The sequence below is a fragment of the Capra hircus genome, chromosome 7, assembly GCF_001704415.2.
Source record: "Capra hircus breed San Clemente chromosome 7, ASM170441v1, whole genome shotgun sequence".
Taxonomy (NCBI): Eukaryota; Metazoa; Chordata; class Mammalia; order Artiodactyla; family Bovidae; genus Capra; species Capra hircus.
The window spans coordinates 106430773-106574951 of record NC_030814.1 but is presented as its reverse complement, the minus strand read 5'-3'; the positions used below and the strand labels follow the sequence as shown (position 1 = coordinate 106574951).

At 43.6% G+C, this 144179-nt stretch overlaps 3 protein-coding genes across 5 annotated transcripts in view; 1 reads left to right on the top strand and 2 right to left on the bottom strand.

Annotated features, from left to right (window-relative positions):
* Window positions 1-45377, top strand: part of ADAMTS2 (ADAM metallopeptidase with thrombospondin type 1 motif 2) — a 260395-nt gene extending 215018 nt beyond the window's left edge. Inside the window, exons 11-22 of the mRNA XM_018051595.1 lie at window positions 14933-15078; window positions 17611-17786; window positions 18952-19085; window positions 21915-22038; window positions 23267-23347; window positions 25003-25169; window positions 28700-28859; window positions 30659-30791; window positions 31714-31921; window positions 34580-34709; window positions 36740-36829; window positions 42549-45377. Coding sequence (XP_017907084.1) covers window positions 14933-15078; window positions 17611-17786; window positions 18952-19085; window positions 21915-22038; window positions 23267-23347; window positions 25003-25169; window positions 28700-28859; window positions 30659-30791; window positions 31714-31921; window positions 34580-34709; window positions 36740-36829; window positions 42549-43006 — 2007 coding nt within the window. The 3' untranslated portion in view covers window positions 43007-45377. The remainder of the gene's footprint in view (window positions 1-14932; window positions 15079-17610; window positions 17787-18951; window positions 19086-21914; window positions 22039-23266; window positions 23348-25002; window positions 25170-28699; window positions 28860-30658; window positions 30792-31713; window positions 31922-34579; window positions 34710-36739; window positions 36830-42548) is intronic.
* On the bottom strand, window positions 72476-142610 carry ZNF354C (zinc finger protein 354C). 3 transcript variants are annotated; one of them, XM_018051568.1, is made up of 5 exons: window positions 142555-142610; window positions 110664-110751; window positions 80421-80547; window positions 79851-79946; window positions 72476-74539 (listed from the first exon to the last, which is right to left on the bottom strand). In XM_018051568.1, exons 2-5 carry the CDS (start codon window positions 110694-110696, stop codon window positions 73152-73154), a joined length of 1644 nt encoding a protein of 547 aa, XP_017907057.1. In that variant the 5' UTR covers window positions 110697-110751; window positions 142555-142610; the 3' UTR covers window positions 72476-73151. The 3 variants fall into 3 exon arrangements, with proteins under 3 accessions (XP_017907057.1, XP_017907058.1, XP_017907056.1); XM_018051569.1 differs by lacking the exon at window positions 142555-142610 and adding an exon at window positions 139598-139698; XM_018051567.1 differs by lacking the exon at window positions 142555-142610 and adding an exon at window positions 112518-112959.
* On the bottom strand, window positions 127205-143711 carry ZNF879 (zinc finger protein 879). The gene is given in 6 exon segments (XM_018051576.1): window positions 127205-128534; window positions 128537-129948; window positions 139058-139153; window positions 139598-139724; window positions 142555-142625; window positions 143669-143711. Coding segments are annotated over 5 exon segments (1794 nt in total). The 5' UTR covers window positions 142588-142625; window positions 143669-143711; the 3' UTR covers window positions 127205-128408.

Genomic DNA, 144179 nt, shown 5'->3' with positions numbered 1-144179 from the left:
TCTTGAAAAACTGCCCAGACCTCCAAACATATGTATTACAAAGCATAACGGGCATTAAAAATAATTTTCAAACACCAGGAGAGAAACTTGAATGCAGACAGAACACGCAAAATTTGCTCAAAATGATGATAAAGCTGTTACCAGTTAAACTGATATTTTGAAAATTTTGGCTTACAATAAAGTAAGGGAGAGATGAAAGACTTCTGATATCAGTTGCTCAGTCGTGTCTCACTCTTTGCAACCCCATAGACTGCAGCACGCCAGGCCTCCCTGTTCATCACCAGCTCCTGGAGCTTGCTCAAACTCACGTCCATCAAGTCGGTGATGCCATCCAACCATCTCATCCTCTGTTGTCCCCTTCTCCTCCTATCCTCAATCTTTCCCAGCATCAGGGTCTTTTCAAATGAGTCAGTTCTTCACATCAGATGGACAAATTATCAGAGCTTCAGCTTCAGCATCAGTCCTTCCAATGAATATTTAGGACCAATTTCCTTTAGAATTGACTGGTTTGATCTCCTTGCAGTCCAAGGGACTCTCAAGAGTCTTCTCCAACACCACAGTTCAAAAGCATCAATTCTTCGGAGCTCAGTTTTCTTTATGGTCCAACTCTCACATCCATACATGGCTACTAGAAAAACCATAACTCTTGACTAGTCGGACCTTTGTGGGTAATGCTCTGCTTTTTAATATGCTAGGTTTATCATAGCTTTTCTTCCAAGGAGCAAGCATCTTTTCATTTCATGGCTGCAGTCAACACCTGCAGTGATTTGGGAGCCCAAGAAACTAAAGTCTGTCACTGTTTCCACTGTTTCTCCATCTATTTGCCATGAAGTGATGGGGCTGGATGCCATGATCTTCGTTTTTTGAATGTTGAGTTTTAAGCCAACTTTTTCACTCTCCTCTTTCACTTTCATCAAGAGGCTCTTTAGTTCTTCGCTTTCTGCCATAAGGGTGGTGTCATCTGCATATCTCAGGTCATTGATATTTCTCCCAGCAATCTTGATTCCAGCTTGTGCTTCGTCCAGCCTGGCATTTTGCATGATGTATTCTGCATATAAGTTAAATAAGCAGGGTGACAATATACAGCCTTGACATTTTCCTTTCCCAATTTAGAACCAGTCTGTTGTTCCATGTCTGGTTCTAACTGTTGCTTCTTGACCTGCATACATATTTCTCAGGAGGCAGGTAAGGTGATCTGGTATTCCTATCTCTTCAAGAATTTTCCACAGTTTGTTGTGATCACACAATCAAAGACTTTAGCATAGTCAGTGAAGAAGAAGTAGATATTTTTCTGGAATTCTTTTGCTTTTTCTGTGATCTAATGGATGTTGGCAATTTGACCTCTGGTTTTTCTGCCTTTTCTAAATCCAGCTTGAACATCTGGAAGTTGATGGTTCACGTACTTGTTGAAGCCTAGCTTGGAGAATTTTGAGATGAGTGCAACTGTGCTGTAGTTCGATATGTATTAATATACCTTCTTTTATCATTTTTAAATTATTTATTAAATAAAACTCAGGTAAAAATCCATGGAAAATATATAAAGATTTAAAATGAGTGAAGAAATCAGTAGAAATAAATCTGACTTCAAAAGTTTAATTATAACTGAAAAGTTTCAGATCAGACTGAAGCAGTCATTCATTAGGAGGAAAAGAAAAATATTCAAGAGAAGTAAGTAACAGACAGGCTCTTGAAGTGTTTGACAATGCAATTAACAAAGAGGAGTGAATCTGATGAACACATTGGAAAAGCATTTAAACTTCTTTCTGATTTTGACGTGAAATGTTGACAACATCAAAGACAATGTAAAGCTCAGAATATTGCCTCTACAGTAAAATTGTTGACAGCAACAGTTACTGAGTTGCAATCTAAAAAGCATTTTAAATCAGTTTCTGACCAAGAAAACATCAAACACCCTGAAACCCACATCCAGAAGCACACCAGATGGCAGTTTCTCCTAATTTGGTCATCTAAATATTCGTATAGCATCACCAATGACTACTCTAAATTGCTGAAAATTAAAAAATAGTTCTCTCAACATGCTAGAGGAAGTGTTGGCAAGCTAGAGCACACACACCAATTCTACCTGCCTCCGGTTTTATTTTCCCGTGACAGTTTTATAAAGATGTGACTCACATTTAAATTGCCTCATCTGAAATGTACAATTCAGCGGTTTTCGCTGTATTCCTGGAGTGGCACAACCATTACAACATGACTCACCCCCTCCTCCTCAATCCTAGGCAATCACTACTTTGTGTCTCCTTAGAGTTGCCTCTTCCGAATATTTCACATAAATGGCTTTGTACAATATGTGGCCTTTTTGGACTGGCTTCATTCAATGAGCATAATGTTTTCAAGCTTCATCCGTGTTATACCATTTGTCACTACTTTATTCTTTTTTATTGCTCGGTTATAATCTGCTGTATATATACACTGTTTTTTAATCTATCAATGTATTAGTTGATGGACATTGAGCTGTTAACTAGTTTTTAGCTGTTATAAGAAATGCCGCTGAAAACATTTGTGTACAAGTTATTCTATGGATGCATCATTTTTCTTGAATATGTGTCTAGGAGTAGAATTGTTGGTTCTTGCGGTAACGCTATGTTTAACATTTTGAGAAACTGCCAAACTAGTTCCCAAAGCAGCTGTACCTTTTTACATTCCTACTAACAATTTCTCTACATCCTCACCAAAAGTTATTACCTGTGTTTTTATTATAACCATCCCAGTGGATGTGAAGTATTATCTCATTGTGGTTTTGAGCACCTTTTCATGAGTATAATGACAGCTTGTATGTATGTTTTTTGGACAAATGTCTATTCATTATCACCTTTGCTTATATTTAATTGAGTTATCTTTTTATTATCAAGTTATAATCATTCTTTATTCATTCTATATGCTGGATACAAATCCCTTATCAGACTGCTCAGGTAAATGGCTTGCAAATATTTTCTCCTATTATTGTCTTTTCACTTTCATGTTAGTATCATTTGATGCATAAAAGTTTTTAATTTTGGTGAAGCCTAATGTAGATATACATTAGCGTGGGCGGCTGCGACCGTTGCACTTAGCGCAGGCGGCTGTGACGCCTAGAGGCGCTACCCCATGTACGAGGTCAGGGGCAGAAGCCGGGAGGACCCCATGCCCGAGGGGCGGTGGCCAAGAAGAGGTACCCTACGTCTGAGGTCAGGGGCAGTGGCCGAGAGTGCCAGGCTGTGACGGTGCAGGAAGGGCCGAGAGGAGCTACCCCAGTCCAAGGTCAGGGGCGGTGGCCGGGAGGAGCAACCGCATGCCCAAGGAGTGGTGGCTGCACAGGCGCAGGAGGGCTGAAAGGAGCTACTCCACGTTCAAGGTCAGGAGGGGCAGCAGTGAGGAGATACCCCTCATCCAAGGTAAGGGGCAGCGGCTGCACTTTGCTGGAGCAGCAGTGAAGAGATACCCCACGTGCAAGGTAAGTGAAACCCAAGTAAGATGGTAGGTGTTGCAAGAGGGCATCAGAGGGCAAACACACTGAAACCATACTCACAGAAAACTAGTCAATCTAATCACACAAGGACCACAGCCTTGTCTAACTCAGTGAAACCAAGCCATGCCTGTGAGGCCATCCAAGACGGGCAGGTCATGGCGGAGAGGTCTGACAGAATGTGGGCCACTGGAGAAGGGAATGGCAAACCACTTCAGTATTCTTGCCTTGAGAACCCCATGAACAGTATGAAAAGGCAAAATGATAGGATACTGAAAGAGGAACTCCCCAGGTCGGTAGGTGCCCAATACGCTGCTGGAGATCAGTGGAGAAATAACTCCAGAAAGAATGAAGGGATGGAGCCAAAGCAAAAGCAATACCCAGCTGTGGATGTGACTGGTGATAGAAGCAAGGTTTGATGCTGTAAAGAGCAATATTGCATAGGAACCTGGAATGTCAGGTCCATGAATCAAGGAAAATTGGAAGTGGTCAAACAAGAGATGGCAAGAGTGAACGTCGACATTCTAGGAATCAGTGAACTAAAATGGACTGGAATGGGTGAATTTAACTCAGATGACCATTATATCTACTACTGTGGGCAGGAATCCCTCAGAAGAAATGGAGTAGCCATCATGGTCAACAAAAGAGTCTGAAATGCAGTACTTGGATGCAATCTCAAAAACCACAGAATCATCTCTGTTCATTTAAAAGGCAAACCATTCAGTATCACAGTAACCCAAGTCTATGCCCCAACCAGTAACACTGAAGAAGCTGAAGTTGAATGGTTCTATGAAGACCTACAAGGCCTTTTAGAACTAACATCCAAAAAAGATGGCCTTTTCATTATAGGAGACTGGAATGCAAAAGTAGGAAGTCAAGAAACACCTGGAGTAACAGGCAAATTTGGCCTTGGAATACGGAATGAAGCAGGGCAAAGACTAATAGAGTTTTGCCAAGAAAATGCACTGGTCATAGCAAACACCCTCTTCCAACAACACAAGAGAAGGCTTTACACATGGACATCACCAGATGGTCAACACCGAAATCAGGTTGATTATATTCTTCGCAGCCAAAGATGGAGAAGCTCTATACAGTCAACAAAAACAAGACCAGGAGCTGACTGTGGCTCAGATCAAGAACTCCTTATTGCCAAATTCAGACTTAAATTGAAGAAAGTAGGGAAAACCACTAGACCATTCAGGTATGACCTAAATCAAATCCCTTATGATTATACAGTGGAAGTGAGAAATAGATTTAAGGGACTAGATCTGATAGAGTGCCTGATGAACTATGGATGGAGGTTTGTGACATTGTATAGAAGACAGGGATCAAGAAAAGAAATTGAAAAGAAATGCAAAAAAGCAAAATGGCTGTCTGGGAAGGCCTTACAAATAGCTGTGAAAAAAAGAGAAGCAAAGAGCAAAGGAGAAAAGGAATGATATAAGCATCTGAATGCAGAGTTCCAAAGAATAGCAAGAAGAGATAGAAAGCCTTCCTCAGGGATCAAGGCAAAGAAATAGAGGAAAACAACAGAATGGGAAAGACTAGAGATCTCTTCAAGAAAACTAGATACCAAGGGAATATTTCATGCAAAGATGGGTTTGATAAAGGACAGAAATGGTATGGACCTAACAGAAGCAGAAGATATTAAGAAGAGGTTGGTGGAATACACAGAAGAACTATACAAGAAAGATCTTCATGACCCAAATAATCACGATGGTGTGATCACTCACCTAGAGCCAGACATCCTGGAATGTGAAGTCAAGTGGGCCTTAGAAAGCATCACTACAAGCATGGCTAGTGGAGGTGATGGAATTCCAGTTGAGCTATTTCAAGTCCTGAAAGATGATGCTGTGAAAGTGCTGCACTCAATATGCCAGCAAATTTGGAAAACTCAGCAGTGGCTACAAGACTGGGAAAGGTTAGTTTTCATTCCAGTCCCAAAGAAAGGCAGTGCCAAAGAATGCTCAAACTACCACACAATTGCACTCATCTCACACGCTAGTAAAGTAATGCTCAAAATTCTCCAAAACAGGCTTCAGCAATACATGAACCGTGAACTTCCAGATGTTCAAGCTGGTTTTAGAAAAGGCAGAGGAACCAGAGATCAAATTGCCAACATCCGCTGGATCATGGAAAAAGCAAGAGAGTTCCAGAAAAACATCTATTTCTGCTTTACTGACTATGCCAAAGCCTTTGAGTGTGTGGATCACAATAAACTGTGGAAAATTCTGAAAGAGATGGGAATACCAGACCACCTAACCTGCCTCTTGAGAAATCTGTATGCAGGTCAGGAAGCAATGGTTAGAACTGGACATGGAACAACAGACTGGTTCCAAATAGGAAAAGAAGTACGTCAAGGCTGTATATTATCTCCCTGCTTATTTAACCCATATGCAGAGTATATCATGAGAAATGCTGGGCTTGAAGAAGCACAAGCTGGAATCAAGATTGCTGGGAGAAATATCAAGAACCTCAGATATGCAGATGACACCACCCTTATGGCAGAAAGTGAAGAGGAACTAAAAAGCCTCTTGATGAAAGTGGAGAGTGAAAAGTTGCCTTAAAGCTCAACATTCAAAAAACGAAGATCATGGTATCTGGTCCCGTCACTTCATGGGAAATAGATGGAGAAACAGTGGAAACAGTGTCAGACTTTATTTTTTGGGGGCTCCAAAATCACTGCAGGTGGTGACTGCAGACATGAAATTAAAAGATGCTTACTTCTTGGAAGAAAAGTTATGACCAACCTAGATAGCGTATTGAAAAGCAGAGACATTACTTTGCCAACAAAGGTCCATCTAGTCAAGGCTGTGGTTTTTCCAGTGGTCATCTATGGATGTGAAAGTTGGACTTTGAAGAAGGCTGAGCGCCGAAGAATTGATGCATTTGAACTGTGGTGTTGGAGAAGACTCGTGAGAGTCCCTTGGACTGCAAGGAGATCCAGCCAGTCCATTCTGAAGGAGATCAGCCCCGGGATTTCTTTGGAAGGAATGATGCTAAAGCTGAAACTCCAGTACTTTGGCCTCTTCATGTGAAGAGCTGACTCATTGGAAAAGACTCTGATGCTGGGAGGGATTGGGGGCAGGAGGAGAAGGGGACGACAGAGGATGAGATGGCTGGATGGCATCACGGACTCGATGGACGTGAGTCTGAGTGAACTCCGGGAGTTGGTGATGGACAGGGAGGCCTGGCGTGCTGCGATTCATGGGGTCGCAAAGAGTCGGACACGACTGAGCGACTGAATGACTGAACTGGATGTAGATATGTTTTCTCTTGTCACTTGTGTTTTGGTGTTGTGGCTAAGAAACCATTGCCGTTAGATGAAGAAGGTGTGTTCCTGTTCTTTCATTTGGGTCTGTGACCCACTGTCAGGTAGTATGTGTGTAAGGTGTGAGCAGAGTCCAGCGTTGTTCTTTTGCATGGGAATACCCATTTGTCTCAGTACCATTTGTCAAAGGGGCTATTTTTTTCCAATGAATCACTTGGTACCCTTGCTGAAAATCAGTTGATCATATTGTAGCCATGCGTTCCGGGAAACAAACTCACTCAGAAGGACAATGCAGATAGCGGAGCGCAGTTTATTACACCGGTGGGCCCAAGGCAGAGTCTCCTCTTAGCCAAGGACCCCGGCCAGTTTTTGTGAAAACCTTATATACCCTAAGTGTACTTGCTCAAACCCACCTCCCCAAATTACTTGAAACTAGTCTGGACCAAGTAAAAGGGAGATACAATCAAAGTTAGCCCATGATTCATGTGTCACAAGACTAGACAAACAGTGGACATTTATCAACAGGACTGCGGTCATATCCCGATAAACATAACAGAATTTACCACTTTGTTCCCTTACAGAGATAATTGGCATATTCTTTTAGGCAACGGAGAGTCCAAGTACAGGTCCTGAGGCTCTTTCCCCCGGGCGTCTGGTTTCCCATTGGTGTGCCATCTCTATAGACGCCGGGCACAAAGTTCAGAGTCCACTGGGAGGGTGACCGTGCGTGTAGCCTACTGTTCGCAGCCTGGCCTAAGATGGAGTCCAGCTCTGTCTGTTTCCTCCTTCAATATGTAAAGGCTCCTTTCTGGACTCTGTGTTCCGTTCCACTAATAATTTTGTTTCTTTATGCCAGAGCCACGCTGTCTTGTTTATTTTAGTTTTGCGGTAAACTTTGAAACAGGTAAGTCTGAGTCCTTCCACACTCTTCATTTTCAAGATTGTTTTGGCTATTCCCGATCCTTTGATTTGAATTTTTAGTTTCTCGGTTTCTGCAAAATTCTAGCATACGTGTCGCATTGAGTCACAGATCAATATGGGGAATGCCGGCATTCCTTGAGTTATTACACTTTGCTTTATTGCGCTTTGCAGACACTACTTTTTTTTTTTTTTAAACAAATTGAAGGTTTGTGGCCACCTTGTGTTTTGCTGAAAGTTTTCACTTTCCTCGTCTCAGGTTCAAAGGATTTGTTAACAAAATAACCACATGATAATACAAATAAATGATACAAATATTTATTAGAGAATTATCTAGCTTACTTTCAATATACTAAGATTAAAAGAAAAGAGAAATAGAGCAGAGGATACATCACGAAATTGGGTTTTGGCAAACATCCAATCAGTGCTGGGAAGTCCCGTGTCAGAGAGCATCTGGAGTCCCCTTTGGGAAAGGTCAGCAAGGCAGCTCTGTGGGTGAGACTTCAAAGGTTGCAGTCAGGGGTTCCCATTTATAATCCCAGGATGGAAGCAAACTGATATCATCATCCATCTGTGACCAAATTGCAAACCCGGTTTCATGTTAATGCTGTTTGTCTTGTGAAACTTGGAATGTTGTTAAGCCTGGGACTTGGTTGGCCAGGCCCCCTTCAGGGGCTCAACAATCTCAAGATTGCTCCCCCATCTTACCTAAACTGCACTCACAGCAGGCAGTCACTCCCAGTCACTCCCAGTCAGGGCAGTGTCCAGGCAGGTTAGAAGCAAGGTCAGAGGCCTGCTCTGCTTTGTCTCTGAAGCCTAAACAGCCTATTCATTTAATTTCCCTAACACCCTGCGTTATCAGTTAATGGTTAGCATTTTTTAGCAATAAAATATTCTAAAGCATGATATGTACGTTGCCTTTTAAAGACATCATGGCACACTTAATAGCTTACAGTATAGTGTGGACATAACTTTTACATGTGCTGGGAAACCAAAAACAAGTTCATATGGCCCTCCTTATTTTGATATTTGCTTAATTGTGATAGTCTGAAACTGAACCAGCAATGTCTCTGAGTATGACTGTGCTGCCATATTAAACTCTGGTCCATGAAAATGGATGTCTTCCCATTTACTTGGATCTTTGATCATGGATCTTTCAACATGTTTTTGTAGTTTTCAGTGTACTAATGTCACATTTTTTTCCCTTCAATTTATCCCTAAAAATTTTTTTGTCATTTTTTGATGTTATTGTAAGTAGAATTGTTTTCTTTTTTTTTTTAACTCAAAATGCTCCTAATTTCTTTTTTTACTTTTTATTGACGCAGAGCCGAATTCCAGTGTTATGTTACTCACTGTGCACCAAAGTGACTCAGTTATTTATTTATGTAAATTTTCGTATTTACATAAACATTTATAAATTTTAAAATACAAATACTGTGATTATATGAATATTTTGTATCCTTGTCCATTATGGTTTACCACAGGATATTGAATATAGTTCCCTGCGCTGTATAGGAGGGCTGTGTTGTTTATCCATTCTGTATACACCAGTTTGCATCTGCTAATTCCAAACTCCCAATCCAACCCTCTCCCACCTTCCTCCCCTTAGACAACCACCAGTCTGTTCTCAATGTCTCGGATAGAATCGTTTTCTTAATTTCATTTCAGTTCGTTCACTGCTTGTCTATAGAAATACAATAGATTTTTGTATATCGATCTCGAATCCTGCAATCTCACTGAACTTTTAAAAATTAGTTTTTAGTGGTTTTCAATAGTTTTTAGTGGTTTCCATAGGATTTTCTTCCCTCATAGCTCAGTTGGTTGGAGAAGGCAATGGCACCCCACTCTAGTACTCTTGCATGGAAAATCCCATGGATGGAGGAGCCTGGGGCTGCAGTCCATGGGGTTGCTAAGAGTCGGATACGACTGATCGACTTCACTTTCACTTTTCACTTTCATGCATTGGAGAAGGAAATGGCACCCCACTCCAGTGTTCTTGCCTGGAGAATCCCAGGGACGGGGGAGCCTGGTGGGCTGCCATCTATGGGGTTGCACAGAGTCGGACACGACTGAAGCGACTCAGCAGCAGCAGCAGCAGCTCAGTTGGTAAAGAATCTGCCTGCAATGCAGGAGACCCTGGTTTGCTTCCTGGGTCGGGAAGATCTGCTGGAGAAAGGATAGGCTATCCACTCCAGTATCCACGGGCTGCCCTTGTGGCTCAGCTGGTAAAGAATCCGCCTGCAATGTGGGAGACCTGGGTTCGTTCCCTGGGTTGGGAAGATCCCCTAGAGAAGGTAAAGGCTACCCGCTCTAGTATTCTGGCCTGGAGAGTTCCGTGGACTGTATAATCCATGGGTCATAAAGAGTCGGACACGACTGAGTGACTTTCACTTTCATAGGATTTTCTACATAGATCATTCCATCTGCAAACAGATATAGTTTTACTTCTTCCTTTCCAGACTGGATGCCCTTTCCTTCTTTCTCTTGCCTAACTGTTCTAACTAGAACTTTCAGTACAGTGTTGACTAGAAGTGGTGTGGGCAGACACCCTTTTCTTTCTTCTGATTAGGGGGAAACCATTCATTCTTTCACCATTAAACATGATGGGGTATTTCATTGATGTCCTTTATCAATTTGAGGAACTTCTAGTCTTGTCTTTTGAGTGCTTTTTTTAGGAAAGGATGTTAGATTTTGCCAATTTTAGTTTTTGAGTCTTGAGGTGACCATATTGTTTTTCCTTTATTCTTTTCAGATGCTAAGCCTTGCATTCCTCAGATAAATTTCACTTGGTAATGATATGTAATCTTTTACTATGCTGTTGGATTTGGTTTGCTAAAATTTTATTGAGGAATTTACAGTCTATTTTTATAAGAGATATTGTTAATCTCTAGTCTTTTTCTTATAATATCTTTGTCTGATTTTGGTATCAGGGTAATATTAGCCTCATAGAATGAACTGGGAAAAATCTTCTCTCCCATTTTTTGGAAGAGTTTGTGAAGAATTGGTATTAATTTTTCTTTAAATGTTTGATAAAATTCATCAGTGAAGTAATTGGGCCTTCAGCTAATTTTTGTGAGAAATTTTCATTCACTAATTCAATCTCTTTACTTGCTACAGGTCTATTGAAATTTTTAGGTCTTATTAAATCAGCTTTGGTAGTCTGTGTCTTTCTAGAAATTTGCCCACTTTCAGAACTTTCTGTTTTTTTAATGTGGACTTCAATTATTCTGTTGTCAGTTGTTTTCAGCCTGAGTAATCCCTTTTAGTATTTCTTTTTTATAACTGTATTGAAGTATAGTTGATTTACAGTGTTGTATTAGTTTCAGGTGTATAGCATGGTGATTTAGTTATACATATACATATATTCATTCTTTCTCAGTTTCTTTTCCCATATAGGTTATTACAGAATACTAAGTAGAGTTCCTTGTGCTATACAATAGGTCCTTGTTGGTTATCTATTTTATATATAATAGTGTGTGCATGTTAATCTGAAACTCCTAATTTAGTATTTGCTCTATGGCAGGTCTGCTAGCAGTGAATTATCTCAGATTTTATTTATCTAAGAATATTTTTATTTCACTTTCATTGTTGGAAGATAATTTTGTTATATATGATTCTTGGTGGGGACACCATTACCTCTGACCTCCATTATTTCTGATTAAAAGTCAGCTGTTAATCTTATTGGGCTTCCAATGAGTCATTTTTCTTTTCCTTCTTTTGACATTTTTGCTTCGTCTTTCAACAACTTTGACTATAATGTGGGAATGAATCTCTTTGCATTTATCTTACTTGCTTAAATTTCTTGGATATTTACATTAATGTTTGTAATCAAATTTTGGACGTTTTCAACCATTATTTCTTTGAATATTTTCTACTCCTTCCTCTGCATGCTCTCCTTTGGGCACTTTTACTATGCACATTTCAGTGAATATATTTCTCAGGTCTTCCATATTTCTCAGAGGCTCTGTTCCGTTTTCTTTATTTCTCCCCTCTCTGCTCTTCAGGTTGTATAATTTCCATTGACCTGTATTCAAGTTCATGGAGTCTTCCTCCAGCTCACATCTATTACTGAGACCTCTAGTGGATTTTTCATTTGTTTTTGTACTTTTGGGCTACGGAATTCAGTTGTTTTTCTTTTTCATTTTTAGTTTCTATTACTTTCTTGATGCCATTTGACACTGTTCTTATACTCCCCTTTTGTTCTTTAGACGTGGTTTCCTTCTGTTCTTTCAAGGTATCTTTAATAGCTGGTTAGAAATTTTTGTCTACCAAGTCTAGCATCTGGGCCTCTTCAAAGGTAATATCTGTTGCCTGCTTACTTTCCTGTGCGTGGATTACATTTCTTTTCATGTCTCAGTAATTTTTCTTGAAACTGGGCATTTTAGATACTACATTGAAGAAACTCTGGATATTGGTTATTGATCCTCCCAGACCTTGTTGTGCTATTGTTTGCTTGTTTACCTGTTTATTTGTCTAATGACCTGGCTGCACTGTTTTAATAAATTTTATGTGCCCTGCAGCATGCAGCTGCTGATATTGCCCCCTGATCATAGCCTTGGGCATAGGCATAGTCACTGGGGCCACACAGCTCCACCTCCCCCACCAGAACAGTCGGATTAGCCAGGTTCTCTTTGTCTCTTTCTCTGGTTTTACTGCTAAGTCCTAGCTGTTCTGCCTCTATTGGTATCACACCCAATTAGCTTTCACTAGCTGCTAGCTGATTGCTGTATTGTTTTTGATAATGCTCTGGGGTACAAGTTGTCCACAGCCTGACCCAGTTAAATTCTGGACCCTTCACAGGGGCAGGGTGTTACCAGTATTTGAAGCTTGCTCAGGCTTCTCTGGTGGCTCAGATGGTAAAGATTCCGCCTGCCATGTGGGACACCTGCGTTCAGTCACTGGGTTGGGAAGATCCCTTGGAGGAGGGCATGACAGCCCACTCCAGTAGTCTGGCCTGGAGAATCCCCATGGACAGAGGAGCCTGGTGGGCTATAGTCGATGGGGTTGCAAAGAGTCAGACACGACTGAGTGACTAAGCACAGCGCAGCACAGATCCCAGAAGTGCTCTAGCTGTCTCTTCCCTGGCTCTGTCTGTTACACTTCTAGTTGGCTTACTATTTTACTTGTTGCTTACTGGTATCGTGGAGCTACTGGTCTCCTCTTAATTGCTCACTACCAAGATTTCTATTGTTTTTGACAATGCCCTTAGGCATGAACTTCCTCATGCTCCATTCCAAATAAAGTTAGTCCTCTTAGGGTGCTCTCAGTCCTACCTCCCCTTCTGCGAAGACCCCTGCAGCACCGCCCTGGAACTAGGAGCAGGGTTTTCCACTTCCGGAGTGACACTCTTGGTGTACAAACAGGTCAGTGAGTAGGGATAGGGCCCTACTCTTCTTGGCCTTTCCCTTTCAGCATAGAACGTCTTCCCTACAAGCAAACCAGGGAAGGGGTTACTAGGGTACAGCATTCTTGGTTTTCCATCCTTGGGGTAGAGGCTCCACTCTAGGAGTCAGGACTGGATGTATAAAGGGAGTTCCCTGCCTGAAACAGATTTTCTGCAATGCAGAGTTGCGTGGTATGGGAGATGCCAATGGCCTGCCTTTCCCAGGGTGAAACTCTACTCCTAGGGAGATGCCAATGGCCTGCCTTTCCCAGGGTGAAACTATACTCCTAGACTGGACTGGAAGCTTAGGACACAAGGAATCTCTGTCTTTTAAGTGGTAAAGCCTCCATCACACTAAGATGGGGAAGGAATGGGAGAGGGTTGTGGATCAAATGTATAGACTTTCACAATTCTTACAAGAATTAGTGTATTTTCTCCATTTGTTATATTGAGCTTAGGACAGTTTCCAGATACCTCATTTTATTATTGAAGTATTTTGTTGTTGGTGGGGGTGTTGTTCAGTTGGTGGGCGTGTCTAACTCTTTGTGACCCCGTGGACTGCAGCACGCCAGGCCTCTCTGTTCCTCACCATCTCCCGAAGTTTGCCAAGTGCATGTCCGTTGCGTCAGTGATGCCATCCAGCTGTCTCATCCTCTGATGCCCTCTTCTCCTTCTTTATTGAAGTATAGTTGGTTTACATTGTTGTGTTAGTTTCAGGTATACAACAAAGTGATTCAGTAATACTTTTTCAGAGTTTTTCCATTATAAGTTATTACAAGATATTTAATGTAGTTTCCTATGATATAACTCAGTCCTTATTGTCCAGATCATTTAAATGGTTTGTTTAGAAAATAATTTTCACCAGTTAAATGGTTGTTTTACTGAGGAGCGAGGTCACCAAGCCTCTTTCAGCTCCATTCTAGAAGTTTCCATTTGCTGCCTGCTTTTGTAAATGATGTTTTATTGGAATGCAGCCATACCCATCCATTTGTGTGTTGTCTGTAGCCACTTTCATGCTCTAAAGGCAGAGTTGAGGAGTTGCAGTAGAGACCTTGTCACCTGCAAAGATTAAAACAGTTACCATCTGGCCCTTACAGAAAAAGCTTGCTGAGGAATTGTCTTTCTACTCTCCCTGTGAAATACACGCTGACAAAATTGTTGTCATATGAAGAGAGGGTGATGCAGTTAGAATCACAGCAAACATTGCGTAAATCAACCAATTCTAAAAAAATCATCGTTTTCTGTTTTTGGCTGTATGTGGTATTTGTCAGTTTTTAAATTTTAAACTTTTTTATACTGTATACTTTCTAATTGTAAATCAACATTCCATTGTATACCTGGTTTAGTATTTTTAATTTTTCAATCTTCCTCAAGTCGGTCCTAAATTGTATAAGCTTCCTCCTTGGGGTAAGAAGGGCAGCAGTGTGATCAGGTTCAGGCTGACTTTCCTGCGCTGCCGTGTTCTACTTCCTATATTCATGAATTTTTACCATGTCAGCATAGCTCCTGTCCTTCATTTCCGTACTTCATTTAAATTGCTTTTTTAACTTAAGCAGTAGACCTTGTATGTCTCTAGAGTCGCTGGCTTGGTGTGGCGCTTGCATCTTTATAAATGGCCGTGTGTGGGCACATGGCCTGGGGGCTTCACCCTGCAGACACGGCATGGGGTGGGCTCTGGTGAGGGGACAGAGCAGGCTGAACGAGGCACTGAGGGTGGCAGGAGGCCAGGGTGGTGGTGGTGGGAATCTGGGCAGGCCAACACCTTCCCACACCTCCCAAAGAGGTTCTGAACTTCCAGGGGTCAGTAGGGCCTTCTTTCTTGCACCTCCAGGGCCGGGCAATCACCGTGGACACTGCAGGCTGAAGAGTGGGGGGCATGTGACCTTCTGTCTTTCAGCACTGCTTTAAAGGACACTGCATCTGGCTGACACCTGACATTCTCAAACGAGATGGCAACTGGGGTGCCTGGAGTCCCTTCGGCTCCTGCTCGCGTACCTGCGGCACAGGTGTGAAGTTCAGGACCCGTCAGTGCGACAACCCACAGTGAGTTTGCCCTGATGTCTCCCAGTCTTCCTGGGTGGCAGCTGCGGTCCCCAAGGGCGCTTGCTAGCCTACCCTATCCCGCAAGGCTCCGCAGATGTCAGTTCAGGCGAGGGTGTGAGAGCAGGCAAATCTGGCCCCTTCTCATCCTCCCTGGGAGGGACCGAGACTTAGGAAGGGGAGGGCTCACAGTCTGCTGGGGGCAGAGCCAGCCCTGGAGACTCGGAAACCTGGTCTCCTTCCTCCTGGCCTGCATCCTACTCTAGACCCCAACCTGCTCTGCTCTTCCTGGTTGAGGGCATCAAGACACAAGGTGGAACAGAGATGAGGCAGTGGGGATAAAGAGAAAGGCTCTCTTGGGCCCTGGGAGGCTGAGAGCCTGAGCAGGAGAGCAAATGATTGCAATCAGGTGAGAGGCAGGGTCAAGTGGCATGCCACCCATACCCAGCTGCCCAAAAGGAGAAAGCCCGGAGAGGTGTCCGAAGGCCCACCAGGCTCCCACCTCCACCCACGCGCCCTGTCCTGCCTCCCAAGCAGGTCCCAGCCCCTGTGCTATCTTCAGAGCTCCCCTGGCAACTCTCAAGGAGGAGAGGAGCTACCTGGGGCTAGTACACGAGCCTCACATACTTAAACTGACAAGACAGGAAGTTAGAAACTCAGAGGCTACGGGGTGCTGGGCAAGGACTTTCAGGTTCCGGTCCGGGATGCACCGTCAGAGGAGCAGATCGGGCCTGACCTCCCCCTCCGCCCTCTCCAGGCCCTGACTCCTCCTGGTGCCTGCCTGATGCCGGGCTCTTGGGGCTCAGGGGACTCATCCCAGGTCTGGCCCTAGCGGAGATCATGTAGGTTGCAGGTAGTCTATCTTCTGTCCCTCCCCACATGTGCACTTTAGGGATATTTTTCCCCCTCTGGCTGGTCCAGCTTTCTTAGGCAGCAAGGGTTGAAGGGCAGTTGTAACATGAACAAAACCGCCAGAACTACCTGCCAGCCCGTCTGGTCACAAACACTGTCGGGGCTGCCCAGCCCAGGCCAGTGCCCCCGTTCCCTCCACATCAGTGACCATCAGACAGCACAGAAGTGCGCACGGAGCTCTGGCCTGCGTCAGCACCCAGCCCCCAGAGCCCTGCGGAGCCCGGAGGCCCCGCACACCAGGGCACCCCGTGGGCCTCCCCTTTCGCGTGTCCTCCTGGAGATAGCGGCTGGGCCTCCCCTGCCCCATCTTTAGTCGCTGCTCCCTGTGCTCGGGTTCTTCCTGGGACGCTGGGCCCAGTACGACGACTTCGGAGGCTCCCCGCTGGGCCCCTGCTCCCTGGATTGAGCTCCCTCTGCGTTCTCTGCAGAACTGCAGCTGGCAGCACGAGCTCAAGCTCTCCAGTTTCTCTTCCTCCCGGGCCTCCCCTGTATTCTCCCACTCACGCTCTCTTTTGGGATTATCCCAGGTTTCTGTTTGAATATGTCTGTCTCCTGCCTAGGCGGGCCCCTTCCTGTTGTTTCTCGCTGCCCGATGCCCTGGGCTTCCCATTCCTACACACCCAGGCCTACACCCCTTCCTGGAAAAGCCCGAGCTGTTGTCATCTGTCTGTCGTCCCATCAGGGGCCGTGATGTCAATCTCAAAGTCACACTTTCTTTCACGGTCCCATTCAAACACCGAGCCTCTTGGTTCTTACTCCACAAATTTCTGCGATCGTTGTTTCCACTGACTTCCCCCAAGAACATGGCACTGTGCAAGGAGCCTCATGGAAGCCAGCCCCTTCCATCGTCCACTCTGCAATGCTGTATGCTGTACACCCCCATCACAGCAGAGCGTGACTTTTGCCCAAGACTCAGGCGGGGCCTCAGGTTCTGCTTGCCTCTGTCGCACCTGGCAGGTGGCAACACTGAAGCCCCCCGCTCCTCCCAAGCTGATGGCCTGCCATGCTCCAGCACCCTGACTTCCAGGGGCACTTGCTGGCCACCAGCCAGCACCCTTCCCGTGGGGTTAGTGCTTTGTGGACTGGTGAGATTCTCAGCAAAGTAAGGAAATACAGAGAGGCACAGCCCGAGTTTTCTTGAGGTGGCGGAAACCTGGAGGTATACCTGACAGTTGTTGAGGACACCTCTAGCAGGATCCCACTGCTTCAGAATTACTGTGAGTTCTCACTGTGTGTGAGGCCCAGGTGGGGAGGATGTAGGGAAGGCTCACCCAGCTCCTCCACCCTGGGGCTTATGGCCGGGGGCGTGGCAGACCCTACACACCCTGTTACAGATCCCTGTTGGTCCACAGCCATAGCTACAGGAGCCGGGGTGGGGCCGGGGGTGCACAGGGGCTGCATAGATGCTCCCTTCCCTTGGGGCCCTCAGAAGGATTACCAGCCTCTCCTGTACTGATGCGCCAACGCTCTGGGACAGGGCAGGGCTGGGTTCCTTCACTCAGCAGAGCTGCCCCCTCACCCCCGAGGCTCAGGGATCCCTGCAAATCCCACAGGCGGCACTCTTAAGTGCTGGCCTCTTCCTGGTGGCACCCTGTTGGAAGGCCTCTCTGCTTTCTCCTCCAGCCCAGCCAATGGGGGCCGCACCTGCTCGGGCCTTGCCTACGATTTCCAGCTCTGCAACGCGCAGGACTGCCCTGATGCGCTGGCCGACTTCCGCGAGGAGCAGTGCCGGCAGTGGGACCTGTACTTCGAGCATGGTGACGCTCAGCACCACTGGCTGCCCCACGAGCACCGGGACGGTGAGCCCCAGGGGGAGCGGGCACTCGGTGGAGGGGCCAGGGCTCCCGGGGCCACCGGCTGCCCCATGGGCATTGGGACAGTGAGCCCCGAGTGGGGTGGGCACTCGGTGGAGGGGCCAGGGCTCCCGGGGCCACTGATTCTGCATGGGCGTGCCAGCAGAGCCCACCCTGGGCTGGAGGCTCATGGCAGGACTGCAGCCCCAGAAAATCCAGGGAACTGAGCCTGGCCAAGGATGCCGCAGAGAGGGAAGCTCCAGCTGGCCCCAGGCGCCTGCAGTTGCCCTCTGGTGGACAAGGCTGGCATTGCACCATTAGCCCAGCCCAGCCGCAGGGCAGGGACAGGCCAGAGTTGTCCAAGGAATCAGGTTACCTTTGACCTCTCATCATTCAGTGAGAACTCTCCGTTCCAAGTGACTTGAACTGGTTTAAGCACCAAAAGGCATTTGTTGGCTGCTGGGACTGAAGAGTCTGGTAGCTTCAGGCGTGAGAGTGTTTGTATTTCAACTGGATCCCACGCAGTTTCCGTTCTTTCCAGGCATCCAGCAGAGGGAGGCGGGTCTGGGGCCTGCTCCGCTGTATCTGTTACCTCCGCTGGGCACCTGTTGCAAGCCCCGCGCGTGCATGCCAGGAGAAGGTGCCAGAGCAGATAGGACCTCCCGCCCCGAGGGGGACTGTGGTCTGGCGAAAAATCAAATAATGATGAGGTGTCTCAGTGACTTCTGAGATAAATGCTGAGAAGGGAAGGTGCCTGGTACCCGAGACTGAAGCAAGGGGCATCTTATTTGGGGTTACAGAGGTGGCCTGGAAAAGGTCTTCAAGTAGAGACCTGGCAAGCAGCCAGCTGCCCTTCCCCTGAATATGGGGTTCTCTAGGTAGGACCCCAGTGATCTGAGACCTGGCTGCATCCAAGCAGCCTAGCTCAGCTGGGGGAAGCTAAGTCCCGAACAACAGGGTCATGAAGCGTGTTGCCGTCACTACCCTTCTTTCCCTTTCTCCCCTGGCCCAGGGCAGACATGTGGGGTGGGGGGCAGGTGAATCATAAGGAGACGCTCCTGGGTGGGAGTTTCTCTTTGCGAGGTGCTTCGCTTTAGCAAACTTAGGAAGGAAACTACAAGAAAGTGAGCGGTGCAGCCAGCCAGCCAACACCCTCCTGCTTCCCTTCCAGCCAAGGAGCGGTGTCACCTCTACTGTGAGTCCAAGGAGACCGGGGAGGTGGTATCCATGAAGCGCATGGTGCATGACGGGACACGCTGTTCCTACAAGGACGCCTTCAGCCTCTGCGTGCGTGGGGACTGCAGGGTGAGTGCCCCAGGAGCAGGGGCAGCGATGGCTCAGGGCCTCGGCTTTCTGGGGCTTCGGGAAGACTCGCTGAGGTTAAGCATGCAAAGTACTGCAAACCACACCTCGATCAGGGCAGGCTCTCAGCAAACGTTGGTTCCCAGCCCCTACTCCCTGCTGTCCTCCTCCATGATGAGGGTTCTCAGACTTGAGTCTGAGGAGCCGCCTGAGGAGCTCAAGGCCCCACCTCAGAGATTCTGCTTGTGTGGGACGAGGCCGTGGCCCAGAGCACGAGTTTCGCCAGCGCCACAGCTGGCCCTGACGCGCTAGGTCCCTGGGGACCCCTTGTGACGCACCGCCGTGCCCCTGCCCTCCGCTGGGCACTGGACAGCTTACTCTTGCTCGGGGGAGCCCACTGTGGTTCTTGTCGGCTTGGTTCTCTGTAGAAACGCTGTGTTTTGTTACTGTGTTGTCTTTGGGTGTCACAGGAGATGGCTGTGGGGCCCACTCAGCATGTTATCAGCGACACAAGTGCAGACCTGCCCCCTTTCTAGAAATAGCAGGGACCCTCTGCAGCTGCTATAAATGCGGCAGACTGCAGTCTCAACGAGGCTGACTCCCTCCCGTCTCACCTTCCTGAGACGTGCGCATCCTCAGGCTATCTCTGGCAGAGAGCCTGCGGCAGGTCCCCTGGAGGAGGCGGAAGAGGCTGGAAGAACGGAGAAGTGGGGTGTGGCGCTGTGGGGGGAGAGCTCTGGGATTCTCTCCACACGTGTTTCAGTAGGACTGTAGCCAGCAGGGAGGGCAAGCCACGCAGTCTGCTCACACTCCAAGCACTCAACCAAGTGTTAACACTTGAAAACAAAGACAGCAATGTCTCCTCTGTACTCCTGGGATTTTAATTAAGGGGGATGACACAGAGAAGTCAGTTGTCATTCAAGAAGAGCTTATTACTTTCATTTCCTGAGGGAAGAGCATGCTGTGCTGTGCACTAGGTTCAGTTAGGAGGCAGAAGGAGCAGGGGAAAGTCTGGGCCAAAGCTTTTATTGGGGTTTCCATTGTGGGAAAGGGGCGGCAGGCAGAATAAACAGCTTGGGGTTGGCCAGTTTGAATAATTCTCTAAGACTGCATTGCCAGAAACTGGCTTTGTAGCCCCTTCGTAGTCTAGAGACCCAGCCCTCAAAGGTCTTTGTAAGACAAAAGTCAGAAGTCAAAGAGCAAAGGGAAGGAAGCAGTCTCACAAGAGGTGGTGATAGCAGGATCCTGAGGGGTGAACTGGCTCAGGGCTTCCTGGCAGCCAGGGCAAAGAGCGAAACCTGTGACGCTCCGGCGCACTCTAGAACAGGCAGGGAGCAGAGCAGCTAGAGGAGAGGCTGTCTTCCCTGCTGAGTGTGGTCATGGGTGTGAACGCGGCCCCAGGCAGTGTGCTCAGACTCCGGGTCTGCTCCGCACAGAGCTCTGCGGCTGGGAATGGTGCGCTGTCGCAGGGCTGTAGCGTGTAAAGGGGCCGGAATGTGTTCCTGCCTCCACCAGATGGAAGGCAAGGAAACATCCCTGCTCTGTGTGGAACGATTTTTAATACTAGAGTGGACAGTGTTGAGGGGATGCATTGAGAGAATGAAGGCAGAAGCAGTCCTACCAGCTCTTGTGTCGTGCCCACACGCCCCCAGACAAACTGAAGAGGACACCATTCCTGGGAGCAGTGTGAGGGAGGGACCTGCAGGCTGAAGCTCTGGGGGGAGCCCCGGAGGGCTGCTGCGTGGGCGCCCGGGAGACGGGCAGAGGCCACCTCTGACTCATGTTCATGAGGACGCCAGTGTGCTGTGCCGGGGCAGCCTCGGGACTAAGGCCTGGTAGCTCAGCTGGTAAACGATCCACCTGCAATGCCAGAGATCCCGGTTCAATTCCTGGGTCAGGAAGGTCCACTGGAGAAAGGATAGGCTGCCCTCTCCAGTATTCTTGGGCTTCCCTGGTGGCTCAGCTGGTAAAGAATCCGCCTGCAGTGTGGGAGACCTGGGTTCTGTTCCTGGGCTGGGAAGATCCCCTGGAGAAGGGAAAGGCTACCCACTCCAGTGTTCTGGCCTGGAGAGTTCCATGGACTGTATAGTCCGTGGGGTCGCAAAGAGTCAGACACGACCGAGTGACTTTCACACGAGGCTGTGCAGAGTCCTCTGCAGGCCCCAGTGTCCAGATGAGTGGGTGAGTGAGCGGGGGTAAGGCTGGTCCTTGGGTGGGTGTGTCTTGCTGATCCCGTTCGTGATGCCAGTTGTCTTGCTGTTCACACTGTCTGCACCGTTCCCTGAAACCAAGGTAGGCAAGGCACGAGCTAGGAGGCTGGAAGGAGACTCGAGGAGCCGCTGGAACTGCAGACACATTTATTCTCGCCTGGCTGACGCGGCAGCTATAGCAGCAGATGTAACATGACACAGCATAACTGCACACAGCGTCTCCTGGCCGACACAGCCGCTGTAGCAGTGTTCACGCTGTTCTCTCTCCTCTCGTGGCTGACCCAAGGGTCACAGCCGTGAGGCAGCAGTCACGCCGCCGCCTTTTACGTGGAGCTCGCATATCCCTACAGCCCAAAACTCGCGGCCAAGCAAGCACCTCTTGATGCGCATGTGCAGGGCTACAAATGCGCTCAGCTGTTACACAGTCATTATTTACAAAATGTGGGGTGAGAGAGCCTGCACACGCAGACTGGGCCAATGTGCGCTCCCCCTGCAGTGGGCACACAGGGTCTTTCTTGCTCCAAAGCCCCCTCTCCTTCCTCTGCGTCAGGGACTGCCCACACCTGGGCTGCCGAGGGAGCAGGGTCTCAGCGGGCACCGCATTTCCCCCACCCCTCTGCAGAAGGTGGGCTGTGACGGGGTGATCGGCTCCAGCAAGCAGGAGGACAAGTGTGGTGTGTGCGGAGGGGACAACTCACACTGCAAGGTGGTCAAGGGCACGTTCACACGCGCACCCAAGAAGCTCGGTGAGTGCACCCCTCCCTCCCCCTGCCCAGAGGCCCCGGCCTGAGTGTCTATAGCGCCTGAGCGGGGGCTGTCTGGGAAGAGGGGCTCTAAGTCTGGGAGGGTGAGGTGGAGAGGCAATCTTAGGGGTCGCTGTGTCAGGCCCCAGGCTGGGTGGGAACGAGGAGATGCCAGGGTGTGGGATGCCCAAGGTGAGTCTTCAATGCCTTTATTTGAGGCCTCCCTCCCCAGCTCTCCAAGGCTTTCTAGCCACCACTGGCCTCCGTTGCTCTCTGCTCCACCACTGCCACCCCCGGGCGCCTGTGAGCAGGACCTTTGATGAGCTAGCCAGCGCAGCCTGTGGCCCAGGGAAACACAGGCCTGTCCCAACAGGGCCACAGGAAATTGGGCGCTGGGGAGCTTGGGGTCCCTGGCCAAGGTGGGCTCTGGGAAGACAGCCCTCTGGATGAACCTCCTTCCAGAGTGGTCCCTCCACCTGGCTTCGGGGCTCTGGGGGGGCCTGGGGCAGCTGACTGCTCTGCCTCTGAAATGGGGAGACGCTGCTTTGGTGGGCTTCCCACGTCCTCACTGGTAAAGAAGCTACCTGGCAGTGAGAAGATGCAGCAGGTGAGCGCTCCATCCCGGGGTCGGGAAGATCCCCTGGAGAAGGGCCCGGCAACCCACTCCAGTATTCCGGCCTGGAGAAAGCCCAGGCCCAGAGGGTTCTGCTGGGCTGCACAGTGCACGGGGCCACACAGGCTGCACTCGGCAGTGACGGCACACACGCAGGCGCTTTGGCTCAGCTCTTTTGGAAGAAGGGCCTGGAGCAAGCCTGCCAGACTCCACTCAGAGCTGGTGGGGGCTGCTGCCAGCTGGCTGCTGCACAGTCCCATGTGAGCAGGCAGTCTTGTGTTTAGGGATTAGCTGCTGAGGTCCGGGGAGACTGAGCAGCTTGCTGAAGGCCTCTCTCCTGGTTGTGGCATCTTAGCTCCATGCGGGGCATGACTCCAGGGCTGCTCTTGAGGACACCCACCAAGTTTCCAACGGAAGAGGTTGAAGAAGCGCCGGGATTTGGAAATGAGCCGGAGGGCTGTTGCTGTCTGGGATACACTAGCCTTCCCATGGGTCCCTCTCTCAGTGGGCAGTCAGAGCCCGTCAAACACTGGGCCTCTGGAACCACCATCGAGGGCAAGGCCCTCCTTGCATTGTCCGCATTTGACAGCCTCGCCCTTCTCTCTTGTCCCAACCAAGGTTACATCAAGATGTTTGAGATCCCGGCAGGAGCCAGACACCTGCTAATCCAGGAAGCAGACACCACCAGCCATCACCTGGGTGAGTGCCGGAGCCAGACAACGCAGGGGCTCCACAGCCTGACTCTTCTGGGGGTCAGGGGCCTGACCGGGAGGCATGGGCTGCAGCCCTATCTCCTCTGTCCCTGGCTTGGCCCAGCTGATGGGTGGATCTCTCCTTTAGCACTTTCCCAGCGGAGAGGCCACCGGGTTGGGATCAGAGGGCTTCCCTCGCAGCAGTTTTGGAGGGGCATTTGTCTAAGACATGCCGTACCTCCCGCCTCAAGGTCGAAGGGGAGGCCCCCTGCCCACTGGAAGGCAGCAAGGTCCACAAGTAGCGGGTGCTGAGGCCAGCTGGTAGAGCGGCTCCCATGGTGCAGCTGCATATTTTCATTTAGTTTCATTTTAAATTCAAGTGGTCCTTTTGGAATAGAGATTCCTTGCATCTCTTGGAAATCTGGATGTTCTGACAACTCGGGGCGCCCCTTCTCACATGGCAGCCCCTGTGGCTCTGTGCTCCTGCAGGCTGCCTGGAAGCCCTCACAGGGGTTCACTCATCCGCACCCCCGCAAGCTGTAGGGCCAAAGTAGAAAGTGATGCTGGGGGTCAGTGAGGGGGCCCTGCACAAGTCCTTTCTCCTAGTTTGGGTCCCATCTTCTTCCCTGTGCCCTGGGTCAGGGGTTCCATGACTGCAGGCATCTAGCACCCCCGCTGATGTGAGCAAACACCACTTTTTAAAATGCAAATATTTCTTCCGTGTTTTTAGAGGAGACTTTAATGTTGCTGTCCCCACATGGACAGCCAGTACTCCTTGTCTTAAGTAGGAGGCAAATATAAAAGCCAATCCCTTAAAAAAAGAGACACTTCTACCTAAACATCGTTTCCTGTCCAGGGCCATCCCTGCGTACAAGGAGGGAGGGTTAGTGACAAGCTGGGGACCTCCTGGCACTTAGAACGGCTCTCAAGGGAGTCTAGGAAACTTGTGCAGGAAACGGTTTTCTCACTGGTATCCCGTGATTTTTGTGCCCAGTCTGTGGCCTCCCTGCTAAAATCTTCCAGCAGCCCCCCAGTAGCCGCTTTCCACACTGGCAAGTGTGGGGCTTTGCGACCAGCGGATTCTCATCTCCTAGACATTCTTTGTGGATGCATAGTGGGCTGGGTGGGCCCCGAGTCAGGTCAGGCCTCTTTGGGATGTAGGGGACTGGTGGGGTACCAGGCTGAGCCATAGTTATCAGCAGGGTGGGAGGGTGTGTGGGACGCATGCTCACCCCAGGGCAGGAAGCCCTGGTGTCCAGCAGGTACCCCTCACCCGGGGAGCTGGGTCATGGAGGGCAGTGGCTCTGGGAGCCCCCTGAGTGCTCCAAGTAGACGGCAGGGACGTGGCCCTGGTGGCTGCTAGGTCCCTACCATGGAGCCTCTCCTCCAGGGCCTGAGAGGCAGATCCGGGAAGGAGCCCCAGACCCGGCAGAAGGGTGGGTTCGAGGGAAACCTAGGTCCAGCGCAGAGACAAAGGACAAGGCAGGTTCCCAAGGCGGCTTGGGCTGTCAGTGGGACTGATGGGCCCCTGGAGGAAGACAACGGGCTCTGCTCCCCACAGCTCCCCCAACCTGTTCAAACTAGTGAACCCTGCTGACCTCCCACGCTTCTGCCCCCGGGTGATCATGGCTCTCTTCCGTCCTTCTGTCTTTTGTCGTTCAGCTGTCAAAAACCTGGAGACGGGCAAGTTCATTTTAAATGAGGAGAATGACGTGGATCCCAACTCCAAGACCTTCATCGCCATGGGTGTGGAGTGGGAGTACCGGGATGAGGACGGCCGGGAGACGCTGCAGACCATGGGCCCCCTGCACGGCACCATCACTGTGCTGGTAGGTCAGGCAGGGGCCAGGCCTGCCACCTCTTGCAGCGTGAGGCCGGTGAGGCCAGTGAGGCTGGTGGCTGCTGGGGAAGGGGTCGGGCGGTGCCTGGGAGCCCTGAGCTTCCCTGCAGCCTTTGGGCCATGTTCTGCATGTCCCCTCTGGCCTGACCTTTGAGCTGAGGCCCTCCATCTCTGTGTCAGAGTGAGGAGCAAGCGTGGAGCCACCAGTCTCGCGCTGGGCCCTGTGTCCCTGGGCAACCAGAGACAAAATCCCCTATAAACATTTAGGTTTCTCCTCCACAAACAACTCTGGGCGACATTCACGGCCACCTCTCATCATGCTTATTCTTGTCTGCTACTGCATTCAAACCCTGAAACTCCCTGGGGGTGACCGATGGGGCTCCAGGAAATTGGACTGCTAGACCCAGGTCACACTAAGACTTTGTCTCGGAGCAGCACTGGACTCCGGGTCCCCTGAGTCCAGGACCACAGGCTGCTCCTGGTGGTGGGAACACAGAGGGTTGATTTCCTAATTTACTTCTAAAAACTTAATTTCAATTGCATATGCAATATATTTGATCAGTAAAAAAAGATTAAAACACTGCGGATAAGGCTCTTCTGCCCCTCTGTGAAGGTGAGCACTCCGCGCTGGGGCTCAGCGCCCCACACGAGGGTGTGCAGCTGGGGGCCGGGGTGTTCACGCGCGCTGTGCTCTGCTCACCTCGCCCGCTTGCACTGTCCATCCCCAGAGAGGCCTCTGCTGCCCTGCCTTTGTCGGTGTGCACACAGTCGGGCCTCAGTCCTGCTGTTTCTGTGGTGGTAAATTCACCTACCAGAAGTATTTCTAATCTCCAAACGGGTACAGACACACCTCAGGAGAAATAGGTCGGCTTGGTTCCAGGCCACCGCAGTGGAGTGAAAGTCACAGTGATGCAAGTCGCGTGAATGTGCTTCTTTCCCAGTGCGCATGTCACGCCATCTGTGGTCTGCAAAATGCGTGACCGCCTCAGGGCTAAGCAACAATGTGCAAGCCTCAATTAAAGAGCAAAACGCCAGCTACAGTGATGACGTCAAAGACCGCTCGGTCAGAGATCACCGGAATAAGAGTGGCCATGATTGTTCTGCTCAAAGAGCCATGTCCTGCTGAGACTTCCTTTTGGTTTCAGGTTCAGAGGATGCACTGGCAAAATAACCCCCCTGGGCTTCCCTGGTGGCTCAGACCATAAAGAATCTGCCTGCAGTGCAGGAGACCTGGGTTCCATCCCTGGGTGGGGAAGAGCCCCTGGGGGAGGGCATGGCAGCCCACTCCAGTATTCTTGCCTGGAGAATCCCTTGGACAGAGGAGCCTGGAGGGCTACGGCCCACGGGGTCACAGAGAGTCGGACACGCCTGAACAGCAAACACACAGCACACTTAGTAAGCAAGAAATAAGGAAGTTTATTACATTAGTAGTAAGTTACAGTATGAGGACAGGTAACGTAAGAAATTATTATACATACATCGCCTCAAGAAATATGTATATATTTGATATATAAGTCTATATTAAACATTATAATATAATATAATTATAATAAATAGTATACTATATTATAGTATATATTATTATATTAAATATAATTATATAATAATATATAAATATAATATATAAATTATATACTAATATATAATATATTTTATATATTTATAATTATAATAATTATTATACTATAATAATTATCTTATATAATAATTATATAGTATATAATATAATTATATACTATATTATATATATAATATAATTATATTTCTATTTATAATAATTTATTATAATTTTAAATAATTTATTATAATTATAAATAATTAAATAATTTATTTATATTTATAATAATATATAATATAATTATATACTATATATTATATATATAGTATAATACTATATACTATTAATATAATTATATATATTATATATATATTATATATAATATCTATATATAATATATAAATATAAAATATTTTATAAATATAAATTTTAGAAATATATAAATTTATAAAATTTATATAACTATATTATATATTAATACAATCACATAATATACATTAAATATTATAATATTTAATTAATTCAATTACTATATAATATAATTGCATTTTTATATTATATAATATAAATTATATAATATATTATAACATTTTTATAATATATACCATAATGTTAATATAATATATAAATATATATATTTTTTATGTATATGACTAACTTGGGAGCCATCCAGATCTAATCTGGAGTTCCCAGTACATGGTCTAGCAAGACACAAATGTATGCATCCATACTCGAGCTATGCTGGGCAGTCCCTGGAACAGCAGTCTGGACCCCCAGCTGAGAGGTTCTGGGCAGTTTGTCCCCCTAGGCCTCCCATCCCTTCTCTCACTGTTGAGACTTCAGAACCCTGTGCAAAGCAGTCCTCCGTTTATTTCAAGCCGCATGTGCCTTCTGTGTGGAGATGCAGCTCTGGCTATTATGAAAAGCCTTGTCTGCCTATTCCTAAGTCTCAGAATGTCAGCAGATCCCTGGGAAAGGGCAGATTCCCAAGGCCCAGGAAGCTTCGTGACTTACTCCCTCTCTGGTGACTTACTCCCTTCCTTACCTGCTGGATCCCAAGATCTTTTGCCATTTCTGCTAGTCAGCAGCTTGGCATGTAACTCCTTTCAGGGTCTCTGTTTAGTCAGTAGCTTTCGAAGCCTTAACAAGACTGCTGCCATTAACTTGTCCGACAATAATGAAAACATTTGAAAGACTGTGGGAGTTACCGGAATGTGACCCAGAACGACACAAAGTGGCCAAGTGCTGTTGACTCATGGCGCCAGTAGACTTGCCGCATGTGGGGCTGCCATAAACCTTTAAGTTGTCAAAACACAGCGTCTGTGAAGCACAGTAAACCGAAGCGCCGCAAAGCGAGGTCTGCCTGCGCTCTCGGCGGAGCAGGCAAAGTGTGAGCACCTGACACGCATGCTCCCAGCGGAGCGGAGCCAGGCATGGTTCTGCTGCTTATTTCAGCCCCTACTGTAAATAGCTTCTTTTCACACTCTATTTACTGCCATGATCTTTGCATTTTTCTGCTTTTGGAGGATAATCTCACTGTGTCCCCAGTTGTGGTTGTGAAGTGTGTCTGGTGTCCCTCTGCATGGAGGCTGTGGGTTTGCCCCGTGGAGCGACAAGAACGCATGTGTTACTGAGCTTTGTCCAGGCACAAGTACCTGGGTGCTGGCTGTGAATCAACAGTGTGTACTGATCGAGGTGTCTAAACAGAAACACACAGAGAATACGCTCACGCATAGGCTGTTGATGAAATGTCACGACCAGAGTTTCGCTGGCCCAGACCCTGTGTTCCCCTGTGAGCAGTGGTTCAGTACTGGCCAGTTCAGTGTTTGCTGGGACTTTCTAGAACCTGACTACCGGGAATAATGAGACTTGGCCAGGCGTGTTCCTCAGACTGACCTTCCTAGCAGTCTCTGGGGGAGAGAGGTGGGGGGCGGGCATACTCACCCCTGTCTCCCGGGCAGGTCATCCCGGAGGGGGACGCCCGCATCTCGCTGACCTACAAGTACATGGTCCATGAAGACTCGCTCAATGTGGACGACAACAACGTCCTGGAGGACGACTCTGTGGGCTACGAGTGGGCCCTGAAGAAGTGGTCACCCTGCTCCAAGCCCTGCGGTGGAGGTGAGGGGCCTTCTCAGAGCTGGGGCCCCAGAGGAGAGGGGGATGAGCAGGAAGGGTCTCCTGGGTGAGGCGCTTCCTTCAGCCCATGGTCTCTGCTGACTGCCTGGAGTGAGGGTTGGGCCAGCTATGAGAACACTGGACACGAGCAGTGACCTTTGCCCAGGTAACAAGGGCCCAGCCCCGCCAGGGAGGTGGCAGAGGGTGGACAGGAAGGGCAGGTGCTCAGGGCCGCTGGCCAAAGGCAGCAGGGGGCATGTGTGGGGTTGCGTGACATTCGCACCCACCTGCATCATCATGGAAGGAGGTCTGGCCTGACAGGAGGTCACTGTGAGGGTGGTTTGGATAGATCACTGTGACATCGGGAGGCAGGCCGCAGGGAAGACCTGGGCCATGCTGGAGACCAGTGGAGAGGCCTCCTCTGCAGGTCCCTCCTGAGTTCATTCAGAAAGGCCTTTCCTTTCTGGGGCAGGGCTGGGTGCAAGGAGGTCCCACTGGCCTTGGACCTCAAACTTGGGTGCGATGTACCAGATAGGAAGCTACGATCTGCCCAGTGTGTTCACTGTTCCCTGGGGACTGGGGGAGATGAGAAGCAGGAGAAGACACTCAGCCTGCAGAAGCAGCTGCCCAGGACCGACCGCCTTCAGAACCACGCAGGACCACGCAGGGTCCCATACCAAGACGAGACAGGGAGTTCTCCCAGTGCTGCTGCCCAAGTGGGTGACACCCAGCCGTCCCCTGAGCCGCCCAGCCCTGGATTTTATCAGCGAGTCCTGTTGAGCCTCCCTCCTGCATTTCTCTTGGACTCATCTGCTGTTACCGTCTTCCCAGTCCTGGCGGCATCCTCACTACCTGACTGGCCCCCACTTTAAACTATTAAAGGGGCAGATTAGACCATACCCTTTCCTGATGTCTTAGTTATCAGCAGATCCTTCTGCTCTTGATAAAAAACAAAATTCTCCTCATGGCCTCCAAGGTCCAAGTAGCTCTCTGACGTCTCCCTCTGCCCCACTGGCACTCCCAACCCTCGCTCCCTTGGTCCTGTCCATGCTGGCCTTAGCTGGTTTTCTGGACATGCTGTGCTTCTGCCTCGGGGCCTTTGCACAGGCCATCTCCTCCCTGGGGAGCCTCCTTCACTGCTTTCCATGAAACCAGAGCAGTGGTATCCTGTATTTCCTGGGGCACCCCCAGATGCCCAGTTTAACTCAGGCTGCCCTGTCATATTCTATCATGTCTAACGCACTAGGCTGAGATTTTGAGACTTATCCCAGCTGACATTTTGGGCTCAATAGTCATCTGTTTCGGAGGTTGTCCCGTGATTGTAGAATGCTGAGCAGCATTCCCAGCCTCTCTCTGTTCAATGCTGGTGGCATCTCCTTTCCAGTTGTGACAGCTAAGTGTCCCAGACATTGCCAGATGTCCCCAGGGACAAAATCTCCACCAGCTGAGAACTGCTGTACTAGACTGGCTGAAGGAGCCTTGCAGGCTGTGTTCCATGTTTAGTGAGGTTCTCAGTGCATATTAATCCAAGGTATAATAAGTGACTAAATGCTGGGAGAGGGGATAGAACCTTCCCTCCTGCCCCAGGAAGCCACCCAGGAGGCTGCTCTCCCTGGCCTGGCACCCTCACTTGGCCTGCGGTGCTGGGTGGGCACCATGCGGGACTCGTCCAAACCTGCCCCACCCTCGCCCCATTAGCAGGACAGGGAGAACAGGGCTGAAGTGGCCTGAGGAGCCGCCCCTCCACACCTGCGGGAGGGCCCATGCTGTCCCATTGAGCCCCCTCAAGCTCTCATCTTCAGGGTCCCAATTCACCAAGTATGGCTGCCGCCGGAGGCTGGACCACAAGATGGTGCACCGAGGCTTCTGCGACTCCGTCTCAAAGCCCAAAGCCATCCGCCGGACCTGCAACCCACAGGAGTGCTCCCAGCCCGTGTGAGTGCCGGGCCTCTCTGCCCTCCAGCCCCACTAGAGGAGGGGGGAAGCGTCCTGGGGCTCCTGTGGGCGGTGGCGCAGGATCTGGTTTCTGGGCGGCTCTGGGCCTCACAGGCCCTGAGGCATTTCAGAGTCTTCTCACTCAACATGTTCTGTGGAGTCTAAGGTGTTTCAGGCTGTGCAGTGGCCTCCTCCTTCAGACTAGCTAGAAGAAAACAGTAATGCGCATCTTTGTGACCCCATGGGCTGTAGCCCACCAAGCTCCTCTGTCCGTGGGATTCTCCAGGCAAGAATACTGGAGTGTATTGCCATTCCCTTCTCCAGGGGATCTTCCCGACCCGGGGATTGAGCCCTGCATCTCCTGCATGGGTAGGCAGGTTCTTAACCATCAGGGCTACCTGGGGTGCTAGAAATGACAAGTGCTAATGCTCAGATGGGGAAACTGAGGCTCTTTCCAAACTGGGGTGGCGGGCTTGCTTCTGGCCCTGTGGTAGATGTTTCCCTCACAGTTCATCCCAGGGGCTGCAGCCTTGACCCTCCAGACCCGGAATTTGATGGGGCTGCATTTCTGGGCCCAGTTTCCTTTTGCAGGGCCCCGAGCAGGGGAGATGGTGGGTAGATAGGCAGGTGGGGGCCCTTTGAGGACAGGTGCTGAGGGCGTGTATGCTGCTGCCCAGAAGGGTTGGTGAGGTCAGAGGGCAGAGTCAGGAGGCCAAGAAAGGACAAATGCCACCCCCAAACCAGGGTCTCCCAGCAGTGGGCACGCTTGGGGTTCATGGTCTGCAGGGCCTCAGGCAGGGGTACAGCTGGCCTCCAGGGCACCTTCCTGACACAGGGAAGATGCGCCTGGAGGAACAGGCTGCCTTGCCCCAGTCCACCGGGGTTTCTCCAGGGGCTGACCGAGTGCCGTGTGCCCTGGCAGGTGGGTCACGGGCGAGTGGGAGCCGTGTAGTCGGAGCTGTGGGCGGACAGGCATGCAGGCTCGCTCCGTGCGCTGTGTCCAGCCGCTGCACAACAACACCACCCGCTCCGTGCACACCAAGCACTGCAATGACGCTCGACCCGAGGGCCGCCGGGCCTGCAACCGTGAGCTGTGCCCTGGTCGGTGGCGGGCCGGATCCTGGTCCCAGGTGAGCAGTTCCCCGGCCCTGTGCCCTCAGCCCCGAAACCAAGCTTGGGTGGGACCGAGGTGGCCGGGGTGATCCGCCTTGGCCTGGACGCCGTTCTTGCCCTAGGCCACGTTCTGTAGGTCTCAGGGCACCCAGGCTTCCTTGGCTACTGTTCTGTGTGAAACTCAGAGGAATGTGTATCTTTACTCTGCAGGGCAGAGGCTCCCATGTGCTGTGGGGGACTGGAACCCTAGAAGACTAGGGGCAGCCTGAGCTCCAAGATACGAAAGGAGGCCTTTTGTCTCTGGGGGCAGTACTGTGGCTAAAAGGCCAATCAGACTTGCAAGAGGGGACGGGAGCAAAGGAGGGCTTAGACCTGGCTGAAAAAATAGTGAGGATGGTCTCAGGGGCTGGAGGAGAGTTCTGGGGGCCAGGCTGAGCTGATGGGAGCGCTGACATCTAGCCCACACGCCTGGTGGGTCAGGGGTTGCCAAGACCAGCTTTGGGCTCAAAGATTCCCACGGAAGTTGCTATGGTCATGGTTATGCTTTATTACAAGGAAAGTTCTGTTGTTGTTCAGTCGCTTAGTCGTGTCCAACTCTTGGCAACCCCATGGACACACCAGGCTTCCTTGTCCATCACCAACTCCTGGAGCTTGCTCAAACTCATGTCCATTGAGTCAGTGATGCCATCCAAACAGCTCGTCCTCTGTCGTCCCCTTCTCCTCCTGCCTTCAATCTTTCACAGCATCAAGGTCTTTTCTAATGAGTCGGCTCTTTGCCCCAGATGGCCGAAGTATTAGAACTTCAGTATCAGTCCTTCTAACGAATCTTCAGGGTTGATTTCCTTTAGGATTAACTGATTTTATCTCCTTGCAGTCCAAGGGACCCTCAAGAGTCTTCTCCAACACCACAGTTCAAAAGCATCAATTCTTCACCACTCAGCTTTGTTTATAGTCCAACTCTCACATCCATACATGACTACTGGAGAAACCATAGCCTTGAATAGGACCTTTGTCGGCAAAGTAACATCTCTTCTTTTTAATACAATGTCTAGGTTGGTCATAGCTTTTCTTCCAAGCAGCAAGCATCTTTTCATGGTTGTAGTCATCATCTTCAGTAACTTTGGAGTCCAAGAAAATAAAGTCTGTCACTGTTCCAATATTTCCCCATCTATTTGCCAAGAAGTGGTGGGACCAGAGGCCATGATCTTCATTTTTCGAATGTTGAATTTTAAGCCAGCTTTTTCACTCTCCTCTTTCACTTTCATCAAGAGGCTCTTGAGTTCCTCTTTGCTTTCTGACATAAGGGTGGTGTCATCTGCATATCTGAGGTTATTGGTATTTCTCCTTGCAATCTTGATTCAGCTTTTGTTTCATCTAGCCTGGCATTTCACATGATGTATTCTGCATATAAGTTAAATAAGCAGAGTGACAATATACAGCCTTGACGTACTCCTTTCCTAGTTAGAAACCAGTCTCTTGTTCCATGTTTGATTCTAACTGTTGCTTCTTGACCTGCATACAGGTTCCTCAGGAGGCAGGTGAGATGGCCTGGTATTCTCATCTCTTTAAGAATTTTCCACAGATTGTTGTGATCCACACAGTCAAAGGCTGTAGCACAGTCGATGAAACAGTAGTAGATGTTTTTCTGGGACGCTCTTTCTTTTTCTATGATCCAACAGATGTTGGCAATTTGATCTCAGGTTCCTCTGCCTTTTCTAAATGCAACTTCAGCATCTGGGAGTTCACGGTTCACGTACAGAGTAGAATCAGCAGAGGGAAAAGCACTTGGGTGAAGTCTGGAGGAAACCGGGCACAAGCATCCAGGTGTCCAGGTGTCCAGGTTTTTCACTGGGGATCATTCATGGGAGCACAGGGTGCCTGCATGGCTGACATCCATTACTGAAGTCCTGGACCCCAGAAGGAGAGCAGATGCTCACCACACATTATATTCTTGGTGTAAGCCAACCAAACAAGTTGGTACAGCCTGGTTCAGGACCTCAGGCACACAGGTAAGCTCTTACCAGGCAGACCATTCCATGACCTTGGTTTGGAGTTAGCCAAGGGCCAGTTCTGAAAACAGGCCTTTCTTGGGACTGGGAAGTTTCAAGCAACCCAGTATGCTGAGTCAGCCCTTTCTCACACAGGAGGCAAGAACTTGAGAATCCTCCTTTGGCTCGGCTGGGTTGAGCTGTGAGCAGAGCCAGGAGTCTGGGCATGATGGCTTCTTCCGGCCCCTCCCAGTGTGGCGACGCCAAGGGGGCCAGAGACTGGAGGGGACCGTGAGGCTGCTGGTGGCACAGAGCTCTGTGTCCAGGGGGAGGGAGCGTCCTCTGCCAATGCCTCCTGCGCGCAGGCAGAGCTTTCTTGGTGATCCGCAGTGCACAGCCGTTCCTCCAGGCCTCAACTCCTCTAGATAGGGAAGGGAAGCACTCGTTGAGTCCAGAAGTGCCGGGCTCCATCCGGCCCTGCATATTTGTTCTCTCCAATTCGCCTGAGAGCCCGAGAGCCTGAGGCAGCTGCCAGAGGCTAGGGCAAGGCCGGGCAGGCCTCTAGCTCACACTCTCCCCTCTGTCCCTCTCCACCTCCCAAGTGTCGTGGGGTCACCCACTTGGAGAGCCCTTGCAGCCCTGGCCTAGCGTGGGAGGCGGGCCCTGACTGGTTCTCTCTGTCTGCAGTGCTCAGTAACCTGTGGGAATGGCACCCAGGAACGGCCGGTGCTCTGCCGAACTGCGGACGACAGCTTTGGGGTCTGCCGGGAGGAGCGGCCTGAGACGGCAAGGATCTGCAGGCTCGGCCCCTGTCCCCGTAAGCCCTGCATGCAGCAGGTCCAGGGAGGAGGGTAGCCAGGCAAAGGCAGCTCTTCCCACAACTGGCCAAAGAGAGTAGCTGTGAGCTTGGAGGAGAAGCCAAGGCCACCGAGGCCTGGTCTGGGACCTTTCCCTGGCAGGGGATGAAAGGAACTGGCATTTGCCATGCTCATCTCCAGGCCAGGCCCTAGTGGAGAACGGCAGGGACTCAGCCCATCCCTGCGTTCCTGGCACTCCCTTTTGGTCTGGGAGGGAAACCAGATTCATGGTCACTGCACATCAGGGCTCAGCCCATTCCTGTCTGAGTAGGGGGTACCTGTGTGTGTAGGGGTAACTCCTGTGAGTAGGGGTACCCATGTGAGTAGGGTGTATCCATGAGTAGGGGTTACCCATGTGAATAGGGGTACTTGTGTAAGTAGGGGTACCCTTGTGAGTATAGATGGTACCTGCACCCTTGTCAGTAGGGGGTACCCATGTAACAGGGGCTACCTGTGTGAGTAGGGCTACCTGTGTGAGTCAGTAGGGGGTATCTGTGTGAGTAGGGTTACCTGTGTGAGTCAGTAGGGGGTATCTGTGTGAGTAGGGTTACCTGTGTGAGTCAGTAGGGGGTATCTGTGTGAGTAGGGTTACCTGTGTGAGTCAGTAGGGGGTATCTGTGTGAGTAGGGTTACCTGTGTGAGTAGGGGGTATCTGTGTGAGTAGGGTTACCTGTGTGAGTAGGGGGTATCTGTGTGAGTAGGGTTACCTGTGAGAGTAGGGGGTATCTGTGTGAGTAGGGTTACCTGTGTGAGAAGGGGGTATCTGTGTGAGTAGGGTTACCTGTGTGAGAAGGGTTATCTGTGTGAGTAGGGGTTATCTGTGTGAGTAGGGTGTATCTGTGTGAGTAGGGTTACCTGTGAGAGTAGGGGGTATCTGTGTGAGTAGGGGGTATCTGTGTAAGTGTACCCATGTGAGTAGAGGGTACCTGTGTGAGTAGGGTTACATGTGTGAGTAGGGGGTACCCATGTGAATAGGGTTACCTGGGTGAGTAGGGGGTATCTGTGTGAGTAGGGGGTATCTTTGTGAGTAGGGTTACCTATGTGAGTAGGGGGTATCTGTGTGAGTAAGGACAGCCATGTGAGTAGGGTTACCTGTGTGAGTAGGGGGTATCTGTGTGAGTAAGGGCAGCCATGTGAGTAGGGTTACCTGTGTGAGTAGGGGGTATCTGTGTGAGTAAGGACAGCCATGTGAGTAGGGTTACCTGTGTGAGTAGGGGGTATCTGTGTAAGGACAGCCATGTGAGTAGGGTTACCTGTGTGAGTAGGGGGTATCTGTGTGAGTGTACCCATGTGAGTAGAGGGTACCTGTGTGAGTAGGGTTACATGTGTGAGTAGGGGGTACCCATGTGAATAGGGTTACCTGGGTGAGTAGGGGGTATCTGTGTGAGTAGGGGGTATCTTTGTGAGTAGGGTTACCTGTGTGAGTAGGGGGTATCTGTGTGAGTAAGGGCAGCCATGTGAGTAGGGTTACCTGTGTGAGTAGGGGTACCTGTGTGAGTAGGGTCACCTGTGAGAGTAGGGGTACCTGTATGACTAGGGGTACCTGTGTGGGTGCAGAGGGTACCTAACGCCCTGAGAGGAGAAGAGCCAGAACACTGTGCTGGGTGCCTTGCCAAGGGCTGCACACACATCAGCTCTTCCTGGTCCCCATGACAGCTCACGCCATAGGCCCAGCCCGGGTCCCTGCTACAGACCTTGGGCTCAGGCGGTCAGGTGTGCCCCAGCCGAGGGGAGTGTAGAGCCAGGGTCTCTCGTTCCCAGCACTTCTCAAGATAAGGCGGTGCTGGTGGGGCCTGCTGGGGAGCGGCCCTGTGTAGCTGAGGCCCCAGATGCTCGGTGCAGGAGAGGCAGGAGCCGGGCCTGGAGGGTGACTGGGGCCCATCTGTCCCTGGGACGCCAGAGTCCACGGAGCCCTCCTGTCTGGGGCGGGTGGCCTGGAGGCCCAGACCCGGTACCCTAGCAGCCACAGGTGCCTGTCTTTTTCCTCTAGGAAACACCTCTGACCCCTCCAAGAAGAGCTACGTGGTCCAGTGGCTATCCCGACCGGACCCCAGCTCGCCAGCCCAGGAGCCCTCGCCAAGTAACCGGCCCGCTTATAACTCTGCCTCTGCCCTCCAGTGCATGCCGTGTGCCCTGTGGAGCTTGCCGTGGGCGCCCCTCCTCTCTGTCTATGGAAAACTCCCCTGACTCTTCCTAAGCTCTGTTGGCGGAATCTGTTTCTCCGGGCATCTGTGCTCGGCTGTCTCCTTTGGAGCCACCTGGCCGGGAGGGCCAGTCCTGCAGAGGCACGGCCCGGGGCACTGGCCTCTTGTGGGGGTGCCAGGACCTGGTGGTGATGGCTTTTAAAGGGGCAAAGATCTGTCGTGGTGCTGGAGGGGCCAGAGGCCCAAGTGTGAATGTGACCACTTTGTGACCGCCTCACAGGGCCACAGCCCTCCAGGCTGGAGCTGCAGGTTGGAAGTTGAGGGGGCGCCCACCTGCCCCCTTTCAAACGCCGCCTCCCAGCGAGGGAGCCCAGAGGGGTCTCGGGCGTGCAGCTGTGCGTCACCAGCCTGGCGCCCGGCCCGTGCCCAGCAGTGTGCCAGGGGCTCCCCAGCCTCCGCTGCTGCTGCCGCTGCTGACCCTGTGCTCAGCGTGTCCTCCTGATTCGTGTGACCGTGGCCTGCTTGCTGTGGCCGTCGCGTCCAGCTCACACAACCCTTGGCCCCCGTCCCCAGCCCCTCTTGGGGTTCAGGCCAAGCGGAAGAGGCAGGGAATGTGTCCCTGCGGTGGGACATCAGGACACGCCGTCACTTCCATTCTCTGTCCATTTGCTCCAATGGCCTTTCTCATCGTGTGCACATCGCCCCCTGCACGGGGCGAGAAAGTGAGAGTTCAAGGCTGTCTCACGTGGATGTGGCCGCCTACCCGTGTGAACAACTACAGAATTACCTCAATTTTTATTGCTTTTTTGCTTAGATAAAACTATGTAGAAGATGCCTTAAAGTTGAAAGGTAACAGAATTGGCTGCTAGCTCCAGCTTCAGAGGGGAGACATGACCCAGGCAGGAGGCAGGCAGTGCAACCTAGAGGCAGGCGGCCGGCTCACCCACCTTTGGCCAAGGATAAGACTTCTCAGTTCAGGAGGCCTGGCTGAGTCCAGGAGTCCAGGAGGCCCAGGCCTGTGCAGGGCCCCAGGCGCGGGATCACCTTTGGCGCTGACTGTTGGAGCCCTGAGCACCCGGCCGCTGGCACTGCCTTACACCAGAGGGCGACTGGCCTGGCCCTTGGTGTGACAAGTGCAGCAGTCCAGCCGGCCACTCCCCTCCTGTCCCAGCCCTCCCCTCTTCATAGCATCCCCGCTGGACAGCGTCCAGCTCTCCCTTGGCACTAGTTACTGTTATGTAAATACGCAGTGTAACACATACTAATTCTCACGACTGTTAACTTCCAACTTTGACTTAGGCGATGCGAGTGACACGCGTGACTCTGGGAAGGTGCAATAACAGTCCTGGGCGTTGTGCTCTCTGTCTATATGCACTTTGGTTCATCAGGGATATTTTATTAGTGTTTTGTATGTATCTAATGACGTATTATATAGGTTCCATTGCCGTTGCTTTTCTGGTTTTTTTATGAGACAACGTTAGTGTGTGCCAAAGTGACTGTGAAAATGATCTTTTACTCTTACTAACCGTGGAAAGACTTCCTGTCATGCATCCCACAAATAAACTCAATAAAAGTTCAGTGAAACTGGATGCTTGGGTCTGGCACACTGCTGCCTCCTTCTTTTCACCTCTGTGGCCGACGGCGCTGTAGAGCTGAAAGTGCCTTTCTGGGACATCAGCTCCTCAGTTTCTGATTCCAGTGATTTCCTGTCCCCGTTCCCCTGCTCAGCATAGATGCTGAGGGCCCCTCCCCCGCCCAAGGCCTAGGCCCCCTCCCCAGGCATTTTTCAAAACATGACAGCAGCCGATGGAGACACCCCACCATGATTTTTGAACCTTTAGTGCTAACAGGCACCTTGCAGGGACACCTCGGTTCTTTCCCTGTAGATAAGGCCTCATAGTTGGGAACAGGGCCCATCTTTGGGATCTGAGCCTGTGGAATGGGAATATGTGTTTAGTAGCAGAGATAACGTCCAGGTCACTGTGCCCTGAGCCACCATCAGGCCACTGCCCTGGCTCCTGGCACAACTCAGGGGCTAGGCCAGCCTCCGGAGAGCCTAGGCTGGAGAAGGACAAGGCAGCTGTAGCTCTGAGCTCCTGGCCTGCAGCAGTCACACAGGTGTGTGCCCAGCCATGCCTACCTTGTTGCCCACAGCCTGCCCTCAGGGTCCACAGGGCCTATGTGTCCACTCCCCTTGCTGACAAGGACCACGCAGCATGTCAAGGTCCAACGTGGGACCTCCTAATCTGGGCATCTGTCCTTCCCTTTCCCATGAAGGGGTCCTGCTCCAGGGCGGAGGGAGTTCATGAGAAATGATGACCACCAAGCACTGTGGAGATAGGCGTCAGGGCACCGGGTGCCAGGTAGCAGCCTTTGGGTGGGTGTCACAGTAGCCATGACTGAGGTCAGCCTGCCCAGAGCTCTGATCATTGAAAGACTCCCAGCTCAAGAGACAGGAGACCAAGAGACAACTGTGTCTGATGAGCTGTGTCCACTAAGTTTCCTTGCCCAGACAGGTCAGGAGAAATCCCTGCCGAGGTCACCCTGTCTAGAGTTGCAGGCAGGCCACCAGCAGGACTGCTCCGATAAAATCCCGTTTACAAAACCAGGTGGAGGGACCAACTCGCCAACATGTGTGGTTGGCAGACCCCTACCCTAGACTGACGTGACACCGGCTTCTCAGGATCCCCGCCTGGCAGGAGACAAGTGAGGGAGATGCTTAATGCCAGTCCTGATATTGTGAAGGAGGCGGCTCAGGTGACGGGAGAGGGCGTCTCTGGGGCAGGGGCGCCCAGTCCCAGCAGCACGGCCAGGCCTGCCCCATCCTTGTTGAGATCTAGGCCTCTGGCCTCCCTGCCCCAGCTGATGGCCAGTGCCTTGGGGAGATGCCACACCTAGTGTTACCAAAGCCCCCTGTGTCTCCTGAGGGCTGTAGGCATGGTTTTCACGTGCCTACCTCAGTGGCTGCCAGGGAGGGTAAAGGGGCCAGGAGGGAGGAAGCAGAGGCTCTGAGTATGCTCCACCCAGCTTCAAATAGCACTATTCTGATTTCATCTGTCTCAGATCTTGAATATTTAATGTAAAATTTTATCCAAGGTTTTAAAACCCTGAAAGTCACATTTCAGGATCATTTTAGTTTGATTTCTGGAATTGACCCTCTGTGCAAGACCATCTGCCTTTCACCTCCACATGTTGGCCTGTTTCGCCATCTCAGGGTTAGGAAGACCTGTGCTTTTCCTAAACAGCCCATGTGTCCCTAGCTCTTCATGTCGTCAGCCCTTGCCCAGTCATGTTTCCTCATTTCAGCCACTTAGAAGCTCAGAGTCAAGGTTGGGTCCCTCTCTGATGATATATGCCCCTGTATGTTCTTGCCTATACCATCGCTATTCTAACATCCACGAATTCCTTGTTTTGGACTTAGTTACTCGAATCTGTCTTATTCACATGGAACACTTCCGTATTCTTTGATTCTCTGTTCTAGGCTCTGGGATGAAGGGACACCCGGATACAGCTTTGGGCTCTGCCCTTCGTAGCTTTCAGGATGATGAAACTGTCAGGCATTAGTTACCTTACCTGACAGCAAACGTGGACTTGGTAGCTGGGATGAGGTGCTGGGAAGGGGAGACCCGCGGCACCACTAGACCACACACTGTGGGATGCCGCCTCCCAGGGAGGCCAGGCAGTGCTCGACCAAGGAGGACGTGTGTCAGCTGAGCCTCGAGGATGAGGAAGAAGAGAGATATAGTATGTGCAAAGGGCCTGCAGCCACAGGGAGCACCCTGCAGAGCAAGGCAAGCAAGGCCTGAGAGCCTGGAGAGGTGGAGGAGGCAGGTCCTCATCCTGAAACCTGCCTCCAGGGAGGCAGGAGAGGCGTTCCAGGAGCTTCAGTCTGCACTGTGATGTGTTCATATATCCAGCTGACCGGACAGGGGGTCCCCGGGGTCTGGCTTGTGTGCATGAAGGACCATTCTCTGAGATGGATGATGCCAGTGGAGGCCGTGGCCTTGGGCTGGACGCATGGAGTCTACTTTTGGTGCCACAGAAATTGAGGGGTATCTAGTAGACAGTTGTATCCAAGAGTCTGAAGCTCCAAAAGTTTGAGGTTGGTGTCCAAGTAAGTGGGTTACCAGCTTGTAAAGTAAAATTATAAGCTGGAGCAATGGCCAGCAGAGGGAAGATGTCAGAACCACGGGCTTTCACATGGGAGAGGGCCTGCCTGTCTGTTATTACAGGATATCTCAATGAGTTAGCATAGCTTTACATGTCGATGTGGAACACACCCTGCGTTAGTGCAAAGAGTAACTATGTTGGATGTGGTTCCCACCAGTGGCTGTCCCTCCCCTCCTTCGTACCTTCCCATCTCCCCTCTTTGCTGCCTTTCAGTAGGAGATGTCACCTGCCCTAAGGAGACTGAGGGGATAGGAGGGCACAGCAGATGGGAAAAGTCTGAAATGCCCATTATGAAGAGTAGAGAGTGGCTGAGCAGGGAACATAGTTGGAGAGTGGGGCCCATCGAGGTCAGTGATTAGGAATTTATCATGGATCAAATATCCCGTTAAATGGTTTATTCTTCTATGTTGAATGAATTTTTGTAAATCATCTCAATAACACCTAATTTATGTGTGGTTAGGTGTTAGTGGAAAGGGAAGTGGGTAGAAATTTGGGAAGAAGACAGAGGCTGAGAACAAGACGAGAGGAGAGGGTCTTATTAATATCGCTGCAGACAGGGTTGGAGCTAGGCCGAGAAGGAGACAGCCATGAGGAAAGAGGAAACGAGAGAGACAACAGCGGCCTCTGCAGAGGCAGGCTTCTCCATGCGCTCAGACCACGGATGAGCAGATCTTGGGTGGGAAAGAAAGTGGCAGATATGCTGGGCTGGATCTACATGTAAGGCTGGACTGGCCTGTGTGAAGGCATCAAGTTCTGGAGCACTTTGAAAAATGACCAGAAGCCCAGTTGTGGCAGAGCCATGTGGTGGGTGACGCAGTGGCAGGACGCAGGGTGTCACATAAGTTGAAGCAGGTGGAAGAAATCCTAGACAAGTCTGGGTGACTTTTAATTTTTATGTAGGCACTTTCCAGAAGCAAAGCTCATCTGAGGGGTTTGGATGAAGATGGAAACGATGTGGAGGAGTATGGCGAGGCCATAACCGAGGCTCTGGGATTTGCTTTTTTGGGCGTTAGCAATTGGTTCTTTTAGGTTTAATTTTGTTATAGTTACAGGTTAAAGATGATTGTAAATAGAGTCAAACTGTGCAACAGAACGTCACTGAGGTTACCACTGGGATCTCACATGTGAAGAGCTGACAAAGCCCAATTCTTTGGGCTTGGAATCACTCCTTAAGAACAGACAGACCTCATTTCTGTCTCCAACTCTGAAAGATACTGAAACATCTGGACTCACCTGGGGCCTGCTTGGAAGAGGGGAGCATTGCTCACAGCTAGTGTGACACCACTCCAGGGCGGGGGTCCCCGGACGCTGCCCGGCCCAAGGGCTCCCTCGTCTCTAAACCACACAGGGTTTCTGTGTGAGCTTGCTTGCCTCTGTGCTGTCTCTGGGCTCTTTTAAATGCCTCCTCCAGCAAACTGCTTCCTGTGGGGGAAGAAGGTCCCCCTTATCTGTCCTTTGGTTATTTGTCCCACTTTTCTCTTTCAGAGGGCCGCTGCCAAGGCGACAAGTCAGTGTTCTGTAGGATGGAAGTCTTGTCTCGCTATTGCTCCATCCCAGGCTACAATAAGCTGTGCTGCAAGTCTTGTAAGCTGCACGACAACCTCACTGATGTGGACGACAGGGCAGAGCCACCCTCCGGAAAGCACAATGACATCGAAGAGCTCGTGCCCACCCTTCCAGTGCCCACTCTAGTCATGGAGGTGCAGCCTCCGCCAGGCATACCCCTGGAGGTGCCTCTCAATACTTCCAGCACCAATGCCACCGAGGACCACCCAGAAACCAACGCTGTGGACGTGCCCTACAAAATCCATGGCCTGGAAGATGAAGTCCAGCCACCCAACCTGATCCCTCGACGACCGAGCCCGTACGAAAAGACCAGAAACCAAAGAATCCAGGAGCTCATTGATGAGATGAGGAAGAAAGAGATGCTCGGAAAGTTCTAATAAAATGGAAAGATAGCATCAATAGCTTTTTTTTTCCTTGCTTATAGAGATATTCCATGGCAACTCCTGTGTTGTGGAGAGGAAGTCAGATTCCTGACTCCAAAAGGTTTTGAGGAAGCAAAGAAGGAGAATAATGTAAATATATAGGTATATTTACATTACACACACACACACACACACACACACACACACACACACACACACATATATAGTTGTAAGCATGTGGCAACTAGGTTGGTACCTATGTTTCCTAGTCCTGGAATGTTCTAAGTCCTCTACTGGGGTTGGGTGTGGGGTAGAGAGGAATATGGAGGCTCTACACCTCCCATCAATGAGGGACAGCAGGAGGGAGAGAAAAAACCTTTGCCCCAAGTTTCTGAGCAGTGACTGCAAACCTTTTCCTTGCGGTGACAGCCCCGCTGGAAATGCAGGACAGTTCCTACCAATCTCCAGGTCGAGGTACAAGACGCATGGGGCTCTTAGAAGAAACAGTGATTTATTTACTAAGTGACCAGTCATTAAGATGAATGCAGTGAGGTGGAGGTCATGAACTCCAGCAAACTCCAGTACTGGAGGTGGTGAGGCAGGTGGTGTGGATGAGTGTGGTCACCAGCTGGCACTCCCAGGCGCTCACACCTCTTTTCTTCACTAACCTTGGCCTTGCTTGTCACCTCTGGCCAGCCTGGCCTCAGGCCTGAGGCTCCCCAGAGAGACTCTGCTTCCTCAAGTCACTGGAAGGATGAGGGAGGCATGCACTCTGCTGGAAAATCCAGGGAGTGGTCAGGGGTTGTTTTTCTATGTGTGAACATGTAGTTTAAACTTCCTGAAATTACAGGACCAAGCACATTAGCTCCTTAGCCGGGCCTAGCCTGACATGTAATTCTTAAGGTTTTCATGTCCAGGAAAATTTTTAAGACTTGGTATTCTCACCAGTCATAGATCTTAGAGAACTCTTTCTTGTTCCATTCCCCATTCTGTGGATGAAAATACTGAGGCTCAAGATAACACCACGATGTTTGCTTTTTGAGTTTTGAGGTGCTAAATACCTTTATCTGAACCTGTGTGTGTGTGTGTGTGTGTGTGTGTGTGTGTGTCTGTGTGTGTCTAAGGGACGGGTTACAGTTCTAGGAAACAGTGAGGGACAGGTGGGATGATGCCCAACCATCACACGGCTGAGGACCAGCCTCACCGTCTCCCCGCACAGCCCGCCTCCCTCCCTGCTGCCACCACGTTCCACACTTTCTCATACCTGTCCTCTTAGGCACTTGCTGGCTCCTAAGAATCAAACTGCAGGAAATATTTCTGAGTATATATCATTAGTATCACTTCTGTAACAAGATGTAGTGTGAAGCACTTCTGCAACTCCACCTCTCTATTAGGAAATAGACCCACGGCTTTCCTCCATTGGCTGAACGCATGGCAACTGGTGCTACTCACAGACTGAAGGGCTGGGCAGTGCTGGCTGGGGTCTGCTCTAGAATGTTGAGGAAGCTCTGGACTAGCTCTAGCCAGAGTATTACTCAGTTTACCTTTCTTGGAAGCCACAGGATGGGAACGCTCCGTTCTCATATCTCAGCAGAGCAGGGCTATGTGTCTTGAAGGCTGGAAGCCTTTGGGGAGACCCCCCAGGTGGGACACTCCCAGGGAGATCTGTCTTTTGCAGCAGGAAGAAAGATGCCCTCTGGGAACTATAGACCATGTGGCCGTGGCTCAACATGCCATACTTAATGCCTTGGGCCATATATCCACAGACTTCTCTGGATTAGATGGTCCTCAGAGGTCTCTCTAAGAAGGCAGTGTTCACCTGCTCTGAGACACTGTAAGTTTCCGCTGAGCTTAAGGTGGTTGGACAGCTGGCTTAGCAACAGTCCTGAGCTTCCAGAGAGGCTCCTGCAGCCTGAGGGAGGCAGAGGCAGTCTTTGAGCCAAGGTTTCCTAACACCAGGTTGAGATTCAGAGGTCCTCTTTGTCCACTGCTCTGGAAAGTCAGCTGAGGGGCCCAAGAGTCACTTCATGTTTGTGGGAAGACTCATGCTAGAGTTTTGGGACCTGGCTCTCTCATCTACTCCTTTTGGAAAACCCATGGAACTTCATGTATAAGCCTTTCATATGTACTTTAAGGTTTTTTGTTTGTTTGTCTGGAGTATACAAATGGTGCTCAATAGCAAAGTCTTTATCCGATGAAGCATTTTGACTATGTACTCCCTGTCTGACAGGCAGCTGTCACATGGGTTATTCTGGTGCTGAACTCAATCACAGCGTTTTTATCTCTCTGATGACAGCCATCAATACATTTGTTTTCTGTAGAGTAAAATCTGGCTCCTTGAATTTATAACTTATTAAAGTAAAAATGTCTGTGTTTTTGCATATCATGCCTGTGTTTGCTTGTTACCTTGACTACACTTGTCCTCCATTCCCAGAGCAGACAGAAGGATGTGCTGCCCTTGCAAAGCCAAAAGGTCTGGAGGGACCAGTATGCAGTGAGCCCAGGTGGGATCCCACGAAGAGCAAGAGGCACCCATAAGGACCGATCCCTCTCCCGGCTCCCCATGGAGTCAGTTCTCCAGGAAACATAACTTAGCCAAAAGCTCCTAAGTCAATCTTTAGCTCAAAGTGGAGATGAAGTATCTCCAGACACTCCCTCCTCCCTGATTACAACCCCTTCTCTCCTATAATTGGGTTTCCAGGAAAAAAAAAAAAAAACACCACCTAGATGTTGAGTCAAATTTTAAATTCAGAAGAACAGCAGTGAACTTTTTAGTGTAAGTATGGCGAACCTCCCTGGTGGCTCAGTGGTAACAAATCTGCCTACCAATGCGGGAGTCACAGGTTCAGTCCCTGGTCTGGGAAGATCCCACATGCCATGAAGCAACTAAGCCTTCGGGCCACAACTCCTGAGCCTGTGCTCTGGAGCCCAGCTGCTGCAACTACTGAAGCCCGGGCGCCCTGCAGCCTGTGGTCTGCAATGTGGGAAGCCACGCAGCATGAACTAGAATACGCACCTGCTCGCCCCAACTAGAGAAAAGGCCACACAGCAGCAAAGACCAAGCACAGCTGAAAAAAAGACACCCTGCAACTAAGACTGACTTACTGTTTCTTGGAAACTCACACTTAACTGAGAATCCGTATTTTTATTTGCTAAATTCGGTAATCCTACTTACAATCAGGATTCCACGTTTAAAGAAAAGTGCATTCTCTCTGGCCCTCTTTGATATTAGCAGATACTGGGGGAGAGGAAGGTTGAAGGGCAGAAGAGGTGATTTCTGCTACCCTGACCAAGTAGGAATCAGGCAATTTGTACACAGTGCTGGGGAGAGGAAGCAATCAGAAACTGTATTAGTTTGGGGGCTTCCCTAGTGGCCCAGTGGTTAAGAATCTGCCTTGCAGTGCAGGGGACACGGGTTCGATCACTGCTCCAGGAAGACCCCACGAGCCGCATGGCAACCAAGCCTGTGCAACAACTTGAGCCCACTCTCTAGAGCCTGCAAGCTGCAATTCCTGAACCTGTAAGCTGCAATGACTAAATCGTGCACAACAAGCAAGGCCACCACAATAAGAAAACGCGGGCACTGCAGCAAAGAGAAGCCCCCACTCGCTGCAACTGGGGGAAGTCCACGTGCAGCAACGAAGACCCACCACAGCCAATAAACATGGAAGGCAGAAACTATTTGGAATGAAATAGTCATTTCATTTTTTAAAATGGTCCACATTAAAAAAATGGTCTATATGAAAAAAAGAAGACGTTAATTTGTACAGGGGTTGTACGTGGCTTGGGAATACACAGCATTTCTGCTTGCTCTTTGCTGTAATTTGTTTTGACTCTGTTTTTATAGTACAGTTAGTCATTTTAAATGGGGAAGAGGAAGTTGGGATGGGTGTATGTGAGAGTCTGTGTTAGAGTGGAGAGTTAAGAGACTTTGGGTAAGCAGGAACTGAGACTAAGTATTGGCACAGGTAATTCATAACCGGATAACCCAGCGAGGTTGTTTTAGAAAATACGCCCTGGGTTGTAGAAGAAGTGGTAAGGAAGGCCCAGTCTGTGCTTTCTGAAGGATGTTGATAAATGGTCAGGAGGAACCAAATGATGTCATTACAGAGGATTTGGCCACCACTCCCTCCTCGAGGTACCCTGTGGGTCCTTGATTACTGTGCCCAGAGCAGCCGTGCTATGGTCATACCCAGGGGTTTATACTCCACTGTGCATTCTTAACCCAGGGGGACACAGTACACCTCCATTTAGAGGCCGTGTAGCCTGTTCTCCCTGAACCTCATGACGCCACACAGCTGTTGCTTCATCTACGGGGGCTCCTCAGGGATTAACCTCAAATACACATAAAGATCACACAACGTGTGAGTGCCCCTATGGCACACTGAAGCAACCAATGCCTTGGTTCAAATAAGATTCTTCTAGTTTCTTTAGGTGAACACTTAGATCACTGATTTTCCATCTTTTTTAAACTCCTATGCAATTGTGGCGATCAATTTCTCTCTCTAGAGCTTCAGCTGTGCCCCACAGATTCTGATATTTCATACATTTTTGTCATTCCATTCCAAATAGTTTCTAACTTCCAATGTGAGTTTCTCTTTTACCTAAGGGTTATTTTAAGCATATTGCTGGATTGCCAAATATTAGGTAATGGTTGGAGGAGGACATGGCAACCCACTTTGGTAATTTTGATTGGAGAATCCCATGGACAGAGGAGCCTGATGGGCTACAGTCCATGTGGTCGCAAAGAGTCAGACACAACTGAAGCGACTTAGCACATAGTATGCACAGGATGTTCTGGTTATGGATTGTTATAGATTCCTAGCTCATTTTATTATGATCAGAAAACTATTTTGGCAAATATTTCAATCCTTTGAAACTACATCATGGCCCATGAGGTAGTCAATTTTTTTTTAATTGCACATGCGTTTTAAAGAATATGCACTGGTAACTGCTGAATGCAGTATTTTATATATGTCTGATAAGTCAAATTTGTTAATTTATTATTCAAATCTTTTGTATCTTGATTTAGTTTTCTTCTTGTTCCATTAACTTGATAGAAAGTTGTCTTAATACCTCCCACTGATTGTGGATTTTTCTATTTCTCCTTGCAATTTTATCAATTTTTGGCCGTCTTGTTAAAAAAATAAGCTATTTTACTATTTTGACGTCTCATAAGGGCATACAGATTTCTAACTGCATTTCTTGTTGGTAACATTATCCTTTTATCTTTATGAATAGAACAATTTTATTTAAAAAATGGTTTCAAATTCTCCCCCCTAATATTCAGTTCAGTTCAGTCGATCAGTCGTGTCCCACTCTTTGAGACCCCATGGACTCCAGCATGCCAGGCCTCCCTGTCCATCGCCAACTCCTGGAGTTTAACTCAAACTCATGTCCATTGAGTCGGTGATGCCATCCAGCCATCTCATCCTCTGTTGTCCTCTTCTACTCCTGCCTTCAATCTTTCCCAGCATCAGGGTCTTTTCCAATGAGTCATTTCTTCGCATCAGGTGGCCAAAATATCAGAGCTTCAGCTTCAGCACCAGTCCTGCCAACGAATATTCTAGAATTTATTTCCTTTAGGATGGACTGGTTGGATCTCCTTGCAGTCCAAGGGACTCTCAAGAGTCTTCTCCAACACCACAGTTCAAAAGCATCAATTCTTTAACACTCAGGTTTCTTCATAGTCCAACTCTCACATCCATACATGACAACTGGAAAAACCATAGCTTTGACTTGATGGACCTTTGTTGGCAAAGGAATGTCTTTGCTTTTTAATATGCTGTCTAGATTGGTCATAACTTTTCTTCCAAGGAGCAAGCGTCTTTTAATTTCATGGCTGCAGTCACCATCTGCAGTGATTTTTGAGCCCCCCAAAATACTTGGTCACTGTTTCCACTGTTTCCCCATCTATTTCCCATGAAGTGATGGGAACTGATGCCATGATCTTAGTTTTCTGAATGTTGAGTTTTAAGCCAACATTTTCACTTTCCTCTTTCACTTTCATCAAAAGGCTCTTTAGTTCCTCTTTACTTTCTGCCATAAGGGTGGTGTCATCTGCATATCTGAGGTTATTGATATTTTTCCCGGCAATCTTGATTCCAGCTTGTGCTTCACCTAACGCAGCGTTTCTCACGATGTACTCTGCATAGAAGTTAACTAAGCCAAGTGACAATATACAGCCTTGATGTACTCCTTTCCTGATTCGGAACCAGTCTGTTGTTTCATGTCCAGTTCTAACTGTTGCTTCCTGACCTGCATACAGATTTCTCAAGAGGCAGGTCAGGTGGTCTGGTATTCCCATCTCTTTCAGAATTGTCCACAGTTTATTGTGATCCACACAGTCAAAGGCTTTGGCACAGTCAATAAAGCAGAAATAGATGTTTTTCTGGAACTCTCTTGCTTTTTCCATGATCCAGCAGATGTTGGCAATTTGATCTCTGGTTCCTCTGCCTTTTCTAAAACCAGTTTGAACATCTGGAAGTTCATGGTTCCTGTATTGCTGAAGCCTGGCTTGCAGAATTTTGAGCATTACTTTACTAGCGTGTGAGATGAGTGCAATTATGCAGTAGTTTGAGTATTCTTTGGCATTGCCTTTCTTTGGGATTGGAATGAAAACTGACCTTTTCCAGTCCTGTGGCCACTGCTGAGTTTTCCAAATTTGCTGGCATATTGAGTGTAGTACTTTCACAGCCTCATCTTTCAGGATTTGAAATAGCTCAACTGGAATTCCATCACCTCCACTAGCTTTGTTTGTAGTGATGCTTTCTAAGGCCCACTTGACTTCACATTCCAGGATGTCTGGCTCTAAATTAGTGATCACACCATCGTGATTATCTGGTTTGTGAAGATCTTTTTTGTACAGTTCTTCTGTGTATTCTTGCCACCTCTTCTTAATATCTTCTGCTTCTGTTAGGTCCATGCCATTTCTGTGGAGTAAGTTTCAGTAAGTTTTTAGTGACTTAATGGTTCCATGTTCAGTAAGTCTTTAATCCAATTTTCTGTTGATGGGCAGGGCCGTGTTCCCTCCCTTTTTTTTGACCTGAGGCCAAACTATGGTGGACGTAATGAAGATAATGGTGACCTCCTTTGAAATGTTCCATGCACACACTGCTGCACTCAGTATCCCAACCCTGCAGTGGGCCACTGCTGACCCATGCCTCCACTGGAGACTTCTGAACACTTACAGAGAAATCCGGGCCAGTCTCTTGTGGGGTCACTGCTCCTTTCTCCTGAGTCATGGTGCACACAAGGTTCTGTTTGTGCTCTCCAAGAGTCTGTTTCCTGAGTCCTGTGAAAGTTCTGGTGGCTCTATGGTGGGGTTAATGGCAACCTCCCCAAGAGGGCTTATGCCATACCCTGGTCTACTGAACTCAGAGCCCCTGCTCCTGCAGCAGTCCACTGCTGACCCATACTGCCACAGGAGATACTCAAACACAGTTCTGGCTCAGTCTCTGTGGGGTCTCTGGGTCCTGATATGCACAAGGTTTGTTTGAGCCCTCTGAGCATCTTTGGCGGGTATAGGGTTTGATTCTAAATGCAATTTTGCCCCTCCTACCATCTTGCTGGGGCTTCTCCTTTGCCTTGGGATGTGGGGTATCCTTTTTTCAGTGGGATCCAACATTCTCCTGTCAATGGTTGTTCAGCAGCGAGTTGTAATTTTGGAGTTCTGGCAGAAGATGTGGAGAAGGCAATGGCAACGCACTCCAGTACTCTTGCCTGGAAAACCCCATGGGCAGAGGAGCCTGGAAGCCTCCATGGGGTCGCAGTCCATGGGGTCGCTACAAGTCGGACACGACTGAGTGACTTCACGTTCACTTTTCACTTTCATGCACTGGAGAAGGAAGTGGCAACGCACTCCAGTGTTCTTGCCTGGAGAATCCCAGGGACGGGGAGCCTGGTGGGCTGCTGTCTATGGGGTCGCACGGAGTCGGACACAACTGAAGCGACTCAGCAGCAGCAGCAGATGAGCACACACCCTTCTACCCCGTCATCTGTGAATGTTGGTTTGTTACTTCTGTGAGAGAGATGTGTTCCAGACTAACATAGCTCAACAGTATCTTAATAGACAACAAAATTAACAATAAATTGGACTATGCAAAACAAGCGTGGAGTTTCTCATTCCTGAATTCACTTCAGCAGAAAATCCTCCAGGTTATAAAGGATGTATAAAGCCAAGTGCATCCTGGAAACCACAGCATCTGGTCTTGTTTTAGGCTTCATCCATCAATCCACTGGGGACAGTGTCTAATGTTGTCTCGCCCCCGGGTAGTCTGTGTTCCGGAGGCGCCGGTTTTCAGATTTGCTCCCTGGGGACCTCTTTCGCGGCTTATTCCTAAAAACTGAAAGCAGATGGTGAGAGGATATCCAAATGTTGCAGCACTGCTTTTTGAAAAGATTATTCTTTCTGCAGTAAATTGCTTAAGGTCATGAAAACTTCCTCTTACTTTTTTCCCCTCAAAAATTGAATGGTTTTAGCTCTTACATTTAGGACTATGGGGGCGTCCCTGGTGGCTCAGATGGTAAAGAATCTGCCTGTAATACAGAAGACCTGGGTTCAATCCCTGGGTCAGGAAGATCCCCTGGAGAAGGGAATGGCTATTATCCACTCCAGTTTTCTTACCTGGAGAATCCCATGGACAGAGAAGCCTGGCAAGCTACAGTCCATGGGGTTGCAAAGAGTCAGACCTAACTCAGCAGCCATGAGTTCCACTTAGGCCTATGATCCATTTTGATTTACTATTTGAATGTGGTGTGACATTAGGATCTACGCTCATCTTTTTCATATGGCTATCCAAATGTCACTTGCCTGGGCTTCTCCTTGTGGTGGCTTCGCTTGTTGCAGAGAACAGGTTCTAGGCACATGGGCTTCAGTAGTTGCAGCACGCAGGCTCGGGGGTCGTGGCACATGGACTTAGTTGCTCCACAGCATGTGGAAAGTTCACTTGTGATTTCTTTGGTCCATGATTTATTTAATAGTGCTTTTTAAATTTTCTAAATATAGATGGGGAAACAGAGGAAACAGTGTCAGACTTTATTTAGGGGGGCTCCAAAATCACTGCAGATGGTAACTGCAGCCATGAAATTAAAAGACGCTTACTCCTTGGAAGAAAAGTTATGACCAACCTATATAGCATATTCAAAAGCAGAGACATTACTTTGCCAACTAAGGTCCGTCTAGTCAAGGCTATGGTTTTTCCAGTGGTCATGTATGGATGTGAGAGTTGGACTGTGAAGAAGGCTGAGCGCCGAAGAATTGATGCTTTTGAACTGTGGTGTTGGAGAAGACTCTTGAGAGTCCCTTGGACTGCAAGGAGATCCAGCCAGTCCATCCTGAAGGAGATCAGCCCTGGGATTTCTTTGGAAGGAATGATGCTAAAGCTGAAACTCCAGTACTTTGGCCACCTCATGCGAAGAGTTGACTCATTGGAAAAGACTCTGATGCTGGGAGGGATTGGGGGCAGGAGGAGAAGGGGACGACAGAGGATGAGATGGCTGGATGGCATCACTGACTCTATGGACATGAGCCTGAGTGAACTCCGGGAGTTGGTGATGGACAGGGAGGCCTGGCGTGCTGCGATCATGAGGTCGGAAAGAGTCGGACACGACTGAGAGACGGAACTGAACTGAACTGAGCTGAAATATTTGAATACCTCTCAGTTTTTAATTACTATTGATTTATAATTTAATATTACTTTGGTTAATGAAAACACATTTTGTATTACTTTGATCCTTTTAAATGTACTGAAAATTTTTTATGGCCTTGCATATTGTTTACCTATAGTCCATGAATGCTTGAAAACAATATTTTCTGCTTTTATTGGGTAGAGTGTTCTGTAGATGTCAGGTCAAGTTGGTTGATAGTATTGTTTAAGTTTTCTAGTGGCCAGGGTTCACCTCTCTGAATTCTAGTCCTCTCCCTGATATTGGCTAAGAATTTCTAAATATCCTATTTAATTTCTAAATAACTGCTCAATGCTTTGAAGAATTGTGCTTTCCTTACTCACTCTTTTCAGTTGTTTTTAGCAGGATGTTTAGCTTGAATTATCTAATCTGAAAATTCTGGAATCCCATTTATCAATTTTTAATACAGGGTTGTCTGTTTTTGTCTTTTGGACTTAGACTAGGTACCATTTCTAGTAACAGGAGGCAAACTTTTAACAAAAGATTTTACTGATAAAAGAGAGTAGAACTCAAAGCCTTTAAATTTCTAGCAAATTGCCCCCAAATAACAACTCTTTATTCCTAAATCAATTTAAACTAATATTTATATATATAAAAAATTATAATTCTGTGTAGATGATTGGCTTCCTGCTATTAATGTGTTGAAAGACATTACTGGATAAATCATCATATAAATATCATAAAATTGTAAAAGTTCAATTAACCAGGTTAATAGAGAAAAAACTGTCATAACCTCAAGGAGAAATTGACAAAGCCTCCATCATAAGGAGAACACTTAATATGTTTTGTAATTAATAGATTAGTGGTAAAGAGAAAACAATAATATACAGAAGACTTGAATAATACAATAAACAAGCTTTATCTAAGGAACATGCATATATCTCTGTTTTCCCAACAACTGAACAACTCATATTCTTTTCAAATATTGATACCATGATGGAAGAATAAGAACTTGAATAGATTTAGCAATTAACTGAATTACAAATAATTAAATTAGAAATGAATACCTAAATTTAAAACATATTTAAAATGCAAAAAATCACATTTCTAAATAACTCACAGGTCCAAAAGTTAATATTGAAAACTAGGAGATACAATTGAATGTAACTTAGTGAAACTTGTGAAATGTAGTCAAGGATATACTTGGAGGTTGTCATGATCTAAAATACAAAAATTAGAAAAGAAAAAAATTTGAAAATAAATTAATGAACTATGTAACAGAGTAAACTCAAAGAAAGTAGAAGGAAATAACCAAGATTATTTATATGGGTAGAATTTAATTAATAGAGAAGGAACTTTAAAGGGTCAACAAAGCCAAAAACTCATTTAATATTTACCAACTTCTGGCAATGATCAAGAATTAAGTAAATAATGATCAAGAATTAAAAAGAGCAGAGGGGGCTGAGAAGCCACAGGAATAGCTGGATATGGAGTACATCTCTCGCCACAAATGCATCAAGGATACATATATAAATGCAACAGCTCTCACGGCACACCAGCTGAACACTGGCAGGAGTCCCTGACCACTGGAAAGGATTACACGGATCAATGCATAACTGGGTAGGACAAAAGAAAGGAGGGAGAAGGGGGAGGAGAGCTAGTGGGACCGGACCTGCACTTGGGGGTGAGGAAGCTGAAGCAGGGAAGAGATTTCTGCATCCAGGGAAATTGGTTAGGACAGAGGGGAAGAATTTGAGGCTGTTGGAGGGTTAAGTAGCTCATCTGTGACAGTATGAATAGAGTGAGAACCACACAGAAATCCAGGCCATGGCTCTACGTACCCCAGACAGGTACATGTTTCCACTGATGTGCACAGTGGCTAGGAACTGGGGCGTGAGGATTTGAGAGCAATCTCGTGGCAAGACTACTGTTGACTGCAGGGAGACTGCCTGACGGAGGACACAAGTCCTCCAGGGCAGCCTTGGGAGCAGACTCCTGTGGATGGCCCCCATGCAAAGAAGGAGATAAAACCACAGTTGAGCTCCAGGTGTGGAGTGACTAAGGAATACAATCAAAAACCTTTCCCTCAGCTGCACAAGCTACAGATTAATCTACAAAGTCAACTAGACAGCTTCTGTATGTATGGAATATATAAAAGGACAATGAGTGTTCCCACAAAGAAAACACTCTGGCTTTGGCGGCTGTAGACACAGAAGACATGCCTATGGGGGTGTATGGCCAGATTAGAATATGAGTTGTCCTACAGCAGGTCCACAGATTAGACCTCCCCAGAATCGAAGGGCCTTCTAGGGAGGCAGAGGTGGACAGTGGCAAGGACACTGACAGCTAAGACACTAGGAAAACATTTATTATTTTTATGCTTTGATTCATTCTCATATTGGTTCTTGGAGAAGGCAACGGCACCCCACTCCGGTACTCTTGCCTGGAAAATCCCATGGACGGAGGAGCCTGGTAGGCTGCAGTCCATGGGGTCACTAAGAGTCAGACACGACTGAGCAACTTCACTTTGACTTTTCACTTTCATGCACTGGAGAAGGAAATGGCAACCCACTCCAGTGTTCTTGCCTGGAAAATCCCAGGGATGCGGGAGCCCGGTGGGCTGCCGTCTAAGGGGTCGCACAGAGGCGGACATGACTGAAGCAACTTAGCAGCATATTGGTTCTGGGTTCCCCCCCCTTCTTCTCTGTTGTTGTTCATCTTCTCGTAATTTCTATTAAGGTTTTTGGGATTTTAAAAATCATACTTTTTATTTCTTTTACATATTTCTGCTTCTACTTTGGCCTTCTGCTATTCTGTGGTGTGGCTTTGCTATTTGTTTTTTATTTTTTTGTTTCTTATGGGTTTTTTGCTATAGTTTTTCTTTAATATTTCTCTGTGTGCATTTTTCTATATACTTCTATTTAACTTTGCTTTTCTATTTTCTCCAACATTTTTGTTTGTTTTGCTCTCTTTGCTTTATTCCTCAGTTGGCACTCTGCTTTGGTTTTGTTTTCTGTTTTGCATTGTAGTTAGTTTTGCTTTTAATTGCTTCATTTCATTTTTTGTTTCTTTTGCTTACCAGGTCACTCTCTTGTTCTCTGTTTTCTTAGGTCTTTTACAGTTTCTCTTGTATGGGTATATGTGTGTGTTTGTGTATGTGAATGTTCCTTTGTTTTTGTTCGTCTGTTTGTGCTTTTACCATTTTTCTGTTAAAATTTTGTTGTTTCTTTTTTTTTTTTCAATCTCCCTTATCCCATGACACATGGCTTGTGGGGTCTTGGTTCCCTGACCAGAAGTTGGGACTGAACCTCTGGGGTTGGAGTGTCAAGTCCAGGATGCTAGACTGCAAGAGAACTCTAGACCCCAGGGAGTATTAACCAGAGAGAACTCCCATGAAGACCTCCACCCAAATCCAAGACCTGGCAGCACCCAAATCCCTGCCACACCCAGAGCTTGACAATTCACCAAAACAACAAGCAAGATAGAAACAAAAACCCAATCATCAGCCATCAGGCTGCCCAGGTATCCCAACACACACCACCTCACACAGCACTTCCCATCAAAGAGAAAAAACTCACCTCCTCCCACCAGAACAAGGGAGAAGTCCCTCCCAACACAAAGTCTACAAGAGTCATTTGACCAACCTCACCCACCAGGGGCAGAGACCAAGAGGAAGAACTATGACCCTATAGCCTAGGTAAAGAAGACTTCTAATGCACTTATTGTTGTTCAACTGCTCAGCTGTATCCAACTATTTGTGACCCCATAGACTGCAGCATGTCAAACCTCCCTGTCATTCACAACCTACCTGAGTTTGCTCAAACTTATTTCCATTGAGTCGATGATGTCATCCAATTATCTCATTCTTGCCTCCTTCTCCTCCTACCCTCAATCATTCCCAGCATCAGGGTCTTTTCCAGTGACTCAGCTCTTTGCATCAGGTGACCAAAGTACTGGAGCTTCACAATGAATATTAAGAACTAACTTCCTTTAAGATCAACTGGTTTCATATCCTTGTTGTCCAAGGGGCTCTCAAGAGTCTTTTCCAACACCACACTTAAAAAGCATCAATTCTTTGGTGCTCAGCTTTCTTTATGGCCCAACTCTCACATCCACACATGACTACTGGAAAAACCATAGCTTTGACTATTTGCACCTTTGTTGGCAAATTAATGTGTCTCTTCTTTTCAATATACTGTCTAGGTTTATCATAGCTTTTCTTCCAAGGAGCAAGCGTCTTTTAATTTCATGGCTGCAGTCACCATCTGCAGGGATTTTAGAGCCCAAGAAAATAAAGTCTGTCACTATTTTCATTGTTTCCCCATCTATTTGCCATGAAGTGATGGGACTGGATGCCATGATCTTAGCTTTTTGAATGTTGAGCTTTAAGCCAACTTTTTCACTCTCTTCTTTCACCTTCATCAAGAGGCTCTTTAGTTCCTCTTTGCTTTCTGCCATAAGGGTGGTGTCATCTGCATGTCTGAGGTTATTTTCATTTTTCCTGGCAATCTTGATTCCAGCTTGTGATTCATCCAGTAAGTTAGATAAAAGGAAAAGACAGAGAAATATTGTGTAGAGAAAGGAACAAGATAAAAATCCACACGACCATATAAATGAAGAGGAAGTAGGCAAACTATCTGAAAAAGAATTCACAGAAATGATAGTGAAGATGGCCCCAAGTCTTGAAAATAGAAGGAAGAAAATGCAAGAATCATTTGCTACATTTAACAAAGACTTAGAAGAAATAAGAAACAGTGACAACCAATACACTTATGGAAATTAAAATTACTCTAGAAGGAATCAATAGGAGCATAACTGAGGCAGAAGAATGGATAAGTGAGCTGGAATTTAGAATGGTGGAAATAACTGCTGAAGAGCAGAATAAAGATAAAAGAATGAAAAGAATTGAGGACAATCTTGGAGACTTCTGGGACAATATTAAGTGCATATTTTATTTTGAGGGGTCCTCAAAGAAGAAAAGAAAAAGAAAGAGTCTGGAGAAAATAATTGAAGAAATTGTAGTCAAAAACTTTCCTAACATTAGAGAGGAAATAATGAAGTCCAAGAAGAGCAGAGAGTCCCATACAGGATAAACCCAAGGAAAAACATACTGAGACATATAATAATCAAAATAACAAAAATTAAACACAAGTAAGAAATATGAAAAGCATCAAGGGAAAAACAACAAGTAACACACAAAGGAATACATATGAGATTAACAGCTAATCTTTCAGCAGAAACTCTGCAGGTCAGAAGGGAGTGGCAGGGTATATTAAAAGTAATGAAAGGGAAAAAATACAACCAAGATTACTCTATCCAGTATCTCATTCAAAATCAACGAAGAAATGAAAAGCATTATAGACAACAAAAGTTATGAGAATTCAGTAACACAAAACCAGCTTTACAACAAATGCTCAAGTGACTTTTCTAGGCAGGAAACATAAGAGGAGGAAAAGACCCAAAACAATTAAGAAAATGCTAATAGAAACACACATATCAATAGTTACTTTCAGTTCAGTTTAGTCGCTCAGTCGTGTCTGACTCTTTGCGACCCCATGAACTGCAGCACGCCAGCCCTCCCTGTCCATCACCAAATCCCAGAGTCTATCCAAACTGATGTCTATCGAGTTGGTGATGCCATCCAACCATCTCATCCTCTGTCGGCCCCTTCTCCTCCTGCCTTCAATCTTTCCCAGCATCAGGGTCTTTTCAAATGAGTCAGCTCTTCACATCAGGTGGCCAAAGTATTGGAGTTTCAGTTTCAACATCAGTCCTTCCAATGAACACCCAGGACTGATCTCCTTTAGGATGGACTGGTTGGATCTCCTTGCAGTCCAAGGGACTCTCAAGAGTCTTTTCCAACACCACAGTTCAAAAGCATCAATTCTTCTGCACTCAGCTTTCTTTATAGTCCAACTGTCACATCCATACATGACCACTGGAAAAACCATAGCCTTGACTAGACGGACCTTTGTTGACAAAGTAATGTCTCTGCTTTTGAATATGCTGTCTAGGTTGATCATAACTTTCCTTCCAAGGAGTCTTTTATTTCACGGCTGCAGTCACCATCCGCAGTAATTTTGGAGCCCAGAAAAATAAAGTCAGCCACTGTTTCCCCATTTATTTGTCATGAAGTGATGGGACCTGATGCCATGATCTTCGTTTTCTGAATCTTGAGCTTTAAGCCAACTTTTTCACTCTCCTCTTTCACTTTCATCAAGAGGCTTTTTAGTGCCTCTTCACTTTCTGCCATAAGGGTGGTGTCATCTGCATAGCTGAGGTTATTGATAATTCTCCCAGCAATCTTGATTCCAGCTTGTGCTTACTTTAAATGTAAATGGGTTAAATATTCCAATAAAAAGATACATTCTGGCTGAATGGATACAAAAACAAGACCCATATACATGCTGTCTACAAGAGACCCACTTCAGACTTAGGGACATATACAGAATGAAACTGACGATTTAGAAAAAGATATTCCATGAAAATGGAAATCAGAAGAAAGCCTGAGTAGCAATTCTCATATCAGACAAAATAGACTTTAAAGAATAGTACAAGAGACCAGGAAGGACACTGCATAATGATTAAGGGATCAATTCAGGAAGATATAACAATTATGAATATGTATGCACCCAACATAGAAGCACCTCAGTATACAAGATAATGCTAGTAACTGTGAAAGGGGAAATCAACAGTAACACAGTAAGAGTAGGGGACTTTAACACCCTGCTTACACTAATGGACAGATCATCAAGATAGAAAGTTAATAAGGAAACACAAGCCTTAAATGACACATTAGATCAGAGGGACATAACTGATATCTAGAGGACATTCCAACCAAAAGTGAATGAATGAAAAAATTCATCCTATGTGTGTGCAATGTGCTATGTGCTAAGTCGCTTAAGTAGTGTCCAACTCTTGACAACCTATGGATCATAGCCCACCAGGCTCCTCTGTCCTTGGGACTCTCCAGGCTGTGCATTCCTCCAGGGGTGTACCCTTGCTTATATTTCTGTATGTCACTACATAACACAATACAACACATAACAAAAATAATATCTATACTTGTATATCAATTTATCTTATGTTTTTTGGTTATAAAATGACATTTCACGCTGTCAGTCAATTCAGTTGCTCAGTCATATCCAACTGTTTGCAACCCCATGGAAAGCAGCAAGCCAGGCTTCCCTCTCCATCACCAGTTCCCGGAGCTTCCTCAAACTCATGTCCATCAAGTCGGTGATGCCATACAACCATCTCATCCTCTGTCATCCCCTTCTCCGCCTGCCTTCTATCTTCCCCAGCATCCGGGTCTTTTCCAATGAGTCAGTTCTTCGCATCAGGTGGCCAAAGTATCGGAGTTTCAGCATCAGTCCTTCCAATGGATATTCAGGACTGATTTCCTTTAGGATTGACTGGTTGGATCTCCTTGCAGTCCAAGGGACTCTCAAGAGTCTTCTCCAATACCACATTTCAACAGCAGCAATTCTTCGGTGCTCAGCTTTCTTTATGGTCCAACTCTCACATCCATACATGACTACCGGAAAAACCATAGCTTTGACTAGCAAAAGAAATGTCTCTGCTTTTAAATATACTGTCTAGGTTCATCACAGCTTTTCTTCCAAGGAGAGTCTTTTAATTTCATGGCTGAAGTCACTATCTGCTGGGATTTTGGAGCCCAAGAAACTAAAGTCTGTCACTGTTTCCACTGTTTCCCCATATATTTGCCATGAAGTGATGGGACTGGATGCCATGATCTTAGTTTTCTGAATGTTGAGTTTTAAACCAGCTTTGTCACTCTCCTCTTTCATCAAGAGACTCTTTAGTTCCTCTTCACTTTCTACCATTAGGGTGGTGTCATCTGCATATCTGAGGTTATTGATATTTCTCCTGGCAATCTTGATTCCAGCTTGTGCTTCATCCAGCTTGGCATTTTGCATGATGTATTCTGCATATAAGTTAAATAAGCAGGGTGACAGTATACAGCCTTGACGTACTCCTTTCCCAATTTTGAACCAGTCCGTTGTTCCATGTCCAGTTCTAACTGTTGCTTCTTGACCTGCATACAGGTTTCTCAGGAGACAGGTAAGGTAGTCTGGTATTCCCATCTCTTGTAGAATTTTCCAGTTTGTTGTAATGCACAGTCAAAGGCTTTAGTGTAGTCAGTGAAGCAGATGTTTTTCTGGAACTCTCTTGCTTTTTCCATGATCCAGTGCATGTTGGCAATTTCATCTATGATTTCTCTGCCTTTTCTAAATCCAAATTAAACGTCTGAAAGCTCTCAGTTCACGTACTGTTGAAGCCTAGCTGGGAGAATTTTCAGTGTTACTTTTCAAGCGTGTGAAATGAGTGCAATTGTGTGGTTAGTTTGAACATTCTTTGGTATTATCTTTCTTTGGGATTGGAATGAAAACTGACCTTTTCCATTCCTGTGGCCACTGCTGAGTTTTCCAAATTTGCTGGCATATTGAATGCAGCAGGTTCACAGCATCATCCTTTAGGATTTGAAATAGCTCACCTATTTTATGTATGTTTTCATTTCTCTTGGGTATATAGTTATGGAATTGCTCAGTCATATGGTAACTCTATACTTAACCTTTTAGGGAAATGTCAAATTATTTTCCAAAGAGGTCACACATTTTAGACTCCTACCAGCAGTGTATGAGAGTTTCAGTTTTTCTCAACATTTTCAACACTTTTTATTATCTCTTTTCTATTCTAACTATTCTAGTGGGTATGAAGTAAAATCTTCTTATAGTTTGACTTGCAATTCCTTGAAGGATAATGAGGTTAAGTATCTTTTCATGTGTTTTTGACCATTTGAATACCTGAGTATCTGGAGAAATATCCAGATACTTTGCCCACTTTTATCTATCTGTCTTATATATAACAGCCTCTTGATGAAAGTGAAAGAGGAGAGTGAAAAAGTTGGCTTAAATCTCAACATTCAGAAAACTAAGATCATGGCATCCAGTCCCATCACTTCATGGCAAATAGATGGGGAAACGGTGAAAACAGTGGCTGATTTTATTTTTTTGGGGGTGGGGGGGCTCCAAAATCACTGAAGATGGTGACTGCAGCCATGAAATTTAAAGACGCTTACTCCTTGGAAGGAAAGTTATGACCAACCTTTACAGTATATTAAAAAGCAGAGACATTACTTTGCCAACTAAGGTCCATCTAGTCAAGGCTATGGTTTTTCCAGTGGTCATGTATGGATGTGAGAGTCGGACTATGAAGAAAGTTGAGCACCAAAGAACTGATGCTTTTGAACTGTGGTGTTGGAGAAGACTCTTGAGAGTCCCTTGGACTGCAAGGAGATCCAACCCGTCCATTCTAAAGGAGATCAGTCCTGGGTGTTCATTGGAAGGACTGATGTTGAAGCTGAAACTCCAATACTTTGGCCACCTGATGCAAAGAGCTGACTCATTTGAAAAGACCCTTGATGCTGGGAAAGATTGAGGGCAGGAGGAGAAGGGGCCGACAGAGGATGAGATGGTTGGATGGTATCACCAACTCAATGGAAATGAGTTTGGGTAAACTCCAGGAGTTGGTGATGGGCAGGGAGGCCTGGGGTGCTGCAGTCCATGGTGTCACAAAGAGTCGGACACGACTGAATGACTGAAGTGAACTGAACTGATCATTATTGATCTGTAGCGGTGCTTTATATACTCTACATAGTACATTATCAGATATATGACCTGTAAAACTTCTCTCCCACTCTAGGAACTATATTTGTACTTTCTGGGTCATGGTAGACACACATTTTACATTTTGGTGATACTCAGTTTATGCACTTTTTCTTTCGTTGTGTTTCTTGTGTCATATCCACAAAACCATCGCCTAATCCAAGGTCACAAAGACTAATGTCTACGTTTTCTTAGAGTTCTATCATTTGGCTGTTACATTTAGGTCTCTGATACATTTTGAGTTAATTATTATATATGGTGAGGTAGGGATCCAACTGTACTCTTTTGTATCTAGTTGTCCCAGCACCATTTGTTGAAAGACTATTTGTTCTCATTGAATTATCTTGGTAAAGTCCATTTTAATGATAGGGAACATTATGCAAAAGAGTTATTCTCTCCTACAAAATATTTATAAAATATAACAATTGTATTCAATTGTGTTTTGAATTTCACCATTAAAATTTATGGAAGTTTGTTTCTTTCTTGCAATGTAAGTATCTATATAACATCCTTGATTTTGCCTCTCGGTGCACAGAACCTAGAATATTTACTATTGAGTCCCGAAAGTTTGCTGACTCCTGGTCATTATACAATTTTTTCCACAGTAAATCTTAGATCAAGTACATTCAGTTCAGTTCAGTTCAGTTCAGTCACTCAGTCGTGTCCGACTCTTTGCGACCCCATGAATCGCAGCACCCCAGGCCTCCCTGTCCATCACCATCTCCCAGAGCTCACTCAGACTCATGTCCATCGAGTCAGTGATGCCATCCAGCCATCTCATCCTCTGTTGTCCCCTTCTCCTCCTGCCCCCAATCCCTCCCAGCATCAGAGCCTTTTCCAATGAGTCAACTCTTCGCATCAGGCGGCCAAAGTACTGGAGTTTCAGCTTTAGCATCATTCCTTCCAAAGAAATCCCAGGGCTGATCTCCTTCAGAATGGACTGGTCTCCTTGCAGTCCAAGGGACTCTCAAGAGTCTTCTCCAACACCACAGTTCAAACACATCAATTCTTTGGCGCTCAGCCTTCTTCATAGTCCGACTCTCACATCCATACATGACTACTGGAAAAACCATAGCCTTGACTAGATGGACCTTAGTTGGCAAAGTAATGTCTCTGCTTTTGAATATGCTATATAGGTTGGTCATAACTTTTCTTCCAAGGAGTAAGCGTCTTTTAATTTCATGGTGCAGTCACCATCTGCAGTGATTTTTACATATTAATTTGTGTCCTACAGAATGTACTTCTGTAGGACACAAATTAATATGTAACTTTTAAGTCACTATTGAGTAACTTAAGGAAATTTCAGAAACAACTCATATCAACACTAGTAAATGCTCAATATGATAAACATGCAGTTCATTACAGCACAGGTATCATCAGTACTATTTTGGAGGTTAAGTTGCAGAGCCATATACATTTGGCGGGGGATTGCGGGGGGAGGGCATGGCTTCCCAGGTGGCACAGCGGTAAAGAATCCCCCTGCCAATGCAAGAAATGTGGTTTCAACCCTGGGTCAGGAAGACTTCCTCGAGGAAGAAGTGGCAACCCATTCCAGCATTCTTGCCTGAAGAATCCCATGGACAGAGAAGCCTGAGAGGCTACAGTCTTAAGAGTCCATAGGGCTTCCTCAGTGGCTTAGTGGTAAAGAATCCACCTGCCAATCCAGGAGACATGAGACACAAGTTTGATCCCTGGGTTGGAAAGATCCCCTGGGGAAATAAATGGCAAGTCACTCCAGTATTCTTGACTGGAAAATTCTATGGACAGAGGAGCCTGGCAAGCTACAATTCATACAGTTGTAGAGCTGGACAGGACTGAATGATTGAGCTCACACACATAAATTCCATATCAATAGAAGGATATTTCATATTGATGTTAGGCTGACGACTAATATGCAGTTACACTGCTTGGGATAGCCTTTAATCCTATAAACTTTTTTTTTATACTGGGTTCCCAGACCCAGGGAGAGTGGTATTTCTTTTCTTTCCCTCTGGGAGCAAATTCTTCCCTGGGTTTCATCACACTTGCTAGCTCATCTCTTCACTGGTTGTAGGTGGGATCGGATTGCCTCTTTGTCCTATACAGGCACTGTTGTGCTGACCCTAAGAGACCAATTTCCTATCCAGAAGGAGCACCTTTATCCAAGATGAGCATGGTTGCTCCTGTGTTTTAAATGTGGTTCAACTGTTATCCCAGTCTAGGTTTTCGGCTCACTCCTCAGTATAGTGGTTAGTATCCCACCTTGTCATGTGGGAGATTAGAATTTGATTCCCCAGCAAGAAGTGCTGAACGTTTGAGGGGGCTTCCCTACTAGCTCAGCTGGTAAAGAATCTGCTTGCAATGCAGGAGACCCCGGTTTGATTCCTGCGTCTGGAAAATCCACTGGAGAAAGGATAGCCTACCCACTCCAGTATTTTTGGGCCTTCCAAGTGGCTTAGCTGGTAAAGAACCCACCTGCAACGTGGGAGACTGGGATTCAAGGGAACAGCTTACCCATCCAGTATTTGAGCCTGGAGAATTCCATGGACTGTATAGTCCATGGGGTCGCAAAGAGTTGGACACGACTGAGTGATTTTCACTTTCACTTTTCAGGTTTTCAGAGTCTATTTCTAGTTTCAGCCCCTTCATTACTAGGAAACTTTGTTAAGCATAACATAATATAGCCATATTATAATTACAATTACAAAACTATATAATAAATTATTAAGTATAACATATTTAATGAAGAAAACCCTTTAAAATATGTTAATTCTGGCATAGTAAATGTGGTTTCTGTGGGTGAAGGGAGAAATAAGCGGGGGAAGTAGGGGAAGCAGCAGAGAGCAGTACAAAGCTACCACAGCAAACCGTATTACAAGTTACCATATGGAGCAAACTAATCTCTCTACCAGTTGAGTCCTAACAAGATATAAAAAGGCCATCAGCACCTTGTTTGATGTACATCACACAACTTTTTTTCTCTTTCACACCAGGACTTCCTAAGTACTGGCTATAGGGTTGAAAGAAAGTTATTTTCATCCTGCATTGCTTCTGACATTTATTCTCACTTATCCAGCCAGTCCTCTTTGAAGATCTTTCTTATAAGATGGAAAAGCAAGGGATGGGATAGGGAACAGGAAAAGGAATTCACTAGAGGACACAGGATATAGATTGAAAAAAAAAAAGCAGAGAAGAGAAGCAAAAGGCAAGGAGAAAAGGAAAGCTATATCTATCTGAACGCAGAATTCCAAAGAACAGCAAGGAGAAATAAGAAAGCCTTCCTCAGTGATCAATGCAAAGAAATAGAGGAAAAAAATAGAATGGGAAAGACTAGAGATCTCTTCAAGAAAATAGAGACCAAGGGAAAATTTCACACAAAGATGGGCACAACAAAAGACAAAAACGGTATGAACCTAACACAATCAGAAGATATTAAGAAGAGGTGGGAGGAATACATAGAAGAACTGTACAAAAAAGATCTTCATGACCCAGATAACAACGGTGTGATCACTCACCTAGAGACAGACATCCTGGAGTACAAGGACAAATGGGCCTTAGGAAGCATCATTATGAACAAAGCTAGTGCAGGTGATGGACTTCCAGTTGAGCTATTGCAAATCCTAAAAGATGATGCTGTAAAAGTGCTGCACTCAATATGACAGAAAATCTGGAAAATGCAGCAATGGCCACAGGACTGACCGTTTTCATTCCAATCCCAAAGAAAGGCAATGCCAAAGAATGTTCAAACTACCACACAATCACACTCATCTCACACGCTAGCAAAGTAATGCTCAAAATTCTCCAAGAAAGGCTTAAACAGTTCTCAGGCTTCAACCGAGAACTTCCAGATGTTCAAGTTGGATTTAGAAAAGGCAGAGGAACCAGAGACCAAATTGCCAACGTCTGATGAATCATAGAAAAAGCAAGAGTTCTGGATAAACATCTATTCCTGCATTATTGACTATGCCAAAGCCTTTGATTGTTTGGATCACAACAAACTGTGGAAAATTCTTAAAGAGATGGGAATACCAGACCACCTTACCTGTCTCCTAAGAAACCTGTATGCAAGTCAAGAAGCAACAGTTAGAACTGGACATGGAACAATGGACTGGTTCCAAATTGGGAAAGGAGTATGTCAAGGCTGTATATTGTCACCCTGCTTATTCAACTTATATGCAGAGTACATCATGCGAAATGCCACGCTGGATGAAACACAAGCTGGAATCACAAATGCTGGGAGAAATATCAATAACCTCGGATACACAGATGACACCATCCTTATGGCAGAAAACGAAGAGGAACTAAACAGCCTCGTGATGAAAGTGAAAGAGGACAGTGAAAAACTGGCTTAAAACTCCACATTCCAAAAACTAAGATCATGGCATCTGGTCCCATCACTTCACAACAAATAGATGGGGAATCAGTGGAAACAGTGACAGACTTTATTTTCTTGGGCTCTGAAATCACTGTAGATGGTGACTGCGGCCATCAAATTAAGATGCTTGCTCCTTGGAAGAAAAGCTATAACAAACCTAGACAGCATATTAAAAAGGAGAGAAATTCCTTTGCCGACAAAGGTCTGTCTAGTCAAAGCTATGGTTTTTCCAGTAGTGATGTATGAATGTGAGAGTTGGACTATAATGAAAGCTGAGTGCTGAAGAATTGATGCTTTTGAACTGTGGTGTTGGAGAAGACTCTTGTGAGTCCCTTGGACTGCAAGGAGATCAAAGCAGGCAATCCAAAAGGAAATCAGTCCTGAATATCCACTGGAAGGACTGATGCTGAAGCTGAAGCTCCAATACTTGGGCCACCTGATGGGAAGAGCTGACTCACTGAAAAAGACCCTGATGCTGGGAAAGATAGAAGGCAGGAGGAGAAGGGGACAACAGAAGATGAGATGGTTGGATGGCATCACCGTCTTGATGGTCATGAGTTTGAGGAAGCTCCGGGAATTGGTGATGGACAGGGAAGCCTGGTGTGCTGCAGTCCATGCCGTTGTAAAGAGTCAGACACGACTGAGCACCTGAACTGAACTGATTCGAATATATGGATGTACCACCATCTGTTTAACCAGTCTATTTCTGGACTCATTTTCTGTCCCATTAATCTACATATCTATTCCTTCACCAATATCACTGTCTTTATTACTGTAGCTTAAAGTTGAGTATTTTGAGTCCTTTAACTTTATTCTGCTTTTTCAAAATTGTTTTGGCTACCCTACTTCCTTTGCTTTTCCACCTAAATTTTAGAGTCAGCTTTTCTAGCTACAGAAAAAATATCCTAATGAAATTTTTACTGGAATTGTGTTAATTCTGTAAAACAAATTGATGAGAATTGCCATACTAGCTATATTGTCTTCTCACTTGTAAACATGTCTCCTTAATTCATCTTTTTTACATCATTCATTAACATTTTGTAATTTGAAGTATGGTGCTTCTCTGATGGCTCAGAGGGTAAAGAATCTGCCTGCAATGCAGGAGACCTGGGTTTGATCCCTGGGTCAGGAAGATGCCCTGGAGAAGGGAATGGCTAGGAGCCTGGTGTGCTTTTTTTTTTTTTTTTTTTTTTGCAGTATAGAGATCCTACACATTTGCATATTTGTAGCTATTTCTTTAATTTCCACTTGCTTTTTACTTTCCAGAGTACAGCAAATGGTGTATATTGCTTGAATTTATTTTCTAATTGTTCTTTTGTTGTTGTTTGGTCATGTGTGACTCTTTTGCAACCCAATGGACTCTCACTTGCAGGGCTCCTCTGTCCACAGGATTTCCCACTTAACACTACTGGAGTGGGTAGCCATTTCCTTCTCCAGGGGATCTTCTCGACCCAGGGATCAAATCTGTCTCCTGTATTGTCAAGCAGATTCTTTACCACTGAGCCACCAGGGAAGCCTGACTGTCCACTGCTAGTACACAAATGCAGAAACTTTTGCATGTTAATCTAATATCTTCTGACCTTGTTAAACTCATTAGTTCTAAGAGCTTTTTTTTGTTGATTCCTTGGGTTTTCCTAAGAGGACAATCATGTCATCTTTAAACAGAGGCCATTTAATTTCTTCCTTTATAAACTTTTTTTTTTTTTTAGGCTGATTGCATTAGCAAGGATTGGTTAGGAGAGTTCAGAGTGGACATCATGACTTGTCCCTGACCTTAACATCACTCAGCTGAAAACCATTAAGCAGGATGTTAGTTGTGGGGTTTTAGTAGATGCCCTTTATTGGGTTGATTTCTCTTTTATTTCTGATTTTCTTAGTTTTTATCATAAAACTGTCAAAACCTTTTCTGCATCAATTGGTAGGATCATGCCTTTTTCCCCTTTCTAGTTCAGTTTGGATCTGTGTCAGTCTGTCGTCCGTTATGGACTCTTTTCTCTGTCGTCTCTATCCTGCTGCTAGGTATGCCCAGTGGTTTTTGTTTGGGTATATTTTGTGACTGTATTTTTCAGCTTTAAAATTTCCATTTGGTTCCTTCTAATGTATTACCTATTTTCCTGCTGAGAACTTCTAAGTTTCCATTCAAGAATGGTCACATTTTTTGAAACACTGTTATAATGCCTGCTTTTACAATTCCAATATTTGTGCCATCTTGGGGCAGTGCCTGTTGTCTTTTTCCTTATGAACTGTTGAGAATTTCCTGATTTTTACACCTTGTGCAATTCTACATTATGAGATTCTGGATTGAGGTTAGGGATAAGCCTGGGGTTATATACACAACCTTATGAAATTACTTTCCTGAGCTTCCTTTTCTGTCACCAGCCTGACACATTCCAGCTTCCAGGGCCCACTCCTCTTCTGGTCTTTTGATTAAAATGTGAAGGCTTTAGGTTCTCCTCTCTGCTACACACCTAATGGATACACCTACCTCCAGGTCCAAGCAGCAAAAAGTGAGAGATGAAAAGCAATGAGGATTCTTCCAACAGTTCTCTGACCAGAGATAAATGCTGTCCTCTCTGAGAGGTTTAGATGTCTGCTCAACCACCAGTGTCTTCACCATAGACATGCCCGAGAGTAACAGACTGGTCCTATTTCAAAATCTTGTTTTCTTCCCAAATCTGGCTGCTACCATCATTACTTTTCAGGATCCTAAGGCTGCTGTTCATGCATTCTCTAGGACTTTTAGTCACATTTAGTAGGAGATATAAGGTGTTGTGTGCTTATTCTATAAGAGGAACCAGAACAAACAATGTTTAAGTTATCTCCAATGATCACATCCATATAGGATAAACTCTCAAACCAGAAATTTGAGTATAAAAGGAAGAATACTGACTGGAAGTTTCATACACATCACTTTTCCCATCAAATTTTTGCTTTAATTTTTTATTAAAAAATTTTAACATACAGAAGTTTACAGAATGACCAATGAACATACTATATCTTCCACAAAGATTCAACAACAGCTGACTAATTTTTTACATATTTATTTAAAAATATGCTACAAACACCATGACTCTTCAAATTTGAAAACTTTGGCATGCGTCTCCTAAGAAGGGTACTGTCCTTCACATTTCAACAACATCATCAACATCATACCTTTAGGAAAATTAAACATACCACATTACCTAAAACCCATTCTATCCTTGTATTTCCCCCACATCCCCCTAAATGTCTTACAGTTGTTTTGATTTTCTGAATCAGATGCCATATAAGAATCACACCTTGCATTTGGTTGTATCTCAAGTTTCTTAATCTAGATGACTCCACTGCTTGTTTTGCTATACTGGTTTCTTGAAAAGTCCAGACAAGCTATCTTGTACAATAACTTAAACTCTAGACTTGTCTAATTCTTCACTACAGAACTGTTTGTTCTTCTACTCCTTGTATTTCTTATAAACAGGAAGAAAAGTCTAGATAAGAGATTTAGTTTCCTTTTTTTTTTTTTGCAAGAATACATCACAGGATGATCATGTGTACTTTACACTGCAATTTCATCAGGAGTCACATGCCAGCTTATTCCACTGGTAGGGAAACTCAGTTTAACAGCCAGATTTCTCCATTATAAAGACATCTTTCCTCTGTAATTGGTATCTGTGATCTTGACACTGTGTAAACAATGTTTTTCTTTCACAAAATAGGGCTTTTCCATCTATTGAATGTGCCTAATTTAATTACATTAAGGGTTGTAAAATGGTGATTTTTCCAAATCTATCGCTCCATGTACAATGAAGAGATGACACTCTCCAAATAAGTATATAAAGAGCTTTTCTATTTTTCTCTATTTTTTCATTATAGGATCATTTTATTTTATTTAGCATGTTATATCCAATTACTGTGCTTATTCTTTTTGATGTTCAAATTGTCTTAAATTTGATCAGCGGGAGCTCACATCCTTCTGACATTATCCCTTTAGTCTCTGAGTTCTTTGTTTCACAAAAAAAGTATTCGAGGCATATCTTATATTTTACCTGTTCCAAACATATGGAATCAGCCATTTCTCCAAGGAGCCCTACTTCCTTTTAGTGAGGAACAGCATTTAGAGATAAAAATCTGCATAATGTGTGGATACTGCTATTGGGTAATCAAACGGGTTTTCATCTAGAATATCTTGCAAATGGCTCTGTATGATGTTAAAAACTGAGGTTTAAAAGCTTCATTTTCCTTATGTGCTAAGTTGCTTCAGTCATATCTGACTCTTTGCGACCCTATGGACTGGAACCCACCAGGCTCCTCTGTCCATCAGATTCTCCAGGCAAGAACACTGGAGTGGGTTGCAATGCCCTTCTCCAGGAATCTTCCCAACCCAGGGATTGAACCTAGGGAACATCTCTTAGGCCTCCTGCATTGGCAGGCAGGTTCTTTACCACTAGTGCCACCTGGGAAGCCCCATTTTCCTTATGAATATACTTCAATATGTAAGAAAAACCCCCTACCTCACTTCACTTTCTTTGACCATGACACCCAGCTTGAAGGATCTTAGTTCCCTGACCAGGGAAGGAACCTGGGCCCCAGCAGTGAAAGCACCAAGTTCTAAAAAATTTGACCAGGAGGGAATCCCCAAGAAAACACTTTCTAATGAGCTAAGACAAGTCAAACGCTGAATGCTTGAGTTTAAAGTTTAGCTGTCTCAGAGGGTTCTAGCTAATTTTCATATTAATAGAACAGTTCTTTTGAATGATACTCACTGTGAAAGTAAATATAAAACTGAAGGAAGTAGGCCCAGGGGAAAATGAAATCTTTCTGCAAAACATGGGACATGTTTGGATAACCAGTTTATACCAATAACTAGAATGTTTAATAATAAAATACTCATATATCACTTTACATAAGAGAAGTCCTAAAAGATGTGTAACAAAAATAAACAAAAAGGCAATTTTATATGTGAACCCCCCAAATGTAGTCTCACTATCTGCACCATAGCTAGGTTTTAGGATTTAAGTACAGTTACTATAAAAGCAGGTATAATTAGGGACTCATAAGAAAAAAGGAAAACATGGCTAAGTCAATTATTAAGGTTAAAATTGAGGGAACTTACCAAACATAAAATAAAACTGATTAATGCAATTGTGCCTAACCAGTTTACAAAACAAATAGCTTTGGGACTTGGACTCTTGGGGCCTGAAGTTGTAAATTAACCTATAATTATTACAGAAAACCAGAGCTGAAGATCTAGATTCTAGTCTTAATTGTACTCAAAAAGCTCAATTTCTTCATTAGTTAAAATCAAAGGCTGTAACTAAATTAAAATCTCTCCTGGTTTTAATAAGCTACCAGGTATATAATCAGAGTCTGGAAACATATCCCTTTTCCAACACACAAGACAGTATTTGCATGATAGTCTCTCCACTTGCTTCAGTTTACACCAACTTCTCTAAGACTGTTCTGTAATGTAGAATCATATCAAATTAAGAAATAATGTAAGGAAAGAAAAGGAAGAGACATCATTGGGCAATTTCAAAACTAAACTCTAAAGTAATAAAACCACATTTTTTAATCATCAAAGAATTTTGAAAAAATATACACCAAAACTCTCTCTGTGTGTATATATACACATGAATACATACACACATTTATGTCTATCACTGGTGGCTCAGGCCACAGTAAAGAATCTGCTTGCAAAGCAAGAGACCCAGGTTTGAGCCCTGGATCAGGAAGATCCTCTGGTGAAGGGAATGGCTACCCACTCCAGTATTCCTGCCTGGAGAATTCCATGGACAGAAGAGCCTGGTGAGCTATACAGTCCACAGGGTTGCAAAGAGTCAGACATGACTGAGCAACTAACACACATATACATACATGTATATTTATAAATATAAATTGCTGGTGAGGCAGTTCATGAAAAGTGAGCTTAATTATTTCCATGTGAAAATCTAAAGAATTTCTTCTTATCTTTAGCTTCTCTTTATGAAAGAGAGCATGTCCTATATCTATCTGTCATTTTAGAAAATAAGGCCCCACACTTATTCACATTATTAATAACTCAGTGACTGCCTTAAAAAGAAAATTCATTTTAATGGCAAAACCAACACAATATTGTAAAGTAATTAACCCCTAATTAAAATAACTAAATTCCTATTTTTTAAAAAAATAAATAAAAAATAAAAGAAAATTCATATTGAAGCTTACTGTTAGAAAGGCAACAAAGTCTAATGAAAGAAATAAAACTTATATTCCATTGTCTTCATTTTTTAGAAGTTAGGTCTTTTACAATTTTCTGTGAATTGAAAATTTTTATGTTTTTAGAAACCTTAAATTTACTGGTTCTTATAAAATTTGACAAGGCAGTGCTCTTAATATTCGTTGGTCAATTTTACCATTACTTAGTGATAACTTGCATATTTTCTCTAAGAGAAGTACTAAAAAGACTTGATCTATCAGAAGTCTGTGCCTTATTTATTACTCTCCTGATTATTCTCCAATGAGAACCCTTAAATTATTTCAGACATGAATTAAACCTCATAGGGCTTATCTCCTCTAAGAAATCTCTGATCCCATATTCTTTCCATTTATAGAGTTTTTCTTTATTGTGAACTTTTTTGTGTCTACAAAGGTTTGATCTGTAACTGTAGGCTTTCCCACATTCCATACATTTATAGAGTTTCTCTCCAGTATGGATTCTCTCATGTTCAGTTAGGAATGAATACTGGCTGAAAGCTTTTCCACACTGATTACACTGATATGGCTTCTCTCCAGTATGGATTCTCTGATGCCTATAAAGGTTAGATTTGCAACCAAAGGCTTTCCCACATTCTCCACACGTGTAAAGTTTTTCTCCAGTATGAATTTTCCGATGGTCATTAAAGGATGAATACTGGTTGAAGGCTTTCCCACATTCATTACACTGATATGGTTTTTGTCCAGTATGAATCCGCTGATGTTCAATAAAGGTTGAGATGCGAGTGAAATTTTTCCCACATTCCAAGCATTTACACAGTTGTTCTCCAGTATGAAGCCTCTGATGTTCAGCCAGGGATGTAAACTGGCTGTAACTTTTCCCACATTCACTACATTTATAGGGTTTCTCACCTGTATGGATTTGTTGGTGTCTATGAAGCTTTGCTCTACAATTGAAGGCCTTCTCACATTCTCCACACTTATAGAGTTTTTCTCCAGTATGAATTCTCTGATGTACAGTGAGGGTTGAACACTGGCTAAAAGCTTTACCACAGTCCTTACACTGATAGGGTTTCTCTCCAGTATGCACTCTCAAATGTTTGATAAGGGTTGAACTGCTACTAAATGCTTTCTCACATTGATTACATTTGTAAGGTTTCTCTCCAGTATGAATTCTCTGATGGGCAAGAAGTGATGATCTGTGGCTGAAGGTTTTCCCACACTCATTACATTTGTAAGGTTTCTCACCAGTAAGAATTCTCTGGTGTTCAATAAGATGACGACTCTGATTGAAGCTTTTTTCGCATTCATTGTAAATATGAGGTTTTTCTCCTGGGTAAATCTGGAAACATCTCATTAGATCAAAATTTTGTTTAAAATCTCTCCCAAAAGTATAATATATACTGGGTACTCTTTCTGTAGGAACATTTTGTTGTCTAATAAGAACTGTATTTATAAATAAGCCTTTCCCTAATTCAAGACTTGTCTGGTCTCCAGCTCCACTGATGGTTTTCTTCTGTGAGGCTACCATTTGCCTGAGAGTTTTTTTCTGTTGCTCTTTTTGTGTCCTGCCCTCAAATTCCAAAGCTTCTCCACACTTGATGTCCAACTTAATGGAGTTTTTCATTATTATTCCTTGAGATGTTTCTCCTGTAGAAATGTCCTGTTTGCAAGGCAATGCTTCTATTTCAGGCCATGTCTTGAAACCTGGAATAAAGCAAAATAGTGGCTCCTCTGCTAGAAGAGAGTTTGATATCATATAATTTCAAATATGGACTTGAATCTAGAGAAAAACAGGACAGAATGGAAGGAGAAGTAAACAGGAGTCGTGTGGACAAATTAACAGTGACAACGAAGATATTGCCATCTGAGAGAAGTAAAGACAGGGATCTTTTGAGACTAACAAGAGTCTATATGAGATGTGAAGTTCTCAACTATGCCCAAGTCCCAGGCTCAGATCTGACTCTAAAGTGAAAAGATTTAGCTTGAGCTGATTCTAAGAAACTCTGAGTTAACTCTGGCTTACTTTCATCAATCCATGATTGAAAATAGATTAAAGTTATATCACTAATTAGGTGACTGTATGAGGAAATGGCAACCCACTCCAGCGTTCTTGCCTGGAGAATCCCAGGGACAGGGGAGCCTGGTGGGCTGCCGTCTATGGGGTCACACAGAGTCGGACACGTCTGAAGCGACTTAGCAGCAGCAGCAGCAGCAGCAGCAGCAGCAGCAGCAGCAGCAGCAGCAGCAGCAGCAGGTGCTTAAATAAATTATACAACTTAAATAAAATATAGATTATCTATGATAATAAAATTTATCTGGTTTTAGTAATAAAGATATTTTATTGAAATTAAATAAGAATAAGAAATATAGGCTATAAATCTGTATAAGAATATAGATCTTTCTTAATGGTATCCATGGGAAGCCTAGCAGTTTAGATTTTCAAGGATCAGCCAGGTACCTTCTTTCTTTTTACTCTTTCTCACAATATGATCTTCCCTGTCCATCTAGAAACTTACCCTACTACTCTAATCTTATTTCTTTACAAAAACTCAATTACTTAAGCCTAAATAATCCACCTCTTTCTTCAAATTTCAAAACATATTTTCAAAACATTCAATCACTTAACTTACATATATAAAGTTTGTGAAAATAATTCAAAGTTATTTGTTCAAGGAGAGCAGTAACTATGTCTTATGATGATTTGTTAATTTTTTATTGTGTACAAGCTAAGTACACAGTTAGAATGTCTTAGATAAAAAAATAAAGAATGAATGAGCAGAGTGACCAAGTTGGAAAAATTATTATGAAGGGCAAGTAACCTTGAAAATGAAGAGACCTCTCCTCTCTTAGTGGACTCCTGAGACTCAGTCATTTATTGAACAAATACTGAATAATTAGCAATGATAATAGGAAAAAAATAAATGGCCAAACAGTAATAGTTCATTTCTCCATGATCTGAGAAGACTCAACTGCATAATTCAGACTTGAGGTTCAGAAAATGAGGATACAAATATCAATAATATTGGTAAGGAATGGAAGATAGACAATAGAAGTGGGTTGGATTTCAATAGAAAAAGAAAACAGGAACCTGTGAGTCAAAAAGAAGGCCTGTTAAAGTCATCTGTGGGGAAAGTAAACCTATTTGGGGGCGCTTATTGACTAAAGACAATACAGCCTTGACGTACTCTGCTTCCTATTTGGAACCAGTCTGTTGTTCCATGTCCAATTCTAACTGTTGCTTCCTGACCTGCATATAGGTTTCTCAAGAGGCAGGACAGATGGTCTGGTATTCCTATCTCTTTCAGAATTTTCCACAGTTTATGGTGATCCACACAGTCAAAGGCTTTGGCATAGTAAATAAAGCAGAAATAGATGTTTTTCTGGAACTCTCTTGCTTTTTCCATGATCCAGTGGATGTTGGGAATTTGATCCCTGGTTCCTCTGCCTTTTCTAAAACTAGCTTGAACATCTGGAAGTTCACAGTTCACGTATGGCTGAAGCCTGGCTTGGGGAATTTTGAGCATTACTTTACTAGCGTGTGAGATGAGTGCAATTGTGCGGTAGTTTGAGCATTCTTTGGCATTGCCTTTCTTTGGGATTGGAATGAAAACTGACCTTTTCCAGTCCTGTGGCCACTGCTGAGTTTTCCAAATTTGCTGGCATATTGAATGCAGCACTTTCACAACATCATCTTTCAGGATTTGAAAGAGCTCCCCTGGAATTCCATCACCTCCACTAGCTTTGTTCGCAGTGATGCTTTCCAAGGCCCACTTGACTTCGCATTGCAGGATGTCTGGCTCTAGGTGAGTTATCACACCATTGTGATTATCTGGGTCGTGAAGATCCTTTTTGTACAGTTCTTCTGTGTATTCTTGCCACCTCTTCTTAATATCTTCTGCTTCTGTTAGGTCCATATCATTTCTGTCCTTTATTGTGCCCATCTTTGCATGAAATGTTCCCTTGATATCTGTGATTTTCTTGAAGAGATCTCTAGTCTTTCCCATTCTGTTGTTTGCCTCTATTTCTTTGCATTGATCGCTGAGGAAGGTTTTCTTATCTCTTCTTGCTATTCTTTGGAACTCTGCATGCAGATGCTTATATCTTTCCTTCTCTCCTTTGCTTTTTGCTTCTCTTCATTTCACAGCTATTTGTAAGGCCTCCTCAGACAGCCATTTTGTTTTTTTGCATTTCTTTTCTATGGGGATGGTCTTGATCCCTGTCTCCTGTACAATGTCATGAACCTCTGTCCATAATTCATCAGGGACTCTATCTATCAGATAGGAGTACATCAAGGCTGTATATTGTCACCCTGCTTATTTAACTTATATGCAGAGTACATCATGAGAAATGCTGGGCTGGAAGAAACACAAGCTGCAATCAAGATGGCTGGGAGAAACATCTATAACCTCAGATATGCATATGACACCACCCTTATGGCAGAAAGTGAAGAGGAACTAAAAAGCCTCTTGAGGAAAGTGAAAGAGAAGAGTGAAAAAGTTGGCTTAAAGCTCAACATTCAGAAAATGAAGATCATGGCATCTGGTCCCATCACTTCATGGGAAATAGATGGGGAAACAGTGGAAACAGTGTCAGACTTTATTTTGGGGGGCTCCAAAATCACTGCAGATGGTGACTGCAGCCATGAAATTAAGACGCTTACTCCTTGGAAGAAAAGTTATGACCAACCTAGATAGTATATTCAAAAGCAGAGACATTACTTTGCCAACAAAGGTCTGTCTAGTAAAGGCTATGGTTTTTCCTGTGGTCATGTGTGGATGTGAGAGTTGGACTGTGAAGAAAGCTGAGCGCTGAAGAATTGATGCTTTTGAAGTGCCGTGTTGGAGAAGACTCTTGAGAGTCCCTTGGACTGCAAGGAGATCCACCTAGTCCATTCTGAAGGAGATCAGCCCTGGGATTTCTTTGGAAGGAATGATGCTAAAGCTGAAACTCCAGTACTTTGGCCACCTCATGCAAAGAGTTGACTCATTGGAAAAGACTCTGATGCTAGGAGGGATTGGGGGTAGGAGGAGAAGGGGACGACAGAGGATAAGATGGCTAGATGGCATCACTGACTCGATGGACATGAGTCTGAGTAAACTCTGGGAGCTGGTGATGGACAGGGAGGTTTGGCATGCTGTGATTCATGCGGTCGCAAAGAGTCAGACATGACAGAGCGACTGAACTGAACTGACTAATGACTAAAGAAGGGAATTTGAGTTGGAACTAGTTAAAATTTAGGTTAAGCACAGTAAGGCCAAATATACAGTTACTAAATAACCAGCAGAAGAATTTACTAACAGAAGGTGCTATAAATTCTTAGACAGATAATAACAAGGCAAAAATGTTTATATTTGGTAAAATGGGCAGCTTGGATCAGAGGAAGGACAGAATGGAATCTGAAAAATAATGTGGTCTGGCTGAATTGAGTAACTTGAGCCTCATCAGCACTGAGTTAATCAGAGAGGTAATTAATTCAATTAAAACAGAATTTTAAAAAAATTTTAAATATTACTAAATCTAATATAGCAAATGCTTGAGGAACAGAATTCAAAGATCTGGCCTCTCCCTTAAATATGCACAATCTTATTAGAAAAATAATTAAACATAACTATAATTCATTGTGATAGATACAATAATCAATGTACTCCAACTATGTAGAAAGTGCTGTATGAACTAAATGATGGAAAAATTACTGCTGACTGGGAAGTAGGAGGGCTTCCCAGGTGGTGCAGTGGTAAAGATTCTGCCTGCCAATGCAGGAGATGCAAAGGACATGGGTTCAATCCCTGGGATGTGAAGATGCCCTGGAGTAGGAAATGGCAACCCACTCTAGTATTCTTGCCTGGAAAATTCCATGGACAGAGGAGCCTTGCAGGCTAGTCCATAGTGTCGCAAAGAGTCAGAGATGACTTAGCAAGAAAACAACTGAGGAAAGTTAAGAAAAATCTACAGATAAGAGTGGCAAATTAGGTGGACAAATGGATCTTGAAAGATAAATAGTTTACCAATGGACAAGGTAGAAGAGGTGATTCAAGCTGAAGGAATAACACACAAATGATAGTGAATATGCAGATGTATAGTCAGAACACTGAGCTGAAGAGGAAGTGGCCACTGATGAGACCATAAAGGAATATGAAGACAGGCTAAGATGCAGGTTTAATGTCATATTAAGGAATCTTTCTTTACTCCATGGATAATGGAGAAACAATGAAGTCTCTTAAAGTACAGGACAAATACCTGAGTTTCAAAAAGATCACTGTGCTCATGGCATGGAAAATGAGTGAGAAAAAAGAGGCTCAGAGAAGGTAGGTAACCTTCCTATAGCACATGTAAGCAGTGGTAAGGGTAAGGCAAAATTCGGAATGTCTAAATTCAAACCATGATCCTTAATGCTATACTGCACTAGCTGGTGGTGGTGGTGCTGTGTGATCAGTCACATTCGACTCTCTGTGACTCCGTGCACTGCAGCCCACCAGGAACAACATGCTTGCTGACCCCTGGACTGGAAAGGCTACAGTGGTAATGTTAACAACAGCTGAGAGAATATATAACAGTGGGACATGACAATCTAGTCACCAACAAAATAAGAAATCAGAGACAAAGGAATGTTAATAATACTTTGAAATATGTGGATGGTAAAAGAGAAATGAAAAAATTGTTTTAAAAAATTCAAAACATGGCAGAAGGTGTAGCGTTAAAACATCTGTCAGACATGAATGAACATGTGTAAATGCAGATGGAAAAATAACATGAAGATCAAGAGGTGATGGAAGTGAGTGAGGCTGCAAAACAAAAGGTGGTGGGGAGGGAAAGAGAAGGCAGGGAGTGGTATGAGAAGGAAAATGTCAAGACAAGGACCTTCTTGATGAAAGAAAACCATTACAACCAAGGAGCCTTGTCAGGTGGCTCTGAGCATTTCAATAGCGCTCAGAATTTCCAGGAGAGTTTTTGAACACTCCTCACCACCTGCTTATGTATAAAGACACGTGTGCCCATCCCCCAGTCACTTACTCACCAAGGCAGGTATCTTGAGGGATTTCTCTTTCCACCATACAGGGATCTTCTCCTTGTTGCAACTGGCAGATCAGCTCTGGCATTGAAAATGGAATCCCTGCTCATCAGGAAGGAAATGGAGTTTGAACAAATGGCATGAAAAGCAAGCCCCAAACTCAAACCAGAACCTACAGGGAAGATAACACAAGTACAGAGAGGCAAAGCAGGCAGCAAAAGCACCCTTGAGAGGACTGAGGCCTTCACGGGGATGGAGCAGGAGGTGGGTCTTGGTTCAGAAACAATATGGGACCCTGTCTATGAATGCCGTGACGATGGGAGTCCTACGCACTTTTCAGAATCTAAACTGGGTTCCAATCATTGGAGTAGGAGGGAACTATTAAGGAGGTGGGGTGGGAGGGAGGCAGAGGACAAAGAGCAGCAGGAAGGGCATCAAAACAGACAGGTACACTTTTAATTCTACAGAGATTTGTCCTTTCCCAGGGCAGAGGACAGAAACCTGCAGACTCTGAACCTCCAAGGGCGCTCTGAAGTCTCCCACAGCAGACTCTCCAGGACAGGCAAGCCTCCTTACCCAGCGAGACCAGGGTGCTGTAGTTCTCCAGCATCACCTCCCGGTACAAGGTTCTCTGCGCAGAGTCTAGGCACAGCCACTCGTCCCGGCTGAAGAGCACAGCGATATCCCTAAACGCCACTGACTCCTGTAACGGCAAACCCGTTCCTGTTGACCCAGGAGCATGTCCCCTGAAAGACTTGGTAAGAAGACACTAGGATGTGTAGCAACTAGTCTGAAAATGTCTCAGGATTCTAAATATTTCAAAGCAACTATTTACGTTACTTTTGGAACCACCCATCAACTAACAAACAAATATTTATCGAGTACCCACTTGGAGCAAAGACACATGGCATGTTTGTGAGGGTATGGGAAAAAAGGGCAAATTTCCTGCCGAGAAGGAATTTATATTGTCAGAGTCCATTTATCTCCTCCTTCCAATTCAAAATCCAAATTAGTCCAAAAGACTGTTCTATACATCTGTGTCTCTTTTGCTGTCTTGCGTATAGGGTTATCGATGTTGATGTATGGCAAAACCAATACAGTATTGTAAAGTAAAATAAAGTAAAAAAAAAAAAATTAAATTAAATACAAAATCCAAATTAAATGAAAAGAAAAAATCAGAGTATGTTTAGAGCAGTGCTGGAAAACTAGGAGAAATATCACTAGTAGAACAGAAAAAAAAAGAGTTTCTGAGACATAAAGCAAATAATAAAAAAAATAATATTGCTTAATGTCTATTGATGGGCTTCCCTGGTGGCTCAGATGGTAAAGAATCAGCCTGCAGTGCAGGAGACCAGGGTTGGATCCCTGGTCAGAAATCCCCGGGAGAAGACAATAGCTACCCACTCCAGTATTCTTGCCTGGAGAATTCCATGGGAGGAGCCTGGTGGGCTATAGTCCATGGGGTCACAAAGATGTTAGACACTATGATAGAATAGACTATAGACTATGATAGTAGCCAATTTAAGTTTCATAGATATTCTATTAGGAAGACACTATAAATAATTTTGCAGATAAAGAAACAGTCCAGAAAGGTTACAAAATCTTTCCTAGCTAATACTGTTCAAGTGGCGGAGCTCTAAGTGAATTCAGGTAGACAGATCTCTAAGCTATATTGTCAGATGAGTTCTGTTGCCTAGAGAAAATTAGAAGAACTGAAGTACTACACAGGTGCAAAAGGGAAATGCTGAGAAGGTAAGACTTTCCAAGAGAATCCCAGTAAGAAGGCAGATGCCAATTTTTTTTTTTTTTTAATTAAAGGGCTGAAGGGAGTGACAAACAGTACAAGGCTTAGTGGGTATTATTAGAATCTTATCAAAAGGTAAAAGGTACATCACTATGATTTTGCATTTCTACTTCTAGGATCCTACTACAAGGAATAATCACACAACTGGGTAGGGATATCTGCTCATGGATGTTCACTAAAACATTACTTGTAAGTTAATGGTTATGGTAGGTTTAATAATAAACCTGTAAACATTGTACATATGACAAATGGGACTTTGAGGATCTGTTGAAGGATTCTGAGCATGGGGAGAGATTATTCTGGATTATTATAAGGGGGATCTGGTGTAATCTTAACAGTCCTTGTAAGAAGAACAGAAAAGGAGTTAGAACAGAAGGCTATGTAATGATGGAAGCAGAGACTCAAATGATATGCTTTAAAGATGCTTGAAAAGGCCACAGACCAAGAAAGATAGGGGGCCACTAGAAGATGAAAACAAGACCAGGAAACAAATTCCCCACCCCTCGCCCTAGAGCCAAGGCAGAAAGAATCAGCCCTGCTGAGAACTTGACCTGAAGTCAGTGAAAATGATTTCACACTTCTGACCTCCACAACTACAGGAGAATAAATTTATGTTGTTTTAGCCACTCAATTTGTTATAATTTGTAATAGAAACAATGGAAACTAATACAATGGTGAAATTTTCAAGACACCTATATTATCTGTCAAGAAAGGAATAGATAAGCAATTTATACTGCATTTAGCCCATGAAATGTTATAAAGTCATTAAACAGAATGAGGTAGATTTGTATGCCAGACATTGGAATTTGACTGTGATATATTATCAATTCATATGAAAAAGCAAGCTCCCAGTCAATATGTGTTGAAAAATTCTTTATCTGTATATGCACAGGAGCACACAAAAATATCTGGAAGAAAACAACAAGCTGTCCCAGATTATTATTTGATATTTTAGAGAGGGACAGAATGGCACTCTACCACTTATATCCTTCATTAGGCTTACATTTTTTACAGGGTGCATGTTTGTTTTGACATTTTTTTAAGATTCCACTTTAATTTACATATTCATTTTTTAGCTTTGCATTTTTGATGGCTGCTGAGAATCATAATATACATTCTTAGTTCTTCACAGCATATTTAGAGCTAATATATGATTTCACATAGAAGGTAAAAACCTTGCAAACATATGGTTCTTGTTCACGTTGTAGTTGTTACAAAAGTTATTACAAAGACATTCCCAGATCATAAAGTTGACAGGACTCATCAGGTCACTCTGAGACTGCCCATGGAAGGCAAGCAGTACAATTTTAATGTTAGTTAGTCATTGATTCTTTTGCAACCACATGGCTCCTCTGTCCTCCTGTCAGGCTCCTCTGTCCATGGAATTTCCCAGGCAAGAATACCGAAGAGGGTTGCCATTTCCTTCTTCAGGGAATATTCCTGACCCAGGGATCAAACCTGCATCTCCTGCATTGGCAGATGGATTCTTTACCACTGAGCCACCTGGAAGCCCAAAGGGTACACTGCAGCCAAATAAAAACTGTGTAGGAAAGTACTGGAAGCCAGAGATGCTTCATGAGTCTCCTCATTTGCATGCACAGACTATGCTGTGTCATTGGATCTATTAATAGATGAGAATTCTTGGTTTGGGGGAGCTCAAAGGAGAAGCGCTCAGCAGGGGCTTTTTATGCATCAAGCATGGCTTGACATACCGTATAAGCCAGTTGCAAATCAAGTGAACATGATCCTGAGGGTGGTCAGTAGCATTCAAAGAGTACATCCAGGGCTTCCCTGGTTGCTCAGTGGTAAAGAATCCGCCTGTCAATGCAGGAGACACAGGTTCAGTCCCTGAGCCAGGAAGCTCCCACATGCCTAAGAGCAGCTAAGCTTGTGCAGAACTATTGAACCTGTGCTCTGGAACCTGAGAGCTGTAATTACCGAGCCCACATGCCGTAACTACCGAAGCCCTCATGCCCTAGAGCCTGGCCTGTGCAGCAAGAGACGCCATCACAGTGAGAAGTCCACGCACTGCAAGCAGAGAGTAGCCCCAACACTCTGCAACTAGAGAAGAGGCCATGCAGCAACAAAGGCCCAGTACAGTCAAAGAAAGAAAACTAGAAACAGATCAAGTAAGAGCACATCCATTGCCCTTATCTTGGCCAGGAATCAAAAAACAGCCATTCAGCCATCCCTGGAGACAAAGCTTTTCCAGTCCAGACCTTAATGAGTTGCATATTCACAGTTGGCATATACATTACATCCACTTACATGATAAACTCCGTAACACAAGATTATATTTTTGCTTTAAACAAGCATATGCATACCACAGAAACTGAGAGGAAAAATTAGTTATATATTTCTATAATACATATCTTTATCCAGACAGTCACCACTTTTAATACTCTTTATTTCCTTCTTAAGATTACATCTGGCATTATTTCCTTTTAACTTGAAGAACTTCCTTTAGCATGTCTTATACTGCAGAACTGCTGATGATGAGTTAGCTTTGTTTTCTTTTATCTGAAAATGCCTTTATTTTACCTTCATTCTTGAAGAATATTTTCATTGTTTACAGAATTTGGAGTTGACAGTGTTTTTCTTTCAGCATATAAAAAAGTCATTATTGTTTTCTGGCCACTGTTGTCTCTAATGAGGAGCCAATGGACATTCAGATATTGATTCTATGTATAGAACATGTTTTTTTCCCCTGTCTGCTTTAAAATCTTTGGTTTTTGGTGACTTGTCTATGACTTCCTGCCTGATACTATTGGCACCATCTACCAACGGATGTTCAGTGCTTAAAAGGTGCCTAGTTTGAATTGCGAAGCGCTATTTATATAATACACACTAGAATATTTACTAAAAAATATTTATATATATACACACATACATATATATATATGATACCTCAATAATTTAATACTCATAACATGTGGAGATGTGAGATGTATGGATACGAGAGCTGGACCATAAAGAAGGCTGAGTGCCAAAGAGTTAATGCTTTCAAACTGTGGTGCTAGAGAAGACTCTTGAGAGTCCCTTGGACAGCAAGGAGATCCAACCATTCAATCCTAAAGGAAATCAACCATGAATATTCATTGGAAGGACTGATGCTGAAGCTGAGGCTCCAATACTTTGGCCACCTGATGTGAAGAGCCAACTCACTGGAAAAGACCCTGATGCTGGGAAAGACTGAAGGCAGGAGGAGAAGGGGATGGCAGAGGATGAGATGGTTGGATGCAATCACTGACTCAATGGACAAGAGTTTGAGCAAACTCCAGGAGATAGTGAAGGACAGGAAAGGCTGGTGTGCTGCAGTCTATGGGATTGCAAAGAGTCAGACACAACTGAGCAACAACACCACATGTTGAAATAATAAGATTTTGAGTATACTGGGTCAAGTAAAATATTTATTAAAATTAGTCTGCTTCTGTTTATTTTTTACTGTTACTAGAAAGTTTACTTTCAAAATTGAAGTATAGTTGATTTACAGTGTTGTGCCAATCTGTGATGTACAGGAAAGTGACTGAGTTATACACACAGACATTCTTTTTTAAAATTTTTTTCCACTATGGTTTATTATAGGATGTGGAATATAGTTCTCTGTGCTATACAGTAGGACCTTGTTGTTTATCCATCCTATATATAACAGTTTACATCTGCTAAAGTCAATGGAAATCTTGGTTGCTTCCATGTTCTAGCTATTGTAGACAGTGCTGCAATGAACACTGGGGTTCATGGGTCTTTTTCAATTTTGTTTTCCTCAGGGTATATGCCTGAGTGGGATTGCTGGGTCATATGGTGATTTTATTCCTAGTTTTTTAATGTACCTCCATACCATCTTCCATAATGGCTGTATCAATTTACATTCCTACCAGCAATGCAAGAGGGTTCTCTTTTCTCCACATCCTCTCCAGCATTTATTGCTCGTAGACTTTTTGATGGCAGCCATTCTGACTAGAATTGATGCTTTTGAACTGTGGTGTTGGAGAAGACTCTTGAGAGTCCCTTGGACTGCAAGGAGATCCAACCAGTTCATCCTAAAGGAGATGAGTCCTGGGTGTTCATTGGAAGGACTGATGTTGAAGCTGAAACTCCAATACTTTGGCCACCTGATGCAAAGAACTGACTCATTTGAAAAGACCCTGATGCTGGGAAAGATTGAGGGCAGGAGGAGAAGGGGACGACAGAGAATGAGATGGTTGAATGGCATCACCAACTCGATGGACATGGGTTGGGTGGACTCTGGGAGTTGGTGATGGACAGGGAGGCCTGGCATGCTGTGGTTCATGGGGTCGCAAAAAGTTGGACACGGCTGAGCGACTGAACTGAACTGATTCTGACCAGCATGAGATGGTACCTCATTGTGGTTTTGATTTGCATCTCTCTGATAATGAGTGATGTTGAGCATCTTTTCATGTGTTTGTTAGCTAACTGTATGTCTTCTTTGGAAAAATGTGTTTAGATTTTTTCCCACTTTTTGATTGGGTTGTTTTTTTGGTTTTGAGTTGTATGAGCTGCTTGTATATTTTGGAAATTAATTCTTTGTCAGTTGTCTCCTTTGCTATTTTCTTCTATTCTGAGGGTTGTCTTTTCACCATGTTTTTAGTTTCCTTTGCTGTGCAAAAGCTTTTAAGTTTAATTAGGTCCCACTTATTTATTTTTGCTTTTATTTCCATTACTCCAGGAGGTGGGTCATGGAAGATCTTACTTTGATTTATGTTATCGAGTGTCCTGCCTATGTTTTCCTCTAAGAGTTTTATAGTCTCTGTTCTTATATTTAGGGCTTTAATCCATTTTGAGTTTATCTTTGTGTATGGTGTTAGGAAGTGTTCTGATTTCATTCTTTTGCACGTAGCTGTCCAGTTTTCCCAGCAACACTTATTGAAGAGACTATCTTTGCCCCATTGTATATTCCTGCCTCCTTTGTAAAACAACAAAGTACCCATAGGTGTATGAGTTTATCTCTGGGCTCTCTATCTTGTTCCACTAGTCTATATTTCTGTTTTGTACCAGTACCATACTGTCTTGATGACTATGGGTTTGTAGTATAGTCTGAAGTCAGGAAGGTTGATTCCTCCAGCTCCATTCTTTCTCAAGACTCCTTTGTCTATTCACAGTCTTTTGTGTTTCCATATAAATTGTGGGCTTCCCTGGTAGAGATAGGAGAGAATCTGCCTGCAATGTGGAAGACCTGGGTTCGATCCCTGGGTTAGGAAGATCCCCTAGAGGAGGGCATGGCAACCCACCCCAGTATTCTTGTCTGGAGAATCCTCATGGATGGAGGAACCTGGCAGGCTATAGTTTATCGTGTCTCAAAGAGTCAGACATGACTGAGTGACTAAGCACACATGAACTGTGAAAGTTTTTGTTTTAGGTCTATGAAAAATGCCATTGGTAACTTGATAGAGATCACATTGAATCTGCAGAGTGCATTTAGTAGTATAGTTACTTTCACAATATTTATTCTTCCTACCCAGGAACACGGAATCTCTCTCCATCTTTTATTTCTTTCATCAGTGTCTTATAATATTCCATATACAGTTGTTTTGTCTCCTTCGGTAGGTTTATTCCTAGATACTTTTTTCTTTTCACGGCAATGGTGAATGGGATTGACTCCTTAATTTCTCTTTCTGATTTTTCATTATCAGTATAGAGGAATGCAAGTGATTTCTGTGTGTTGACCTTGTATCCCACGACTTTGCTGAATTCACTGATTAGCTCTAGTATTTTTCTGATAGTTTCTTTTGGATTTTCTGTGTATACGATCATGTCATCTGCAAACAGTGAGAGTTTTACTTCTTCTTTTCTGATCTGGATTCCTTTTATTTCTTTTTCTTCTCTAATTGCCATAGCTAGGACTTCCAAAGCTATGTTGAATAATAGTGGTGAGACTGGACACCCTTGTCTTGATCTTAGAGGGAATGCTTTTAGTCTCTCACCACTGAGAATGTTTGCTGTGGGCTGATCATATTTGGTCTTTACTATGTTGACGTAGGTTCCTTCTATGCCCACTTTTTTGACACGTTTTTATCATAAATGGGTGCTGAATTTTGTCAAAAGGCTTTTTTTTCTTCTATTGAGATGATCATATGGTTTTTATCTTTCAGTTTGTTAATATGGTGTATCACACTGATTGAGTTGTGTATATTGAAGAATACTTGCACCCCTAGAATAAACCCAACTTGATCTTGGTGTATGAGCTTTTTAATGTGTTGCTGAGTTTTGCTTGCTAGAATTTTCTTACGGATCTTTGCATCTATATTCATCAGTGATATTGGCCTCTAATTTTATTTTTTTTTGTATTGTCTTTGCCTGGTTTTAGTATCAGGGTGATGGTGGCCTCGTAGAATAAGTTTGGAAGTATTCTTTCCTCTGCAACTTTTTGGAAGAGTTTCAGAAAAATAGGCATTAGCTCTTCTCTAGATGTCTGATAGAATTCCCTTGTGAAGCCATATGGCCCTGGACTTTTGTTTTGGGGGAGATCTCTGATCACAGTTTTTAGTTCGTGTTTGTAACTGGCTTGTTCATAATATCTATTTCTTCCTGGTTCAGTCTTGGGAGCTTGAACTTTTCTAAGAATCTGTCTATTTCCTCTTGGGTGTCCATTTTATTGGGCTTCCCTTGTGGCTCAGCTGGTAAAGAATCCACCTGCAATGCGAGAGACCTGGGTTCAATCCCTGGGTTGGGAAAATTGCCTGGAGATGGGAAAGGCTACCCACTCCAGTATTCTGGCCTGGAGAATTCCATGGACTGAATTTTATTAGTATATAGTTGCACATAATATCCTCTTAAGATCCTTTGTATTTCTGCATTGCCTGTTTAAGCTCTCCTTTTTCATTTCTAATTTTGTTGATTTGATTTTTCTCTTTTTTACCTTGATGAGTCTGGCCAGTGATTTGTTAATTTTATTTATCTTCTCAAAGAACCAGCTTTTAGTTTTATTCATCTTTGCCACTGTTTCCTTCATTTCTTTTTCATTTATTTCTGCCCTGATCTTTATGATTTCTTTTCTTCTACTAATTTTGGGTTTTTTTGTTCTTTTTCCAGTTGTTTTAGGTGTTAAGTTAGGTTGTCTATTCTATGTTCCTCGTGTTTCTTGAGGTATGATTGTATTGCTATAAACTTCCCTCTTAGAACTGCTTTTGCTGAATCCCATAGGTTTGGGGTCATCATGTTTTCATTGTCATTTGTTTCTAGGAATCTTTTTATTTTCCTTCTTATACTTTCAGTGACCTCTTTGTTATTTAGTAATGTATTATTTAATCTCCATGAGTTGGTGTTTTTTGCATTTATTTTCCTGGGGTTAATATCTAGTCTCATAGTATTGTGGTCAGAGACGCTGCTTGATACAATTTCAACTTTCTTAAATTTACTGAGGCTTGATTTGTGGCCCAAGATGTTGTCTATCCTGGAGATGTTCCATGTGCACTTGAGAAGAAAGTATTCTTCTGCATTTGTGTGGAAAGTCCTGAAGATATCAATTATGTCCATCTGGTCTAATGTTTCATTTAAGGTTCGTGTTTCCTTATTGAGTCTGTTTTGATGATCTGTCCATTGGTGTTAAATGGGGTGTTAACATCCCCTACTATTATTGTGTTCTTGTTGATTTCCCCTCTTATGCCTGTTAGTGTTTGCTTTATGTACTGAGGTGCTCCTATGTTGGGTGAATAAATATTTACAATTGTTATGTCTTCTTCTTGGACTGATCCTTTGATCATTATGTAGTGTACTTGTCTCTTATAATATTTATTTTAAAGTCTATTTTTGTCTGAAATAACGATTGCCACTCCAGCTTTCTTTTGGTTTCCATTCAGATGGAGTATTTTTTCCATACTTTTACCTTCAATCTGTATGTGTTTCTAGGTCTGAAATGCATCTCCTGTAGGCAGCATATATATGGGTCTTGCTTTTGTATTTGAACGTTCAGTCAGTCTGTATTTTTTGGTTGGTGCATTTAATCCATTTACATTTAAGGTAATTATTAGATATATATGTTCCTATTGGCATTTTCTTAATTGTTTTGGGTTTCTTTTTGTAGGTCTTTCCTTTCTCTTGTGTTTATTGGCTATGTAAGTCCCTTTAGTATTTGTTGGAAGGCTGATTTGGTGGTGCTAAATTCTCTTAACTTTTGTTGTCTATAAAGCTTTTGATTCCTCCATCAATTCTGAGTGAGATCTTTGCTGGGTATACTAATCTTGGTTGTAGACTTTTTCTTTCAGTACTTTAAATATATCCTGCCATTCCCTTCTGTCCTGCAGAGTCTCTGCTGAAAGATCCGCTGTTAATTGTATGGGTTTTCCCTCATATGTTACTTGTTGCTTTTCCCTTGCTGCTTTTAATATTCTTTCTTTATGCTTAATCTCTGTTAGCTTGACTAATATGTGTCTCAATGTGTTTCTCCTTGGGTTTATCCTATAAGGGACTCTCTGCACTTCTTGGACTTAATTGACTACTTCCTTTCCAATGCTGGGGAAGTTTTCAACCATTTCTTGAAAAAATTTCTCAGTGCTTTTCTCTTTTCTTCTTCCTCTGGGACCCCTTTAACTCGAATGTTGGTGTGTTTAATATTGTCCCAAAGGCCTCTGAAGTGAAGTGAAAGTCGCTCAGCTGTGTTTGACTCTTTGCGACCCCATGGAATATACAGTCCATGGAATTCTCCGGGCCAGAATACTGGAGTGGGTAGCCATTGCTTCTCCAGGGAATCTTCCCAACCCAGAGATTGAACCCAGGTCTCCCACATTGCAGGGGGATTCTTTACCAGGTGAGCCACCAGGAAAGCCGAAACTTCTCTGAGGTTACCCTCAATTTTTTTCACTCTTCTTCCTTCATTCTGCTCTTCAGCAGTTATTTCCACCATTCTATCTTCCTGCTCACTTATCCCTTCTTCTGCCCCAGTTATTCTGCTACTGGTTCCTTCTTGAATATTTTTAATTGAAGTAATTGTGTTACTCGCTTGTTTACTTATTCTTAACTTCTTCTATGTCCTTGGTGATTGTATTAACTGTGTTGTTTCTTGCATTTTCTTCATTCTATTTTCACATGTTTGGAGCATCTTTACTATCATTATTCTGACTTCTCTTTCAGGTAAATTGCTTATTTGCTCTTTGTTTATTTGGTCTTGTGAGTTTCTACCTTGTTCTTTCATTTGTGCTGTATTTCTCTGTCTTTTCACTTTTTTTTGTAACTTGCTCCAATTGAGGTCTCCCAGGCTTTACGGTTGTATTCATTCTTCCTTTTGGTTTTTGCCCTTGGAGGGAAAGCTTGGTTGAGTGGTTTGTGTTGACTTCTTGTTAGGGGTGACTTGTGTCTGTGTTCTAGTGGACGATCAAGCAGGTAATTACAGATATAATGGGATATATACACACACTACACACACACAGTTATAACCAAAGCATTCTAAGGAAAAGAGTACAGGAGACTGACTTGGCGAACGAGGGAAACCCAAAGTGATATTGACCAGTTAAAAGCAGAGCTAACTAAAGCTCAACCTGGAAAACTGAGCGGAGTGAAAACTAGGGAACATAGCAAAGAGAGTTCAGCAATTTAACTTACCTGGTGAAAAAAGAAAGTGTGAAGGAAAAAAGGGGAAGAAAAGGAGGAAAAAACAGGAGAAGGCAGAGAAAAGAAAAGGAAGGGGTGGAAAAGAAGGTTAAAAAAGGAGAAAAGAAAAAATAGAAAAGCAAAGATAAACAGACATATGTGGAAAAGATTTTTATATATTCAGGATTAGCCATAATATTTATATATATATTAACTATAATATTTATATATATTCAGGATTAGCTGGTAAAGAACTATAAGAAAATTAGTCAAATATATCAAAAACAAAATCAGAAAAAATCACAAAAAGAAGGTTAAAAAAAAGAAAAAAATCTTAAAATGAAATTTTTAAACAAGAAAAACAAAGAGGAAAACTCTACAGCCCTGCAAAAGGCTAATGTGAAGGTAGAAATGTGTAGGGGGAATAAACAGTGTGATTTATAAGAAAAGTTCTCAAGGTTGTAGTTCTTCTTGGTTGTGGTCTGCCCCCACGGATGGGGTTGGATTAGTGTCCTGTGATGTTTTCCTGGTTGGGGAGCTTGTGCTTGTGTTCTGGTTGATGGAGCTGGATCTTGTCTCTCTGAAGGGCAGTGAAGTGTCCAGTAGTAGGTTTTGGGGTGTCTGTGAGTTCAGTATATCTTTGGGCAATCCTTCTGGCTTTGGCAGTGTTCAGTCAGTTCAGTTCAGTCACTTAGTCGTGTCCAACTCTCTGCAACCCCATGAACTGTAGCACGTCAGGCCTCCCTGTCTATCACCAACTCCCAGAGTCCACCCAAACCCATGTCCATCGAGTTGGTGATGCCATCCAACCATCTCATCCTCTGTCATCCCCTTCTCCTCCTGCCCTCTATCTTTTCCAGCATCAGGGTCTTTTCCAATGAGTCAGTGTTAGACACTTCTATTTCCACAGCCACGTCTCAGCATATCTTATCTGCCACCAACCCTCTATTTGTCCCTGGAACCTTTGCCAATGCTTCTGTTCCCTGGTCCCACCCTGTACCACAGGCCAATGCTTGCTAGGTAGGGGCTTGTGAGGATCTTTTCTCAGCTCCCCGACTTGCCCTCTGCATCTCAGAGACTTGCATGTGCTTCCGTCAGCCCCCTGAGCTTGCCCTCTGTGTCACGGGGCTTGTGTGCACTTGTCTCAGCTCACCAGGCCACTGTCTATTATTGCAGGGCTTATGTGCTCTTATTTCGGCTCACCAGCCACTCTGCTTCACGGGGCTTTTGTGTACTTGTTTTGGCTCACTGGCCCAGCCTCAACGCTGCAGGGCTTATGTGTTCTTTTGGCTCCCCAGGCCCACCCTCTGCACTGAGGTTTGTATGCACTGGAGAGGTTTGTATGCCACGCCTTTCTTGGCAACCTGGGCATGTCCTCTGCACCCCGCAGTTTGTGTGCACTGGAGAGGTTTGTATGCTGTGCCACTCTCAGCTACCCCGGCCTGTCTCCTGCACCGCAAGGGTTGTGTGCACTGCAGAGGTTTGTATGCTGCCCCTCTCTAGGCAACCCGGCCCGCCTTCTGTGCTGCGGGACTGCTATGGGCTTCTCTCAGTTCCCCAAGTCGGCTGTCTGGTCGGGGCCACAGTCCGAGCACCTTTCATGGGCTGAGAATTGCAGCTTTCTCTGCTTTCTGCCCTCTTAGTCCCTGCTTTGCCCAGTTTTCTGAGATTCCGCCGCTCACCCTTGGGCCTGCCTGTGAGGGAGCTTCCCAGTGCATGGGAACCCTTCCTGTTTCAGGACTCCCTTCCTCTCTTGGGGTACATGCTCCTGTCCAGAAGTTCTCTGTCTTTTCCCTTTTTATGTCTCCATCCTCTCTCCTACCTGGTTTCAGGGAGCTTAGCTTGCCCCTCCTGGAGGCCTGGGGTCTTCTGCTGTCACCCAGAGGCTGCTTTGTATATTGATGAGTTTTTCGCATGTATTTGTGGGGAGGTTGGCAATCTCCCCATCTCACTCCTCTGTCATCTTCCACTCTCCTGGTATGGTGACCGTTCTGACCAGTGTGAGGTGGTATGTCATTGTAAATTGATTTGCATTTCTCTAATAATTAGCCACACTGAGCATCTTTTCATGTGCCTCCTGGCCATATTTGTCCTCTTTCAAGGAATGTCTATTAAGATCTTCTGCCCATTTTTTGATGGGGTTCTGTTGCTGTTGGGTTGTTTGGGTTATTTGTATATTTAGAAAATTAAGTCCCAGGATTTGCAAATATTTTCTCCCATTTTGTAATCTTTTTGTCTTTTTTTTTTAAATGGTTTTGTTTGCTGTGCAAAATCTCGTAAGTTTGATTATGTCCTATTTATTTATTCATTTCTATTGCCTTGGGAGACTGACCTAAGAACACATTGGTATGATTTATGTCAGAGATTGTTTTGCCCATGCTCTCTTCTAGGAGTTTTGTGCTGTTATGTCTTGTTTAACTCTTTAAGTCCTTTTGAGTTTATTTCTGTGCATGGTGTGAGGATGTGTTCTAACTTCATTGATTTACATGCAGCTGTCCAACTTTCCCAGTACCACCTGTTAAAGAGACTTTTCCCTATTTTATATTCTTGTCTCCTTTGTCAAATGTTAATTGACTGTAGGTGTGTGTTTATTTATGGCTCCCTACTCTTGTCCATTGATCTGTATGTCTGTTCTATACCAGTACCACACATTTTGATTACTGTAGCATTGTGGTATTGTCCAAAGTCTGGGAGAATTATCCTGTTGTTTTGTTTTTTTACCTCAGAATTGCTTTGCCAATTCTGGGTTTTATGATTCCATATATAATTTTGGATTATTTGTTCTAGTTCTGTGAAAAAAATGTCATAGGCATTTTAATAGGGATCACATTAAATCTGTATATGGCTTTAGGCTGTATTACCATTTTAATAATATTAATTCTTCCAATCCAAGAGCATAAATATATTTCCATTTCTTTGAAACCTCTTTAATTTCCTTTATTAATGTCTGCAGTTCTCAGTGTGCAAGTCTTTCACCTCCTTGGTCAGGTTTATTCCTAGGTATTTTATATTTCAGTTCGGTTCAGTTCAGTCAGTCGTGTCCGACTCTTTGCGACCCCATGAATCGCAGTATGCCAGACCTCCCTGTCCATCACCAATTCCTGAAGCTCACTCAAACTCACGTCCATCGAGTCGGTGATGCCATCCAGCCATCTCATCCTCTGTCGTCCCCTTCTCCTCCTGCCCCCAATCCCTCCCAGCATCGAAGTCTTCTCCAATGAGTCAACTCTTTGCACAAGGTGGCCAAAGTACTGGAGTTTCAGCTTTAGCATCATTCCTTCCAAAGAAATCCCAGGGTTGATCTCCTTCAGAATGGACTGGTTGGATCTCCTTGCAGTCCAAGGGACTCTCAAGAGTCTTCTCCAACACCACAGTTCCAAAGCATCAATTCTTCGGTGCTCAGCCTTCTTCACAGTCCAGCTCTCACAGGGGTGCTATTTTTAAATGTATCTTTTTACATTCCCTTTCTGATAGTTCACTGCCAGTGTACAGAAATGCAACTGGTTTTGAATATTAATCTTATATGGCTACTCTGCTGAGTTCATTTATCAGATCTGGTAGGGTCTGTGTTGAGCCCTTAGGGTTTTATAGATAGCGCCACGTCATCCGCATGTAACGGTAATTTTACCTCTCCCCTCCCAGTCTGGATGCCTTTCATTCCTTTTTCTTGTCTGGGTGCTTGGCCAGGACCTCCAACACTATGCTGAACAGAAGTGGTGAGACTGGGCATCCTTGTCTTGCTTCAGTTTTTCAACAAGAAGGCTGTTAGCATTTTACCACTGAGTACTGAATTGATTGTGGGTTTTATAAGTGGCTTTTATTATGTTGAGATTTCGAGCTTCCTCGGTGGCTCATATGGTAAACAGTCAGCCTGCAATGCGGGAGACCCAGGTTTGATCCCTGGGTTGGGAAGATCTCCTGGAGAAGGAAATGGCAACCCACTCCAGTTATTCTTGCCTGGAGAATCCCACGGACGGAGGAGCATGGTAGGCTACAGTCCATGGGGTCATAAAGAGTCAGACACAGCTGAGCGACTTCACTTCCCTTACTTTTTATTATATGGAGATATGGTCCATCTATTCCCACTTTTCTAAGAGTTTTTATCATGAATGAATGTTGAATTTCTGACAGATACTTTTTTTTGCATCTATTGAGATGATCCTTTAGTTTTCTATACTTTTCTTTTGTTAATGTGATGTATTATGTTGATTGATTTGCAAATGTTGAACTCTCTTTGTGAACTTGGGATGAATCCCACTTGGTGAGGGTGTATAACCTTTTTTTATGTGTTGTTGGATTTGGTATGCTAATATTTTGTTGAGAATTTCTGCATCTATATTCAAAGATTTTGTTGTCATTCAGTTATGTCCAACTCTTCAGGACCCCATGAACTGTAGCCCACCAGGCTCCTCTGTCCACAGGATTTCCTAGGCAAGAATACTGGAGTGGGGTGCCATTTTCTTCTCCAGAGCATCTTCCTGACCCAGAGATTGAACCCATGTTTCCTGTATTGGCAGGTAGATTCTTTACTTCTGAGCCACCAAAGAAGCTCCATATTCAAAATATTGGACTGTAAATTTCTTTTTTGGTGATGTCTTTCCCTGATTTGGGTATCAGGGTGATGGTGGCTTCATAGAATGTCTTTGGGAGTGTTTCCTCCTCTTCAATCTTTTGAGAGTTTAAGAAGAATCAGCATAAAAGTTCACCTTTGCATGTTTAGTAGAATTCACCTATGAAGACATCTGGCCCTAAACTTTTGCTTGTAGGTAGTTTCTCTTTTAAATTACAGATTCTATCTCACTTCTAGTGACTGGTCTGTTCAAATCATCAATTTCTTCTTGATTCAACTTGTGGTATGTATGTTCCTAGAAAGTCATCCATTTCCTGTAGGTTGTCAATTTTGACAGAGGATCCTGGCAGGCTCCAGTCCATGGGGTCACAAAGAGTCAGACACGACTAAGCACGCAGTGCCTGCATGCATGCGTAATTGTTCATAGTATTCTCTTGAGGGTTTTCTGCATTTCTGCAGTATCAGATTTCTCCTTTTTCATTTCTTATTTAGTTTATTTGGGCTCTCTCTTCTTCATGGGCCTGGCTAAAGGGCTGTCGATTTTGTTTATCCTTTCAAAGAACCAACTACTGGTTTTATTGATTTTTTTTCTACTTTTTTTTTTTTAAGTCTCGATTTTATTTATTTCCTCTCTGATCTTTATTATTTCCTTCCTTCTGCTGACTTTACGTTTTGATTGTTTTAATTCCTTTAGGTGGCAGTTTTAACTGTTTACTTGAGTTTTTCTTAGTTTTTGACAAAGGCCTGTATCACTGTGAACTTCCCTGTACAAGCTGCTTTTGCTGCCTCTCACAGATTTTGCATGGCTGTGTTTTCACTGTGATTTGTCTCAAGGTTCTTTTTAAATATTCTTTTTTATTTCTTCATTGACCCACTGGTTTTTCAGCAGCATGTTGTTTGGTCTCCATGTAGTCATTTTTTTTTTTTTTCACTTCTTTTCCTGTGGTTCATTTCTAGTTTCATGCCATTGTGATCAGACAAGATGCTTGAAATAATTTCTATAGTCTTAAATTTATTAAGTTTTGTGCCCTAATGTGTGATAAATCCTAGAAAATGTTCCATGTGCACCTGAAAAGAATGTGTATTCTGGTTTGTCTTTATTTTGATGTAATGTCCTGAAAACACTAATTAAATCTAAATATTCTATTGTTTCATTTAGGCTCTCTGTTGCCTTACTGATTTTGTCTAGGAGATCTGTCCACTGATGTGAGTGGGGTGTCAAAGTCTCCTACTGTTATTGTATTCGCATCAATTTCTCCCTTTATGTATTTTATGTATTTGGGTGCTCCTATATTAAGTGCATATTAAGTTGATGAGTGTAACATGCTCTTCTTCTTATGATCCTGTTATCATTATACAGTTTCCTCCTTTACCTTTCTTTATAGTCTTTAAAGTCTACTGCAACTCCTGCTTTCTTGTCATTTCTATTTGCATTAAGTACCTTTTTCCATCCCTTCACTTTCAATCTATGTGAGTCCTTTGCCCTAAGGTGGGTCTCTTGTGGGCAGCATATCAAACACTCCTGTTCTTTTATCCAGTCTGCCACTCTATGTCTTTTGATTATTTAGTCATTGACATTTAAGGTAATTATTGTTGTTGTTTAGTCACTAAGCTGTGTCTAACTCTTTGCGACCCCACTGACTGTAACATGCCAGGCTCTTCTGTCCTCCACTATCTCCCAGAGTTTGCTCAAACTCTGTCCATTGAGTCGATGATGCTATCTAACCATCTCATCCTCTGTCACCCACTTCTTCTTTCACCTTGAACCTTTCTCAGCATCAGAGTCTTTTCCAGTGAGTTGGCTCTTTCCATCAAGTGGCCAAAGTACTGGAGCTTCAGCAACAGTCCTTCCAGTGAAGGGTTGATTTCCTTCAGAATGGACTGGCTGGATCTCCTTGCAGTCCAAGGGACTCTCAAGAGTCTTCTCCAGCACCACAATTTGAAAGCATCAATTCTTTGGCACTCAACCTTCTTTACGGCCCAACTCTCACATCTGCACATGACTACTGGAAAAACCAGAGCTTTGACTACATGGACCTTTATCAGCAAAGTGATTATTTATTGCCATATCGAATCTTGCTTTCCAGTTGATTCTTTGTTTTTACTTTGTTCCTTTTCTTTTTGTAGTTTGATGACTTCTTTTATGTTTGTGCTCTCCTCTTTTTGTTTTTTCTGAATCTACTGTATGTTTTTGATTTATGGCTGCCCTGTTTTTCAAGTATGTTAACTCCTGCCTTTATCTGCTTGCTTTACACTCATAGTCATATGAGTCACACATTCTGAAAAAGAAAGAAAGAAAAAGAATCTAGATTTTCTTATCCTCCTTCCCCACATTTTATGATTCTGATGTCCTTTTCTATGCCTTTTGCTGTTCCTTGTGTTTAATCATTGCTTTCACAAATAGGAATTTTTTTTAAAAATCTGTATACTGGCTACTTTCCAACTGTGATTTCCTCCTTCCTATATCTTCTTGCTTCTTTTCTATTTAGAGAAGATGTTTCAATATTTCTTTTAGGTATTATATTTATATTATAATACCTAATTATAATTATATTATAGTATTGCTATATTTTTTAAATGTTTGCTAGTCTGAGAAATCCTTTTTTTCGCCCACTCTAAATGATAATCATGTTTGATAGAGTATTCTAGGTTGGAAATTTTTCTCTTTCAAGACTGAATATATTTTGTCACTTCCAGCTGGCCTACAGTGTTTCTGAGGGAAATCTGCTCATGGCCTTAATGGATTTGTTTGTAATTAACTCTTTGTTTTTCTCTTGCTACCTTTAGAATCCTTTAACTTTTGGCATCTTTATTATAATATATCTTGGAGTAGGTCTGCTTGGGCTTACCTTGTTTGGGGCCCTATGTACTTCCTTTATCTGGACATCTGTTTCCTTTCTGCGTTTGGGAACTTTCCAGCCATAATTTCTTCAGATATATTTTCAAGCCCCTTTCATCCTCCTTCTCCTTCTGTGGGTTGGCCTGCCTCATATCACCTCATTCGTCTCTCACATTGCTTCCGTTTTCTCACTTGGCTTCCCATTGTTTCGATTGGGTAAGTACCATTATTTGGTCTTCTAGATCATTAATTCTTTCTTCTGTATTATTCATTCTTCCATTCTCTGTCTCGAGTGCAGCTTTTATCTTGGCAAATGAATGCTCCAATTTTCCTTGACTCCTCCTTATAGTTTCCACTCCTTTTTACAATAATCTGCATTTCTGCCGACAGGTTTTTTTTTTTAAGTAATTCAATATTTTCATTGCCTCCTTTCTGAACTCAGTGTCTGTTAGACTGAAGAGTCTGTTTCATTGTTTGTTCCTTCAAAGGAATTCTCTTGGTCTTTTAACTGACAGTGGTTTCTTCTTCTGTTTGCTTATATTTTTCTAACTCAATGAGTTTCAAAAAAACAAATATCTACTGTAGTTTTGGAAGGCTATTTATATGCAGGAACATCCTGCATGTCTTGTGTGGGTTTAATATTTTTTTGATGTGAGCCTTTTTTTGGTTTGGATATTTGCTGTCTCTGTCCTCAGCATGTACCAGCCATTATCCTCTTGATAAGGGTTATGCAAGTGCATGGCCTGCTCCCACACTCCCAGCAAGGCAAGGCAGTGGTTGGCTCCCAGTATGGGTCCCTCAGCGTAGGCAGCTGGTTGCACATACTCTGGGGAGGAAGGGGCAGTGGTTGGTGCTGCACTGTGGGACTTTCAGCAGCAGCGATGAGTCACCAAGGGTACACCCTTGGGAAGGTGGGGGCAGGGACCTGCACCTGTTTACAGGACGCTTGGTGGTGGCAGTGGTTTGCAGCTGCCTCTGGAGTCTAAGATGGCAGCAGTGGCTTGCATCTGCCCCTGCAGCTTGTGAAGGTGGTGCCCTGCTGCCTAAGAGTGCACAGAGAAAGATGCTCCTTTGGAGGGCCTGCCCCTCTCCTTGCATTACTCCCAACAATGGTGTCTTGCATCTCTGGCAGGTCCAGGCTTCTTCCTGGACTCCCTTGGTTTGGGCAAACCACACCCTAGACATTCTGACCGTCTTCATACAGTCAACCTTAATGCTCTCCTCTGGGTCTGACTCCCAAAGCCCAAGGATCGGCATCCAGCCCCGACCACTCCAATGGATGAGCTTGTAAAGCTGGGGAGTGCTAGTCAACAACTGTCTGTATAGTTCTCTCTTTGGTTTACCCTCTGCAAACCTGTTACTGTGCTTTCTTCAGAGGCTTCAAAGATCCCCTCTGTGTCCTGGCCAATCTGCCCACCATAAGGGGATTTCTCTGTGTGTAGAAACTTTTCCTCCTTCACAACTTTTCCTCTCTCCCAGTGGGACACGTCCTGTCCTGATTTCTTTTTCTTTTTTTTTTCTTTTGTCCTACCCAGTTACGTGGAGATACTCTTGCTCTTTTGTAGGTCCGAGGTCTTCTGCCTGCATTCAGTAGATGTTCTGTGAGAGTCTTTCCAAATGTAGATGCATTTTTGATGTATATATGGTGAGAAGGTGAGCTCCACATCCTATTCCTTTGCCATCTTGATCTGTTACCTCAAAAGTTTTACGTTACATATGTGGCTTGCATTCATGGTACATATTATATCGCTATTGCACAACACTGATCAGTGATGTGCCTAACTGTGGTTTCCTTTTTATTTATTGTGCTATCTCAGTTCAGTTCAGTTCAGTCACTCAGCCGTGTCCGACTCTTTGTGACCCCATGAATCACAACACGCCAGGCCTCCCTGTCCATCACCAACTCCCAGAGTTCACTCAGACTCACGTCCATTGAGTCAATGATGCCATCCAGCCATCTCATCCTCTGTCATCCCCTTCTCTGCTATCTTACATGCTAGTAAACTAATGCTCAAAATTCTCCAACCCAGGCTTCAGCAATACATGAACTGTGAACTTCCAGATGTTCAAGCTGGTTTTAGAAAAGGAAGAGGAACCAGAGATCAAATTGCCAACATCTGCTGGATCATGGAAAAAGCAAGAGAGTTCCAGAAAAACATCTATTTCTGCTTTATTGACTATGCCAAAGCCTTTGACTGTGTGGATCACAATGAACTATGGAAAATTCTGAGAGAGACTGGAATACCAGACCACCTGACCTGCCTCTTGAGAAACCTGTATGCAGGTCAGGAAGCAACAGTTAGAACTGGACATGGAACAGCAGACTGGTTCCAAATAGGAAAAGGAGTACATCAAGGCTGTATATTGTAACCCTGCTTATTTAACTTTATGCAGAGTACATCATGAGAAACACTGGGCTGGAGGAAGCACAAGCTGGAATCAAGATTGCCGGGAGAAATATCAATAACCTCAGATATTCAGATGACACCACCCTTATGGCAGAAAGCAAAGAACAACTAAAGGGCCTCTTGATGAAAGTAAAAGAGGAGAGTGAAAAAGTTGGCTTAAAGCTCAACATTCAGAAAACTAAGATCATGGCATCCAGTCCCATCACTTCATGGCAAACAGATGGGTAAACAGTGGCTGACTTTATTTTTCTGGGCTCCAAAATCACTGCAGGTAGTGATTGCAGCCATGAAATTAAAAGACACTTACTCCTTGGAAGGAAAGTTATGATCAACCTAGACAGCATATTCAAAAGCAGAGAAATTACTTTGCCAACAAAGGTCCATCTAGTCAAGGCTATGGTTTTCCTAGTGGTCATGTTTGGATGTGAGAGTTGGACTATAAAGAAAGCTGAGCGCCAAAGAACTGATGCTTTTGAACTGTGGTGTTGGAGAAGACTCTTGAGAGTCCCTTGGACTGCAAGGAGATCCAACCAGTCCATCCTAAAGGAGATCAGTCCTGGGTGTTCATTGGAAGGACTGATGCTGAAGCTGAAACTCCAATCTTTTGGCCACCTGATGTGAAGAACTGACTCACTGGAAAAGACCCTGAAGCTGGGAAAGATTGAAGGCAGGAGAAGGGGATGGCATAGGATGAGATGATTGGATGGTATCACCAACCTGATGGGCATGAATTTGAGTAAGCTCCGAGAGTTGGTGATGGACAGGGAAACCTGGCATGCTGCGGTTCATGGGGTCGCAAAGAGTCAGACATGACTGAGCAACTGATCTGAACTGAACTATCCAGTTCAAGTGAAACTATAGGCTTCCCTTGTAGCTCAATTGGAAAAGAATCTGCCTGCAATGCAAGAGACCTGGGTCCAATTCCTGGATGGGGAATATCCCCTGGAAAAGGAAATGGCAACCCACTCCAGTATTCTTGCCTGGAGAATCCCATGGACAGAGGAGCCTGGCAGGTTACAGTCCATGGGGTTGCAAGAGTCAGACACGACTTAGCGACTAAACCACCACCACCCAGTTTATATGTTTAAGTCCTAACCTCTAGAACTCTCAGACTCTGGAGGTAAGGTCTTTGAAGATGTAATTAAATTAAAATATGATCTGTAGATTGGGCCCTAATCCAACATGCCGGGTGTCCTTATAAGAAGAGATTAGCACCCAGACATGTACACGCACAGAGGGAAGACCATGTAAGAACAGAGTGAGACTTGCACCTTGCCTTCTGCAAGCCGAGGAGACAGGCCTCAGAAGAAACCAAACCTGCCAACATCTTGATCTTAGACTTCTAGCCTCTAGGAGTATGAGAAAATACATTTCTGTTGTTTTCAGTCTGTGCCATTTTGTTATGGCAGCCTGAGCAGGCATCTTGCTGCTATATGTAGAATACTCACAGCAACCCCATGTTCTGTCTGTACTTCCATCCCATCTCCCTGGGCCTTAGAACACTCCCACCCAAATGACATTCTTTTTCCTTTTAAATGTTATTAACTTTTTAAAAAGTGCACAAATTAAACATAAAAACTTCAGAGAAAACTTAAAACGAACAAATATATATCACACTAAATCCTATTATAGACAGGTTTTATTCATGTTTTAAGAATATATTACAAAATTCATATCCAATTGAACAGTCATGTGCTCTTTTGGCCATTGCATTAAACAAAAGGAAAACAGACAGATGCTAAAGAATATGAAGAGCACAAAAGAACACACGGTGATGTGTTCAGTAGCTCCATCCTATAGGTAATGGTATAAAGTTTCTCGTCTTTCTTTCCAGAAATGCTTTGTGCAAATACACATATGTATCTTGTTTTTAATGGAAAAATTCTGAATCATGCTTAACTTGTATTGTACAGACTTGCCACCCCTACATATACAAATCTTATTCTTTTTAACAACTTCATGATATATGCCATTGAACAGATACCGAAACTTATTTATCATTTCCTTTACTGATGAGTATTTAGATGGTTTCTGTTTCTTGCTATCACATACAATGCGCAATGACCATTCTCACACAGATTTCTCTGGTTATGTGTACACCTGTATTTTATAACACAAAGTGGTAGAGGGGCTTCCCTAGTGGCTCAGTGGTAAAGAACTCCCCACCAGTGCAGGAGACCTGGGTTCAATCCCTGATCCAGGAAGATCCCACACGCCACAGAGCAACTAAGCTTGTATGCCACGACTATTGAGCCTGTCCTCCAGAACCTGGAAGCTGCGATTACGGAAGCCCACGTGCCCTAGAGCCAGTGCTCTGCAAGAAACCCCTGCAATGAGAAACCCATGCACCACAACCAGAAGCCCCTGCCCTCTGCAACTAGAGAAAAGCTGCACAGCAATGAAGACCCAGCAGAGCCAAAAATACACAGATAAAAATATTATTTAGAAAAAGATAAACTGGTAGAGACTGAACTACTGGCTCAAAGTACACATACACTTTTAATTCTGACAGCTGTGGCAGACTACTATCCCAAGATGACCATACCAGTACACTTCCCATATAACATGCTCTATAATGTGACGCTGACACTTCTCCCACTAAGAAGTGAGGTCTACATTTCCTTTCTTTGAATCTGCACAGGGGGTTCTGGGGGCTATGACAACTAGAATTCAGTGGAGGTAATGTTACATGACTTCTGAGGCAAGAAGGTGCTTTCCACCTGGCTCACGTGATCTCACCCTTGGAATCTGGCCACCATACTATAAGCACAAGACACACAGAGACTACAGGTGGCTGTTTGATCCAACAACTCTAACTAAGGTCTCAGCCACAAGCTGGCATCAACTACGGTACATGCGAGTGAAAGATACTTTATATGATTCTACCCTCTAACCTTTGGGCCTTTCAGCTAAGATCCCAGGCTTTGTATAGGAGAGATAAATTGTTTCTGCTATCAGCCTGCATTCTCGATCCAGAGCAACTGTGAATAATAAAAAATGATTACTGTTACATGCCTTTAAAATTCTTACTGACATACCATGTATCACCTTCCCTGTTCAAAATACAACATTTAAATTTGATCATTTAAAATTACTCGATAAATGGAATACCTTCTTTCATGGATCACAGACTTGTTATGCTGAAGGGGCTTACATAACTCAGTGAAGCTATGAGCTATGCCCTGCAGGGCTACCCAAGACGGATGGGTCATAGTGAAGAGTTCTGACACAATGTGGTCCACTGAAGGAGAAAATGGCAAACCACTACAATCTTCTTGCTGTGAGAACCCCATGAACAGTGTGAAAAGGGAAAAAGAGATGATACTGGGAGATGAGTCTCCCAGGTTGGAAGGTGTCCAATATGCCACTGGGGAAGAGCAGAGGGCAATTACTATTAGCTCCAGAAAGAATGAAGCAGTTGGGTCACAGTGAAAATGATGTACAGTTGTGAATGTGTTCGATGGTGAAAGTAAAGTCTGATGCTATAATAAACAATATCACTTAGGAACCTGAAATGTTAGGTCCATGAATCAGGGTAAATTGGATGTGGTCAAGTAGGAGATGGCAAGAGTGAACACTGACAATTTAGAAATCAGTGAACTAAAATGGATGAGAACGGGCAAAGTTAATTCAAATGACCATTATATCTACTACTGTGGGCAAGAAACCCTTAGAAGAAATGGAGTAGCTCTTATAGTCAACAAAAAATCCAAAATGCAGTACTTGGGTTCAGTTCAGTTCAGTCACTCAGCTGTGTCTAACTCTTTGCAACCCCATGAACTGCAGCACTCCAGGCCTCCCTGTCCATCACCAACTCCTGGAGTCCACACAAACCCATGTCCATTGGGTCGGTGATGCCATCCAACCATCTCATACTCTATCACCCCCTTCTCCTCCTGCCCTCAATCTTTCCCAGCATCAGGGTCTTTTCCAATGAGTCAGCTCTTCGCATCAGGTGGCCAAAGTGTTGGAGTTTCAGCTTCAACATCAGTCCTTCCAATGAACACCCAGGACTGATTTCCTTTAGGAGGGACTGTTTGGATCTCCTTGCAATCCAAGGGACTCTCAAGAGTCTTCTCCAACACCACAGTTCAAAAGCATCAATTCTTCGGTGCTCAGCTTTCTTTATAGTCCAACTCTCACATCCATACATGACTACTGAAAAAATATAGCCTTGACTAGATGGACCTTTGTTGACAAAGTAATGTCTCTGCTTTTTAATATGCTGTCTAGATTGTTCATAACTTTCCTTCCAAGGAGTAAGTGTCTTTTAACTTCATGGCTGCAATCACCATCTGCAGTGATGGTGATTGTACTTGGGTACAATCTCAAAAATGACAGAATGATCTCAATTTATTTCCAAGCCAACCATTCAACATCAAAGTAATCAAAATTGATGCCCCATCCACTAATGCTGAAGAAGCTCAAGTTGATCAGTTCTATGAAGACCTACAAGACCTTCTAGAACAAATCCCGAAAAAAAAAAAAAAATGTCTTTTTCATCATAGGGGACTGGAATGCAAAAGTAGAAAGTCAAGAGATACCTGGAGTAGCAGCCAAGTTTGGCCATGGAATACAAAATGAAGCAGACAAAGGCTAACAGAGTTTTTTCAAGAGAATACACTGGCCATAGCAAACACCTTTTCAAAGCATAAGAGATGACTCTACACTTGGACATCACCAAAAGGTCAATACCAAAATCAGACTGATTATATTCTTTGCAGCAGAAGATGAAGAAGCTCTATACAGTCAACAAAAACAAGACCTAGAGCTGACTGTGGCTCAAGTGAAGAGCACTCTATTTCAAAATTCAGCCTTACATTGAAGAAAGTAGGAAAATTGAAAATGAAAGTGTTGGTCTCTCAGTTGTGTCCAACTCTTTGGGACCCCATAGACTGTAGCCACCTGGGACCTCTGTCCATGGAATTCTCCAGGCAAGAATACTGGGGGGGGAGGAGGGGGGTGCAATTCCCCTCTCCAGGGAATATTCCCAATCCAGGGATCAACCCCAGGTCTCCCACACTACAGGTAGATTCTTTACTATCTGAGCCACCAGAGAACCAAAAGTAGGGAAAACTACTAGGCCAAGACCTTTTAGAACTAACACTCAAAAAAAGCTGTCCTTTTCATTATAGGGGACTGGAATGCAAAAGTAGGAAGTCAAGAAACACCTGGAGTAACAGGCAAATTTGGCCTTGGAATACAGAATGAAGCAGGGCAAAGACTAATAGAGTTTTGCCAAGAGAATGCACTGGTCATAGCAAACACCCTCTTCCAACAACACAAGAGAAGACTCTACACATGGACATCACCAGATGGTTGACACCGAAATCAGATTGATTATATTCTCTCAGCAAAAGATGGAGAAGCTCTATACAGTCAACATAAACAAGACCAGGAGCTGACTGTGGCTCAGATCATGAACTCCTTATTACCAAATTCAGACTTAAATTGAAGAAAACAGGGAAAACCACTGGATCACTCAGGTATGACCTAAATCAAATCCCTTATGATTATGCAGTGGAAGTGAGAAATAGATTTAAGGGCCTAGATCTGATAGATAGAGTGCCTGATGAACTATGGAATGAGGTTCGTGACATTGTACAGGAGACAGGGATCAAGACCATCCCTATGGAAAAGAAATGCAAAACAGCAAAATGGCTGTCTGGGGAGGCCTTACAAATAGCTGTGAAAAGAAGAGAGGTGAAAAGCAAAGGAGAAAAGGAAAGACATAAGCATCTGAATGCAGAGTTCCAAAGAATAGCAAGAAGAGATAAGAAAGCCTTCTTCAGCGTTCAAGGCAAAGAAATACAGGAAAAGAACAGAATGGGAAAGACTAGAGATCTCTTCAGGAAAATTAGAGATACCAAGGGAACATTTCATGCAAAGATGGGATCGATAAAGGACAGAAATGGTATGGACCTAACAGAAGCAGAAGATATTAAGAAGAGATGGCAAGAATAGACAGAAGAACTATACAAAAAGGATCTCCACAACCTGGATAATCACGATAGTGTGATCACTCATCTAGAACCAGACATCTTGGAATGTGAAGTCAAGTGGGCCTTAGAAAGCATCACTACGAACAAAGCTAGTGGAGGTGATGGAATTCCATTTGAGCTCTTTCAAATCCTGAAAGATGATGCTGTGAAAGTGCTGCACTCAATATGCCAGCAAATTTGGAAAACTCAGCAGTGGCCACAGGACTGGAAAAGGTCAGTTTTCATTCCAATCCCAAAGAAAGGCAATGGCAAAGAATGCTCAAACTACCGCACAATTGCACTCATCTCACATGCTAGTAAAGTAATGCTCAAAATTCTCCAAGCCAGGCTTCAGCAATATGTGAACCGTGAACTTCCAGATGTTCAAGCTGGTTTTAGAAAAGGCAGAGGAATCAGGGATCAAATTGCCAACATCCGCTGGATCATGGAAAAAGCAAGAGAGTTCCAGAAAAACATCTATTTCTGCTTTATTGATTATGCCAAAGCCTTTGACTGTGTGGATCACAATCAACTGTGGAAAATTCTGAAAGAGATGGGAATACCAGACCACCTGACCTGCCTCTTGAGAAACCTGTATGCAGGTCAGGAAGCAACAGTTAGAACTGGACATGGAACAGCAGACTGGTTCCAAATAGGAAAAGGAGTACGTCAAGGCTGTATATTGTCACCCTGCTTATTTAACTTCTATGCAGAGTATATCATGAGAAACGCTGGACTGGAAGAAACAAAAGCTGGAATCAAGACTGCCGGGAGAAATATCAATAACCTCAGATATTCAGATGACACCACCCTTATGGCAGAAAGTGAAGAGGAACTAAAAAGCCTCTTGAGGAAAGTGAAAGAGGAGAGTGAAAAAGTTGGCTTAAAGCTCAACATTCAGAAAACGAAGATCATGGCATCCGGTCCCATCACTTCATGGGAAATAGACGGGGAAACAGTGGAAACAGTGTCAGATTTTATTTTGGGGGGCTCCAAAATCACTGCAGATGGTGACTGCAGCCATGAAATTAAAAGACGCTTACTCCTTGGAAGGAAAGTTATGACCAACCTAGATAGCATATTCAAAAGCAGAGACATTACTTTGCCGACTAAGGTCTGTCTAGTCAAGGCTATGGTTTTTCCTGTGGTCATGTATGGATGTGAGAGTTGGACTGTGAAGAAGGCTGAGCGCTGAAGAATTGATGCTTTTGAACTGTGGTGTTGGAGAAGACTCTTGAGAGTCCCTTGGACTGCAAGGAGATCCAACCAGTCCATTCTGAAGGAGATCAGCCCTGGGATTTCTTTGGAAGGAATGATGCTAAAGCTGAAACTCTAGTACTTTGGCCACCTCATGCGAAGAATTGACTCATTGGAAAAGACTTTGATGCTGGGAGGGATTGGGGGCAGGAGGAGAAGGGGATGACCGAGGATGAGATGGCTGGATGGCCTTACTGACTCGATGGACGTGAGTCTGAGTGAACTCTGGGAGATGGTGATGGACAGGGAGGCCTGGCGTGCTGCGATTCATGGGGTCGCAAAGAGTCGGACACGACTGAGCGACTGAACTGAACTGACCTGAACTGAATACATCATGTGAAATGCCAGGTTGGATGAAGCACAAGCTGGAATCAAGATTGTAGGGAGAAATATCAATAACCTTAGATATGCAGATGACACCACCCTTATAGCAGAAAGTGAACAGGAACTAAAGAGCCTCTTCATGAAAGTGACAGAGGAGAGTGAAAACGTTGGCTTAAAACTCAACATTCAAAAAACAAAGATCATGGCATTCAGTCTCATCACTTCATGGCAAATAGATGGGGAAACAATGGAAACAGTGACACACTTTATTTTCTTGGGCTCCAAGATCACTACAGATGGTGACTGAAGCCATGAAATTAAAAGACACTTGCTTCTTGGAAGAAAAGCTATGAAAAACCTAGACAGTATATTAAAAAGCAGAAACATTACTTTGCCAACAAAGGTCCATCTAGTCAAAGCTATGCTTTTTCCGGTAGTCATGTATGGATGTGAGTTGGACCATAAAGAAAGCTGAGTGCCAAAGAATTGATGCTTTTGAACTGTACTTGTTTTGGAAGACTCTTAAAAGTCCCTTGGACTAAAAGGAGATCAAACCAGTCAATCCCAAAGGAAATCAATCCTGAGTATTCATTGGAAGTACTGAGGCTGAAGCTGAAGCTCCAGTACTTTGGCTACCTAATGTCAAGAGCCGACTCACTAGCAAAGACCCTGATGCTGGGAAAGACTGAAGGCAGAAGGAGACGGGGACGACAGAGGATGAGATGGTTGGATGGCATCACTGACTATGGACATGAGTTTGAGCAAGCTCTGGGAGATGGTGAAGGACAGGGACACCTGGCGTGCTGCAGTCCACGGGATCGCAAAGAGTTGGACACAACGGAGCAATTGAACAACAACAAAACTGTGATTAAGTTAATTGCTTCTCTGTGCCCCAGTTTCCCCATCTGTAAAATGCAGATATTAGCAGTCCTCTATTAGCAAGTTTAAACGAGGCATGTATATTACTAACCACACTTACAAATGAGGAAATAGAGCACAGAGGAAGAAAATAATTTTATTTCACCACATTCCTAGTCCGCATGTGAACTCATAAAATCAACTTCCAGAGTCCACATTTTCAGACTGTGGGCTACCACTACTTTCTGGAAAAGCAGCCAGTGACAAACAAGGAAAGAAAGTTGGTGTTGGGAGAATAACAGAACTTCCATGTAGAAATATTTCATAAGAGTTTGGGAATGACAGACTGCATCTTTAGGAAACAGTTCAGGTCTGAGGAGAGAGATTCAATAAAGATCCTGAGAAAAATGAGAGCTAAATAATGAAAAGAGATCTCAAAAGGACCAAGAAACAAGAGCTGGAGGGGGATGTGAAATAGCAAGGAAAAAACAAAAGAGAAGGAGATAGAGGCACCCAATGGATGAGAGGGATATGAGATGGCTTAGCATCACAGTTGCACAAGGCAGAGAGAGTGCCAAGAAAGAGGGAGTCCTTTGTCCTCCCCAATGCCAGACTGAGAGCCCAGGTCAAGTTCAGTTCCTTCTGTGATGCCCACCAGGTATCAGTCCTAACCTTCAGTATCAGTGCAAAATAACTCCACTTCTCCAATCTCTTCCCTGAATTTTCTTGGGCATTCGGTCATTTCCTAAGATCAGTACCAAACTCCCTGAGGACAGAAATAACACCTCTCCTTTCTATATCCCCTCTGTACCCCCAGTGCCACGCACAGTACCCTGTACATTGTCAGTGCTCAACAAATAGCTATTGAGCGTGTCTCTTGGCCCTTCCATGGCTTTGCTCCAGTGACACCCTATCACCTGTGAAGATAAAGACTGCCTATACCCCACACTCTTCACCAAGCTCCTATCCTATCTGGAAGCCTATGTTCAGAGCCGACTCAATCTTTGCTCATGAGGTGAGTTTGGGGGTGAATTAAGAGTGACCTCTGTCTAGGGACAGAGGATGCACATTCCTCAGCAACCCCTTGACAAGTCCAGGGTCATGGGAAAAACCTATCAGACTCTAGATTCACCATAGTTTTCACTGGAAAGCAAAGCAGCTGGACAAAGAATGGAAATATGTCCACCATCTCTGAACACAGTGGGAAATCCATGAAAAAGACAAAATTTACTTACTGTCACCGGAGCAGGCAGCAAATCCAAGGCCATTCTTTTCTTCTTAGTTTTCCTGTCAAGGGAGAGCAGAGTGCTTGACAAGGTCGGTCTGTAAAGAAAAAAGGTGTCATGAAGAACTCTGGTGTCAAAGCATGGCTTGGAAAAAGGAAGTTACAACTACCTCTAATGTCCATTAGGTCTGAACAAAGCCATGCCATATAAATGACTCAAACCAAGTTTAAAAGTGTGCCTACTAAGCCAATTAAGTTCTAAGACAATTTGCCAACCTCCACCTCCACCCTGTATTAACCATACTTCTAATTTCCATATATAGATGCTTTTTAACATCCACTGGGCTCTATTAGCTGTATCTAAGCAAATTGCAACTCATCACAGACTTCTGGGGTCCTGAAGATAGTTTTAAACTATACATTCAAATGGTCACAGCAAATGTGAGTGTCCCAGATTGCCACTTTCAAACATATCTAGCCAATCCTAAGCCTGTTTGCCTTGCTTCACCATTTCCTTCCTGAAGAAACCACAATAAACATGTTTGCCCACACGTGTCGTCTCTTTTTCTACGGAGTTGTTAGGGGAAGCACACTGATTGAAACCACCCACCCTGGCCAGGCACCATAGTAACTATCTGCATGAGTTGTTTTACGATAGGACGTCCTGGTAAGGAACAGGGAACTAATAAGCTTCCACCAACCAGAAGAGTTCGGGAAAGGTCGAAAGGAGACATCACCTGTCTGACCACCTCCCAGAATCCTTCTCTCTAGCATCCATCTTGGCTGAACAAGGCGTGCACCACCAGGAAAGACTCTGAGTCAGAACAATTGGCTAAGGACAACCCGGAAACTAATCCCATCACCATAAAACCCGAGACTGTGAGCCATGCGGCAGAGCTGTTCTCCTGGGTTCCCTTACCCTACTGCTCTCCACCCGGGTGCCCTTTCCCAATAAAATCTCTTGCTTTGTCAGCACATGTGTCTCCTCGGACAATTCATCTCCGAGTGTTAGACAAGAGCCCAGTTTCGGGCCCTGGAAGGGGTCCCCCTTCCTGCAATAGAATGACCAACACGTGCTCCTGAGTGGCTCCTTCCTGGACTGCTGTGTTCCTTCCAGGGAACTGTCACACATAATGCACACCATTTTGGATGCCACTCCTAAACACAAATTCCACAACTGCCAACTCTTTTAGCATCCACAGCTCCCCAAATCCTTTGGTCTTCATACACAAACCCCAACTGGGAAAGCCAGGTAAGAGAAGTAGGCAGACCACTGTCAGAGAACAGTGGTGGCCCAGGCTGCCTGCACTAGCCACCTAAGTTTGCAGGAGGCTCTGCAGGTACAGCACCTGGCATGAAGGCTCAGCAAACCGAGTATGCGTGTACTGTCAGCCAGAGGAGGAAAGCTGCTGTACAAGCACCACAGTTACTCTATGAGGCACATCTCCCCATCTTGTATCCTGCATGTATTATTTAATCCACACAACCACTATAAAAAGTACTGCTACCTCAAATTACAGCTGTGAGGGAGACTGAGAACCAGGGAGTCTAGTGACCTTCCCCAAGAAACAAAACTGCTAAGTATACAGTAGAGGCAAAAAGGGCCATGGTGGAGCCCAAGGCCCCAGTTAATGTGGCGAATTAGCTGTCCACCTCTGACTCATTTTCTTCATCTGTAAAACAGGATCTACCTGTTATCTGAGGCTGAAATGAATTCATTCAGCCAAGGCGCCAGACTAGTACCTGGTACAGATAAGGTCTCCATAGGCATTGCTATTGTTGTTAGTCTGTTTCATCAGAAATCTCTGAATAGCCAGCCACAAAAGACTCCCACCAACAGCAGTCCCGGACCACCCCAACTCACCTGACGGGGCGCTCCTTCCCCGCGACTCTCCCTGGAGAGGGGTGGGAGTGGGGGCAGGGCAGCGACTCCCCCTGAAGCATCGCGGCCTGGGCCGTGCAGATCGCTTCCAGACCCTCTCAGCCTCTGTATCTCCCTGGGGCCTGCGCGCAGCCCCGCCCGGCCGGCACACCTCCCAGCCCAGACCCGCACACGTGCTGGCTCTGACTGCCACTGGAAGATGCAACCGAGAGATTCTCAGTCCCTGGCAGGCCGCCCTAGCAGTGCCGGGATCACCCGCGCCACGAGCCCCGAGAAAGCCGCGAGCCTTCCTTGCAGCCCCGCAAACCCCGGAGAACTACGACTCCCGGCATGCCTATGGGCTCGCGCCTACTACACTTCCCAGGGGCGCCGCTGGCGCCGCCACTTCCAGACGGGAATGTTCCCTCTTCTGGGGAGCTGTTGGGCCTAGGAGTCTGCTGGGGTTGCAATGCGAGGGACTGCTCACGTTAACAAATAAGGCGGGTGATCTCCTCCAAAATGCTTCCTGCCTAAATCAGCTGCATGACTTGTTTTGTTAGACAGGCAAAATCATTTGAATAAAAACCCTAAATTTTGACGCTTTTAAGGTCAGTGCTACCTAGCTCCTACCAGCTAGTTTTGATTGTTTTTAATTATTTTAATGTGTACACGGAGGCTAATGTATGAACAGGTATGTTTAAGCACAATAAAACTAACACCTATATACTCAACATTCTGCTTCAAAAAAGAACTTGACCAGAATCTCGGAAGACCTGTCCACGATGTTCTCCATTTTTCTAAACTGTGTTAAGCATTTCCTGGCTTAGCCTGATTAGTACATCTCAAGCAGGTGCCCCTAAAACAATGTGCTTACTTTTGCAAGGTGTTTCATCTTTATGTAAATAGAATCTGCTATATGTTTTCCTGTGACTTACACGCTGAATGTGACTTACATGCTAAACTTATTAGGTTCACCTATCTTCGTATATGAAAAGTTTATTCATTTTCACTGTTGTATGATTGCACTATTCATTCATTTAACAAAGTATATTTAACACTTGTCTGGCACCTGGCTTTGTTGTAGATGCTAGAAATAAACCAGTAAATAAAACTGGCACAACCTCTGCATTCATGCAGCTTAAATTGTCAAGGGGAGAGAAAGAAGAAAAATAATAGCAAAAATAGCTCAGCCATTTAAAAAAAATGAAATAATGCCATTTGCAGAAAAATACATAGGCCTAGAGATTATCATACTAAGTGAAATAAATCAGGCAGAGAAAGACAAGTATCATATGGTATCACTTATATGTGGCATCTAAAAAAGTGATGCAAATCAATTTATTTACAAAACAGAAACAGATTCACAGACACAGAAAACAAATTTATGGTTACCAAGCGGAAAAGGGGTAGAGGAAGGATAAATTAGAATTTAGGGATTTTCAAATACAAACTACATAAAATAAACAACAAGGTCCTACTGTATAGTACAGGGAACTATATTCAATATCTTGTAATAAATTATAAGGGAAAATAACCTGAAAAAGAATATGTATAGCTGCATAACGGAATCACTTTGCTGTACACCAGAAACTAACACAACATTGTAAATCAACTCTATGTAAATAAAATAAATACATGGTATGTATTTAGATACTGACGCAGCTAATAAGAACAAGAAAGGGGACCAGGACCCTCGATAAGAGCGATTTTACAGTTTTACACAAAGTGGTTAAGACATGTTTGACCGACAAAGTCAAACATTTGAAGAAGGACCTGCAGAAGATGAGAACTGAGCCAAGCTAAATATCTGGTGGAAAGCTTTCTGAGAGACCAACAGGCAGATGCCCTATGGTAGGAACATACCTGGCCTATTGAGGAGACAATAAGATTACAGTTGCTGCAACAGAAATAAGGAGACAGAGAAGTAGGAGATCAGAGGCAAGAGGACTAAATTTATAGGCTCTTATTGGTCATTATGCCACTGGATTTGACTCTGAAAGAGAATGCTCTGGGCACTGCAGAGATAAACTCTTATGTCCATTTTTTTAGTGATCCTGACTGCTGTGCTGAGAATAAACTAAAAGTTCAAAGGAAGAAGTACAGCGACTGAGACTAGACGGCTGTTGTAGTAAATCTGTGAGAGAAGACAGGAGTTTGGACTGAGCAGAAGTTATGAGAAGTGTCTGGAAATACTAAAATTTAAAATATGGAAAAGATGAGAATGTTAACATTGGAATATTACGTTTTTTCAACTGGGAAGTATATCTATTCCTTTTGAGTAGTCCTGGTCATTATATTAATTTTTTAAAAATATTCTTTATGCTCATTTGTCTGATTATAAAAATTAAGAATTCGCCTGTCTCTTAGCCACCGCAATGAGAAGCCCATGCACTGCAATGAAGAGTAGCCCCCACTTGCTGCAAGTAGAGATAATTCCTTACAGCAACAAAGACCTAGCACAGCCAATGAATAAATCCATTAAAAAAAAAAAATTAGCTTGTCTCTTGATGTCCTTTTGCTGACCTAAAACAAATACACAGCCAGTTTTTTTCTCCAGCAAAATGGGTGTATTCAGGATTAACAAAGAATTGCAATTTGAGGTCTGTAAACACGGCTGTGCAAGTCCTCAGCAAAAACGGAGAAGAGCTCTCTTTTCTAGAGGGAAAAGAAGCTGAGAAGGCTATGGTAAAGAGTCCATGGTGTTTTCATTGGCTGAGTCCTGACAGACTCTCACCGGCTGATCTCTTGCCGGCAAAGAAGGGGAAGTCTTTGCTTTTCCTCTTGGGTTCTTCCTGTTGTAGGGGTGACAGCACCCCCTTCTGGTCTCCTATCTCTATTTAATTGAGGTTTCTGTTTATTGCTTTCTTACACTTTGTATTTGGGTTGGCCGAAAAATTCATTCAGGTTTCTGAATATTCCAATATTTTAAACCAAACACAATTTTATTTTCTGTCCCATTTAAAATGTTAAAAATATGAGCTAATAGGCTATCTAATTTTAGTACTTCTGTATTCAATTTTCTCTCTCAGCTGTGAATTTTGGTAATTTCCTTAAGTTTTATAATTTATTTGCAATTAAGTTTATACTTAATCAGTTTCTTTACTGATGATGAGATGCTTGTGCTCGGTCGTATCCGACTCTTTTCAACCCCGTGGACTAGCCCAGTAGGCTCCTGTGTCTATGGATTTTTCCAGGCAAGGATACTGGAGTGGGGTGCCATTTCCTTCTCCAGGAGATCTTCCTGACCCAGGGATTGAACCCAGGTCTCTTGTGTCTCCTACAATAGCAGATGGATTCTTGACTATGTCTATTCCATCACTTCCTAATTTTCACTTTTGGTCTTGACATTTCTGTCTCTTTTTCACATCGTCACAGTCTAGTTTTTATCTGTGCCCTCTCAGTTATTCCGTGAACCTCTTTTACTTAGTTTTCTAGAGACAGCTGAAGCCAATCTCATTTTTCTTCTCTTTTAGGAAATCTTCTTCTGTTTATTTCTCTACGTTGACTTATATAAATCTTCCCCCACTCCCCATTTCCTGTATCTTTTAGTACTTTTTTCTGTTTTTCCCTCTGTAGCTAGCACTTGGTTTTTTCCATTGTTTTTGTCTGGGACAATAGAAAGGATAAGGCTCAATTCTAATTTTTTCTCCTTTCTTCACTGGCAACATATTAAACTGTTATTCTTGGTGTACAGCTTTCACAACAATGTGAGAACCTCACAGTTAATTCTTTGTCCTTTCCTCCATTTTATGGGAGGGGGTTCAAATTGATCTTCCAAGTTAAAAAAAATAAAGGACTATTCTTCCACTTTCTCTTTCTAATGTAGTTTACTGCTTTAAAAGAAATGACCATCTACTTTATTTGAAAAAATGTCTGTACTACATACAACATCCATGAAATAGTAAGAAACCTGGACCCAGCAGGCCGCTTGGGTCCACTGTAGTGTAACTGAAGGTCAACTACTTTTTCCCTTCTTTCTTGCCTCCTTTTCTCCTATCTTCCCTTCCTGTTTTCTTAACCGTGGGACAATAAGGAAAAAAATTGTAGAAAAGAAAAAAATAGGAATTGTTTCCAACTCTTCAAAATTTGAAAGGCTAAAATGAAATATATGTGAACTGTTTAAAATTAAATTACAGTTTCTCTTCCATCTTATTCTCTTAATTAATCAGCTGAAAGGTTGAAAGTTTGCTGCTGTAAGCTTTGTATTATGCCAGGATTCATGACCTCCGGAGGAGAGGATTTCGATCTGAGGTCAGAGACCAGGCCTAACTACTTGGAGATTTTTGTGTAGCCAAATTTTATTAAAGTATAATAGAGATAGGGAAAGCTTCTGACATAGACATCAGAAGGGGACAGAGTGTCCCCTTGCTAATTTTTAGCAAGGTGTTTTATGTCTGTTAGAAAGCTATTAAGTAAGAGAGACACCTCAAGGCTGAGGGAGTTTCACCAGGTCCCTCTTCCACAATATGCACTTTTGAGATAGGATGGCATGAGGTGTGTCATCCCCCAGCCATAAAACAATTGACAGGAATTCTGGTTTGTTGAGCCCAAGGTTTGAGAAAAGAAAAAAAGTTAGTCTTAGGTGGAACCATTTTGAAGAAAGACAAATTCCTAAGCAAATACATCGTTTCATTAACATAAGAAAAACGCATTGGTTAGCTCAAGGCAGAACCAGGTGTCATCAATACAGAATTGGTAGAAGCCTCTTTTAATTTTGTGTAGAGAAGGAAAAAAAAAATCTGCCACTTGCAGTTTATATCCTCCTGCTGCTTGGGGACCTCTGGCCTTCCTGCCTGTTACCCTCTCAACCTTAATGACATCCATCCCTATATGTACACGTGCAACTGAGGCTGATGGACTGGCTAGATTTGGGGAACACAAGAGTGCATACTATTTAAAATGCCATCCAAATACTACTGCAAACCTGAGTGTTATAATACAAACATGCAAAAAGTTATTTATATCTTCCTGTCCTATATATATAAACTCTTAGACGTTTAAAGGATATTTGTACAAACACATTTAAGAGTGATTGCAAGGACTTCCCTGGTGATTGAGTGGTTGGCAATCCGCTTGCCAGTGCAGGGACACGGGTTCGACCCTGGTCTGAGAAGATTCTACACGCCACGGGCAGCTAAGCCCAAGCCCGTGTGCCACAGTTGCTGAGCCTGCCCTCTAGAACCCTTGAGCTGCAGCTACTGAAGCCTAGGTACCTAGAACCCATGGTCCATAAGAGAAGCTACTGTAATGACAAGCCTGCACAAAGAGTAGCCCCTGCTCACCACAGACAGAAAAAAGCCCACACACAGCACTGAAGATCCAGCACTGCCAAAAACAAAAATAAAAGAGACTGCAAAATTTGTTTAGAAAAAATAACCCACTGACCTAATAAGAGAAGTACAGGCTGGATGGTGCTGAAATATAGGGATTCAGGGGTAATTCTATCCAGGTCTTTCCATCACAACTCTAAACTTATGGGGTGAGTCATGAAAACCTACAAACGATTTTTATTATGTATAATCTATTTGTTTAAAAGAAATGGAAGCTTTGCTGGCTTGTTTTCCTTTGCCCATATCTTCCTACTGAAGTAGAGATCACAAAACAGATGTTGGAGCACTGACAGTTTCTAGACTTCTTGCCACAGGTTATGACAAGGGTTTGTTCTGTTTAAGAAACAGCAAGTTTTTTGGATGTGGCATGTAATAAGCACTTAAAAGAATATTTTTGGAATAAACAAAAATCGGATAAAAAGCATGTATGGTTGTTTGGATAACAAAAATGTTTCTTTAGATAATACTTGGAAGTGAGGTAGCAATGGTGGTATAATCTACAGCTCCCACCATATCCTTAAAAAAAAAAAACAATAAAGGACATGGGACAAAAAAGAGGCAGTGGGGTTCTTAAAACTGATATAAAACCACCACCAGAAAGAGAAAGTACGGCCTTTGTGTGAAAATATACCCAAGTTTACTGGTATTTAAGAGAACCATATATAGGTAAGTGCTTAAAAGTGCGTGCGGAGTATATAAATAACTCCCATAGCTCAATAACAACAGCAAAACCATGCAACTCAAAAACTGGCAAAGGTTTTAAATAAACAATTCTCCAAATAAAATGGATACAATACGAATGGCCAAATAAGCATTTTAAAAGATGCTCAACATCCCTAGTCATTACAGGAATGCAACTCATAACCATAATGAGATGCCATTTCACAACTGTTGGAATGGTTATTATAAAACAAGGAAAAGAAGTGTTAACAACTGTTGTTGAAGATGTAGATAGTAGAACCCATATTCAAATTAGAACCCTTGTACGTTGCTAATGAGAATGAAAAATGCTTCATCCTCTGTGGAAAATATTTTGACAGTGTCATATAAAGGTTAATATCCACTTCTCAAATGACGATGCAGTCCCACTCTTAGGTATTTACCCAAGCAGAAATTAAAACAATGTTCACACAAAAACCTGTATGCAATTGTTTGCAGCAGCCTTATTCATAACTTCCAAAAATTGGAAATAACCCAAATGTTCTTTAAGTGGAGAATAATAAACTGTGGTACACTCATATAATGGAGTATCACTCAGCAATTAAAAGGTACAAAATACTGATACACACAACATGGGGTAATCTCAAATGTACTAGCCTAAGTAAAAGCAGCCAGACATATGATACTTTATAAAGGGGGAAACTATGGCATAGTAATTGAAACCAGGGAGTCAAACAGATAGATGTATGCAGCTGTTCATAACAGCATTATTTACAGTAGCCAGAAGGTAGAAGCAACTCAAAAGTCCATTGATTCATGAATGGATAAACAAAATGTGGTCTTCTTATACAATGGAATTTTATTTAACCTTAAAAAAGGAAGGAAATTCTGAAACATGCTATGACATGGATGAATTTTTAAGACATTACACAAGTGAAATAAGCCAAACACAAAAAGAAATACGTGGTATGATTCCACTTAAATGAACTAAGTAAGAAAGGCAAATTCGTAGAGACAGAAGGTAGAACAGAAGTTACCAGGGGCTGGGGGAAGGGTAAGATGGAGAGTGACTCCTTAATGAGCACAGAATTTCTGTTTGCGATGATGACATGTTCTAGAAATAGATTCTGGTGATAGTTACACCCACATGGTGACTTCACACATTGCTACTAAACTATACACTGTAAAGTGGTTAAATGACAACTTTTAAGTTATAAATTTTACCAAAAAAAATTTTAAGTACATGCAGGATGCAAGAGGGCATTACTGGGAAGGTAATGCTTCACAGGGAGATTGTTAACAGAAAGAAACAGGTGTGAAAACCATATTTCAAGGGAGGAAACATAAGATCCTGCAAAAGAAAAAAATCACTCTAAGTATTTTAGACCCCACAATTTTTATCCCCAATCCTCAAGAAATTTAGGCAATAAATCATACTTTGCTACACAGAAAGAACTAAGTGTACTTGAATTAGAAATCTTGGACACAACCTAAACTTGTGACAGAAAGGACACAGACACCACCTTGCTGGGAATCACAGAGGCTAATTCTGGGACAATTTCAGCATCAATTAAATAATGATATTAGCAGATTACAGTCAACTGAAGAAACAAGAAACTGTGCTTCCAGAATCACAGAAATAAACAGAAAATGAAACTCTTCCCTGAAGTGGAAAGCCAATTATTAAGTGTAGAAAAAAATAACACAATAAGAAAATTTCCATTTGAAAACTATTGTTATAGCTTATATTATATAATAGATTAGATTCAAAAATATTTTTATATATTACAATATATAATTCATAATAGTTTATATTACAAATAATTATAAATCTATTATATTATATATATTGTATATTATATATTATATATACCAAATATGTTATATATTAATATAAAATTGTATAAATATATATAAACATAATAGTAATTAATGTATGATACATGTAAATAATACATATATTAATATATCATTATTAATATATCAATGTATATTAATACATGTCAAAGGAGCGGTGGCTGCACGGGCACAGGAGGGCCAAGAGGAGCTACTCCACATTCAAGGTCAGGAGAGGTGGTGGTGAGGAGATAACCCTCATCCAAGGTAAGGAGCAGTGGCTACACTTTGCTGGAGCAGCCGTGAAGAGATACCCCAAGTCCAAGGTAAGAGAAACCCAAGCGAGATGGTGAGTGCTGCGAGAGGGCATCAGAGGGCAGACACACTGAAACCATACTCACAGAAAATTAGTCAATCTAATCACACAGACCACAGCTTTCTCTAACTCAATGAAACTAAGCCATGCCCTGTGGGGCCACCCAAGACAGGCGGGTCATGGTGGAGAGGTCTGACAGAATGTGGGCCACTGGAGAAGGGAATGGCAAACCACTTCAGTATTTTGCCTTGAGAACCCCATGAACAGAATGAAAAGGCAAAATGATAGGATACTGAAAGAGGAACTCCCCAGGTCGGTAGGTGCCCAATATGCTACTGGAGATCAGTGGAGAAATAACTCCAGAAAGAATGAAGGGATGGAGCCAAAGCAAATACAATACCCAGCTGTGGATGTGACTGGTGATAGAAGCAAGGTCCAATGCTGTAAAGAGCAATATTGCATAGGAACCTGGAATGTTAGGTCCATGAATCAAGGCAAATTGGAAGTGGTCAAATAGGAGATGGCAAGAGTGAACGTCGACATTCTAGGAATCAGAGAACTAAAATGGACTGGAATGGGTGAATTTAACTCAGATGACCATTATATCTACTACTGTGGGCAGGAATCCCTTAGAAGAAATGGAGTAGCCATCATGGTCAACAAAAGAGTCCGAAATGCAGTACTTGGATGCAATCTCAAAAATGATAGAATGATCTCTGTTGGTTTCCAAGGCAAACCATTCAATATCATGGTAATCCAAGTCTATGCCCCAACCAGTAACACTGAAGAAGCTGAAGTTGAACTGTTCTATGAAGACCTACAAGACCTTTTAGAACTAACACTCCAAAAAGATGTCCTTTTCATTACAGGGGACTGGAATGCAAAAGTAGGAAGTCAAGAAACACCTGGAGTAACAGGAAAATTTGGCCTTGGAATATGGAATGAAGCAGGGAAGAGGCTAATAGAGTTTTGCCCAGAGAACACACTGGTCATAGCAAATACCCTCTTAAAACAACACAAGAGAAGACTCTACACATGGACATCACCAGATGGTCAACACTGAAATCAGACTGATTATATTCTTTGCAGCCAAAGATGGAGAAGCTCTATACAGTCAGCAAAAACAAGACTGGGAGCTAACTGTAGCTCATCATGAACTTCTTATTGCCAAATTCAGACTTAAATTTAAGAAAGTAGGGCAAACCACTAGACCATTCAGGTATGATCTAAATATAATCCCTTATGATTATACAGTGGAAGTGAGAAATAGATTTAAGGGACTAGATCCGATAGACAGACTGCCTGATGAACTACGGATGGAAGTTCATAACATTGTACAGGAGACAGGGATCAATACCATTCCCAAGAAAAAAAAATGCAAAAAGACAAAATGGCTGTCTGAGGAGGCCTTACAAATAGCTGTGAAAAGAAGAGAAGCCAAAGGTAAAGGAGAAAAGGAAAGATACACCCATTTGAATGCAGAGTTCCAAAGAATAGAAAGGAGAGATAAGAAAGCCTTCCTCAGCGATCAATGCAAAGAAATAGAGGAAAACAATAGAAAGACTAGAGATCTCTGCAAGTAGAGATACCAAGGGAACATTTCACACAAAGATGGGCACAATAAAGGACAGAAATGGTATGGACCTAACAGAAGCAGAAGATATTACGAAGAGGGGTCAAGAATACACAGAAGAACTATACAAAAAAGATCTTCATGACCCAGATAACCACGATGGTTTGATCACTCACCTAGAGCCAGACATCCTGGAACGTGAAGTCAAGTGGGCCTTAGGAAGCATCACTATGAACCAAGCTCGTGGAGGTGATGGAATTCCAGTTGAGCTATTTCAAATCCTAAAAGATGATCTTGTGAAAGTACTGCACTCAATATGCCAGCAAATTTGCAAAACTCAGCAGTGGCCACAGGACTGGAAAAGGTCAGTTTTCATTCCAATCCCAAAGAAAGGCAATGCCAAAGAATGTTTAAACTACCACACAATTGCACTCATCTCACAAGCTAGCAAAGTAATGCTCAAAACTCTCCAAGACATGGTTTCAACAATACATGAATTGTGAACTTCCAGATGTTCAAGCTGGATTTTGAAAAGACAGAGGAACCAGAGATCAAATTGCCAACATCCATTCAATCACTGAAAAAGCAAGACAGTTCCAGAAAAACATCTAGTCCTGCCTTATTGACTATGCCAAAGCCTTTGACTGGGTGCATCACAACAGACTGTGGAAAAAGCAACAGTTAGAACTGGACATGGAAAAGACTGGTTCAGAACTGGAAAAGGATTATGTCAGAACTGTATATTGTCACTCTGCTTATTTAACATATATGCAGAGTACATCATGTGAAATGCCAGGCTGGATGAAGCACAAGCTGGAATCAAGACTGCTGGGGGAAATATCAATAACCTCAGATATGCAGATACCACCACCAGTAAGCGAAGAAGAACTAAAGAGCCTCTTGATGAAAGTGACAGAGGAGGGTGAAAAAGTTGGCTTAAAGCTCAACATTCAGAAAACTAAGATCATGGTATCCAGTCCCATCACTTCATGGAAAATAGATGGGGAAACAATAGAAACAGTGACAGACGTTAGTTTCTTGAGCTCCAAAACCCCTGCAGATGCTGGCTGCAGCCATGAAATTAAAAGACGCTTGCTCCTTGGAAGAAAAGCTATGACCAAACTAGACAGCATATTAAACAGAAGAGACATTACTTTGCTGACAAAGATCCGTCTAGCCAAAGCTATGGTTTCTCCAGTAGTCATGTATGAATGTGAAACTTCGATGATACAAGAAAGCTGAGCACCTAAGAATTGATGCTTTTGAACTGTGGTGTTGGAAAAGACTCTTGAGAGTCCCTTAGACTGCAAGGAGATCCAACCAGTCCATCCTAAAGGAGATAAGTCCTGAATATTTATTGGAAGGACTGACACTGAAGCTGAAACTCCAATAACTCTGGCCACGTGATGTGAAGAACGGATTCATTGGAAAAGATCCTGATGTTGGGAAAGACTGAAGGCAGGAGAGGAAGGGGATGGCATAGGATGAGATAGTTTCATGGCATCACCGACCCAATGGACATGAGTTTGAGCAAGCTTCAGGAGTTGGTGATGGACAGGAAAGACTGGCACGTGGCAGTGCATGGGGTCGCAGAGCTGGACATGACTGAGCGACTGAACTGAAGAATGCTATGATCTTGAGATTGCCCTTTGTACAACATCTGAGGTCATTACATCTTAAACTTTATCTTAAACTTTATCCTTAAACTATTTGTTCCTTAAAGTTTATATTAAACTATATGTTCAGCTTATATAGGTTGTTCAGCCATGAAGATCTTTCTTTTATTCTCACTCAGGGCAGAGTTGGATCAAAAATTTCTATTTAACTATTTTTACTGACATACACATTGGTCTTCATATTGATCATCATTGAGACTAGCCTGGGCAGCCTCTTCTTGATGAGGGACTCTTTCAGGCATCAAACAAGCTGAGGAATTCTCTACTCCTCTCCAAGTCATTTCCTTGCCTCACACTCAGAGTTAATAATCATCCTGAATTTTCTGCTTTTGTGGTAGCTAGTTTCCAAGTATGGTCATCCAATGAACCACGCTCCCTGGTATTAATGTCCTTGTATAATTTTCTTGCCTTGAACCTGGGCCAAATCTGTGAGTTAATGTTGTGACTTCCAAAACTGAGTTGAAGATCTGTGCTTCTACCTAGGTCTCTCAGGATGCTTGCTCTAGGGACACGGCCTCTCAGAAACTAGCTACCTTTCTGTGAGAAGCCCAATCTACATGGAGAAATCCAACCATGCTCCCAGCCTACAGTCATCAAAAACTGACAGTCTTGGGTATCAAGCCCAGTTGTGCCTCTAGCCGCACCTGCTACTTGAATGCAAACGCATTAAGACATTCTAAGTAAGAATTGTCCAGCTGAGCCCAAACATGAAACCAAGACAGAAACAAATAATTTTTTAAACTGTTAAATTTGGGCGAGAGTTGTTACACAGTGATGGATAACATGGGCCATGAACAATGAAATGGAGTCACTTACGTTCAAGGGATCTAAAAAGGAGCCATGAGGCCATTAAGGCAGATGCAGTATAAACTGTTGACACAGTCAAAAGTTCCTGAGACCATCTAGAACCTGCTTTCCTTACTCATTAAAGATCTCGGATTAGCAAACAATTTGCTGTCCATAAGTGACTGAATGCCACCACATTTCTGTAAAAATACATCTATATAACATCTCTGGAATGCCTTTATTTGTTGCTTTTATAAACCCTAACATTTCATTTTCCTTGGGAAATAAATAATCCCCTTGGAGCACATTTGAGTTGCTCTTAGAATCTGCCTCTTGACTGCAATACTTAGGACCTCAAATACTTTTTCTTATTTGCAGTCTTCTATGTTTGGGTAGTTAATTATAACTAAAATACCATCTCATCCAATCACTTGTTTTTATGATCTTCACCACATATCACTTAGCATAAACTTAATTTTGCAAAAAATGTTATCCCTAATGTAGTTTCCCATGACTTTTTAGAACTCAGTAAGTTTTAAAATTCATCTGTGTTTTGTATATAGCTTTGGTTCACTGATTTTCATTGATGTTTACTGAATACATTCTCTTACTAATGGGCATTCAGACTACTTCCAAACATTTGCTATTATGATCAGTATAAGTATCTTTATACACGATTCTTTGTGCTCATATCAAACATTTATCTACAATGTACAGGTGCCAGTGTATTACACCAAGCAAACGTTCGACTTTGTAAGATGTCAATGATCTGCATTTATACTCCCACTAGTAGGGTATAAATCTCACATATATTCCATAACTCAGTATTGTCATACATATTTGCTCATCTGTACTTGTAAAATCATTATCTATGGTCCTAATTTACATTGGTCTCAATGAAATATCCTTTTATGGTTTTGGGAATTTCTCTTTTCTCATCTATGAAATAATAAGTAGTCACGTATTCAGATCACTTTTTTTCTATTAGGTTTTTCTTTTTAATTGATCCATACAAATCATTCAGATTTTCCAGAAAACATATTGGGCATGTTGTAGAAAGATTTCATTCTGTTTTGTGTCTTTTCCTTTTTGGTATATTCTGATAACCACAAGTTCCTTATTTCAATGTGAGCAAACATTATGAACATTTTATAAAGCTTCTTTGTATCCTGTTTAAAAAATCCTTATCTTGTGGTCATAAAGTTATTGCTTACATATCCTTCCAAAAGTCAGTTCTGCTAGCATGTAACTCTTGATATGGTGAGAGTAGGCATCCAGTTTTTCTTCTATGTGGATGAACCATTTCTGCTTCTTAGAACCATTACTGAGTAGTCTATTCTTTCCCCATACTTGTCATGTCATGAATACTTCTAATATTTTACCATTTTTTTCCAGCAGGTTCTTTGGTAAATACCTTTTTAGCCAGTTATAAACTTCCTTCCTACTGCTGCTTGGTTAAAGTTTTTAATCATGAGTAGGTGCTGAGTATTTTGGTTGTTTTTCTGCATCTATTGAGACAAACCTATGGATTTCTGTTACTACTAAGATGGCACATAGCATCTGTAAGCTTCCGAATGTTAAAACAACCCACGCAGCTCCATGAATAACCTGTACTTATCAGTAAAACTAGTACTATATCTAGGTGCTTTTGGGCTCCATCTGCTTATGCTTTGTTTAGGATTTTTACGTGTTGATGGATGATACTGGACTGCAATCTTTCTTGTATTTTCCTTACCTGATTTTGGTACTGGGTTATATTAGAAATCATCAAGCTTACAGATTATCTCCTCTGAAGGATCCTGCTAAAGACATAAACAATGTTACCTGCAAGTTTGATAGGCCTCACCTTAAAAACAGCTAGGCTTCATATTTTGTGTGATTTTAATTTTTTGATGATTTTAGGTCACTGATACTTAAGGAATGCTATGGTCTGAATGTTTGTGTCCCCTCAAAATACGTGTTGAAACCCAACCCCAAAGGTGATGTTATTAGGTGGAGCCTGGGAGGTATCTCTCATGAGGCTACCTCCCTCATGAATAGATCAGTGCCCTTAAAAAAAAGAGGCCCTGAGAGATCCCTCATCACGAGGACATGGTGAGAAGGCACCAGAAATGAATCAGGAAAGGGATTTTAACCACAACACAACCATGTTGATGCCCTGATCTTAAGACTTCCCAGCCATAACTGTGAGAAATAAATTTCCATTGTTTATAAGCTATCTAGTCTCTGGTATTCTGGTATAGCACTCCAAACTAAGAAGCTCTGTCTTTCCTAGGAAAGTTATATACTTCCTAAGAACTTCCCTTAGGTAATCAGAGAATTTAAAAGAATGTTGTATGAAAAGGGACATGGCAAGTAGAATACTAAATGACCCTGAAGAGTTTGCTCCTCACAAGTCTGAAACAATGAGACTGTTACAATGAGACTGTTGAGTCCTAAGAAGCAAAGATGAATTCACTAATTTTTGCTTTACTTAATCTCCACTCCTAACCCTTTTGGAGTTTTTTTTAAAGCACCTTGGCAAATAGAAAAAAACTGCTTTTTCAATGAAATGAGTATTCCAGTTCTTAAGTGCTTGCCTACTCCTGATAAAATTGGCAAAATTAGATGTTACCCTCTGTGAAGCTCAACAATATTAGTACGATTTGTTTTTATCTTGTTCAAATTACTGTTCACATTGTAGAAATGGTTTCTGGGATTAATAACTTGTTAAAGGACACAGTCCATTTTTTGGAGGAAAAAGCATCTGAACTTAGAGCCTCAAGTTTTGTCTAGTGGTCCTCAGAGTGTGAAAGGGAGCAAGCATCACCTGATGGAGGTGAACGTAAAATATAAGCGTGAAAACTACCGTGTTCATTTGACCTAACAGGAGAACTACCAGAGTTCCATGTGTTCCTGGGTCTTCCTGGTGGCTGGTAACCAGAGAACTCAAGGAAGCAGGCACACAGCCTGGCGGCCAAGAGTCATGCTCCCTATGCTTACATTGCAAGATAATTTTTAACAACTCTTATCAGTAAATTAACTTGCAAAAGCAGTAGTTGTCTAAATTATCTTTAATTCTCAATGTAACACAACATTGGTAATCAATTTATGAGAAAAACAAGCGAAATATCATGTATTTTGTCATTTGAAATAAAGTAACTTTAGCTCTGATTCAGAATTTGGAACAAGTGGTCAGGGAGAACACTCCCAGAACTTAAACCAGTTTACAGAGTGATTTTATTTTCAAGTGAATGGCGTAGGCAGCACGGGAGAAATAACTCAAAAGTTTTAACCACCACCAAGTACAAAAGTTGCTTTTAAACTCTTAAAAATACAAATTTTACTGACAGTGAGGTAGTTCCAGGTCATCTGTTTAAATTTCATTTCTAATACATTTTTCTTAGTACAACTGGCTTTGAAACTCAAATGCAGTTTCAAAAATATACAATCCTAGACTAATCCAAAGTCTGGATTTTATGGCTGCACTTTTCCATTAATCAACAAGCTTCCCAGTAATGCCTGTGAAAGCGGGTAGCTGTTACCACATAACACTAGAAAAAAAATAAAATACTAACCCTTTGATTTGATACATTTTCTATTTTATAGTCAGTAATAAGTTAAGAATGTATGAAGAAACATTTTATACAAGCTTTCCTAATATTTCTAAGGTTACCTTGCATCATAAGTCTCTGATGTTTGGCAAGGTCTAAATCCTGAAGTTTAATGCACAATTAATTACTCCTCATGATTTTCTCCCCAGAATGAATTATTTGATATTTTGTAAGGAATGAACTTCAGTTGGAAGGTTTTTCCCCATGCATTTAACTTAATAGTTTTTCTCCAGTATGAGTCCTCTGATGATTTGTAAGAGACGAGCTCTGACTGAAAGCTTTCCCACATTCTTTACATTTATAGGGCTTTTCTCCTGTATGAATTCTCATGTGTGTCATAAGGGATGAACTTTGTCTAAAGGCTTTCCCACATACTTTACAATTATATGGTTTCTCTCCAGTATGAATTCTCTGGTGCTGAATGAGTGCTGAGCTTTGGTTGAAAGCTTTTTCACAGTCATTACATTTATAAGGTTTCTCTCCAGTATGAATTTTTCGATGAGTATTAACTGCTGAGTGCGAACTGAAAGCTTTTCCACATTCCTTACAATTATATGGTTTCTCTCCAGTATGGATTCTGTTGTGTATATTAAGCCGTGAAATCCAGGAGAAAGCTTTCCCACATTCATTACATTTGTAGGGTTTTTCTCCAGTGTGAATTCTTTGATGTTGTATAAGAGCTGAGCTTTGGCTAAAGGCTTTCCCACATTCTTTACAGGCATAAGGTTTCTCACCAGTGTGAATTCTCTGATGTATAATAAGGGCTGAGTGGTAACTAAACACCTTTCCACACTCATTACAATTAAAAGGTTTCTCTCCGGTATGAATTCTGTGGTGTCTACTTAGTCGTGATATTGAAGTAAAGGCTTTCCCACACTGACTACATTCATATGGTTTCTCTCCAGTATGAATTCTATGATGCTGAATAAGAGATGAGCACTGGCTAAAGGTTCTCCCACATTCATTACACTTATAGGGCTTCTCTCCAGTATGAATTCGCTGGTGATTATTAAGGGATGAACTCCCTTTAAACGTCTTTCCACATTCATTACATTTATAGGGCCTCTCTCCAGTGTGCATTCTCTGATGTCCAATGAGAGATGTAGTGAAACTGAAGGCTTTTCCACATTCACTACATATGTAAGGCTTCTCTCCAGTATGAACTCTCAGGTGCTGAGTTAGAGATGAGCTTTGGCTAAAAGCTTTCCTACATTCCTTACATTTATAGAGCTTCTCTCCAGTATGGATTCTCTGATGTTTACTCAGGGAAGAACTGTGGAGGAAGATTTTCCCGCAGATATTACACTTGTAACACTTACGCACTGTGCTGATTCCCAGCTGTTTAAATAGAATTGAATACTGCTGTGAACAAGGTTTCCTTCCTCTGGAAACAATTCTGGGTTTTCTAATAAGTGATAATTTTAGATCAAGATTTTTCCCAAGGTCAATACCTATAAAGCTCTTGTCCTTCATGCATGTTTTCTTGATGGTAACTAAGACTTCCCTCAAAGCTCTGTTCTCTTTGCTTTGTTGATTCTCTAGGGTTTCCTCGTTTATGTAGATTTTTCCCAACCTAAAGTCAAAAGGACCATCACCTAAGAGTTGATTCATTACGTCCTGATTTTCTTCTTCAGAAACTCTGGTTTCAAACAAGCTCTCCCATCCTAAAATAAATGAAACATGTAAGTCTCTCTTGCACTGAGAATAAAGAAAAATAACATCAAAAAATACAAGGATGGCTAACAAACATATTTATGGAGTCCTTAGAAAAGGTAATGCCAAAAATGTTCAAACTACTGCATAATTGCACTCATTTCACATGCTAGCAAAGTAATGCTCAAAATTCTCCAAGTTAGGCTTCAACAGTACGTGAACCAAGAACTTTCAGATATTCAAGCTGGATTTAGAAAAGGCAGAGGAACCAGAGATCAAATTGCCAACATCCGCTGGATCATGGAAAAAGCAAGAGAGTTCCAGAAAAACATCTATTTCTGCTTTATTGACTATGCCAAAGCCTTTGACTGTGTGGATCACAATAAACTGTGGACAATTCTGAAAGAGATGGGAATACCAGACCACCTGACCTGCCTCCTGAGAAATCTGTATGCAGGTCAAGAAGCAACAGTTAGAAATGGACATAAAACAACAGACTGGTTCCAAATTGGGAAAGGAGTACGTCAAGGCGGTATATTGTCACCCTGCTTATTTAACTTATATGCAGAGTACATCAAGCAAAATGTTGGGCTGGATGAAGCACAAGCTGGAATCAAGATTGCTGGGAGAAATATCAATAACCTCAGATATGCAGATAACATTACCTTTATGCCAGAAAGTGAAGAGGAACTAAAAAGCCTCTTGATGAAAGTGAAAAGAGGAAAGTAATAAAGCTGGCTTAAAACTCAACATTCAAAAAAACCAAGATTATGGCATCCAGTCCTATCACTTGATGGCAAACAGATGGGGAAACAACGGAAACAGTGAGAGACTTTAGTTTCTTGGGCTCCAAAATCACTGCAGATGGTGACTGCAGCCATGAAATGAAAAGATGCTTGTTCCTTGGAACAAAAGCTATGACAAACCTAGACAGCATATTAAAAAGCAGAGACATCTCTTTGCTGACAAATGTCCATCTAGTCAAAGCTATGGTTTTTCCAGTAGTCAGGTATGGATGTGAGAGCTGGACCATAAAGAAAGCTGAGCACCAAAAAATTGATGTTTTTGAACTGTGGTGTTGGAGAAGACTCTTGAGAGTCCCTTGGACTGCAAGGAGGTCCAACCAGTCCATCCTAAAGGAAATCAGTCTTGAATATTCATTGGAAGGACTGGTGCTGAAGCTGAAACTCCAATACTTTGGCCACCTGATGCGAAGAAATGACTCACTGCAAAACACCCTGAAGCTGGGAAAGACTGAAGGCAGGAGAAGGGGACGACATAGGATGAGATGGTTGGATGGCATCACCAACTTGATGGACATGATTTGAGTAAGCTCCAGGAGTTGATGATGGACAGGGAAACCTGGCATGCTATAGTCCATGGGGTTGCAAAGAGTCGCACATGACTGAGCAACTGAACTGAACTGAGAAAAGGGTGAGAAACAGAAGAGCAAGAGAAAGCAGCAGAATGGAAGATCTACCTGGGTGGGAAAAAGTCTGAAGAAAACTATATGTGGGTGGGCTGAGGAACTCAGAGGGCAGCTCTTCCAGTAAAGGAACCAGGCCTGATCTAGTAACAAAGCAGAGGTCAGCAGGGTACACAGTATATCTGCGTACAGCAGGTTGTATATTATTCAGCTTCATCTTTCAGGTCAGCCACCAGTGCACTCAAGCCAAAACCAAGAGAAAACTGCAGAGGGGCTATAAACAAGTGGGAGAAGCACTGCCTCTGAAAGTCTCTTTGAAACAGCCTCAGCTAGTGAAGTTTTGGAACTCCCTGGAGTGCTATGAATAATGTAATACATTTCACTGACAGTATCTACTTAGTATCCACTATGTACCATGCAAAGGTCAAGACTCAGGATTATAGAGAACATGCCAGATAAGAGTCACATTTTTACAGGATTTACATTCTAGTAGCCAATATTAACAATGACCAAGTAACCAAATAAAGTACTGGGAGTGATGACAACTGTGAGAAAATAAACAAAAACAAGGTGATGTGTACAACTTGATATTTCAAACTATGGTGAGGAAATAAAGTTAAAGATTTAAATAACATAAGAGTTGTCCATGTAAAAATTGGGTAAGAAGAGCAATTACAAGGGCCATAAGGCAGGAAGAAGCTCTGTGTGTTTGCAGAATATAAAGAACTAGTGTGGCCTAAACAAGAGGGAAACGGGGGAGAGTGCTACAAGAGGAGGAAATGAGATGGGCAGGGGGTCACATCATGCAAGGTCTTGTAAAACATAGGGCAGTATTTGGAATTTCTTCTAAGGATCACTGGGGGGTTGGAGGAACATGATTGTTTTGTTTAAAAAGGAAAACTATGGAGTTGTGTGACAAATGGACTGTAATTGGGGGAAAAGAGGAAAAGAAAACAAAGACAGGTACAGGGCTGCCCATTAGGAGGCTGCGACAGTCTTCCTGGATGAAGGTTATGGCAGTTTGCACTGGCATGGTAACAGAAGCAGGCACACTGGGGCATTTTAAAAGCAGAGACGACAGGTATGTTCACCTGTGAATAAGGAGTACAGCATAAGTGAGAGGACTCAACAATAATGTCTGGCTTTTGGCTTGGGGTTTCCCTGGTGGCTCAGATGGTAAAGACTCTGCCTGCAATGCAAGAGACTCGGGTTCAATCCCTGGGTCAGAAAGATCCCCTGGAGAAGGAAAGGGCTACCCACTCCACTATTCTTGCCTGGAGGATTCCATTAACAGAAGAGGCTGGTGGGCTACAGTCTAAGGAGTAACAGAGTCAAACATAACTGAGCAACTAACACTCTGGCTTGGGGAATCCAATGGAGATGTGGGCCGTATTGTGATACAGGGAACACTGGGAGAGTACATTTTTCAAAATGATTTTGTCTACCATTTCTATCACTTAGAATACTATTCAAGAATGGGCTTACTGATTCAAAAGTAATGAATATATTTTATAATAGAGCTTTAATATTCTTAACTAAAAAGGAAATGTATAATCATTGTAAGAAAAATTAAGAAACTCCAGAAAACTATAAAATGAAAATATAGTTCACCCATAAACATATCATGCAAATATAATCAATCACTGCTAAATGTGGAATTTAGCTCACCACAATTATTCTCTATATAAATAAAACACTTTTACTTAAAAAACTAAAGTGGGTTGAAACTAACCTCCCTGCACCACTTCACTTACAAAAAATTATTGTGTGGTACATATATACAATAAAATATTACTCAGCCATTAAAAAGAATGAAATCATGCCATTTGCAGCAATGTGGACAGACCTGCAGTGTCATACTGAGTGAAGTTAAGTCAGAGAAAGAAATATCATACGACATCCCTTATATGTGGAATCTAAAAAGAAATGGTACAAATGAATTTACATACAAAACATAGAGACTTACAGACTTAGAAAAAGGAACTTATGGTTGCCAGTGGGAAGGGATAGTCAGGGACTTTGGGAAGGTCACATACACACTGCTATATTCAAAATGAATATTCAACAAGGACCTATAGTACATGGAACTCTGTTTAACGCTGTGTGCCAGCCTGGATGGGAGAGGAGTTTGGGGGAGAATGGATACATGTATATGTATGGCTGAGTCCCTTCGCTGTTCAGCTGAAACTACCACAACATTGTTAATTGGTTATATACCAATACAAAATAAAAACTTTCAAGTTTGGGGATAAAAATCATGAACATCTCTCCATGTGAATGACAGTAGGCTGATATCATTTTGATGGCTACAGAATATTCCAGTACATGAATATGTCACATTTAATAAATTCCCTTCTAAGTCATTTAGCTTTCTTTACTTTGAGTAATGCCTCATGTTAAAGCAAACATTCCTTTACACTATCTTTGCAGCTCTGCACAATTATGGGATTATTTTCTTGAGAAAAATTCTTAAGCCTGGGATTTATGTGAATAAAGCCAGAAATACTTCAATCAAAATCCCACTGAAGATATTGCTTACTGCTCAGAACAGTAGCAAAACACTGAATGTGTATTTCTTAACCTTTTGTAATAGTCCCTATTAAAGGGAAAAATTATATTGCTTTACTTTGAATGTCTTTGATTTATAATGAAGCTCAGTAGTTTTTCAATAAATCTTTTTAATCATAATTCTTGCCTTGAGAACCCCATGAACAATACGAAAAGGCAAAAAGATAGGACTGAAAGAGGAACTCCCAAGGTTGGTAGGTGCTCAGTATGCTACTGGAGATCAGTGGAGAAATAACTCCAGAAAGAATGGAGGGATGGAGCCAAAGCAAAAACAATACCCAGTTGTGGATGTGACTGGTGATAGAAGCAAGGTCTGATGCTGTAAAGAGCAATATTGCACAGGAAACTGGAATGTTAGGACAATGAATCAAGGCAAATTGGAAGTGGTCAAACAGGAGATGGCAAGAGAAAATGTCAACATTCTAGGAATCAGCGAACTAAGATGGACTGGAATCAGTGGATTTAACTCAGAAGACCATTATATCTATTACTATGGGTGGGAATCCCTTAGAAAAAAATGGAGTAGCCATCATAGTCAACAAGAGTACGAAATGCAGTACTTGGATGCAATCTCAAAAATGACAGAATGATCTCTGTTCGTTTCCAACGCAAGCCATTCAATATCATGGTAATCCAAGTCTATAACCCCGACCAGTAACGCTGAAGAAGCTGAACGGTTCTATGAAAACCTACAAGACCTTTTAGAACTAACACCAAAAAAAAGATGTCCTTTTCATTACAGGGGACTGGAATGCAAAGGTAGGAAGTCAAGAAACACCTGGACTAACAGGCAAATTTGGCCTTCAAGTACAGAATGAAGCAGGGCAAAGGCTAATAGAGTTTTGCCAAGAGAATGCACTGGTCATAGCAAACACCCTCTTCCAAGAACACAAGAGAAGACTCTACACATGGACATCAGCAGACGGTCAACACCAAAATCAGACTGATAATATTCTTTGCAGCCAAAGATGGAGAAGCTCTATACAGTCAGCAAAAACAAGACCACGAGATGGCTGGCTCAGATCATGAACTCCTTATTGCCAAATTCAGACTTAAATTGAAGAAAGTAGGCAAAACCAATAGACCATTCAGGTATGATCTAAATCAAATCCCTTATGATTATACAGTGGAAGTGAGAAATAGATTTAAGGGACTAGATCTGACAGAGTGCCTGATGAACTATGGGTGGAGCTTCATGACATTGTACAGGAGACAGGAATCAAGACCATCCCCAAGAAAAAGAAATGCAAAAAACCAAAATGGCTATCTGAGAAGGCCTTACAAATAGCTGTGAAAAGAAAAGAAGTGAAAAAAGCAAAGGAGAAAAGGAAAGATATAAGCATCTGAATGCAGAGTTCCAAAGAATAGCAAGGAGACATAAGAAAGCCTTCCTCAGCGATCAATGCAAAGAAATAGAGGAAAACAACAGAATGGAAAACACTAGAGATCTCTTCAGGAAAATTACAGATACAAGAGAACATTTCATGCAAAGATGGGATCGATAAAGGACAGAAATGGTATGGACCTAACAGAAGCAGAAGATATTATGTAGAGGTGGCAAGAATACACAGAAGAACTATACAAAAAAGAACTTCAAGACCCAGATAATCACAATGGTGTGATCACTCACCTAGAGCCAGACATCCTGGAATGTGAAGTCAAGTGGGCCTTAGAAAGCATCACTACAAACAAAGCTAGTGGAAGTGATGGAATTCCAGTGGAGCTATTTCAAATCCTGAAAGATGATGCTGTGAAAGTGCTGCACTCAATATGCCAGCAAGTTTGGAAAACTCAGCAGTGGCCACAGGACTGGAAAAGGACAGTTTTCATTCCAATCCCAAAGAAAGGCAATGCCACAGAATGCTCAAACTACTGCACGACTGCACTCATCTCACACGCTAGTAAAGTGATGCTCAAAATTCTCCAAGCCAGGCTACAGCAGTATGTGAACTGTGAACTTCCTGATGTTCAAACTGGTTTAGAAAAGGCAGAGGAACCAGAGATCAAATTGCCAACATCCAATGGATCATGGAAAAAGCAAGAGAGTTCCAGAGAAACATCTATTTCTACTTTATTGACTACGCCAAAGCCTTTGACTGTGTGGATCACAATAAACTGTGGACAATTCTGAAAGAGATGGGAATACCAGACCACCTGACCTGCCTCTTGAGAAATCTGTATGCAGGTCAGAAAGCAACAGTTAGAACTGGACATAAAACAATGGACTGGTTCCAAATAGGAAAAGGAATACGTTGAGGCTGTATATTGTCACCCTGCTTAACTTATGTGCAGAGTGCATCATGAGAAACCCTGGGCTGGAGGAAGCACAAGCTGGAATCAAGATTGCTGGGGGAAATAGCAATAACCTCAGATAAGCAGATGATACCATGTGTATGGCAGAAGCAAAGAAGAACTAAAGAGCTTCTTGATGAAAGTGAAAGTGGAGAGTGAAAAAGTTGGCTTAAAGCTCAACATTCAGAAAACAGATCATGGCATCCAGTCTCATCACTTCATGGCAAATAGATGGGGAAACAGTGGCTGACTTTATTTTGGGGAGCTCTAAAATCATTGCAGATGGTGATTGCAGCCAGGAAATTAAAAGACGCTTACTTCTTGGAAGGAAAGTTATGACCAAACCAGACAGCATATTAGAAAGCAGAGACATTACTTTGTCAACAAAGGTTCGTCTAGTCAAGGCTATGGTTTTTCCAGTAGTCATGTATGGATGTGAAAGTTGGACTATACAGAAAGCTGAGCGCAGAAGAACTGATGCTTTTGAACTGCCGTGTTGGCGAAGACTCTTGAGAGTCCCTTGCACTGCAAGGAGATCCAACCAGTCCATCCTAAAGGAGATCAGTCCTAGGTTTTCATTGGAAGGGTTGATGTTGAAGCTTAAACTCCAATACTTTGGCCACCTGATGCGAATAGCTGACTCACTGGAAAAGACCCTGATGCTGGGAAAGATTGAGGGCAGGAAGAGAAGGGGACAACAGAGGATGAGATGGTTGGATGGCATCATCGACTCAATGGACATGAGTTTGTGTAAACTCCGGGAGCTGGTGATGGACAGGGAGGCCTGGCATCCTGTGGTTCATGGAGTCGCAGAGTCAGACACAACTGAGCAACTGAACTGACTGACTTGTGCCTTTGTGCTATAATTATTTGGAACCTTCCCCCTTCGTTTTACTTTTATATTCCATAGCCATAACAGCAATGATAACAATAGCAGAAAATGGGAAACTAAAATTTCCAAAAGGAAGACTGTTTAATAAAATATGGCTTAACAATATAGTAGAGTTCTTTCAATGAGGTAGACCTGTATTCAATGATGGCTAAATAATTAAACATTTATAATTAAAAAACAAGCTCAAGAACAATATGTACAATCAATCTGTTTCTCTGTGTGTGTGTCTTTCTCATATACAAACACACTCAAATATTTATAGTTTGAAGGAATAGTAAAATATTAACAATGACTCAGTATGGTTGGTAAAATTTCAAATCAATCTTTTGTTTTTCTGTTTCTCGCTTTTTAATACCATGCACACCTCAAATAAATTAAAAATAATTAATTTTTAAAATCTTACAAAAGAATATAGTCAATTTGAAATTAGTAATTTATTTGCCAATCAGAAAGCTCACAACCAAATTTGAAACTCATCCAACAGATATATTTATTTCTGAGAGCTGTGATTGAATTTGTTTCATATTGTTATTCTTACAGTCATGCACCTCCAATTGTCCATGGCAGAATATGGCAGAATAATTGTCAGCACGTGGGTAGAGACAAAATTACTGAAATGAAAAAAAGACTTGGGTCTTCAAAGCAGTGGGCCCCATGAATGCTGAATAATATTAAAAACAAAAAAAAAATCCCAAACTTCCTGGATATAGCTTAATGAAACTTGTGAATTTCAAAGATAAAAAGGATATAAAAAAATAAAAAAGGAGAAAAAAGTTTTCTAAACGGAAACAGGGGTGGTGGGGGAAAGAGAGGGTTATAGTCAACAATACTCAGTGCCCCAAAACAGTGGAACAAAGGTTGACCAATTTCTAGGAAATAAAAACTGATGCCAGAATTCTAGATACAAAACATAATTCCCACAGGAGAGGGAAAAGAATTGATATCAGACATGTACAAATACAGTATACATGAACCTTTCTGAAACATTAGTCAGGAAATACTCTAGTCAAACCAAAGGCCAAAATCTCAAGACAGCACTCATAAATAGAAACACAAGACTGAACTGACACAGAAAGCTTATCTTTTTGCCATCAGGATAAATAAATTCCAGACAAGGAGCAAAACTCAAAAGAGTGAGTCATCTTCCGGTGTCAGAAACAAAGACAAAATTTAAAATGCAACAGGAACCAAGCCCTTATGATTCAGCAACCCACAGGGATTTTAGAGATTGAGAGATACATTTCAGCAGCCAGGGTCTGGAACATACTATTTTAAACTGTTAAGAACAGATACTACACTTGATCTTAGCCAAAAGGCCGAGAAGTGATGGAACATGTTATTTTAAAATTGTTTCACACCAAAAGAATGAGGAGAAAGCTGTGTTTAATATCTGCAAACCTTCTGCCTAAATTCAGTAACTGTTACCATTTTGCTAACCTTGCTGTCTCTCTCTTGCATAGTACATAAACATACATGCATCATTTTGGTGTTTTAGCTAAACCATGTGTAAAAAGTTGCAGATAAGTCAAAGCAAAGACCCAAGATGGGACAATGAGGAATGCATTGTAGTGATAAAAGGTTTGTTCAAATCGTAGAAAGAAAATAATTTAAGAAAATAATCAATCCAGTAAAAGAAAAAAGGGAGAAGATATGAATCACAAACCTTTACATATTACATGCTCTGCATTCAAATTACAAAGGACATATGACAAAGTACAACTCATACTGGAAGAATTCAACTCTCCCTCTGAATCTGCTATACAAAGTACTCAAAAAGGTCGAGTGAGGATATGCTCTTCCCAGCATTTCCCACCTATCCTGACACATCAAGGAGGCGCTTGGTCAGTATTTCCCAAGAATGGTCAGTATCTCCTCCTTACTGATCAGCAAAGCCCAAGCAGCTCGGAAATGCTATGCCCATTTCCCAATTACTGTCACTCACCTAGATATGTGCTTTGAGAAACTCCATTTTCCACCATCCAGGGGTCTTCCCCTTGTTCTAACTGGAGGATAACTTTTGGTTTGGAAAACAGAATCCCTGTTCATGAGCAAGAAAGAGAATGAATCCATGGTGCAGACATGAGTGGCCAGTCACTCACTCAGATCCAGCCCCAGAGTCTGGGGCAAAGGGACAGTTGAGAGTAAATAGATTTGTTCTGAGAAGGGCTTAAAACCGGGCTCCCAGAGGAGGTCCAGGAGGTGGTCTCAGGAAGAAAGTTAGGGCTCTGGTTGTACATTTCCTCTAAGCTGGAACCTCTTGTGAGATCCAGAGGGACAGAGTCCAGGGGGCAGAAGACAGGAAAAGTACAGAAAGGATGCCCATCACCAACTCTACCAAGCTGATACTTGTCCCTGCAGCTGAGGGCAACAGCAACCGCTGCTTTCTGAGTCCACCTGTGGGCTGAGTCTGGCCATGCCCTCCTCGGAGAGGGCACCAAGGTGCTCCCCCAGCAGATTCTACATCACAAGGAAATGTCCTTACCCAGAGAGAACAGGGTGCTGTAGTTCTCCAGCATCACCTCCTGGTACAAGGTTCTCTGCGCAGAGTCTAGGCACAGCCACTCGTCCCGGCTGAAGAACACAGCCACATCCCTGAATGTCACAGACACCTGTAACAGAAACCCATTCCTGCTCACCCAGGACCACACCCCCAGCGGGATGACTGAGCGGCAACCCTGTCACCATTCTAGGTTCTGAGCAATTTCGAGCTGAATACTTCCTGACCACCCCTCCTTTACTAAGCACATACATCTCTGTCACCTACCTACCGTCAGTGAAGCACTGTGCTCCCAGCGAAATGAAATTCAGCAGCCAGACAAGGTAAAACACTTGAAGTCGTGGAATAAAATCACAATGATGGAAACACAGAACTCTAGGCATAGAAGGGTACAATCACCTAGACCAAACTCATTTTACAGGTGAGACATGAGAACTGGGTTTTAGAAGGAGCCTCCAGTACACTCACTCGGGGAGCAACAGGTGTGCTTGGCTGTGGTCACCTTGGGCCATCTCTGTCTCGGACGAAAGGATGCTGCCAGTCACAGTGAAGGAGGCTTTGCGAAGGCCCCAGCCATGGCTTTCCCAGAAGCAGGCCCAGCATGGTGGGCTGCACCACCTTTGAAGAGCCAAGTGACAAGGCTGCAGGTGGGACTCTCTCCCCATCCCAGAAGCCTTTGTTCTACTTCTCTCCGAAACCAAGCAGGAGCCCTGAGGGGCCCTCCTGCATACACAAAGCCCTTCCATGTCCTCCATGTCTTGTTCGTAGGGAAAGGGCTTCAACCTCCTAGACCTTCCTGAATACCAAGGGGCATATTCAAACAGTCACTAATGAGGGGATTCGAGGGAATGCAGAAACAAGGGCCAGCAGTCAGGGAACAACAGTGCAGCCAAAAAGCAGGGTCCTGGTTCCTACTCAAGGGACATACATAAGAACATATCTTTTGAGTTCTTCTGCAGGAACTAAGGCCCCCACCCAGGTAGAGGACGGTTACTCAAGGCTGAGCCAACAGTGCTGGAACACTGCCCTGTTACCTCACTATCAAACAGTCAGAAGAAATTTACAGGTCTGCAGCCCTTATCCCAAATTTTGCCTAAAAAACCTTTTCCCTGAAAACCATCAGGGAGTTGAGTCTTTTGCATTAAAGCGATCTGTTCTTCTTGCTTTGCCCTACAATAAATCTTCCCCACTCCCAACTCTGATGTCTTGGTTTGTTTGGCCTCACGGTACATCAGATACCTGACTGTGGCTTTGGGAACATCTCCTGCTTCAGTGCATCACAAGTCACCTCTTTTAAACTGGTGGTCCCTTTCTTTTATTATTAAGAATCTTTTTTTTTTTTAAGCAAATTAGGAATCATCAATAAGCAAAAGAAAAAGGAATGTTGGACTTTCCTGGTAGTCCAGCAGCTAAGACTCTCTGCTCCCACAGTAGAGGGCATGGGTTCCATCCCTGGTCAGGGAACTAAGATCCTGCATGCCACATGGGGCAGACAAAAAAATAAGAAGGAACATTAACCTAACTTCCTACCATCAAAAACAAGGTTTGTTAACTTCTTGTTGTGTGTTCTTTCAGACTTTTTACATAATAACATGGCTCTAAATTTAAATAAAAATGTTACACAGATAACTTTACCCCACTCGACACTTTTTATTTGCTGCCACGTAGCTCACTGTATAGATTACTTATAGATTATTAGACGGTTTACTTAACTAATCTACTGGTGGGTATTTAGATTATTTCCATTTTTATAACCCTAAAAATACTGGATTGAGTGTCCCTGCACATCACAAAAAAGCTTATTTTCTTAGGACACATTTCTAGAGGTAAAAATACTTTCACACTTTATCCCTAAAATCGAGAAAGGTCACAAGGCCGGGGTGTTCTTTGATTTGGTAAGGGCAAAGGCAAATTAAAAATAAAAGGCTGTTAGAAGTAAGTGAGAAGACTCCAACCCCATCCTTTATCTTCTTTCCGAATTTCCCTTACCAAACGTATTTAAGTCTTTTTAATGGCTAAATAAGTCTCACAATTCAGGACTGTTTCCTCAAGCACCTGGTAACCATTTCTTTGAATGTGCCAACGTCACCATTTCCTAGGAGGAGATGGGCCTAACTTGTCACCTGACAAATTTCTGAACTGCAAAACTGGGTTATGCACTTAGCTATATATAAGTGAGCTTTCTGTCTCTGCAATCTCTTTAGTGGATTGCCAGTGATACCCAATACATTCTGGTGTAATGTTTACTCAATAATGAAAGTGTTTTCTTTCTCTTCTACTGATGTGGAAAGGTTTTCTGGGTTGGAAAGAGATTATGCTTTTAATTATTGTTCCCCAAGTGAAAGGGCAAAGAAGGGAAGAAATCACTGTGAACCAGATGCTTCTCACCTCAGGAAGTCTCACTTCCCTGAATCTGTCCCCTCCTCTAAACCACAGCCCAAATTGTAACTTCTTTTCCTTTCAACATCTGTATAAGCCTAATACTGCTCATATGTATAAAACTGCACATTAGTAGGAAGCATCTCTGACCACTAGGTCTTCTTTCTAGGATCTTCTTAGAAAATCACCCAGACCCTTATCAGGTATTACTGTAGTAGATTAGTTCTCAGTTGATTTCCTAGATTTGACTCCCCTATGTCTCTGCCCTCCCCTATGTCTTTGCCCTCCAGGGCAAAACAAACCTGGATCCTTCACAAAGCTCTGGGCATGGCACTGGCATGGGGCCTGTGGGCCCATTGATTTCCAAGTCCATAAGCACTAACTGGTTAAGCGGAAAATTCACAAAGAGGCTGGCCCTGCAGCAAGGGATATGCCGTCTCTTTGGAGTTCCTCAATTCTGGTCCCTGAGTGGGCTTCATTACCTAGAAAAGCTCAACAATAGATAACGCATGTTTCCAACCTCCGAACCGAGAAGGCAGTTCAAGAAAGAAACCTTCACTCACCAGAGCCTGGGCTGGCAGCAACCTTGTGGCCATTTCTCCCTCCCTCTTGCGGCTCCTTTTAGAGAGGGTGCCTAAAAGGGAGAAAGAAACTGTGAGGTCTTTCTATTCTATCTGCACTCCCCTCCTCATTCAAGAAGTCTCCATAGGCTGAGCACCCTGTAGAAACCCAAGGAAACCTGGAAGCCCATTTGTGAGTTGGAGGCGACCTGTGCTTGACCACCAAAACCAGGAGTGCACAGTCAGCAGACTTCCAGTCACTGAGCCTGCAACCTTTCAGCCAATGATCTATGAATAAAGATAAATGAAACGAAGGTATTAGAACCACCTGATACAAACACTGCAAACAGCAGTCACACCAGGCTCACAGAGACGTTAAACTAATGCGAAATGACAAATATTCTTCACACCTGCATTTAGGTATTCTGAGCTATAGTAATTAGGATAATACTAATTCTGCAAATGTCATTTTAAGAATTGGTGTCCTTTTCAGAAAGAGCCAACCAAAAATTAGTCCTCTTCTCTTCCTCTTGGACGTTGTGTTTCCTTTGTGAAGAAAGTTACCAAACATCCTTAACTGTATAAGGAAACGTTACCGATCCACCTTCCATAAACCCTCCTAAAAGTACAAGACTCAGAAAAAATACCTTCGTTGGCTAGAAATGAATTTAAAATTTAGAGAAAAGCGACGTAACTTAGAAAGTGGACAAAATCAAACACAAAAGGAAACAGTTAAGTCACTTAGGATTCACCCTAGAAGAACAATGCCAAAATACAAGGTTGGCAAAAGGGATAAACATTAAGTTTCAACTGTAGGGGGAAAATACCAACAAACGGTAATAGCTGAAAACCGCCTCAGGGCTCACGAATCCCGAAATGAGACACAGCTCCCTGCAATCTCTTCTCGAGGGACACCTTTCTGGGAGCCTGGCCCAGACAGCCGCGCCGTCCGTCGAAGGGCCTTGCCGGGGCAACGCCCCCTCCTCCGGCCACGTTCACCTGCCGAGGCCGCCCGGTCTTGGACGCCCGAAGCTGGGACTCGCCGCGGCTGACCCTCTGTCCGCTCCCTGCTGCAGGAGCCTACCACCCGGGGCCCACTCTCAAAGGCAGTCTGTACCTGTGCTCGCCGGGACGTGGGAAGCGGCGGACCCTACAGAGGGTAAGAGGAGCACCTAGCGCAGGATACTTAGCGTCGCCGCCGCCAGGCCACCGGACCAAACTGCGCGTGCGTGCAGGAGAACCCTAGCGCTTTTCCTTTCGAACTATACTTCCCAGACATCTCCACGGCATGGCCCGCTACGGGGTCCGAGAAGGTCCAAGAAAGGGCAAGCTAGAGACAGCAGTCCTGCAGAAGCCAGAGGCTGAAGCCTCTGCTGTAACCACGTGTCCTTCCGTGCACCCGTTTTATTTAAAATTATGATTTCAATGATAATAAGTGGGAACAGTGAGCATGTAGTAGAAAATGTGGAAGACTAGCCGCTTGCTGCTGCTTTTTCTTGGTTATTGAGAAAACTGTTAGTATCTATTTAACAAATTTTTTAATTCTAAATTTTGTAACGTATAATAAAATATATATATTTTTTTAAACTGACACATTGGGTAAAAAACAAAAACATAGACCTAGTATT

Bases quoted from the DNA above. Each gene is read 5' to 3' on its own strand.
- ZNF354C (XM_018051567.1), bottom strand. From the start codon at position 112,597: ATGCTTCAGGGGGAGTCGCTGCCCTGCCCCCACTCCCACCCCTCTCCA. The intron at 79,947-80,420 runs GTAAGGAGGCTT...CCTGATGAGCAG, and splicing joins CAGCACCCTGGTCTCGCTGG to GGATTCCATTTTCAATGCCA. The intron at 74,540-79,850 runs GTGAGTAAGTGA...GCTTTATTCCAG, and splicing joins CCCTCAAGATACCTGCCTTG to GTTTCAAGACATGGCCTGAA.